Raw genomic sequence first — 123,260 nt, 5'->3', positions numbered from 1 at the left:
AAAAGAAACGTCCTCTCACTGTCAACTGCATTTATTTTCAGCAAACTTAACATGTGTAAATATTTCTATGAACATAACAAGATTCAACAACTGAGACATAAACTGAACAGGTTCCACAGACATGTGACTAACAGAAATGGAATAATGTGTCCCTGAACAAAGGGAGGATCAAAATCAAAAGTAACAGTCAGTATCTGGTGTGGCCACCAGCTGCATTAAGTACTACAGTGCATTTTCTCCTCATGGACTGCACCAGATTTGCCAGTTCTTGCTGTGAGATGTTACCCCACTCTTCCACCAAGGCACCTGCAAGTTCCCGGACATTTCTGGGGGGAATGGCCCTAGCCCTCACCCTCCGATCCAACAGATCCCAGACGTGCTCAATGGGATTGAGATCCGGGCTCTTCGCTGGCCATGGCAGAACACTGACATTCCTGTCTTGCAGGAAATCACGCACAGAACGAGCAGTATGGCTGGTGACATTGTCATGCTGGAGGGTCATGTCAGGATGAGCCTGCAGGAAGGGTACTACATGAGGGAGGAGGATGTCTTCCCTGTAACGCACAGCGTTGAGATTGCCTGCAATGACAACAAGCTCAGTCCAATGATGCTGTGACACACCACCCCAGACCATGACGAACCCTCCACTTCCAAATCGGAATGAGAAACAGTGTTTAAACAGCATGGGAAACAGTGTTTTAACCCTTTACAATGAAGATCTGTGAAGTTATTGGGATTTTTACAAATTATCTTTGAAAGACAGGGTCCTGAAAAAGGTCTGTTACTTTTTTTTTGCTGAGTATATCAGTCAAAAGTACCAAATTTCCAGTTTATGCTTCAAAATAACAGGTTTTAAAAATTGGTTCTATTTGACTCAAAATTCCAAGACATACACTAATGCATTGTTGGAGAATAGATTTTTTGCAGTTTAATGCATTATTAATATAATTCACCAATACATTTCTTGGTAGTCCCAAAAATATTGCTATCAGGTTGTAAATCACACATTGTTTGCTGCCTCCACCCATTTGGGATGCACTGTTTCAGTTTCAATTACTCAATATTTTTAACAAAAACGGACGACTGTAACTAAGGCTGGGAATGTCAATGGTGCAGCGGTCTAAGGCACTGCATTACAGTGCTAGAGACGTCACTACAGACCCTGGTTCAATTCCAGGCTGTATCACAACTGGCCGTGATTGGGAGTCCCATAGGGCGGCGCACATTTGGCCCAGCGTTTTCCTGGTTAGGGTTTGGCCGTGGTAGGCTGTCATTGTAAATAAGAATTTGTTCTTAATTGACTTGCCTAGTTAATTAAATAAAGGTTTAAAAAAAAAACTAGCAGGTGTAATGATCACGAGTCAGTCATGACATGTCTAATAGGCATGTGTCAAACACAAGGAAGTAGTAAATGAGTTAACAGTTGAGTCATCTACTTTATTAAATTACAGCCTGATGCGCTCACATCATTTCACATCTGTGAATTCAACTTCAATTCTGCTGCTTTCGTGTGTCCTGTTTACAACAAGCAGCAGAGAGAAAGTGTACAGACACATGCTACAGTCCTAGCTAAGCTAATAAAATGTTGATGTCTGGCTTTGGTTTTTAAAGCTTGACAATGAATAACCAAAAAACAGAACCTTCAACAAAACATCATGCAAAGGAGAAACATGTAGGCCTATTACAACAACATTTGAGCAGTAGCCTAGGCTGGCTACTCAACTACAATACATTTTGAGTGCAAAAAGCAATGCTGCATTCAACTGCACCGGTGACCCATGCAGTGCAAAAAATGAAAAATATCACGTAATAAGGAAGACCCAGATGCAGACAGTGTCGAATTAACAAAAGTTTATTACTAGAACAGGGTGCAGGCAAAATGACAGGCAGCCAGAGGTCAGTAATCCAGATAAGAGTCCAAAAGGTACAGGGTCAGGGTCAGGGCAGGCAGAGGTCAATAATCCAGTGTGGTGGTACAAGGTACAGGACGGCAGGCAGGCTCAGGGTCAGAGCAGGCAGAATGGTCAAAACCGGGAAAACTAGAAAACAGGAACTAGAAACAGACAGGAGCAAGGGGGAAACCGCTTGTAGGCTTGACGAACAAAACGAACTGGCAACAGACAATGCTAACTCAAGAGAACTGGGTATTCAACAAAAATGTTATATATGGTAAAAGTAACATACCAAAACATTTATATGAACAGTGTCGTACAGTTCAGTGTGTCTGAGTGTGTCTCAGGTGTAGAGACACACAAGTGCAGAGAACTGTAGCTACAGATTGTTACACCAGATAATGTGATTTACCCAAAGATTTTTGCTGACATCTGGTTGAAAATTCTCTGTGCTACAGCAAAGAGTACCTATCCTATAACTCCCAGTTATGGATAATACAATTATTTGGTTAAATCACATTATCTGGTGTGATCTGTAGCTTAGAGAACTGATGATTATCACATGATGGGAGAGGTGGTCATGAGGAAATTGCCATTCCAAAGAAACATACAGTAAGTTCAGGGAATACTTGTAAAGCTGTGGGAGGAGTGTTGTCGTGACCAAACTGCCATTCAGCTCCTCATGAGTCATCTGCTTGAAATCCAGCATAATGTCTAATCCTTCGAGATGGATACAGTTCACGAGATACAGTTCTACTACAATGACACACACGGGAAATGATATTATTATTCTGTATCTATAATTCACTCCAGGAAGAAGCCCAGGCACCACACAGTATTATTTGTAAAAAATAAAAAATATATATATATATATATATATTCTATTGTACAGTTTGAACAACAGTTGAACCGTGCCAGCATAACATCAACATTAGGGTAGACTAGTTGAGCATGCATGCATGTGCACAGGCACATAGATTACATTTACAACAATACCTAGCCTAATAGAATTAAATATGGCATAACCCTCAACCTTTCCACAGTGACCAGACCGTACAGATGAGCCTAGGTAGGTAGACAGACAGTATCTACCTACAGCCATGTCTATCAGGCATGCTTAGGCCAATATTTTTATAGTAAAACCAGCGTCAGTTTTAGAGATTTACAACAGTAAATTGTTGTATTATTTTTTCTCCTCACTGTTTGCTAGTAAACTTAGCTAACTAGCTTGTTGGATATGCAATACCTGTTATCTGTTTGGAATCCTTTCTTGCATCATGCCTATAATTTTGTGAGATTGAAACGCATGCACAGTCATAATCATAACCAATATCAACCCTCATCAATTATGTTACATAGCTAGTCAGTGTGCGAAACCCTGACCTGTCTTACTCCTGGGCAGTTATGTGCCATTTTTTAAAATATTTTTTTTACCCCCTTTCTCGTGGTATCCAATTGTTAGTAGTTACTGTCTTGTCTCATCGCTACAACTCCCGCACGGGCTTGGGAGAGACGAAGGTCGAGAGCCATGTGTCCTCCAAAACACAACCCAACCAAGCTGCTTCTTAACACAGAGCGCATCCAACCCGGAAGCCAGCCGCACCAATGTGTCAGAGGAAACACAGCCCGGCCCGCCACAGGAGTCACTAGTACGCAATGAGACAAGGATTTCCCTACCGGCCAAACCCTCCCTAACCCGGACGACACTAGGCCAATTGTGTGTCACCCCATGGACCTCCCGGTCACGACCGGCTGCGACAGAGCCTGGGTTCGAACCCAGAGTCTCTGGTGGCACAGCTAGCACTTCGATGCAGTGCCTTAGACCACTGCGCCACCCGGAAGGCCGGGGTGGTAATCATTTAGGCAGGTTACCTTCGCTTCTTTGGGCACAGGGACTATGGTGGTCTGCTTGAAACATGTAGGTATTACAGACTCGATCAGGGAGAGGTTGAAAATGTCAGTGAAGACACTTGCCAGTTGGTCAGCGCATGCTTTGAGTACACGTCCTGGAAATTCGTCGGGCCCCGCGGCTTTTTGAATGTTGACCTGTTTATAGGTCTTGCTCACACATCGGTTACCGAGAGAGTTATCACACAGTCGTCCAGAACAGCTGGTGCTCTCATGCATGCTTCAGTGTTGCTTGCCTCGAAGCGAGCATAAAAGGCATTAGCTCGTCTGGTAGGCTTGCAGGCTTTGTAGTCCGTAATAGTTTTCAACCACTGCAACATCTGACGAGCATCAGAGCCGGCGTAGTAGGATTCAATCTTAGTCCTGTATTGACACTTTGCTTGTTTGATGGTTTGTCAGAAGGCATAGCGGGATTTCTTATAAGCATCCCGATTAGTGTCCTGCTGCTCGAAAGCGGCAGCTCTAGCCTTTAGCTCGATGCGGTTATTGCCTCTACCTTACCTGTCACCTTTGACCCACTTCCATTTGCTTACTGCCCCAATAGATCCACAGACGATGCAATAGCCATCACACTGCACAGTGCCCTATCGCATCTGGACAAGAGGAATACCTATGTAAGAATTCTGTTCATTGACTATAGCTCAGTATTCAACACCATAGTACCCTCCAAGCTCATCATTAAGCTCGAGGCCCTGAGTCTGAACGCCGCCCTGTGCAACTGGGTCCTGGACTTCCTGTCGGGCCGCCCCCAGGTGGTGAAGGTAGGTAACAACACCTCCACTTCGCTGATCCTCAACACTGGGGCCCCACAAGAGTGCGTGCTCAGCACCCTCCTGTACTCCCTGTTCACCCATGACTGCGTGGCCAAGCATGCCTCCAACTCAATCATCAAGTTTGCAGACAACACAGGCATGCTTGGCCACGCAGTCATGGGTGAACAGGGAGTACAGGAGGGGGCTGAGCACGCACCCTTGTGGGGCCCCAGTGTTGAGGATCAGCAACCCCATTCTCGAGCTAAACAGGCTCTTCAGAACTTACTAGTAATTCCCTCTCCCACAATCCGTACATTCACTATTGACTTTGCTGTTATTTCCTTTCAGTGAATTCTGATAGTTTATAGCATTTTTCTCTTACTGTGTAATGCTAAGAAATAATTTCACTTTAACATGTGACAAATCTAATTGTGTTTTATTTTTAAGACTCCACCATGGTGACGTCAACCATTTCTCTGCTGCTCTGTGCTGCCTTTGCTCTGAGTGGTGCAGCAGGTAAGACAAACTGAAAACCAAGAACATACTCTGAATACTTCAGTATAAAAAATATATATATATTTTTTGTAATTCAGGTGATGAGGCCTACCCTTCACTTTATTTCTGCTAGTTCTTGTTTCAGTGAATTTGCTGGAGGACAACACTGAACAAACCCGTCTTTGTAAGTGCATAGTTGGTTTTGAATTTGGCCTGGTTACAATTTCACTATAGTTGCTGGAAAAGGCAATGTGAGAATCTAGAGCTGTGTTACATATGATGAAACATGTATTACTATGTAGATGCTTCTACTTATCAAAATAAGTGTGTGGGGGCAGTTTGTGAACAACATTTCTGTCTGTTCTTCCAGGGGCAGAGGAGAAGCTCATGGTGAGAAGGGCAGCAAGCAGACCATGCCCAGAAGACTGGTTACAATTTGGATCACGCTGCTTCCTGTTTGTTGAGACTGAAAGGAACTGGCCTGATGCAGAGGTATCCTGCTTACCATCTACTGTGACTTAAACTAAACGGAAAGTTCAATTGAAATCCACTTGCTTATTTAGTTTGACTTTACCTTAAAGGTGCTTTTTCCCTTGATTTTTTACCGGTGCTTCATGTAAAACACCAAACTTGAAATTTCTATAAGCTTTGAATACTTTTGTGTGGAATCAGACCTCTTGTATATTGGGACCCACAGGACATGGGATAAGACGGACGCAATATCTGTAGGAGCATGTTTAAAAGAGCATTAGTTGCGATGACTAATATTTGATTGAGACCAGAAGACATTCTCAGACTGCTGACTAATACTTCCATTATGACACTACTTTGTCTCTGTCTACCTCTTTCTCTAGCTACATTGTGTGTCCCTCTGAGGAAACCTTGCATCTGTGCACAGCTGTGGAGATTACCAACATCTACAGGCTGTGGTGGCGAACGTGAATAGTGATTTACCTGCTACCTGGATTGGAGAATATGAAGCTGTTCAGCTAGATGGGACAAAGGTACCAAATGTCATATTTGAGTAAATCAAATCAAGCTTTATATTTCAGACATGAATGAGATGTGCTTCACTTTTTTACGATGAAATTTAAAACAAATATTTACTACACAACACAGGATAAACAAAATAACAAACTGAGGCTGAAAAGGTGTGAAGTTCAGGTTCTCTGGCAGGCTATTCCAGAGGCTGGGGTCTTGGTAACTTTTTTCTTTATTTTCTTTATGAACTCGTATACCATTTCTCTCTGCGTACGGTTTGAAAGAAGGTCGTTTCTGGAGCCATTGCTAACTAGCATTTGCTCAATGACGAAGTCTACAGGAACAGCTAGCATGCTAAAGACCTAAATGGTATCTATGAGTTCATCTGACTCTTAGTAAGTAAGACTTAATTGCCTAAATCTAACATTATCCCTTTCAACAGATAAAGAGCAGTGGTGAATCCAAATGTGCCTCAAGCTTTTCAAATAGTTACAGTTTAAATGGTATCAAAGCTGTATACAAGCAACCAATTTAACTAGGCAAGTCAGTTAAGAACCAATTATTTACAATGACGGTCTACCGGGTAACAGTGGGTTAACTGCCTTGTTCAGGGGCAGAATGACAGATTTTTACCTTGTCAGCTCAGGTGTTAGATCCAGCAACCTTTCGGTTACTGGCCCAACACTCTAACCACTAGGCTACCTGCCGCCCCAGCATGTTAGTATTAAGTGAAATTCATTCCAGACCAGTCTGCAAGTTTTTAAAGTTGAATGGTTTTTCTAGGTCAAGTGGTGTAAGACTTAACATTCAAGACTATGGCCATTGAAATGCTTTGGGATTTATACAGATATGGTTATAATGTGAAAAGTATAGGTAGTATCAATGTTTTTTTCAAGCAACAGTGCCAGTCTGCACATTTAAGTTGTTGGTAGCTTTTATGGTTCAGAAGTTCTTGCTTCCTGCAAGCATACCAAATAACAATGTGAATGTGGGATTTCTTTGCTGCTGAGACTATTCTCCCCCACAGGACAGGCAATGGTCCTGGACTGATGGCTCCAAATTTGATTACCACGAGTGGAATAAGTCAAGTGGAATAAGACAACAGGCTGAGACAACCAAACGCCTGCCATTATTGGACAACGGCAATGTGTTGCCCAACTGTAGGCTCTTGTAATATTAGTTCAGAGTAGAGAGAACAGGCTACCTCTGGTCTGGAATAGTGAGAGAATATAGGCAACCAAACTACCCCAAAATCAGTGAGTATAGGCTACCAAACTTCTGCCATTATTGTACAACAATGGGAATGTGTAGCCCAGGCTCTCCTGACATCGTCTACTCAAGTAATATCACTTATGCATGGAACCTTTTGGTATGGAGAAAAATCACTCCTCCCCAAAATGTGTGACTGATCGATAACAACATCAACATAATGACCTCTGATTGGTCCCTTCCTAATATCGTCATAACCCTGCTCTCTGATTGGTCCCTTCATAATGACATCATCATAACCATGCTCACTGATTGGTCCGTTCATAATGACGTTGTCATTACCCTGCTCTCAGAATTCATATATGCTTACTAACAAGAGAAGTGACTCACTGCTCAGTCAGCTGTTTTAACATCTTGCCAGAGTTGGCACAGGTTTGTTCCTTAGGCATTTGAACTAAAAGAGCCAAAGGTCTCTTCATGTTCAAGATAAACAGTGCATCGGATAGAATCAACAAGGTTTCACAAGCGTATATTTAATATTATATACCGGTAAGATACATTGAAAGGGTTGTCATCTCAATCTTTCTCTCTTGTCAGTGCAAAGAAGGTTTGGGAGTACAGTTAACCAAGCCATTATTCAGCGCAACATTCTTGAGTGTCAGTTCTCCTCTGATTACTTGCCGCCTGCAGGTCCGGAATAAAACGTCTCGTCACCCAGAGCACAGCTGGCGTAGAGCTGTATGATTCCCAACCAGTCTGCACAGGACCAGCCACCACTCGCACCATACCGGTACGAAGGTCAGGGGCCAGCCAGCAGCAGAGTGCAGTCAGATGGTAATCTCTTAAAAGGATTCCGGAAGATCAAGCAGCACTTCATCAGGTTAACAACTGCTTTTCTACCGTGATGATACCCGAGTTTAAAAACTTGTGCTCGAAATTGATCTGTTCGGCTCTACTACCACTCTTGCTCACATTGTCACACAGAACTTAAAGCACACACAGACACACTATAAATAGTTCAATTCATGTCAGATGCATCAGATATAAATGTCTTGTGTGTCTGTCATTGAGGGATATCTTTGCTCCCAGGTATACACTTTTACAGCAGAATAGGAACCTTGTTTTGACTGTACAAAACATTAAGGACACCTGCTCTTTCCATGACATAGACTGAGCAGCTGAATCCAGGTGAAAGCTATGATCCCTTATTGATGTCACTTGTTAATTTCACTTCCATCAGTGTAGATGAAGGGGAAGGGACAGGTTAAAGAAGGAGTTTTGAAGGAATGGTCCACCACCCAAATGACATCCAGCCAACTTGACACAAATGTGGAAAGCATTGGAGTCAACATGGGCAGCACCCTTGTGGAACGCTTTTGACACCTTGTAGAGTCCATGCCCCGACAAAGTGAGGCGGTTCTGAGGGCAAAATCTGGGGGGGGGGGGCTACAACTCAATATTAGTAGGGTGTTCCTAATCTTTGGAATACTCAGTGTATATCCATGCCTCCCAACCTCCATATGTGCAATATGTTCACTACAGCCTGACTGCTATTAACCATTGTTCACATATCCCTAGTTCCCTACGGCTCATTACAACAAAGCTGCACTGCAATGAAGAAAGAAGGCATCTCAGTGTGGAAGCTTGAGGATTCTGACCAACAGCAAAATCAGCAAGAACAGATACAACCCCAAAGTTTTTGTTGTTAAATACACAGGTATGTCTGGCACTCCTCACTTATGTGTCAGCAAGGATGTTTACATATTTTGCCTTACTCATATGTATATACTGTATTCTTTTCAATCCTATTTTACTGTATCTTAGTCTATGCCGCTCTGACATTGCTCGCCCAAATATTTAATATAATCTTAATTCCATTCCTTTAGATTTGTATGTATTGTTGTGAAATTGTTAGATATTACAACGCTGTTAGAGCTAGAAACACAAGCACTTCGCTACACCCGCAATAACATCAGCTAAACACGTGTGTGTGTGTATGTGTGTGTGTGTGTGTGTGTGTGTGTGTGTGTGTGTGTGTGTGTGTGTGTGTGTGTGTGTGTGTGTGTGTAAATACATTTGGATTTGATTTGAAGTAACTATGATAAGCTGTTCCATGAATGGAAACTACTTGTAAACCTCTTGCGGACAAATGTAAGACTGATTGAGGCAGAGTCATTAACCCATCGATTACCACAGGACAAAAGCATTCTCCACGCACAATGAGGAAGACCAGATGAGCCCAACGCACTAAACTCTGATCACATGACTACCACGGTAGGATCCTGTGGTATGTAAGAGGGAAAGTTTATTGGTCTTTAAGACAACAACACTTCCTCCCTTATCCATTTGCCTCTTATTAAGTCAAATACAGATGGTAGGGATGGAGTTAAATTTCAGGGATGAAAATAATTGATTTATTCGGGTTAGTAACACATATACACCACTCATAAAAATAATGACTTTACACAACCATATCAAAATATATTAGATGCTTGGAGGCATCTTTATAATCTCTACACAACCTGCACAACCATCTTTATAAAACCTACACAACCTCTACACAACAAAGTGCTGAAACCCAACCCCATTCTGCCCTTGCCCTGAGGGCCGAGCAGGAACCAGAGTCTTGGCGGGGTCTTGCGGGATCTGGTGTTCCCTCCTCTTTTATGAAGGAGGTGGGAGAGGCTCAGAGGCTCACAGACACACTGTGCCTCAGGATGGCTATCATTGTTTCTATTGCTGCTACACACTCAGGGAACTAACTGGAACCTTCCATCACTGCTGTTCTTCTCTCGCTACCTGCACAACCCCAGCATTTTGGAACATTGCACTTAGTGGAGCACAAGGACACCTGGATCTACAGCTTTGGATTGTGAGTCTACAAGTTTTGCTCAGTAAAAGGACAATCTGCCTATATGCATGTTAAAAATTTATAATAGAGGGAGGGTGTGTGATTTCAAAAAATTATTCAAAATGGAGGAGAGAGAAATTAACAAATCGTATGGTTTCAGATGAAAAACTAGTGCAATAGATTAATCTGAGGACTTGTTGTGCGCTAATCTTGTGCACAAATATCAATTTTCAAATACTCTACGCTGTTGACCAATCATGACGTCGTCATCGAACATGAAGTCATCATGTAGATTGTTCTTTAAATAAATAAACATTCCAAACATTATTATTGCAGGAGGGACAATGATGTTACCTACAGTGACATGGCTCCTGTTTGTAGCAGGCCTGTTGGGTGTCTGGTCTCAGGACTACTATGAGGAGAGAACAATGAACAAGAGACCCAGAGGCAGGGGGGCCCAGCTGCGAGCTGCAGCCGCAGCCACTGCACCTAACGGGCAAAAACATAATAGACAAGGTATGAGAAAAGACATCCTCTTTTTAATAGTACAGTTACTCATTGCAAAAGTTGCTAATTTCAAATGGTGCTTAAACAGTGAGATCACAGATGTCTTATTATGTCACATTTCTGTGACCATTATTCATCAATCCAATAGAAATCAGATTCCAGCTAAACAAGAGGTTGAGCATACATCATAAAATCAAATGTTAAAGTTTTTACATTTGGTTAACACAGGTACAGACAGTAGATAGATATCTATCTTATCAGTGGATGTCCTGTGGTATACTGTACCTGCTATATTCCCAAGGTGTTGATATACTACGGCATTTTTTGAACATATGAACATGATTTAGCTTGGTCTTTCTGCCCTTGTGAGAGATGTAATATAAAGATAAAGGGTTGATTTCAGATAGGGTTTTTGGCTTCATAGACATTTTCACTTGACTGTCATAACTTTGAATGATTGCATTTCCATTTAAAAATGAGGCAAGATAGAAAACACACTTTAGTTGAAGTACACCTACAGGTAACTGCAAAAATAAAGGAAAAACCAACATAACGTGTCTTAGTAGGGCTTTGGGCCACCACGAGCCGCCAGAATAGCTTCAATGCACCTTCGCATAAATTCTATAAGTGTCTGGAACTCTATTGTAAGGATGCGTCACTATTTGTCCATGATAAATTCCATAATATTATGTTTTGTTGATGGTGGTGGAAAACGCTGTCTCAGGAAACACTCCAGAATCTCCCAAAACTGTTCAATTGGGTTGAGATCTGGTGACCTATTTATTTATTATATTTTTTTACATTTATTTCTATACATATATATATATATATATATACACACTTTAAACCCCCTATGCTCCTTTGAGAACACTCTTTCAAAGTCACTGAAAGTCTTCTTCTAGTCATGGTAGTCAAAATAATGGGCAACTGGGGATTTTTATACATGACCCTAAGCATGATGGGATGTTAATTGCTTAATTAACTCAAGAACCACACCTCTGTGGAAGCACCTGCTTTCAATATACTTTGTGTCCCTCGTTTACTCAAGTGTTTCCTTTATTATGTCAGTTACCTGTACGTAAGTACTTCATAACACATTCATAACACATTCATAACCCACAATGACATTTTTCAATAGAATGGCCTCTTGTCGCAATTGTGTGTCTGACAGCTCTGCACATGACCACTTTTAGATGAGGACTGCAGTCTGGAGCTTACTTTTCTGCTGGACAGCTCTGAGAGTGCCAAGGAGAACCATGAGCAGGAGAAGCACTTTGCCATGGATGTGGTGGACAGGCTCCAGGCTGTCCGTCTGCAGACCGGTCGCAGTCTGAGCTGGAAGGTGGCCCTGCTGCAGTACAGCAGTCACGTCATCATCGAGCAGACCTTCAAGCAATGGAGAGGCACTGACAACTTCAAGTCCCACATCACCCCCATTTTATACATCGGTCACGGCACCTACACCACCTACGCCATCACCAACATGACTAAGATGTACCTGGAGGAGTCCATCCCAGGCAGCATCAAGGTGGCCGTCCTACTCACTGACGGCATCTCCCACCCCAGGAACCCAGACATCTTCTCAGCTGCCGCCGACGCCAAGAACCAGGGGGTGAAGTTCTTCACGGTGGGCATCACCCGTGCAGCCAATGAGCCAGCCAACGTGGCCCAGCTCCGTCTGCTGGCCAACTCTCCTGCTTCCCGATACCTCCACAATCTACAGGATACTGATATTGTGGAGAAAGTCCTCACGGAAATTGTGAGTACGATCTGCCTTGCATACATAGAAATAAACACACAAAAAAGGACAGCAAACCCTCTCACAACCCGCACACCAACAACTCCCGAGAGAGACAGAGAGAGAAAGCATGAGAGAGCGTTAGCAATAGAGAGAGAGGGAGGAAGTGGAGATGACAAGAGAAAGCAATGTAGGGAGAGAAAGAGAGAATGTGGGATGCAGTGCCTGCTCGGGGCGGCCATCGAACAGCAGAAAAGGCGCTACTTGGATTCTACTTTGAGTCACTGCTTAAGTTGAGGTCAGTGCTTCTCTCTGTGTGCGTCCCAAATGGCACCCTATTAGCCACATAGTGTACTACCTTTGAATAGAACCCCATGGGCCCTGATCACAAGTAGTGAACAATAAAGGGACTAGGGTGCCATTTGGGGGACAGCCTCTGGCAGAGCAGCATGTTAATTAGACTGAAGAGGTGGAAAAGGAGAAGGGGAGGGCTCAAAAACACAATATTGGGTGTAATAATGATGCAATGATACAGTTGTGATTTAGATGTAATCAAAGTTGAACTAGGGATATCTTGGATATTGTAACCAAAATCCTCTCAGGAAGGTTTTTTAATAAAGGCTGGGGCCTGAATGACTGACATTCCACAATTTGTAGCTATACAAATGCAAGACACTGTAGCAAGATAATAAATGGTTATCGATGACAGCTATGGATTTTGTCTTTTTTGTTCAATGAGCAGACAGCTAGCTGTCTTACATTTTTTCAATAGACTTGGCTTCTTACCATCTGCATGGTATGAGTGCATATCCCATGGGCTTTACTTTGAATCTGCTATGCCACAAGGTTTTTGTCCCAATAAGGGTAAACAGAGCCTCTTGTGGTTGCACCTTACATACCTAGGAGTGGAAGCAGACAGGTTCTTTCAGTGATCATTTCAGTGATATTCTTAGCTTTCTTTTTATCATAACGTGGTTTACATTTGGCTCGTGGGTATTACAATGGAATGTCTACTCACTGATTTCTTTCAAGTGGCAACATAGCAAAACAGAGCTTGGCACGAAACCATCATTCAGATAACCCCCCACAGTCACTTGTACTCACGCAGCAGGCTTTTCAGAGTCCAGATGAGAGGATTAGAGGTTTAAATGGTGTGTGACGAGGGGAGGCAGAAATATGATACAATATGCTAGAGTTTACAAGTCCTGTCTTTGTAATCTACACTGAACAAAAATATAAACGCAACATGTAAAGTGTTGGTGCTATGTTTCGTGAGCTGAAATAAAAGATCCCAGAAATGTTCCATATGCACAATAAGCTTATTTCTCTTAAATTCCAAGATAATCCATCCACCAGACAGGTTTGCATATCAAGAAGCTGATTTAAAGAGCATGATCATTACACAGGTGCACCTTGTGCTGGAGACATTAAAAGGCCACTCTAAAATGTGCATCTTTCTCACACAACTCGATGCCACAGATGTCTCAACTTTTGAGGGAGCGTGCAATTGGCATGCTGACTTCAGGAATGTCCACCAGAGCTGATGCCAGAGAATTTAAGGTTAATTTCTCTACTATAAGCCACCTCCAACGTTGTTTTAGAAAATTTGGCAGTATGTCCAACCGGCCTCACAATCGCAGACCACGTGTAAACCCGCCAGCCCAGGACCTCCACATCCGGCTTCTTCACCTGCGGGATTGTCTGAGACCAGCCAACCGGACAGCTGATGAAACTGAGGAGTATTTCTGTCTGTAATAAAGCCCTTTTGTGGGGAAAAAATAATTCTGATTGGCTGGGCCTGGTTCCCAAGTGGGTGGGCCTGCCCCTGCCCAGTCATATGAAATCCATAGATTAGGGCATAATTAATTTATTTAAATTGTCTGATTTCCTTATATGAACTGTAACTCAGTAAACTCGTTGAAATGATTGCATGTTGTGTTTATATTTTTGTTCAGTATAGTTGTAAATGTACATGATTTCAGTTTGTATGTTTTGGATGGTGTATGATTGTCTCTAATGGTTGTCACTGTTTTATTTCTCTCTACCCAGACTGACCTGGCTGACAAGGGGGTAGGTACTATTACATTTTGATGCATTTGAAATGCTATCCTCATTCAACCAAATACATAATTAAGTTCAGGGACACTGCATGGTCATATACTGTACATGTTCATTCTGAAACCTTATCCTGCCTTTTTGAAGTGTCCCCTGGCCCAACGATGTGCCTGTGAGAAGGGCGAGAGAGGGCTCAGTGGTCCAACTGTAAGTACTTTCATTGTCCTTTCCAAACACTCCCCAATCACAAAACACTTCTCCTTTGAAATAAAATAAAGTTGTTTGTTCCTGAAGTGCTGAATTTTGTAAAGAGGAAGCTAACATAGTTCTGATATCAGAGGTAATTGCTTGGTTTAGTCGAAGTACCCCCTGTGGACAGAGCAAGCTGTCTTTCTTACTTCTGAAAACACTCCAAATGCTGCAGGACAAAATAGATTGAGAAAAACAACGAATACTTCCTATAAACCTCAGTTGCTAATTTGCGTTGCCTGTCCCGACAAGTTATTGGACATTTCCCTTCCCACATAAGATGTCCCCCATGGAAACCAGGGGCAGCCTATGAAGGCCTTTACTCCCAATAAAAACAGGACCTTTGCCATCGTAAATAACACTTACTAGCTCCATTGTCAGCTAGTCAGAGATGGAGAATGTTGGAGGGGGCTTAAACTGTGACACTAGGTGCGTGATCTTCCACATCATCGGACCAGACTAGAGGCCCCTCTCTGGATGGATGACAGCCATGTTAATGTCAGGGTCCTCAGCGTCTGACAGTCTTGTGCTGACAGACAGTTGCATGATCATTAACCAGGGGCTTTCTCTACAGAGAGATTCCTTACATTCTTAAACTGAGACTTAAAGGCTCTCACAATTACTCTCTTTAGTTTAACGGCCACAAATCGACGATAAGCTGCGAATGGCAACCACCACACGCTGTCCAGGTGCCTGACCTCTCACCTTTTGGTCAAGCAGCAACATGTCCATCCTTGACATACACACACACACACACACACAAACACAAAGCCACCCCCCTTGTGACCTCAGGTCCTTTTACCACCTGCAATGACCGAACAATGCTGACGCCCTCAGGGAAACTATGCTTCACTTTCACTTTTCCCTACTTCTGTAGCCAGATATGGTTAATCTTTCAGTATACAACGGGTGGGTCTAATCCTGAATGCTGATTGGTTAAAATCTCATTCCAGCGGGTGTCTATTCCACAAATTACCACCGGCTAAATCTATGACGTTAAAATGCCTATTTACTCTGTTCCATCTGACTGCGCAATTCACTGTCCCATCAGCACAGCCAAGCAATTTATAAACTTGATCTCCAGTATAAAAAGCATCTAGACATTACCTCACATTTTCTTTAGACTAACATTTAGTTTTCAACAGCTGAGATTTGTATAAACCTTGCTGTCTGTCTGTCCGACATTTGCAACATTGTTTCAATATTCAAATTCGATCTCCTGCTGTCCCATAGTAATGAATGTGTCGGGACGAGACAGAAAGGCAGGCAGCGTTTCTCAGCCAGTCTAAATAATTATTCAGCTAGAATAGTTTTTATAGATATATAAAACAACAACAAAATTAATAAGGGTACAACGAAAAACGCAGCTAATTTGCAGTCTTTCCAGCTTCAGTTTGAAGTGATTGTGTTACAGTAACGTTAGCTGTGTTGTTGGCTAGCTCGTCTGAACGACAGTGTCCTGACGAGTGAGCACATTTTCTATGCCAGGGCGAAATCGCATCTCGTCAGCTTATTGTTATGGATTTATCCAAATAAATGTCACTAGAAAACAGCTTAAGTAAATGCAGCTACTTTGCTGTTATTCTGGCTGCACTGTTTGACGTGACTGTAAGTTAGCCGTAGTTGGCTAGCTAGCAAGCAAGTATGGCAATGGAACATTTAGAATGAACGACTGAACAACTGGGTCGCATCTCATAGATACAGAACAAAAAGACTGAACGACTAGGTTGCATATCTAGCAACCCTAGATTTGTGTCAGGACTATATCTTGTGGAAGAATGAAATAATATGAAGAAATTAATCAAAATAACATTTAATATTAAAATGTAAATATGTTGGTAACCCATTGTATTAAAGTGACACCGTGCCAATATATCCTCCAAACACCATCCTCTTGGGCATTATCACTTGACTGACTCGCTGCAGATCATTTGCAATGGATAGTAGTGGCCTTCCGTCAAACCTGTTTTGTTTTAAAGTGAGTTAAATGAATCTCATGTTGTTCCTTCATTCCACAGGGGAAGAAGGGTCGCCCAGGAGATGATGGAGCCCCTGGTCTTAAAGGATTGAAGGTCTTTGATTTGTTATAATTGTGTTGAATTATTTAATTGATGAACATACCTGTTTTGTTCCTGATGTCTCACTAAGATGCAATATACAGCACATGTCCACTTACTTTGCTTGTATAGACATATATTCCTAATATGAGAAATCTAAATCAAATAGCTCCCGTGTGTACTGTGTAAATAATACAGATGCTCTGTTCTCCTTTCCTTTTAGGGAGAGGGAGGACTAAGTGGACTTCCAGGTCGGGACGGCGGAGAGGTGAGTGATACACTTAAACACGCAGTATTTTTTTAAATTACATTTTCTTATGCAGATATCCAGACATCTATAGATACAAATGTAAGATCTTAATTTGATCCCCCTGTTGGAGGAGAAATGCCCTGCAATGCAGGACATTTTAAATGTGTAGTGTATATGAGGTTTAAAAAGGCTTCTGAAGTTTGTAATATTCCCTTACGCAAAATGTATCAACCGCTACAAAAGTGTCAAAAAATTATAATCAGCACAATCATTCACATTTCCTGTTGCTGCAGCAACCTGGCTCAAATTAACATAATACAGCTGTATGTTGACTAAGCATTTATCAATGTACACTCAGTATACAAAACATTAAGAACTCCTGCTCTTTCCAGGACATAGACTGACCAGGTGAATCCAGGTGAAAGCTATGATCCCTTATTGATGTCACTTGTTAAATCTATTTCAGTCAGTGTAAATGAAGAGGAGGAGTAAGGTTAAAAAAAAGTTTTTCTAAGCCTTGAGACAATTGAGACATGGATTGTGTATGTGTGCCATTCAGAGGGTGAATGGGCAAGACAAAAGATTGAAGTGCCTTTGAACGGGGTATGGTAGTAGGTGCCAGGCGCACCAGGTTTGTGTCAAGAACTGCAAGGCTGCTGGATTTTTCACGCTTAACAGTTTCCCGTGTGTATCAAGGATGGTCCACCACCCAAAGGACATCCACCCAACTTCACACAACTATGGGAAGCATTGGAAGTCGCTCTGGATAAGAGCGTCTGCTAAATGACTTAAATGTAAATGTAATTGGAGTCAATATGGGCTAGCATCCCTGTGGAACGCTTTCAACACCTTGTAGAGTCTGTGCCCCGACAAATTGAAGCTGTTCTGAGGGCAAAAGGGTGGGGTGTAACTCAATATTAGGAAGGTGTTCCTAGTCTTTGGTATACTCAGTGTTTGTACCACTGTTGCTCACGTTCTAACCTATTATACTGTGTTTATTTGCAGGGAAAACCTGGTTACAAAGGAGAGATGGTATGTCATTCAAGTTGCCATTAATATTTCTGTTATTTTTAAGCTACAGTACATTCATTTCATATGACGTATTGCTTTCGATTTCCATTACACAGGGTGAGAGGGGCGAGTGTGGCATTCCAGGAATTAAAGGAGACAGGGTATGTATGAATAATCAAATTCGTCTGCTCTCTGTGTCATGCTTTTGTTCTATTGACAGGCTGATTTATACAGTACCTTTCTTTACTGTTTCATTGACTGTCCACTCCCAGGGTCCTGAGGGTCCAATGGGCTCCAGAGGTGTCAGAGGTCTCCAGGTGGGTAGACAACAGCGACATGTACCTTGAAAATTCATATATTCAGATCAAAGCATTATCCTTTTGTGAAACTCCTGTATAAACGCATACGTACTCACTCCGTTCTCCATTCCCGTCCCACGCACACACACAATGTAGTTGATAATGGCTGTAATCAACCTGGATTGGATTCAGGAGTAGACAGAACACAGTGAATGTAAATACGGTACACTCCAAATAGTATGATATGCTATGTTTGGTATGGTATGTATTAATTTGTGGATGTCCATTTCGTATGCTTTGTTACAAAAATAATTTGCAAATTTGCAAAATGTATGATATGTTACGAATTCCAATTTGTTGTCACTAACGTTAGCTAAGTGGCTAGGTGTCTAATGCTAATGTCAGCTAGGTAGCTAACGTTAGCTAGGCTAAGGGTTAGGGTTAGGGGTTAGGTTTAAGGTTAGGTTTAAAGGGTTCAGGTTAGGGGGAAGGGTTAGCTAACATGCTAGGTAGTTGCAAAGTAGCTAAGAAATAGTAAGTACTTGCAAAGTTGCTAAAATGCTGAAGTTCAGTTGCTAGACTTTCGCGTTACACGCCTCCCCGTCCACTTGCCCAACCACCCTACTTTTGTTTTTGCCTTAAGTAACCTTCTGTCTTATGTAACCATACCAAACCTAACATACAGTATCATACTAGTTTGAGTGTCCCGGATTTACCCTTACTATGTTACGTCTGGTCTATGAGACCAGGCTGCTGTAAACTCTTTAGCTCTTCCCAGTAATTTAGCATCAGTATCTGGGTAACCTTCACTTTATATCTAGATGTGAATGGTGTCCTCCAGCACAGTAGCAGCAGCAGCACATGTTCCCCTGATTAAGGAGTGTTCTTTGTTCCTTCCCAGGGTATACCTGGACCACAGGGTGACATGGGACCTGAGGGCCCTCAAGGAAAGAAGGTTAGTAAGAAGACACTTCATACTTAACTCATCACACACATCTGCTGTCACCTGTACACTTCCTTTTACTATAACTTTAAAAGACAGATTCCTGACACCCATTCTACTACCTGGGAATTGAGGGGCATGTGTCAACCCTAAAAGGCACCCATGGAAGATATTGGCCCAGTGCCATTGTGCCTTCACCTTCATTAGTTCAGCAGTGTGGGGATTAATGTTAGTTTTCACAACCATATACAGGTTTAGTTAATGGCAGGGGTCCTGTTTCTAAATATACACTAGGAACTGCCTAGAGCATTGTCAACTTCCTTACCAGTCCTTTATAGGGATTGTCAAGGCACTTAATAACAGCTATGAAAAGTAAAATGTTCTCTCTCCATGTGAGAACATGCAGGTGTCTGTTGGAAAGAGATAATATGAACAAAAGGGTAAACACTTAGAATGTCAAAGATATATTTTGCTCCCATAATGTGAGTATGTTATCCTGTACGTGTTGAGTGTATGTATTGAGGTTTCTGGCAGATGAAATCTTAGCAGCAGAGTGGATAGGTCACATCATTTGCTAGTGCTGACAAGAAGTGACTTATCTCTTACTAATTGAATCAGCACCACCATCAAATACAATGTTTCAAAAGTTGATGAATTATGGAATAGCAATGTTTAAAGTCTACCCTGTTATTAGGAATATGTTTTAAGTATGTAAGGTGTTGAGCATCTAAAAGAGCAGGTCTACGTTTATTGTCATGAGTCTTGTCCTGGAGGCAGAACTGATCGATTTTCACTAAATGGGCCAGCTGCAAAGTCAAAATTGGCTGTATTGCAAAAATGTATGAAAACAAAAATGTGCTATTTGGTCTTCATTTAAGGTTAGGGTTAGCAATGTGTTTGGGGTTAAGGTTAAGGTTATGGTTAGGCATTAGGGTTAGCAATGTGTTTGGGGTTAAGGTTAGGGTTAGGCATTAGGGTTAGCAATGTGTTTGGGGTTAATGTTAGGTTTAAAATTGTATGACTTTGTGGCTGTGCTGTGCCAGCTAGTGACCATTCTGCAGAGCTGCCAGAAAGATTAATGACGGAAAATGCAAACCTGCTTTTTAAGAGGTCAAATGTGATTGTTCCGTTGGTATGGAGATATGCAATGAAAATTGTGAGATATCTGCCTTGCTTTGGGAAAACCACTTAGAAAGTTATCTCAGCTTTCTTCTTGACAGGCTCCACTTCTTTGCTATTTCTCATTTAGGATGAAATATCTCCTAAGTCATGAGTGAAGCTCATAATTACTGCAAACTCTGCAGTGAACCATTGCCTCCAGTAAAACAGCTCTTCATTGTTTTGAGACTGGGTGTTTTTGACTACTTTGAGTCGGAAACTCAACTGAGAAAATGCCTGGCTGTAGGATGTGTCCTGACTTGTTTTAATTTGTAGGGGCCAAATAGTTGCCCACTTTTCCATGTAAAGTGCAGTTCAGACAATAGCTCATCCACCAGTACTGTTTTCACCACATTTCAACCGGAGTTGTAAACATTGAAATGAAGGTAAAAGTTCAATGCAAATAAATTGACTTAACCAAACTAACAGGTTGTTACATCAATCTAATTTCAACATAGTCATCAGAACTATGTATATGTTGAAAATTATTGAGTGGTTTAAATTGTAAAATGTTAGATTTGATTAGACATTTTATTTGACATCGTTTCAATGTTGATAGTAAAATGGCATGTTTAAAACAATGGCGTTGTTTCAACATCATTCTATCAACCTAAATAAAGAGGTATATTGAAATAAAACACGAAGCCATAGTCCAACGATTTCTGCCTGAGCAGTGATTCCTACTGGTATATGAGGGCTAATGCACTTTAATGAGAATAAGTCCACCATCCAGACGCCTACCTCTGTACCCTGCTTAGCAATCAAGCTGTGTTCGTTTCATCTGAGCTATCATTTCAACACATTTAGACATTGATTCCATACTCAGTTGCGTAGACTACCTAAATAACATTGAATAGTTGAAAGTCATTCGGAGTGAGGTTGCATTTATGTAGGCTCATTGCCCAAAGGTAGGCTACGTTGCCCAAATGATTTGCCAAACAAAGTACACCATAATTTCAACATGTAGCTAGATATACTATCATTCATCCATGGTTGATTGGATCTTTGAAAGTTTAGAAGTAGCCCTATAAATAGGATGCCAAATTCATGATATTAATAATACTGTACAGTTTTACCTTTATTGTCTTGTATATGCAGGATGGTTGGTTGATTTAAAATGTAATCTACAAGTTATTAATACAGTATGTTGGATTCACGTCTTCATCTCAACCAAACATTTAAGAATATGACTAAATCAAATAAAACTTTATTTGAAGTGTATTTGAAGTTTGATTTGATTTAGTGCCATTCTTTAACTTAGATTTTTGGTTGAGATGGAGACGTGAATCCAACATTTCAATCATTAATTGATTGAAACCAAATAGCAATATTTGAAGGAGAGATTATTCTGCTTGCGTAGTCGATATACTGTATATTATGAATAACATATACCGGTATATAAAAGACAATATCCAAAGATAAAAGCTTATTATTCATATCATGAATTTGGAATCGTCTTTATAGAGCTAATGGTAATTACTTGCAAAGATCCAATTAACCATGGACGAATGATAGTATACCTAGCTTCAAGTTGAAATTATCCTTTGGGCAAGTTAGATGTCAATGTTGCCTAGATAAACCCAACCTCACTTCGAATTTACTTTCACATAAATGTGTAAGAAAAGTTACTTTCTTTCTTTCAACAATTCAATGTTATTTAGGTAGTCTACGCAAATGAGTATGGAAGCTGATTAATGTCTAAATGTGTTGAGATTATAGCTCAACTGAATCGAACACAGCTTGTTTCCACAGTCAAGCAGGGTAAATAGAGGTAGGCATCTGGATGGTAGACTTGTTCTCACTGAAGTGCATTACGCCTCATATACCAGTAAAAGTCAACGTTGGTCAGGCTAGCTTCACATTTTATTTCAATATATGGGGTCCGAAATTGTCACCCTTGATAAAGATGAGCAATTTTAACTGTATAAAATAATTCAAATACTGAGCTACAATATATTGCAGAAAATTGGGAAATTATAATATTTTATACTAATACAATTGCTCAGAGAAATAGATTTTGATTAACAAGTAATATTTTTTCTCTCAAAGGTAGGGGTCAAAATGATTATATAAATAAAGTAGTCAACAGTTTAGTATTTGGTCCCATATTCCTAGCACGCAATGACTACATCAAGCTTGTGACTCTACAAACATGTTGGATGCATTTGCAGTTCGTTTTGGTTGTGTTTCAGATTAGTTTGTACCTATTAGAAATAAATGGTGTATAATGTACAGTCATTTTGGAGTCACATTTATTGTAAATAAGAATATAATATGTTTCTAAATACTTCTGCATTCATGTGGATGCTACCATGATTATGTGAATGAATTGTGGATAATGATGAGTGAGAAAGTTACATAGGGTAACTTTTGGTCAAAGATCCTACCTCCAACTTCTTACCATTACCAATAACAGGGAATGATAGCATGTCTTGGGTGTATGATCTTTGACCCTTTGTAACTTTCTAACACATTCAGGATTATCCATTATCATGGTAGCATCCACATTCATGTAGAAGTGTTGACCATATTATATTCTAATTTACAATAAAAGTGACTCCAAAATAAAAATAATACATTATTTACCATTTTTATTTCTATTTATTTATTCATATTTTTTGCTCAATCTGATTGGATGGGCCTGGCTCCAAAGTGGCAGGCGTGGGCCCCGTCTTTTTCAACATTGAACAAGGTCAAATAAAATATTTGTATTTATTTATTTATTTCACCTTTATTTAACCAGGTAGGCTAATTGAGAACAAGTTCTCATTTGCAACTGCGACCTGGCCAAGATAAAGCATAGCAGTGTGAACAGACAACAACACAGAGTTACACATGGAGTAAACAATAAACAAGTCAATAACATGGTAGAAAAAAAGAGAATCTATATACAATGTGTGCAAACGGCATGAGGTAGGCAATAAATCGAATAATTACAATTTAGCAGATTAACACTGGAGTGATAAATCATCAGATGATCATGTGCAAGAAGAGATACTGGTGTGCAAAAGAGCAGAAAAGTAAATAAATAAAAGCAGTATGGGGGTGAGGTAGGTAAATTGGGTGGGTAGTTTACAGATGGACTATGTACAGCTGCAGCGATCGGTTAGCTGCTCGGATAGCAGATTTTTAAAGTTGTTGAGGGAGATAAAAGTCTCCAACTTCAGAGATTTTTGCAATTCGTTCCAGTCGCAGGCAGCAGAGAACTGGAAGGAAAGGCGTCCAAATTAGGTTTTGGCTTTAGGGATGATCAGTGAGATACACCTGCTGGAGCGCGTGCTACGGGTGGGTGTAGCCATCGTGACCAGTGAACTGAGATAAGGCGGCACTTTACCTAGCATAGCCTTGTAGATGACCTGGAGCCAGTGGGTCTGACGACGAGCATGTAGCGAGGGCCAGCCGACTAGGGCATACAGGTCGCAGTGGTGGGTCGTATAAGGTGCTTTAGTAACAAAACGGATGGCACTGTGATAAACTGCATCCAGTTTGCTGAGTAGAGTATTGGAAGCTATTTTGTAGATAACATCGCCGAAGTCGAGGATCGGTAGGATAGTCAGTTTTACTAGGGTAAGTTTGGCGGCGTGAGTGAAGGATGCTTTGTTGCGGAATAGAAAGCCGACTCTAGATTTGATTTTGGATTGGAGATGTTTGATATGAGTCTGGAAGGAGAGTTCGCAGTCTAGCCAGACACCTAGGTACTTATAGATGTCCACATATTCTAGGTCGGAACCGTCCAGGGTGGTGATGCTAGTCGGGCGTGCGGGTGCAGGCAGCGAGCGGTTGAAAAGCATGCATTTGGTTTTACTAGCGTTTAAGAGCAGTTGGAGGCCACGGAAGGAGTGTTGTATGGCATTGAAGCTCGTTTGGAGGTTAGATAGCACAGTGTCCAGGGAAGGGCCGGAAGTATACAGAAGGGTGTCGTCTGCGTAGAGGTGGATCAGGGAATCGCCCGCAGCAAGAGCAACATCATTGATGTATACAGAGAAAAGAGTCGGCCCGAGAATTGAACCCTGTGGTACCCCCATAGAGACTGCCAGAGGACCGGACAACGTGCCCTCCGATTTGACACACTGAACTCTGTCAGCAAAGTAGTTGGTGAACCAGGCAAGGCAGTCATTAGAAAAACCGAGGCTATTGAGTCTGCCGATAAGAATATGGTGATTGACAGAGTCGAAAGCCTTGGCCAGGTCGATGAAGACGGCTGCACAGTAATGTCTTTTATCGATGGCGGTTATGATATCGTTTAGTACCTTGAGCGTGGCTGAGGTGCACCCGTGACCGGCTCGGAAACAGGATTGCACAGCGGAGAAGGTACGGTGGGATTCGAGATGGTCAGTGATCTGTTTGTTGACTTGGCTTTCGAAGACCTTAGCTAGGCAGGGCAGGATGGATATAGGTCTGTAACAGTTTGGGTCCAGGGTGTCTCCCCCTTTGAAGAGGGGGATGACCGCGGCAGCTTTCCAATCCTTGGGGATCTCAGATGATACGAAGGAGAGGTTGAACGGGCTGGTAATAGGGGGTGCGACAATGGCGGCGGACAGTTTCAGAAATAGGGGGTCCAGATTGTCAAGCCCAGCTGATTTGTATGGGTCCAGGTTTTCCAGCTCTTTCAGAACATCTGCTATCTGGATATGGGTAAAGGAGAAGCTGGGGAGGCTTGGGCGAGTAGCAGCGGGGGGGGGGGGCGGGGCTGTTGGCCAAGGTTGGAGTCGCCAGGAGGAAGGCATGGCCAGCCATTGAGAAATGTTTGTTGAAGTTTTCGATTATCACAGACTTATCAGTGGTGACCGTGTTACCTAGCCTCAGTGCAGTGGGCAGCTGGGAGGAGGTGCTCTTGTTTTCCATGGACTTTACAGTATCCCAGAACTTTTTGGAGTTATATGTCTAATCAAATATGAAATCCAACATTTCCACCACCTAATATATAGGATGACAAATATGAGTTTTCTTTATTTTCAACTCAATTTCAAGTATACATAGTTCTGATGATTATGCTGAAATTAGATTGATGTAGCAACCTGTTAGTCAGGTTAAGTCAATGTATTTAAGTTGAACTTTTACCTTAATTTCAATGTTTACAACTCTGGTGGATGAGCTATTGTCTGAACTGCACTGTACATGGAAAAGTGGTCAACTTTTTGGCCCCTACAAATTTTTACAAAGCTGGTTGAAATTAGATGAAAACAGTACTAGTATATTTACTTTTTTGTCTTTTCCATGTTGATTCCACGTCACAATACGTTGACAAATTACATTAAATCACTGTTGATTCAACCAGTGTGTGCCCAGTGGGTCTGCTTGATTTATAACACGTTTGAGTAATTACCTTTGAGATCAGAATTTCTGTTATGAGCTTTTTCTCATCAACTTCAAAAATAGTCTATGTGCAAGTATTTCTTGAGCAATACTAGGCTTTGTTTATAAGTAAAATTTTGGAACAATATAATTCGTATCATATCAATATATACAGTTGAAGTCAGAAGTTTGCATACACCGTAGCCAAATACATTTAAACTCGGTTTTTCACAATTCCTGACATTTAATCCTAGTAAAAATGACCTGTTTTAGGTCAGTTAGGATCACCACTTTATTTTAAGAATGTGAAATGTCAGAATAATAGTAGAGATTATTTTTTTTTTTTTTTTTTTTTCTCAGCTTTTAATTATTTCATCACATTCCCAGTGGGTCAGAAGTCTACATACACTCAATTAGTATTTGGTAGCATTGCCTTTAAAGTGTTTAACTTGGGTCAAACGTTTCGGGTAGCCTTCCACAAGCTTCCCACAATACGTTGGGTGAATTTTGACCCATTCCTCCTGACAGAGCTGGTGTAACTGAGTCATGTTTGTAGGCCTCCTTGCTCACACATGCTTTTTCAGTTCTGTCCACAAATCTTCTATGGGATTAAATCATTTGTGGGCTTTGTGATGGTCACTCCAATACATTGACTTTGTTGTCCTTAAGCCATTTTGCCACAACTTTGGAAGTATGCTTGGGGTCATTGTCCATTTGTAAGACCTATTTGCGACCAAGCTTTAACTTCCTGACTGATGTCTTGAGATGTTGCTTCAATATATCCACCTAATTATTGTGCCTCATGATGCCATCTATTTTGTGAAGTGCACCAGAGACTCCTGCAGAAAAGCACCCCCACAACATGATGCTGCCACCCCCGTGCTTCACGGTTGGGATGGTGTTCTTCGGCTTGCAAGCCTTCCCATTTGGCCTCCTAACATAACGATGGTCATTATGGCCAAACAGTTCTATTTTTGTTTCGTCAGACCAGAGGACATTTCTCCAAAAAGTACCATCTTTGTCCCCATGTGCAGTTGCAAACCGTAGTCTGGCGTTTTTATGGCGGTTTTGGAGCAGTGGCTTCTTCATTGCTGAGTGGCCTTTCAGGTTATGTCGATATAGGACTCATTTTACTGTGGATATAGATCATTTTGTACCTGTTCCTCCAACATCTTCACAAGGTCCTTTGCTGTTGTTCTGGGATTGATTTGCACTTTTCACACCAAAGTACGTTCATCTCTAGGAGACAGAACGCGTCTCCTTCCTGAGTGGTATGACGGCTGTGTGGTCCCATGGTGTTAATACTTGCGTGCTATTGTTTGTACATGGTACCTTCAGGTGTTTGGAAATTGCTCCCAAGAATGAACCAGACTTGTGGAGGTGTACACATGTTTTTCTGAGGTCTTGGCTGATTTCTTTAGATTTTTCCATGATGTCAAGCAAAGAGGCACAATTGGAAGGTAGGCCTTGAAATACATCCACAGGTACACCTCCAATTGACTCGAATGATGTCAATTAATTGTAAACTTCCGACTTCAACTGTATCTGAGTAAGATAGATCAAAGGGCAATGTTTCTGTGTGATGTCAATTAACATTCATCTGAATGTAAATGTAAAACAACTTGATGTTAAAGGTTGTCTGATCTGCGTAGACAGAATTAGAGCTTTGGACTGCCCTTTTGCTGTAACCAAGGACTGTATATATGAATGATCAAAGCCATTGATCATGTGACACCATTCATGTCTATGTGAAGATAAAATAGCGCATTGAAGCCAAATTAAGATGGTGTCTCATGGCGACATACAGTGACATGCCAGTTTGAGCTACACCAGGAAGTCACTTTGCAGGCTTGCTCAGTGTTGCCCCCTCTAATTGAGTAACTCAATCTGAACGTCGACCTGGGTACTGCAGACTGCCATTAGCAACAAAATTATCCTTAACTTATTTTGTGTGCGATTTTCAAATAATCGGTTCAAGGACATACATCTGGTGTATTAGAAGCAATTATTGGTGTCGTGATTGTGTTCGATAACCCACTCCCTTGTTCTTTACAGTGGATCTGTGTTATGCTGCTAACTTTGTTTGTTGCTAACCTATCTGTGTCTCTCATGTTGGTTATCATAGGGTGACCGGGGTCTAACTGGGCCGCCTGGAATTCAGGGAGAAACTGGTATTGGACTTCCTGGACCAAAGGTACGTTTTTTTCTATTATTGCTTTTGTCTAACTAATTAATTGTTTTATGTTACCTGTTCCATCTCGCCATGTCTTCCTTCTAGGGTGATCTGGGATTCCAGGGAAGACTCGGCCCCCCTGGTCCGCCAGGGCTGGGTGAACATGGCCAGCCTGTGAGTGGACAGAAACTCTACTAGCATTTTACTGTAGCATACTGCATTACGTAGTTTGGTTTCATTGACAACCAGACTGATTTTTTTTTTTACTTTGAGTAATACTGTATATCACAGTAGGAAACGTGAGCTGGGATGACAACTACCAAGGCAGTGTCATCTGACCCAATGTTGGAAAAATAATTATGCTGGTTTATTTTACAGGGGCCTCAAGGGCCACAAGGTGTTCAAGGGGAGAAAGGACCCCATGGCGATGGGCTCCCTGGACCAAAGGTATGAATACAATACAGAAATTATCTGGGAACAGCTGGAATCAAATCAAATTGTATTTGTCACATGCGCCAAGTACAACAGGTGTAGACCTTACTGTGAAATGCTTACTTACCACACTTAATTAACTTATTATGGCTGCAATCCCGTTAACAGGATCTATATGACAACAGGCAGTGAAAGTGCAGGGCACCAAATTCAAACAACAGAAATCTCATAATTAAAATTCCTCAAGCATACAAGTATTTCACACCATTTTAAAGATACACTTCTTGTTAATCCCACTACAGTGCCCGATTTCAAAAAGGCTTTACAGCGAAAGCACCACAAATGATTATGTTAGGTCACCGCAAAATCACAGAAAAACACAGCCATTTTTCCACCCAAAGACAGGAGTCACAAAAAGCAGAAATAGAGATAAAATGAATCACTAACCTTTGATCTTCATCAGATGACACTCATAGAACTTCATGATACACAATACATATATGTTTTGTTCGATAAAGTTCATATTTATATCCAAAAATCCTCAGTTTACATTGGCGCCATGTTCAGAAATGCCTCCAAAATATCCGGAGAAATTGCAGAGAGCCACATCAAATAACAGAAATACTCATCATAAACTTTGATGAAAGATACATGTTTTACATAGAATTAAAGATACACTTGTTCTTAATGCAACCGCTGTGTCAGATTTCATAAAGCTTTACGGAAAAAGCACAAAATTCAATAATCTGAGAACAGCGTTCAGCCACAAAAAAGAAAGCCATACATTTACCCGCCAAATTGTGCAGTCAACAAAACTCATAAATAGCATTATAAATCTTCATTTAACTTTGCTGATCTTCGTCGGAATGCACTCCCAGGACTCCCGCAAGAAATGTTTGTTTGTTCGGTAATGTCCATCATTTATGTCCAAATAGCTATTTTTGTTAGCGTGTTTGCTAAACAAATCCAAAGTCAGGAAGCACGTTCACTAAAAGCAGACGAAATTTCAAAAAGTTCCATAACAGTTAGTAGAAACATGTCAAACGATGTATTGAATCAATCTGTAGGATGTTTTTAACATACATCTTCAATAATGTTCCAACCGGAGAATTCCATTGTCTTCAGAAGTGCGATGGAACAGAGCTCCCTCTCATGTGAACGCGCATGGTCAGAGCATGGTCAGCTCATGATAGACCTTACTCATTCCCGTCTCCTTCGGCCCCACTTCACAGTAGAATCATCAGACAAGGTTCTAAAGACTGTTGACATCTAGTGGAAGCCGTAGGAAGTGCAAACTGACCCATATCCCACTGTGTATTCGATAGGCGATGAGTTGAAAACCTACAAACCTCAGATTTCCCACTTCCTGGTTGGATTTCTTTCTCAGATTTTTGCCTGCCGTATGAGTTCTGTTATACTCACAGACATCATTCAAACAGTTTTAGAAGTTTCAGAGTGTTTTCTATCCAATACTAATAATAGTATGCATATATTAGCAACTGGGACTAAGGAGCAGGCAGTTTACTCTGGGCACCTCTGGGCACCTTTTCATCCAAGCTACTCAATACTGCCCCTGCAGCCATAAGTTAACCAACAATGTCGTTTTAAGAAAATTTTACAAAATAAACTAAAGGATTTTTTTTTTTTAAGTAACACAATAAAATAACAATAATAAGGTTACAGGTTAGTCGAGGTAATTTGTACATGTAGGAAGGGGCAAAATGACTATGCATAGATAATAAACAGCGACTAGCATCAAAAGTGGGTGGTAAATGCAAATACTCCGGGTGGCCATTTGATGAATTGTTCAGCAGTCTTATGGCCTGGGGGTAGAAGCTGTTAAGGAGCCTTTTGGACCTAGACTTGCGGTAGCAGAGGGAACAGTCTATGACTTGGGTGACTGGAGTCTTTGGCAATTTCTGGGGCCTTCCTCGGACACCGCCTAGTATATAATGTAGGTCCTAGATTGCAGGAAGCTTGGCCCCAATGATGTACTGGGCTTTACGCACTAGCTTCTGTAGGCGGTGATGCAACAAGATGCTCTCTGGTGCAGCTGTAGAACTTTTTGAAGATCTGAGGACCCATGCCAAATCTTTTCAGACTCCTGAGGGGGAAAAGGCGTTGTCGTGTCCTCTTCTCGACCTTCTTGGTGCGTTTGGACCATGATACTTTGTTGGTGATGTGGACAGCAGGGAACTTGAAACTCTCGACCCGCTCCACTACAGCCCCGCCAATGTGAATGGGGGCGTGTTCAGCCCTCTTTTTCCTGTAGTCCACGATCATCTCCTTTGTCTTGCTCACGTTGAGGGAGAGATTGTTTTCCTGGCACCACACTGCTAGGTCTCTGACCTCCTCCCTACAGGCTGTACACCATGACAGCGCAATACACAAGGGGTGGAACAGTGGCAAAGGTACCCACAGGACAAACAGAATAATATTAGTCTGAGGAGAGATTAAATAGCATTAATACAACAAAAATAATTCGAAACACACCTTTAGTTTTCAAAGTTAAACAGATGTATTTTTTCTTCGTCGCTTTTTGATCCTTCGATGTCGGCTCTTCCTATCATTGTGAAGCAGAATTCACCAAGCGTTGGATTGTTCACCCACTAATAGGGAACGTGAGCTGGGATTAGACCGTCGTGAGACAGGTTAACCCAAACTTAATGATGGTGTTGGAGTCGTGCTTGGCCACACAGTCGTGGGTGAACAAGGAGTACAGGAGGGGACTAAGCACGCACCCCTGAGTGGCCCCCGTGTTGAGGATCAGCGTGGTAAATGTGTGGTTGCCTACCCTTACCACCTGGGGGGCTGCCCGCAGGAAGTCCAGGATCCAGTTGCAGAGGGAGGTGTTTAGTCCCAGGGTCCTTAGCTTAATGATGAGCTTTGAGGGCACTATGGTGTTGAACACTGAGCTGTAGTCAATTAACAGCATTCTCACATAGATGTTGCTTTTGTCCAGGTGGGAAAGAGCAGTGTGGAGTGCGATTGAGATTGCATGTTCTGTGGATCTGTTGGGGCGGAATGCAAACTGGAGTGGGTCTAGGATTTCCGGGATGATGATGTTGATGTGAGCCAAGACCAGCCTTTCAAAGCACTTCATGGCTACCGACGTTATTCTAAATATATCTAATGTCCTTATTGCATGTTTGCAAACAATGAAATGCAATGTTTTGGGGTAAATCTTGAAGTTTTTTTATAGTAAACTAGACTAGTTTATATGAAAACCGATGTGTCTCTACAACCCCGTTAAATTATTCAACCCTGTCACCCTAGTCTCAACCCCGTCACATGACAATATTTGTTAAATAAAATGGCAAAGATGAATAAATATGAATTTTATGTTGTTTTCTGAGCTCAGTCTGAAATGTTCAAGACAATCCCAAAAACATGAGATTTATGTTAAAATTCTGAATTGAAAGCACTTTTTTATTTAAATGATGAGCCTGCTGACACATAATGTGTCTATTTCAGGGTTTAATATAGCAAAAATCTGAGATTTTACATACATTTTATATTTATAATAATGTAATTGGTTTGGGGGACACATGAGCATTAGTTAAATGTTGATTTTATAACAAATATCTTTTATAATCATAGTCAAGATAAATTGTCTCCATATCAGACAAAAATGGTTTAATACGTAGTTAATGTTGTGGGGTGTTCAGAAAATGCATTTAGTAATCTAGTAAAAAAATATGTAATTCAAGAAAAATATTACAGCAGCCCAATAATTGAAACATGTAGGTATTACAAACTCAGTCAGGGAGAGGTTGAAAATCTCAGTGAAGACACTTGCCAGTTGGCCAGCGCATGCTCAGAGTACACGTCCTGGTAATCTGTCTGGTCCCGCGGCCTTGTGAATGTTTACCTGTTTAAAGGTCTTGCTCACATCGGCTACAGAGAGCGTGATCACACAGTCGTCCGGGAACAGCTGGTGCTCTCATGCATGCTTCAGTGTTGCTTTCCTCGAAGTGAGCATAAAAGGCATTTAGCCCGTCTGGTAGGCTCGCGTCACTGGGCAGCTTGCGGCTGTGTTTCCCTTTGTAGTCTGTAACAGTTTGCAAGCCCTGCCACATCTGACGAGCATCAGAGCCGGTGTAGTAGGATTCAATCTTAGTCCTGTATTGACGCTTTGCCTATTTAATAGTTTGTCTGATGGAATAGCGGGATTTCTTATTAGCGTCCAGATTAGTGTCCCGCTCCTTGAAAGCGGCAGCTCTAACCTTTAGCTCGGTGCGGATGTTGCCTGTAATCCATGCCTGCTGGTTGGGATATATACTTATTGTCACTGTGGGGATAACGCTTCCATTCTTTCCAGTGATATTTGTGTTAGCCCACAGCATCTGTTCTGGGATTACCAGTAGCAACAATGCTGGAAGCAACATGTCCACCCTAAAAAACTTAGCTTTAATACAATAATAGCAGAAACGGACGTAAACCTGCCATTAAACAGATGGCTTCTCAACCTCTTGATTCTACCAGTACCTGGGCTGTTGAAGATGCCCATCTTGTAGGCCATATTTGACATTGGAAACAGACAAGGCGTTACATACACATTGGGGTGGCAGCGTAGCCTAGTGGTTAGAGTGTTGGACTAGAAACCGAAAGGTTGCAAGATCAAATCCCCGAGCTGACAATGTACAAATCTGTCATTCTGCACCTGAACAAGGCAGTTAACCCACTGTTTCTAGGCTGTCATTGAAAATAAGAATTTGTTCTTAACTGACTTGCCTAGTAAAATAAATAAATGCACAACTCTCACTGGATTTCAGAGAGAGGAAATATGTAATCTGACAGATTTTTCACTTATTTATTCTTCAACACATTGGCTGCATCTGTCAAAGTCAGGCTCTGCCCTTCTCCAAAGCAGTCTACTCAAAGCTCAAGTGCTCAATCAAGTGTTACCATTCATGTTGCTGTGCATGAGCAAACGCTATAAAAACAATGTCATTACTCCAACTTGTGGAGTGACAGTGCATTCAGAAAGTATTCAGACCCCTTCCCTTTTCCACCTTTTGTTACATTACAGCCTTATTCTAAAATGTATTAAATAATTTTTCATTCTACACAATAATGATAAAGCTAAAACAGGTTTTTAAAAACAGAAAAACCTTATTTACGTAAGTATTCAGACCCTTTGCTATGAAACTGAGCTCAGGTGCATCCTGTTTCAATTGATCATCCTTGATGTTTCTACAACTTGATTGGAGTCCACCTGTGGTAAATTAAATTGATTGTACATGATTTGTAAAGGCACACACCTGTCTATATACTGTAAGGTCTCACAGTTGACAGTGCATGTCTGAGCAAAAACCAAGCCATGAGATCGAAGGAATTACCCGTAGAGCTCCGAGACAGGATTGTGTCGAAGAACAGATCTGGGGAATGGTACGAAAAAATGTCTGCTGCATTGAAAGTCCCCAAGAACAAGTGGCCTCCATCATTCTTAAGTGGAAGAAGATTGGAACCACCAAGACTCTTCCTAGAGAGAGCTGGCTGCCCGGTAAACTGAGCAATCGGGGGAGAAGGGCCTTGGTCAGGGAGGTGACCAAGAACCCGATGGTAACTCTGACAGAGCTCCAGAGTTCCTCTGTGGAGATGGGGGAACCTTCCAGAAGGACAACCATCTCTGCAGCACTCCACAAATCAGGCCTTTATGATAGAGTGGCCAGACGGAAGCCACTCCTCAGTAAAAGGCACATGACAGCCAGCTTGGAGTTTGCCAAAAGGCACCTAAAGGACTCTCAGACCATGAGAAACAAGATTCTCTGGTCTGATGAAACCAAGATTGAACTCTTTGGCCTGAATGCAAAGCATCACCTCTGAAGGAAATCTGGCACCATCCCTAAGGTGAAGCATGGTGGTGGCAGCATCATGCTTTGGGGATGTTTTTTAGCGGCAAGGACTGGGAGACAAGTCAGAATTAAGGGTAAGATGAATGGAGCAAAGTACAGAGAGATCCTTGATGAAAACCTGCTTTAGAGCGCTCAGGACCTCAGACTGGGGCGGAGGTTCACCTTCTAATAGGACGACGACCCTAAGCACACAGCCAAGACAACACAGGAGTGGCTTCGGGACAAGTCTCTGAATGAGCTTGAGTGGCCCAGCCAGAGCCCAGGCTTGAACCTGATCTAACATCTCTAGAGAGACCTGAAAATAGCTGTGCAGCGACGCTCCCCGTCCAACCTGACAGAGCTTGAGAGGATCTGCAGAGAAGAATGGGAGAAACTCCCCATATACAGGTGTGCCAAGCTTGTAGCGTCATACCCAAGAAGACTCAAGGCTGTAATTACTGCCAAAAGTGCTTCAACAAAGTACTAGAGTCTGAATACTTTTGAAAATGTGAATTTGCAAAAAAATCTAAAAACCTGTTTTTGCTTTGTCATTATGGGATATTGTGTGTAGATTGATGAGGGGGGGGGGCATTTTAATCCATTTTAGAATAAGGCTGTAACGTAACAAAATGAGTAAAAGGTCAATGAGTCTGAATACATTCCGAATGCACTGTATATAATATTTTATATGTAGACTGTTCAAACATTACATACACATGGAGAAGGCATGGATTTACATGAGATTTAAGAATGGCACGCAAGCACAAAATGGAACACATGAAAACATGACAGCACTTGGAGTTCATGACAGCACTTGGAGTTCATCATGGGTTTCATTTTAGTTATATTGTCATCATAACATGTAGAGACATGAGCATTAACACACTATAGTATGTAGTAAAGTTTTTCCTAATTCAAGTTAGAACCTGAAAGCAAATTACATAATGGCACTGTTGAGAGTTTGAGTGGTTGATGCACATGCATTTGGTAGTAGGCAGATCCTGAAAAAGGAGCGTAACACAGAAAATGTCCTGAGGCAACCAAACATCTATCAGAACTGTGCCAGACCCATTGGCTCTTATGGGAAAGTACCCCACCCCAAAAAGGGTCAGGGCAGTTCTATAGGATGGGCCAACCCCCACAACAAGTAATATGTTATTGTCTGTGTGTCTGCATTTCATTATTTTCTGCTTAGTTTGAGAAGGGCAAGCAACACTCATCGGAGGGATAACATAAACAGATTCCAATATGAATTAAAGATTTGGGAATAACATAACTACACTCATATAGGACCATGTCATACTACTCACAAGACAGAGACCGGTGTTAACTTAACCCGCCTAGTCCTTACTACGCTATTGACTGAGAACAATGAGGATAGTTCTGTGAATGTGTGAACCAGTGGGTGCTGGATGTGTGACGGGGAGAGAAGGGTGATGACTTGTCTTTGTTTTCCAGGGAGACCGGGGGCTGGATGGACCGAGGGGGCCTAGAGGACAAACGGGTGCAGGAATCAAAGGAGAAAAGGTGGGCTGTAAATACAGCAGTAATGAATGCCATCCACACAAACATGTCATGTCTACCCAACAAAATACCTAATGAAGTGCATAAACAAGACTGAATGTCCTAGTCAGCAGTTATATATATATATATATATATATAGGTGTCTCCTTGGAATGCTCCATTGAGAACGAAAGGGTAGCTGGGAGGGTGTTAAATCTCAAGTTAGTGTGGAAAAGTTCAAAGTTGAAGGTGGGATTATTTTTGCACCACCTGTTGTAGGATTCAATAAACAACCATGTTATGATGTTAGAAGCAAAGGTTTTCAAGCACATTTATTGGTGGTTACAGAATTTAGCCCTCTGTAGTCAGAAACAAGATGTGTACTGCACATCGCATTTGAGGAAGGCACTCATGCAGATATTCAGCCTGGTGATTCTATTAGTACCAATGATCTTGACTTTAAGACATACAGTGGTTTGCGAAAGTATTCAACCCCCTTGACATTTTTCCTATTTTGTTGTCTTACAACCTGGAATTAAAATAGATTTTTGTGGGGTTTGTATCATTTGATATATACAACGAGCCTACCACTTTGAAGATGCAAAATACTTTTTATTGTGAAACAAACAAGAAATTAGACAAAAAAACTGAACCTGAGCGTGCATAACTATTCACCCCCCACAAAGTCAATACTTTGTAGAGTCACCTTTTGCACCAATTACAGCAGCAAGTCTCTTGGGGAATGTCTCTATAAGCTTGGCACATCTAGCCACTGGGATTTTTGCCCATTCTTCAAGGCAAAAGTGCTCCAGCTCCTTCAAATTGGATGGGTTCCGCTGGTGTACAGCAATCTTTCATCATATCACAGATTCTCAATTGGATTGAGGTCTGGGCTTTGACTAGGCCATTCCAATACATTTAAATGTTTCCCCTTAAACCACTGAAGTGCTGCTTTAGCAGTATGCTTAGGGTCATTGTCCTGCTGAAAGGTGAACCTCCATCGCAGTCTCAAATCTCTGAAAGACTGAAACAGATTTCCCTCAAGAATTTCCCTGTATTTAGCGCCATCCTTCATTCCCTCAATTCTGACCAGTTTCCCAGTCCCTGCCGATTAAAAACATCCCCACAGCATGATGCTGCCACCACGCTTCACTATGGGGATGGTGTTCTCGGGGTGATAAGAGGTGTTGGGTTTGTGCCAGACATAGCATTTTCCTTGATGGCCAAAAAGCTCAATTTTAATCTCATCTGACCAGAGTACCTTCTTCCATATGTTTGGGGAGTCTCCCACATGCCTTTTGGAGAACACCAAACGTGTTCGCTTATTTTTTTCTTTAAGCAATGGCTTTTTGTATGGCCACTCTTCTGTAAAGCCCAGCACTGTGGAGTGTACGGTTTAAAATGGTCCTATGGACAGATACTCCAATCTCCGCTGTGGAGCTTTGCAGCTTCTTCAGGGTTATCTTTGGTCTCTTTGTTGCCTTTCTGATTAATGCCCTCCTTGCCTGGTCCGTAAACTTTGGTGGGCGGCCCTCTCTCGGCAGGTTTGTTGTGGTGCCATATTCTTTCCATTTTTTAACAATGGATTTAATGGTGCTCCGTGGGATGTTCAAAGTTTCAGATATTTTTTATATATATGTGTGTGTATATATATATATATATATATATATATATATATATATATATATATATACTGAGATCATGTGACAGATCATGGGACACTTAGATTGCACACAGGTGGACTTTATTTAACTAATTATGTGACTTCTGCAGGTAATTGGTTGCACCAGATCTTATTCATGACCTTCATAGCAAAGGGAGTGAATACATATGCACACACCACTTTTCCATTTTTTATTTTTCACCTTTTTATTTGTTTTTCTAAGTTCTTTTTTTCACTTCACCAATTTGGACTATTTTGTGTATGTCCATTACATGACATCCAAATAAATTATATTTAAATTACAGGTTGTAATGAAACAAAATAGGAAAAACGCCAAGGGGGGTGAATACTTTTACGAGGCACTGTATCCCATTGGGCACACACTGGTTGAATTAACATTGTTTCCATGTCATTTCAACAAAATTACATTGAACCAACGTAGAATAGATGTTGAATTGAAGTCTGTACCTAGTGGGATAGGCGAATATGCTCATAAAGGGTTAAATGCCAACCTTGTCCCCTAACCTAGACCCTCAACCCTTTCTATGTTTGATCTCAGGGTGAGTTTGGGCCTCCAGGTCATCCAGGACTTGTTGGACTTACAGGAGCGGGCATCCAGGGGGAGAAGGTAAATTGAGTGGCAAAAGTAACATACAGTTGAAGTTTACATACACTTAGGTTGGAGTCATTAAAACTCATTTTTCAACCACTCCACAAATTGTGGAGTTAACAAACTATAGTTTTGGCAAGTCGGTTAGGACATCTACTTTGTGCATGACACAAGTAATTTTTCCAACAATTGTTTACAGATTATTTCACTTATAATTCACTGTGTCACAATTCCAGTGGGTCAGAAATGTACATACACTAAGTTGACTGTGCCTTTAAACAGCTTTGAAATTTCCAGAAAATGATGCCATGGCTTTAGAAGCTTCTGATAGGCTAATTGACATCATTTGAGTCAATTGGAGGTGTACCTGTGGATGTATTTTAAGGCCTACCTTCAAACTCAGTGCCTCTTTGCTTGACATCATGGGAAAATCTAAAGAAATCAGCTAAGACCTCAAAAACAAAATTGCAGACCTCCACACGTCTGGTTCATCTTTGGGAGCAATTTCCAAATCCTGAAGGTACCACGTTCATCTGTACAAACAATAGTACGCAAGTATAAACACCATGGGACCACACAGCCGTCATACCGCTCAGGACGGAGACGCGTCCTGTCTCCTAGAGATGAACGCACTTTGGTGCAAAAAGTGCAAATCAATCCCAGAACAACAGCAAAGGACCTTGTGAAGATGCTGGAGGAAACCGGTACAAAAGTATTTATATCCACAGTAAAATGAGTCCTATATCGACCTAACCTGAAAGGCCACTCAGCAAGGAAGAAGCCACTGCTCCAAAACAGCCATAGAAAAAGCCAGACTATGCTTTGCAACTGCACATGGGGACAAAGATGGTACTGTTTGGAGAAATGTCCTCTGGTCTGACGAAACAAAAATAGAACTGTTTGGCCATAATGACCATCGTTATGTTTGGAGGGAAAAGGGGGATGCTTGCAAGCCGAAGAACACCATCCCAACCACGAAGCATGGGGGTGGCAGCATCATGTTGTGGGGGTGCTTTGCTGCAGGAGGAACTGGTGCACTTCACAAAATAGATGGCATCATGAGGCAGGAAAATTAGGTGGATATATTGAAGCAACATCTCAAGACATCAGTCAGGAAGTTAAAGCTTGGTTGCAAATGAGTCTTCCAAATGGACAATTACCTCAAGCATACTTCCAAAGTTGTGGCAAAATGGCTTAAGGACAACAAAGTCAAGGTATTGGAGTGGCCATCACAAAGCCCTGACCTCAATCCTATAGAAAATGTGTGTGCAGAACTGAAAAATCGTATGCGAGCAAACCTGACTTAGTTACCCCAGCTCCGTCAGGAGGAATGGGCCAAAATTCACCCAACTTATTGTGGGAAGCTTGTGGAAGGCTACCTGAAACGTTTGACCCAAGTTAAACAATTTAAAGGCAATGCTACCAAATACTAATTGAGTGTATGTAGACTTCTGACCCACTGGGAATGTGATGAAAGAAATAAAAGCTGAAATAAATCATTCTCTCTACTATTATTCTGACATTTCACATTCTTAAAATAAAGTGGTGATGCTAACTGACCTAAGACAGGGAATTTTTACTAGGATTAAATGTCAGGAATTGTGAAAAACTGAGTTTAAATGTATTTGGCTACGGTGTATGTAAACTTCTGACTTCAACTGTAATACTACACTTGCATGTACATCACATACAAACAGTCGCAATTTTAGCACGTACATTTTGGTGGGCCAAAACAATTGGGGGATGCATGCCAGCAAAGCCACTACACAACACAACACTAAACAATACATTAATTGCACTATAACGGTGACAAACGTTGCCCACAAACTGGTAGGGCTTACGTAAAGCTGTCCCAACAGCAGAGTCCCAACAGCAGCCCCAACACCTTACCACTACTACACCTGGCTATCAATGGAGCCTTGTCTGGCAGCGACACAGTTCATTCTGACTCATTTACTGCCTTTTAAGAAAATGTAGCTGATATGGCTGATTTGCTTAAACAAATCTGGTTACTACTGACAATTGAGATGTACAAACTATGGCATAAGTGACGACCAGAGGATAAGAGGCAAATCGTAATTTCGATTAAGACATTAATGAGCGAGCTAGGACGGACGTAGTCAATATAACTATTTGTTCAGCACTTTTGAAATGTACAGTGACTGAATTCAGAACATGGGCCATTCTTACAGTGTTGTCCCTGTACACCAAGTCAAAACCATAGGATAAATAAAGGGGGCATTTAAGCAGACAATGCTGTTAACTTTAAAATTATCGGAATGAATTGTCCAAAGAGAGTGTAAAGAAGATTTTATGAGGATCTCTTACAATATTTGATGATTACATTTCTCTAAGACAGGTTATAGTCTACATTTGCACCACCAAGTCAGAACATTAGGCGAAATTAAGAGAGGAAAATAGACCGAATTATTAGGGTAAGGCTCATGGGCTACTAACCGCTTACTACACAACATACACTTTCTTAGCTCAAGAAAGCAAAAAAGAGACCATGTTTGTATGCGGCTTCATTAAAACTTCTTCTCGATCGGTGTCCCTTCCACGGGACGGTTGAGCTTACGTAGGCTAATGAGATTAGCATGAGGTTGTAAGTAACAAGAAAATTTCCCAGGTCATAGACACATCTGATATTGTCAGAAAGCTTAAAATCTTGTTAATCTAATTGCACTGTCCGATTTTAAAGTAGCTATTACAGTGAAATAATACCATACTATTGTTTGAGGAGAGTGCACAATTTTGAACATGAAAAGTTATTAATAAACAAATTAGGCACATTTGGGCAGTCTTGATACAAAATGTTGAACATAGATACAATGGTTCATTGGATCAGTCTAAAACTTTGCACATACACTGCTGCCATCTAGTGACCAAAATCTAAATTGCACCTGGGCTGGAATAGTACATTATGGCCTTTCTCTTGCATTTCAAAGATGATAGTACAAAAAAAATGTTTTTCTTTGTATTATCGTATATCAGATCTATTGTGTTATATTCTCCTACATTCCTTTCACATTTCCACAAACGTCAAAGTGTTTCCTTTCAAATGGTACCAAGAATATTTGTCCTTGTTTCAGGGCCTGAGCTACAGGCAGTTAGACTTGTAAAAATGTGGGGCTCAAAACAGGTGGGATAAGTCGCCACCGCATATAAACACACACACACACACACACTCACTCACACTGACGTAATTGTGATTGTTATTCCTCAGGGAGTGGAGGGTCCCAGGGGTCCACCTGGCGGCAGAGGGCCACAAGGAGAGGGCTTACCTGGACCTAAGGTTGGTGTTACTCCTAGATAATATCAAATCAAATTGTATTTGTCAAATACAACAACCTTACAGTGAAATGCTTACTTAAAAGCCCTTAACCAACAATGCAGTTTTAAGAAAAATAAGTGTAAAGTAAAAAATAGAGGAGTAAATAACAAATAATTAAAGAACAGCAGTAAAATAACAGTAGCGAGGCTATATACTGGAGGTACCGGTACAGAGTCCATGTGCGGGGGCACAGGTTAGTCGAGGTAATTGAGGTAATATGTACATGTAGGTCGAGTTAAAGTGACTACGCATAGATAATAAACAGAGAGTAGCAGCAGTGTAAAAGAGGGGGGCAATGCAAATAGTCTGGGTAGCCATTTGATAAGCTGTTCAGGAGTCTTATGGCTTGGGGGTAGAAGCTGTTAAGAAGCCTTTTGGACCTAGACTTGGCGCTCCAGTACCAGTATGCAGAGAGAACAGTCTATGACTCGGGGGGCTGGAGTCTTTACAATTTTTAGGGCCTTTCTCTGACACCGCCTGGTATTGAGATCCTGGATGGCAGGAAGCTTAGCCCCAGGGATGTACTGGGCCGTACGCACTACCCTCTGTAGTGCCTTGAGGTCGGAGGCCGAGCAGTTGCCATACCAGGCAGTGATGCAACCTGTCAGGATGATCCTAATGGTGCAGCTGTAGAACTTTTTGAGGATCTGAGGACCCATGCCAAATCTTTTCAGTCTCCTGGGGGAGAATAGGCTTTGTCATGCCCTCTTCACGACTGTCTTGGTGTGTTTGGACCATGATATTTTGTTGGTGATATGGACACCAAGGAACTTGAAGCTCTCAACCTGTTCCACTACAGCCCCGTAGATGAGAATGGGGGCGTGCTTGGTCCTCCTTTTCCTGTAATCCACAATCATCTCTTGTCTTGATCACGTTGAGGGAGAGTTTGTTATCCTGACACCACACGGCCCGTCAGAAAGTCCAGGATCCAATTGCAGAGGGAGGTGTTTAGTCCCAGAGTCCTTAGCTTAGTGATGAGCTTTGAGGGCACTATGGTGTTGAACGCTGAGCTGTAGTCAATGAATAGCATTCTCACACAGATGTTCCTTTTGTCCAGGTGGGAAAGGGCAGTGTGGAGTGCAATAGAGATTGCATCATCTGTGGATTTGGGGCGGTATGCAATTTGGAGCGGGTCTAGGTTTTCTGGGACAATGGTGTTGATGTGAGCCCAGACCAGCCTTTCAAAGCACTTCATGGCTACAGACATAAGTGCTACGGGTCGGTAGTCATTTAGACAGGTTACCTTGGGGTTCTTGGGCACAGGGACTATGGTGGTCTGCTTGAAACATGTTAGCATTGCAGACTCAGTCAGGGACCGGTTGAAAATGTCAGTGAAGACACTTGCCAGTTGGTCAGCGCATGCTCAGAGTACACATCCTGGTAATCCGTCTGGCCCCGCGGCCTTGTGAATGTTGACCTGTTTAAAGGGTCTTACTCACATCGGCTACGGAGAGTGTGATCACACAGTCGTCTTGAACAGCAGATGCTTTCATGCATGCTTCAGTGGTGCTTGTCTCGAAGCGAGCATAAAAGTAATTTAGCTCGACTGTTAGGCTTGTGTCACTGGGCAGGTCGCGGCTGTGCTTCCCTTTTAGTCTGTAATAGGTTGCAAGCCCTTCCTCATCCGAAAAGCGTAGGAGCCGGTGTAGTACGATTCAATCTTAGTCTTGTATTGATGCTTTGCCTGTTTGATGGTTTGTCTGGGGGCATAGCGGGATTTCTTATAAGCTTCTGTGTTAGAGTCCCGCTCCTTGAAAGCGGCAGCTCTACCCTTTAGGTCAGTGAGGATGTTGCCTGTAATCCATGGCTTCTGGTTGGGTTATGTACGTACAGTCACTGTAGGGATTTCTTTAATCGCTACTTTCCATTATCTTACTTCCAGGGCGATCAAGGTTTACCAGGAGAGCTTGGAGTTACAGGGGAAAGAGGTGTTGGTGAGCCAGGGCCAAAGGTAAGACAAATACTTTATCCACCCTCTTCCAAATAGTAAAGATATGCCTCCTCAAATAAGTCTGGTGATCGGTCAGCAGCCAATTTATTAGGTACACCGACTGAACGTTACAATGGGCAAAAACTTGTGACCTAAGCAACTTTGGCAATATCTAGACTTGACAGTTCATGCTGCTTTAATATTCTGATCATAACGTTCTGATCATGGAATTCCGAACACGTCATGCGTGTACACCTGTGTTTAAATGTGTCTACCGTGTCCACAGTGCGTCCGAATTCCCTTTTCCTGCACTATATTCAAATGCCAGTATGCATTCTACAAACGGTGGAATAGGGAAAATATGAAAATAACATAACAAAAATTGATACCAGTAGCTAACTACTGTAGCTAACTAGCCAGCTAACCTCTGTATCTAGCCAGCAAGCAAGCAAATGGGTTAGCATAACTCTAGCCAAATAAGAAATTGTTTTTCTAAATATTAGATAGCTGGCTAGAATTTACGAGTCCAGCAAACACATTCCTCACACACTAGGGATGTATTTCCTCCAACGTTATAATGAAAAGATCCCAAAACAGAAGTTTTCTGGAGACTTGTGGGAGGAGTGCTGATGATCTCGCCCACTGTATCCGCTTTCTGTAGCCTGATTGCGTCCGTCTTTTCAATGCAGTCTTTGAGCATAGTATGTTCGTCAGTGCCAGACGCGCCGGTTCCAGTATCTCAGAAACGGCCAGCCTCCTGGGCTTTTCACATGTGACAGTGTCTACGGTTTACTGTTGATGGTGCGACAAACAAAAAACATCCAGTCATTGGCAGTCCTGTGGGTGAAAACAGCTGAGATGAGAGGTCGAAGGAGAATGGCAAAAATCGTACAAACTAAGAATCGAGCCACAAACAGGCAAATAATGGTGCAGTACAACAGTGGTGTGCAGAATGGCTTTTCAGAACCCACAACTCATCGGTCCTTGTCACGGATGGTCTATTGCGACCACAGCAGGTTCCACTCCAATCAGCTAAAAACATGAAGAAGCGACTCCAGTGAGCAGAAGTGGAAAAACATTGCCTGGTCTGACCAATCCCGGTTCCTGTTGCGTCATGCTGTTGGCATAAGCAGCATGAGTCCATGACCCCATCCTGTCCAGTGTCAACAGTATAGGATGGTGTGGGGGATGTTTTCCAAGCACACGTTAGGTCCCTTGATAAAAAATTCAGGCTGTTCTGGAGGCAAAGGGAGTCAGACACCGTACTAGATGGGTGTACCTAATTAACTGACCACTGAGTGTATTTTAAAAAGCCATTTGTTTCTTTTTCAGGGTGAGCCTGGTGCATATGGCCTGGCTGGCTTACCTGGTCTTCCAGGAGAGGACGGGGCTCCAGGACAGAAGGTGTGTTATTTCACCTTTACACCACTTCTATAGATACAATATAGATCTATAGATACAGTATACCAGAACAAAAGGGAATGTGCCAATGTGAAAGGGTTTGTTTCTGCCCCCTCTGCCAGGGTGAGTTTGGTATCGCTGGCCTCAGAGGTTCTGAGGGTGCAGCAGGGATCGGCATCCAGGGCGAGAAGGTAGGTTTCACATCCTTACCCTTCTGTCATGCTAACCTGTAAGCACCAAGAGGGGGTCATGTAAATTCTGTGTGCTCCACCCCTCCCAGGGAGACCAGGGTCAGAGGGGCATCCGTGGATTACATGGACCTTCTGGCATAACCGGACCCTCAGGGGCAAAGGTGAGAATAACACAATAACACTGTCTGAGACCGAACACGGTCTGATCACGGTCTGATCACAGGGCAGGTGTATTGTTATTGTGACAACTGGGGTTTCATTCTGAGTTTGACAAATCTTCATTGTTCAACCAGTATAGTAATCTATTTTACAGATTGTATTTAGTAAACATATCTTAATTTTTTTAGTTTGAGTTCAACCAAAATACTCTAGATCAGGGCTCTCCAATCCTGTTTGCGGAGAGTTACCCTCCTGTAGGTTTTCAATCCAACCCCAGTTGAAACAGAGCTGATTCAGCTTATCAACCAGCTAATTATTCGAATCAGCTGCGCTAGATAAGGGTTGCAGCGGAAAAACTTACAGGACGGTATCTCTTCAGGAACAGGGTTGGAGAGCCCTGCTCTAGATGATTACATAAATGGCCCGAACATCTCCACAGAAAGAGCGTGTACCCAAACATGCTTCAGCCCAGCTTGAACAAAAAAGGGAATTAAGTGCTCAAGTGAGAGACTTAAATGTCCCAAAAGAATTCCTAACACTCTGACACTTCAATGGGTGACTATCTGAGAAAATAAGGTTAAAAGGAGCACCTTCTGTCTGCAATGAATTAATTGATGATAAAGGTTTGTATGTCCTGTCAATAAATGCTCAGATCAATGCAGACAGAGTCCTTATTTGTTCTATATTTTCACCCGTTGAAGTGTCCTGGGGTATAAGGAATGTCTCTGAAGGCTGTAAGGAGTGCGTGGATAAAGGGAGTGTACAATATACACTACCATTCAAAAGTATGGGATCAATTAAAAATGTCCTTGTTTTTGAAAGAAAAGCACATTTTTGTCCATTAAAATAACATCTAATTAATCAGAAATACAGTGTAGACATTGTTCATGTTGTAAATGGCTATTGTAGCTGGAAACGGCTGATTTTTAATGGAATATCTGCAGTTGAAGTCAGAACTTGACATACACCTTAGCCAAATACATTTAAACTCTGTTTTTCACCATTCCTGACATTTAATCCTAGTAAAAATTCCTGTCTTAGGATCACCACTTTATTTTAAGAATGCGAAATGTCAGAATAATAGTAGAGAGAAGGATTTATTTCAGCTTTCATCACATTCCCAGTGGGTCAGAAGTCTACATACACTCAATTAGTATTTGGTAGCATTGCCTTTAAATTGTTTAACTTGGGTCAAACATTTCAGGTAGCCTTCCACAAGCTTCACACAATAACTTGAGTGAATTTTGGCCCATTCCTCCTGACAGAGCTGATGTAACGGAGTCATGTTTGTAGGCCTCCTTGCTCGCACACGCTTTTTCAGGTCTGCCCAAAAATGGGATTGAGGTCAGAGCTTTGTGATGGCCACTCCAATACCTTGACTTTGATGTTCTTAAGCCATTTTGCCACAACTTTGGAAGTATGCTTGGGGTCATTGTCCATTTGGAAGACCCATTTGCAACCAAGCTTTAACTTCCTGACTGATGTCTTGAGATTTTGCTTCAATATATCCACACAATTTTCCTCTCCTCATGATGCCATCTATTTTGTGAAGTGCACCAGTCCCTCCTGCAGCAAAGCACCCTCACAACATGATGCTGCCACCCCCGTGCTTCGTGGTTGGGATGGTGTTCGGCTTGCAAGCATCCCCCTTTTTCCTCCAAACATAACGATGGTCATTATGGCCGAACAGTTCTATTTTTGTTTCATCAGACCAGAGGACATTTCTCCAAAAAGTACCATCTTTGTATCTTTTTTTTTCTGGTGTCTTGGCTGATTTCTTTTGATTTTCCCATGATGTCAAGCAAAGAGGCACTGAGTTTGAAGGTAGGCCTTGAAGTACATCCACAGGTACACCTCCAATTGACTCAAATTATGTCAATTAGCCTATCAGAAGGTTCTAAAGCCATGGCATCATTTTATTTAATTTTCTAAACTTTTTAAAGGCACAGTCAACTTAGTGTATGTAAACTTCTGACCCACTGAAATTGTGATACAATGAGTTATAAGTGAAATCATCTGTCTGTAAACAATTGTTGGAAAAGTCCTAACCGACTTGCCAGAACCATAGTTTGTTAACAATAAATGTGTGGAGTGGTTGAAAAACGAGTTTTAATGACTCAGTGTATGTAAACTTCCGACTTCAACTGTACATAGGCGTACAGAGTCCCATTATCAGCAACCATCACTCCTGTGATCTAATGGCACATTGTGTTAGCAAATCCAAGTTTATAATTTTAAAAGGCTAATTGATCATTAGAAAACCCTTTTGCAGTTATGTTAGCACAGCTGAAAACTGTTGTCCTGATTAAAGAAGCAATAAAACTGTCCGCCTTTTCGACTAGTTGAGTATCTGGAGCATCAGCATCCCGGAATTGCCTCTTCACTGTTGACGTTGAGACTGGTGTTTTGCGAGTACTATTTAATGAAGCTGCCAGTTGAGGACTTGTGAGGCATCTGTTTCTCAAACTAGACACTCTAATGTACTTGTCCTCTTACTCAGTTGTGCACCGGGGCCTCCCACTCTTCTTTCTATTCTGGTTAGAGACCGTTTGTGCTGTTCTGTGAAGGGAATAGTACACAGCGTTGTACGAGATCAGCAGTTTCTTGGCAATTTCTCGCATGGAAAAGCCTTCATTTCTCAGAACAAGAATAGACTGACGAGTTTCAGAAGAAAGTGCTTTGTTTCTGGCCATTTAGAGCCTGTAATCGAACCCACAAATGCTGATGCTCCAGATACTCAACTTGTCTAAAGAAGGCCAGTTTTATTGCTTCTTTAATCAGGACAACAGTTTTCAGCTGTGCTAACATAACTGCAAAAAGGGTTTTCTAATGATCATTTAGCCTTTTAAAATGATAAACTTGGATTAGCTAACACAACGTGCCATTGGAACACAGGAGTGATGGTTGCTGACAATGGGCCTCTGTACGCCTATGTAGAGAATCCATAAAGAATCAGTCATTTACAACAGTCATTTAGAACATTAACAATGTCTACACTGTATTTCTGATCAATTTGATGTTATTTTAATGGACAAAAAATGTGCTTTTCTTTAAAAAACAAGGACATTTCTAAGTGACCCCAAACTTTTGAACGGTAGTGTATATACAAAAGTATGTGGACACCCCTTCAAATTAGTATATTCGGCTATTTCAGCCACACCCGTTGCTGACAAGTGTATAAAATTGAGCACACAGCCATGCAATCTCCATAGACAAATATTGGCAGTAGAATGGCCTTACTGAAGAGCTCAGCGACTTTCAACGTGGCACCGTCATTGGGTGGCACCTTTCCAACAAGTCAGTTGGTCAAATTTCTGCCCTGCTAGAGCTGCCCCGTTCAACTGTAAATGCTGTTATTTTGAAGTGTTAACGTCTAGGAGCAACAATGGCTCAGCCGTGAAGTGGTAGGCCACACAATCTCACAGAATGGGACCGCCGAGTGCTAAAGCAAGTAAAATTGTTTGTCCTCGGTTGCATCACTCACTACCGAGTTCCACACTGCCTCTGGAAGCAACGTCAGCACAAGAGCTGTTTGTCGGGAGCTTCATGAAATGGGTTTCCATGGCCGAGCAGACACACAAGCCTAAGATCAGCATGTGCGATGCAAGGCGTCGACTGGAGTTGTGTAAAGCTTGCCACCATTGGACTCTGGAGCAGTGGAAACGTGTTCTCTGGAGTGATGAATTACGCTTCACCATCTGTCAGTCCAGCGAACTAATCTGGGTTTGGTGGATGCTGGGAGAATGCTACCAGCTCCAATGCATAGTGCCAACTGTAAAGTTTGATGGAGGAGGAATAATGGTCTGGGGCTAGGCCCCTTAGTTCCAGTGATGGGAAAACTTAACGCTACAGCATACAATGACATTCTAGACGATTCTGAGCTTGCTGGTATGTTGAGATCGGTGTGAAAGAACTTGACTGGCATGCAGAGAGCCCTGACCTCAACTCCATCGAACAGACCTATTCGCCCAACATCAGTCCCCGACCTCACTAATGCTCTTGTGGCTGAATGGAAGCAAGTCCCCGTAGCAATGTTCCAACTTCTAGTGGAAAGACTTCCCAGAAGAGAGGAGGCTGTTATAGCCGCAAATGGGGACCAACTCCATATTAATACCGATGATTTTGAAATGAGATGTTCGACGAGCAGGTGTCCACATGAGTTTGGTCATGTAGTATACCTAGAGTACAAGGGAAATTCTTGCCCCTTCTTCTTTCAGGGGGAGCCTGGCACACCGGGCCGACTGGGCATGTCAGGACTACCGGGACGGGCCATTGCAGGTCCTAAGGTAAGAAATACACATCTATTAACACCCTGTTTCTCTATGCTGTTCTTGTCAAGTAATGTACATAAGAAACATTGCTACACACAGGTCATTGCCATGCATCATCAGATCCTGGCTGATTTAACAGCATTGTGATTTCCCTATCTCGCCCTCTGTCTCAGGGTGATCTAGGCCCTCCTGGTCCGTCTGGGCCTATTGGAGAGACAGGCTATGGGCTGCCTGGGCCGAAGGTAAGTGTTGCAGTTACCAATAAATAAATCACAAAACACTGTGGTGAAAGTAACCATGAGACATACAGGTGTAGGATCTTAGATCACCCTGTTGTTGCAGGAAATAATAACGATGTGTGCTTATATTTGTCCTTTTTCACACATGTACAAGTGTGTATTAATACGCATGTGTGAATTAGAATGTGTTTTTTGCATATCCCAACTCTCCCTGAGACTCCCTCTGAGAGTGGGGTCAGGGTCTGCCATTATCGACGGCGACACTGAAGCTATTAGGGTTAAGTGCCTTGCTTAAGGGCACATCAACAGATTTTTCACCTTGTCGGCTCAGGGATTCGAATTGGCGACCTTTCAGTTCCTGGCCCAAAGCTATAAACGCTAAGCGACCTGCCGCCCGAATGCAAACTTGTAGTGTAACCAAGGTTTAAAAAGGCTTCTAAAGTTTCTAGTTTCTACTTTAAAATGTCAGACTTGATTTGCCCTAACAAAAAAAATTATCAATCCCTACAAAAATGTCAATTAATTATAATCCACACAATAATTCACATTTCCTGTTGCTGCAGGATTATTTTCCTGCTGTCCTACACCTGTATGATATGCTCATTGTTTGAATGATGTTTTACCAGGGCGACCGCGGTAATTCTGGTCCACCAGGTCAATTTGGGCCCAAAGGTGAAGGTTTCCCTGGACCAGTGGTGAGTAGTACCAACAAACCAACCTACAAACTCATGAATCTTCATGTCCTAATTGCAGATTGGTGCCGTTTAGTCAAACTCAGTCTCTCATGAAGTTTGGGTTGTCCCCTGTTCCTCGTTTAGGGTCCTCCAGGTCTTCCGGGTCTACAGGGAGAGCAGGGCCCTGAGGGCATAGGCATCCCAGGACCTAAGGTACTTGTTATTTATCTGGCCCTAAATCCTCTATGCATGTCAACCTGCTACAACCTAGTGCATGGGAATATGAAATGAGTATTGTTTGTGTTTGTAAATATGTCTGTCCCAGGGAGACATTGGCTTCAGAGGATTACCAGGTTTGCCAGGCCCAACGGGAGAGGGTGTGCAAGGACCACCGGTATGAAACGAATATTAACCTCTGACACAAATAGAGATTCCTTATGTAGACAGAGATCACAGTCTCAGTGTAATGAGTGACATACACTATATATACAAAGTATGTGGACACCCCTTCAAATTTGTGGATTCGGTTATTTCAGCCCCACCCGTTGCTGACAGGTGTATAAAATTGAGCACAAATCCATGAGATCTCTATAGACAAACATTGGCAGTAGAATGGCCTTACTGAAGAGCTCAGTGACTTTCAACGTGGCACCGTCATAGCATGCCACCTTTCCAACAAGTCAGTAGGTCAAATTTCTGCCCTGCTAGAGCTGTCCCGGTCAACTGTAAGTGCTGTTATTGTGAAGTGGAAACATCTAGGAGCAACAACGTCTCAGCCGCGAAGTGGTAGGCCATACAAGCTCACAGGACGGGACTGCCGAGTGCTGAAGCAGGCAGCTCGTAGAAATTGTCTGTCCTCGGTTGCAACACTCAATACCGAGTTCCAAACTGCCTCTGGAAGCAACATCAGCACAAGAACTGTTTGTCAGGAGCTTCATGAAATCAGTTTCCGTGGTCGAGCAGCCGCACACAAGCCTAAGATCACCATGCACAATGCCAAGCGTCGACTTGAGTAAAGCTTGTGTAAAGCTCGCTGCCATTGGAGCAGTGGAAGCTTTCTCTGGAGCGGTTAATAATTTTTCACCATCTGGCAGTCGGACGGACAAATCTGGGTTTGGCGGATGCTAGGAAAATGCAACCTGCCCAAATGCATAGTGCCAACTGTAAAGTTTGGTGAAGGAGGAATAATGGTATGAGGCTGTTTTTCATGGTTGGGGCTAGGCCCCTTAGTTCCAGTGAAGGGAAATCTTAACGCTACAGTATACAATGACGTTCTAGACGATTCTGTGCTTCCAACTTTGTGGCAACAGTTTGGGGAAGGCCCTTTCCTGTTTCAGCATGACAATGTCCCTGTGCACAAAGCGAGGTCCATACGGAGATCGGTGTGGAAGAACTTGGCTGGCCTGCACAGAGCCCTGAGCTCAACCCCATCGAACACCTTTGGGATGAATTGGAACCCCGACTGCGAGCCAGGCCTAATCGCCCAACATCAGTAATGCTCTTGTGGCTGAATGGAAGCAAGTCCCTGCAGCAATGTTACAACATCTAGTGGAAAGCCTTCCCAGAAGAGTGGAGGCTGTTATAGCAGCAAACGGGAAACCAACTCAATATTAATGCCGAGGATTTTGGAATGAGATGTTTGAAGAGCTGGTGTCCACATACTTTTGGTCATGTAGTGTACCTTATCACATATCAGTAGTCCAGCTGTGATGGCAATGCCCAACTTAGTCAACTTCACTGATTTAAGTCTGTAGTATGTCTGTCCCCTCCTATAACACTAGCATCATTGGTTTCCAGGGTAACATTGGAAGGCCAGGACCACTTGGTCCAACAGGGCCACCAGGAGAAGGTTTGCAGGGCCCCAAGGTATGTTAATTAACAAAGTACATTCCTGACCTATGACCTTCGGTGTGTTATAGCACTTTTCCAGGTATCTGACCTTTTTTTAAATGACCACCCTATGGGTCTTGTTTTGATTTATGGTTCATCTTTTGTTTTTAGGGTGGGCAGGGGTCTCAGGGTGTGACAGGGCCAAGGGGACCCTCAGGGGAAGGATTCCCAGGATCTAAGGTAAGATGTGTGCTTAACCTCATGGAACTCGTCTACTGATGAATGCAGTGACCTTGTCTCTCACAGCAGTCCTCCTGTCTCTTCACTCCAGGGTGACCGTGGCTTGCAGGGTGAGAGAGGAAATAAGGGTGGAAAGGGAGATCTGGGAGATCATGGAGTTCATGGAGAGTCTGTGAGTCTTGAATTGTGTCATATTTTACAACATTTCAAAGTCATGGTATATGATCAATCCATGAATTTAAATGTTTTCTTGTATCTCAGGGGACACCAGGAATAAAAGGTGAAGCCGGCCTTACAGTAAGTTCACAAACTTTGCACACTACATCATTGATGCTGTGATATAGAACAAATATATAATAAATGAATGTAACTCACACTCCTATCACATCCAGAGAGAAGACATCATTAAATTGATCAAGGAAATCTGTGGTAAGACTGTTTAACAGTGATAGTAACAAATCCAAGATAAAACATGAAGCATAGATGAAATCATGTCAGTAGCTATTCAGCATCTCTCTCATGCTTTCAGGATGTGGAGTGAAGTGCAAGGAGATGCCAATGGAACTTGTATTCGTCATTGACAGCTCAGAGAGTGTTGGTCCGGAAAACTTTAAAATTATCAAGGACTTTGTCACAGCGTTGGTAGACCGTACCACTGTTGGACGTAACACCACCAGAATTGGACTGGTCCTGTACAGTCTGGATGTCAAACTGGAGTTCAACCTGGCACGCTACATGACCAAGCAGGATGTTAAGGAGGCCATCAGGAAAATGCCCTACATGGGTGAGGGCACTTACACTGGCACTGCCATCCGGAAGGCTACCCAAGAAGCCTTCTACAGTGCCCGTACTGGAGTCAGGAAGGTGGCCATTGTCATCACAGATGGAAAGACAGACAAACGAGAGCCTGTGAAGCTAGACATTGCTGTGAGGGAGGCCCATGCTGCCAACATTGAGATGTATGCCCTGGGGATTGTCAACACCTCAGATACAACCCAGGCCGAGTTCCTCCGTGAGCTCAATCTGATCGCCTCGGACCCTGACAATGAACATATGTACCTCATCGACGACTTCAACACTCTACCAGGTGACTAACACGCTCATACGTCTCACCTAGCTATCTTAAGATGAATGCACTAATTGTAAGTCGCTCTGGATAAGAGTGTCTGCTAAATGACAAAAACAAATATATGGAAAATGTGCATAGTATCACACATTACTATACATCAGCTTTGTATTATGTAATCACAACTGACTTAGAGTTTTCATACACTTTAACGGAGGTTGTCATTACTCTTCTTCTGTCTTTCAGCTCTGGAATCAAAACTTGTTAGCCAGTTCTGTGAGGATGAGAATGGAGCCCTTGTGATGAATCGCATCGCTAATGGCTTTGGAACCAATGTGAACAATGGCTACGGGAACCACAGATATGTACCGGAAGCCTATGGGAATAACGGCCATGGGAATAACGGCTATGTGGACAGCAGCTATGGAAACACCTATCATGAGGATCCTATCCTAAATCCTAGTAGACGTACCAGTTCCCAGAGTTACATCAGAGGCCGTGGAGATACCTTTGCTCTGCCCCTCAACGCTGGACCACTCCCATTGCAGGTCCATGTAATCCTTTACAGGACAGATTTATATCATAAAAAGTAACTCTCCTTGGGTTTTTATAGAGGAGCAATTGAATGATTGCTTTGTAATAGTCATAGTCCTTGCTCTGTTCGTCAATTAATTCACTTTTAGCAGTAAAGGCATTGAGTAATTGTCTAACTAATCTATGTGTGTGTGTGCATTCATCCAGGTGGAGGAGGATGAGGAGGGTGAAGATTTAGACATAAGGACCCATGTGCGAGGAGGAATTGTGGCTGTAGTTAACAAGACAATATCCATCCTCCCTGCAAGGGAAAGCTCCCACTCCAACACAACTGTTTCATCATCATCAGGATCAGCATCATCATCCTCCGGAACATCGGGTTCAGCTTTATCCACCAGCTCAGGCCAATTTCGGCCGGTATCAATTCCTAATACTATTTTCCCCCAAGGTTAGGACCTCTCACTGCGACATGTTCACAACTAGATCAAAAGTCACATCATCTCTAAATACTGTATGAATTAGATGAAGAAACTGGGTCATTTCTGTCTGATATTCAATTATGTCTTAACTTTTCTAATGCACTGAATGTCATACTTCTCCTTCTATGTTGTTCTGTCAGAGTCTGTCCAGCTTGATTCCCGCTGTAAGCTGAGTTTGGACCAAGGCACCTGTCGAGAGTATAAAATCCGGTGGTATTATGACAAACAGGCCAATTCATGTGCACAGTTCTGGTATGGAGGCTGTGAAGGAAATGCCAACCGCTTTGAGACCGAGGATGAATGCAAGAAGATCTGTGTTCTATCTAGGACAGGTATGTCCCTCAGCTCGTGGTGATCTTAAGCCTCTGTGCTGTATTTTCTGGCATTCTTTTTGACGTGCTCTTCCCTCTATTTTCCACAGCTGGTTAAAACAGGCAGATGATCAATCAACTCATCTGTACAATATTCCATGGAAACCAACCAAAGTGGAGAAGACAATTTTTATATTTAACATGTAATAGTCTACTACTGTTTGATATCTAAATATATTTTAAAACAGGCATTTATCATTGGGGAAAAACTCCACTTTGCATCTCTCTCTCGCTCTCTCTCTCTCTCGTGCAAAGAATGAGGGACAGACCACTTCAAGATTTCATGAAGTTGCCTTCATTTTCAGATGTTTTACTATCTGAACAACACCTTCCTTAAAGAACAAGTCTTTATGATGACTTTATTTGAGGAAGTCTGAATTTGAAGAAAATATAAGGGTGCTATGGTATTTAACTACATTAGAAAAGTGGTCCTACCTTACTCTCGTTATTTTGCAGAATTAACAAATCCATTCAATGCCTCAATGTTACTCAACATTACCTTAGGGCTTAGGCTGTTCTGAACAGAGAGGATAGGTTCAAACCCAGCTTTTGTCATTTCAAGTTTACATGAGAAAACATCACACAATGTAAATTCTCAAACCACTGAGCCAAGCACATTATGCTGTTCCACACTGAAAATGGTCTTATAATATCGGAATAGAGAACTATAGAATGCATCATTTTTTGTAGTATGTGTTTTGAATTTTAAAAATGAATTAAGCTAACTAAATTAAGTAGGTGTGGTCATTATTTTTATTGTTTGTTTAATGATATTAATTATTCCATTTTGGCGATATAGGCCAGGTGGCAGGACTACAAGTGACAGTATGCAATTTACTAAGCATTTTTCTTCCAAAACGTGTTGGAAAATGTGATGATTGGAAATTGCACATCACTGTTGATGAAAAAGCTCATTTGAAATAAATTACCACATTTTTTGTTGTTGACTGGTTTGATGATTGATGATTTTGTAATAAAACGTTGAATGTGGTGTGTGTTACTTTAGTACTTCACTGTCAGATGAACAGGTGAAGTTGCCAAATGAACATCCTACAATGAAATCCACCTGATGATACTGTATTTGCAGTGCTGATGCCACACGATGACCTAGAAAAGCATTATAAGGGGAACACGTGCTTGCTATCCAGTTTCCTTTTCTATATTGTACTATTACTTTCAGCTTTATATCAGAAGCATGGTAACGATTAACACTCTGTACGCAGGCACACTTCAAACTGCAAAACAGCTCATTTGCATATCCCCTTGACCTTCAACCTAGAGTGATTCTGATTAGCTGTTAAACACAAGGGAGTTATGGACTATGAATAAATGTGTATAGCTCCATATACTACAGTAACGACTTTAATGTAGTTTACGATTGCCACAAAATTCCTTACCTAAACTTATATTCACTTGCCTTGACACATTATACACTACTCGTCATGTGTCAAGACAATACACTCATACAAGGGGGATACAGTAGTAGCCAAGTACCTCAACTTCACGATGATGATTTCATCCATGGAATTGTGCGCAGACTTAGTACAGTAGTCTAGCTAGTTTTTTAAATGAACTTCAGACACCGAGTCGCTAACCTTATGCAGTCAATACTTTAACAAATGTTAAGGCCTTGATACACTGGACATTTTGAGAGGCAATGTTGTCAGCAATGGTTGCTGCAACCATTTTACATTGAAATTGAGCACATTTTTATTATCTGGGGAATCTTAATCGGCAGCTCCATCTTCGGTGCGTTCGTAAATTCACTCTGCCTTGACACATGACGAGTAGTGTAATGAGTCAAGGCTGTACTTGCTTGTTTCGTCACACTGAAATTAGCCAAACTATTCGAATTTTAACAACCAGGAAATGGCGGAGAGATTTCTGCATAGCGCATCATTAAGACAACTGTACTTCGGCCACTCAGGAACATTCACTGTCTTTGTTAGCTAATATATTCCAGTACAGATGTGGCAATCAACAGGCAACAACAAGCTATAGGAGATGACTAAATAAATGGGTGAATTGAGTTAAGTTAATATATGCTGCATATGAAATCTAAATCTTATGTCCATGTGCTCATTGCTCTAGTGTCTCACCCCACTCCTTTGCCAGCAATTGCTTGGCAATATTGCCTATTCTTCCTGTGAATTTCCGTCTATGCTTTTTGCGTGTTGATGCCATTCTCAGTTCGGAATGTGCATTCCACATCAGGGCTGACAACTTTTGAAAAAAGTTTGGCGTGAGATTTGCTATGTGAATTTCATTGCCCCCTGGCACAAACCCTAGACAGGAGACTGGGGGTCCACCCCCAGGAAGATTTTACTGTTTTAAAGCTAATTTCCTGCAATTCTTCATATTTTAACATGGCTTATGCCTATGACCTGTGTTTTTTATTTTATTTATTTATTTAACCTTTATTTAACCAGGTAGGCAAATTGAGAACACGTTCTCATTTACAATTGCGACCTGGCCAAGATAAAGCAAAGCAGTTCGACACATACAACAACACATAGTTACACATGGAGTAAAAACAAACATATAGTCAATAATACAGTGAAAAAGATAAAAAAAATAAGTCTATATACAATGTGAGCAAGTGAGGTGAGATAAGGGAGGTGAAGGCAAACAGATATATGTATAAATAAATAAAAATATAAAAAGGCCATGGAGGCGAAGTGAGTACAACACAGCAAGTAAAATAAAAACTAAAAAAAACACTGGAATGGTTGGTTTGCATTGGAAGAAAGTGCAAAGTAGAGACAGAAATAATGGGGTGCAAAGGAGCAAAATAAATTAATAAATAAATACAGTAGGTAAAGAGGTAGTTGTTTGGGCTAAATTGTAGATGGGTTATGTACAGGTGCAGTAATCTATGAGCTGCTCTGACAGCTGGTGCTTAAAGCTAGTGAGGGAGATAGGTGTTTCCAGTTTCAGAGATTTTTGTAGTTCGTTCCAGTCATTGGCAGCAGAGAACTGGAAGGAGAGGCGTCCAAAGGAAGAATTGGTTTTGGGGGTGACTAGAGAGATATACCTGCTGGAGCGCGTGCTACGGGTAGGTGCTGCTATGGTGACCAGCGAGCTGAGATAAGGGGGGACTTTACCTAGCAGGGTCTTGTAGATGACCTGGAACCAATGGGTTTGGCGACGAGTATGAAGCGAGGGCCAGCCAACGAGAGTGTACAGGTCGCAGTGGTGGGTAGTATATGGGGCTTTGGTGACAAAACGGATGGCACTGTGATAGACTGCATCCAATTTATTGAGTAGGGTTTTGGAGGCTATTTTGTAAATGACATCACCGAAGTCGAGGATTGGTAGGATGGTCAGTTTTACAAGGGTATGTTTGGCAGCATGAGTAAAGGATGCTTTGTTGCGGAATAGGAAGCCAATTCTAGATTTGACTTTGGATTGGAGATGTTTGATGTGGGTCTGGAAGGAGAGTTTACAGATTAACCAGACACCTAGGTATTTGTAGTTGTCCACATATTCTAAGTCAGAGCCGTCCAAAGTAGTGATGTTGGACAGGCGGGCCGGAGCAGGCAGCGATCGGTTGAAGAGCATGCATTTGGTTTTACTTGTATTTAAGAGCAGTTGGAGGCCACGGAAGGAGAGTTGTATGGCATTGAAGCTCGCCTGGAGGGTTGTTAACACAGTGTCAAAAGAAGGGCCAGAAGTATACAGAATAGTGTCGTCTGCGTAGAGGTGGATCAGAGAATCACCAGCAGCAAGAGCGACATCATTGATGTAAACAGAGAAGAGAGTCGGTCCAAGAATTGAACCCTGTGGCACCCCCATAGAGACTGCCAGAGGCCCGGACAACAGACCCTCCGATTTGACACACTGAACTCTATCAGAGAAGTAGTTGGTGAACCAGGCGAGGCAATCATTAGAGAAACCAAGGCTGTCGAGTCTGCCAATGAGGATGTGGTGATTGACAGAGTCAAAAGCCTTGGCCAGGTCAATGAATACGGCTGCACAGTATTGTTTCCTATCGATGGCGGTTACGATATCGTTTATGACCTTGAGCGTGGCTGAGGTGCACCCATGACCAGCTCTGAAACCAGATTGCATAGCGGAGAAGGTGTGGTGTGATTCGAAATGGTCGGTAATCTGTTTGTTGACTTGGCTTTCGAAGACCTTAGAAAGGCAGGGTAGGATAGATATAGGTCTGTAGCAGTTAGGGTCAAGGGTGTCCCCCCCTTTGAAGAGGGGGATAACCGCAGCTGCTTTCCAATCTTTGGGGATCTCAGACGACACGAAAGAGAGGTTGAAGAGGCTAGTAATAGGGGTGGCAACAATTTCAGCAGATAGTTTTAGAAAGAAAGGGTCCAGATTATCTAGCCCGGCTGATTTGTAAGGGTCCAGATTTTGCAGCTCATTAAGAACATCAGCTGACTGTATTTGGGAGAAAGAGAAATGGGGAAGGCTTGGGCGAGTAGCAGAGGGGAGGGCAGTGCTCTTGTCCCGGGTAGGGGTAGCCAGGTGGAAAGCATGGCCAGCCGTAGAAAAATGCTTATTGAAATTCTCAATTATAGTGGATTTGTCGGTGGTGACAGTGTTTCCTATCTTCAGGGCGGTTGGAAGCTGGGAGGAGGTGTTCTTATTCTCCATGGACTTTACGGTGTCCCAGAACTTTTTTGAATTTGTGTTGCAGGAAGCAAATTTCTGCTTGAAAAAGCTAGCCTTGGCTGTTCTAACTGCCTGTGTATATTGGTTTCTGGCTTCCCTGAAAAGTTGCATATCACGGGGGCTGTTCGATGCTAATGCAGAACGCCATAGGATGTTTTTCTGTTGGTTAAGGGCAGTCAGGTCAGGAGAGAACCAAGGGCTATATCTGTTCCTGGTTCTAAATTTCTTGAATGGGGCATGCTGGGCTGTAAAAAAAGGAGGTGCATTCAGGATGCTTTGAATATTAAATGAACACTCAAAATTCGACAGCTTTATTACTTTGAGATTTTGGGGGGATGAAATGTAAAGTATGCTAACATCTTTTTAAAATATTTTTTAGGAAGTATGACATTTTATTCAGGCAGCAATGAAATGAGATAGGGAGACAGGCAAATGCTAGAAACAGTGGGAAGGTCGGAATCAGGGATTGATCTCTGTTCTCAGGTGGAAAGTTGTAGGCGACACGTGCCAGGGAGTGTTACCACTACAACAAATTGTAATATTAATGGTTGATGGCAGTCGGAAACCAAATCATATATTGCAGTCTGCTTGTCCATAAATTGCTTTCAAGGTAAGGACACAAACATTTTCTATTTTGTAATTTGGGTGAACTATCTTTTTAAAATAGAGCTGGAAGAAAATCCTGCTAGTTCTCCAGGAGGGTAGGCCACCCTTATCTATGTTTCCCAAGTTCTGGGTGTTTGAAAATGTTCTCGTTATAACAATTAATTTCTCAAAATCACCCACATTTCAAGAAAAATCTAAAGAATATCAATATTCAGGGGGCTTATGTTTACTAGTTGAGTACGCTTGCCATCATCGTACTCTACACAGACAAAATATGATGTGTTTATGAGTTGTGAGTCCCTCTACTAAATACTAAAATGTCAACAATTATATCTGATTCCTGGAGCATTTAATATCCAACGCTTATTTGTATGACTTATTCAAAACTGTCTGTGAATGGCTGCAAAAATACATAGCCTATCAATCATATTTATTTATAAATCCCTTCTTCCATCAGCTAATGTCACAAAGTGCTGTACAGAAACCCAGCCTAAAACTCCAAACAGCAAGCAATGCTGATGTAGAAGCACGGTGGTTAGGAAAAACTCCCTAGAAAGGCCAGAACCTAGGAAGAAACCTAGAGAGGAACCAGGCTATGAGGGGTGGCCAGTCCTCTTCTCTCTGTGCCGGGTGGAGATTATAACAGAACATGGCCAAGATGTTCAAATGTTCATAGATGACCAGCAGGGTCAATATCTGATTTCAAATTGGGAAAAAGTAGAATAATATAATAAGTGTGGGGAATAACAGTTTTGTTCTTGCTGACAAGCACAGTAATTACCATATATTTTAGCCCATTGTAAAGAATGAGAATTGTTCCACTGATCAGACTAAATAAAGTAAATAGCTAATAAAATCTCCTGAAGACTACATGACATAAATCTGCCCCTACACTCAACCCAAATTATTTTCTATTTATTGTCCCTCCTCTAGAATCAAATTACACTTTTGGATTCACAATCTGTTTGACAAAATTATTTGTCATAGTCACAAATCACATCACCCTACCAAACTTCCCTGCTAAAACATACTCTAGTGCAGGTCTGTCTGTCTTCTGCCTTTTCGTTGTCACAGCCTTAATGGGGGGGGGGGGGGGGGGGGGGGCAGACGTGACAGTACCGGTACAGAGTCAATGTGCGGGGGCACCGGTTAAGTCGAGGTAATTGAGGTAATATGTACATGTAGGTAGAGTTAATTGAGGTAATATGTACATGTAGGTAGAGTTATTAAAGTGACTATGCATAGATAATAACAGGGAGCAATGCATAGATAATAACAGGGAGCAGCAGCAGTGTTAAAGGGGGGATGGACAATGCAAATAGTCTGGGTAGCCATTTGATTAGACGTTCAGGAGTCTTATGGCTTGGGGGTAGAAGCTGTTAAGAAGCCTCTTGGACCTAGACTTGGCGCTCCGGTACCGCTTGCCGTGCGGTAGCAGAGAGAACAGTATATGACTAGGGTGGCTGGAGTCTTTGACAATTTTTAGGGCCTTCCTCTGACACCGCCTGGTATAGAGGTCCTGCATGGCAGGAAGCTTGGCCCCAGTGATGTACTGGGCCGTACGCACTACCCTCTGTAGTGCCTTGAGGTCGGAGGCCGAGCAGTTGCCATACCAGGCAGTGATGCAACCAGTCAGGATGCTCTCAATGGTGCAGCTGTAGAACCTTTTGAGGATCTGAGGACCCATGCCAAATCTTTTCAGTCTCCTGAGGGAGAATAGGTTTTGTCGTTCCCTCTTCACGACTGTCTTGGTGTGCTTGGACCATGTTACTTTGTTGGTAATGTGGACCCCAAGGAACTTGAATCGCTCAACCTGCTCCACTACAGCCCCCTCGATGAGAATGGGGGCGTGCTTGGTCCTCCTTTTCCTGTAATCCACAATCATCTCCTTTGTCTTGATCACGTTGAGGGGGAGGTTGTTGTCCTGGCAGCACTTGACCAGGTCTCTGACCTCCTTCCTATAGGCTGTCTCGTCGTTGCCGGTGATCAGGCCTACCACTGTTGTGTCATCGGCAAACTTTATGATGGTGTTGGAGTCGTGCCTGGCCGTGCAGTCATGAGTGAACAGGGAGTACAGGACAGGACTGAGCACGCACCCCTAAGGGGCCCCTGTGTTGAGGTTCAGCGTGGCGGATGTGTTGTTACCTACCTCCCGCTCGCCACCAGGTCTGCGTCTCACCAAACGGCGTAGTTTAAGAACATTGTGGGTAGTGCTAAAAATAATGACGTTATATCTGAATTGCTACATCTTTATGTACCTTCACCATTGAGTCTCAATGAAACAGTAATGTAGGTTTTTCACTTATGGGTGGCACAAATTGGGATATGGGGGAGGGGAATGGGCAGGGTATATGCTAATTGAATATTGTAGTAAAAACTAGTGTTTTTAAGTCAGTTAAGAACAAATTCTTATTTACAATGATGGCCTACTCCGGCCAAACCCAGACAATGCTGGGCCAATTGTGCACCGCCCTATGCGGCTCCTGATCAAGGCCGGTTGTGATACAGCCCAGGATCGAACCCGGATCTGTAGTGATACCTCTAACGCTGTGATGCAGTGCCTTAGACCGCTGCACCACTCAGGATCCCTTACCTGCAGGGAGGCTCCTGGTAACAAATCTGAGGATCATCTGTCATTCTTTTGCTCTGCCAAGAGTCAATTTGTGTGTGTACACCTAGACCTAGCTACCTACATACATCTATTTATCTTTCCTTGACATGGCTAGAGAGGAATCCACTCTGCAAAGGATAACCTTATTATTCTCATCTCAATGAATATACTGCCCTCTTTTGGATTTTTATGGTACCACAGTGTACCACAAAGATAATCATTAGTAATAGCAAGTATTGTTTCCCCAATTGAAAGAAAATCAAACAACACGGAGTGACATTGATGTTCTTTATGTTTCATAGCAGCTGGATACTACTCCATCATTGACATCACAACAAGGACAGCTAACTCTGTAAGTATATTGGTCTGTCTATCAATTTACTATATAGGTAAACAGATGTCACCACCATTATGAAGAATTGTATTTTTCAGAAATTGAGAGGCCAGACTGAAGCACTGTATATCTTGACAAAGTCTAACAATACAAGATTTGAGTCCATTTTCACCAATGTGGATCCAGGGAGTCTAAGACTATTTACATCGGTCATTGCTGTTCACAGATATTTATACCTAGAAAACGAGAAATTACACTTGTGAAAGTTGTGACACTTTTCCAGATTATGTCACGATATATGATTCAGTCAAGTTACTGCTGAGTTTAATTGAATGTCTCGTCAACTAATTGTCCATATCCCTCTGCTCCAGGGCTTATGAGACCTCTAAAATGTACCGTGACCTGAAGCTGGGAGGAGCTCTCATTCAAAATAAACAACTGAGGCTTTTGCCTCGAGAGGAAGTGTATGACAAAATCAACGGGGTAGGGAATTTATCCAGTGACCAGGTACAAATCAATTACTCTAGCTAGTTAATCCTTCAGGAAGTATTTGAAGTAAAAAAGTGTTTGATGCCTTTACAAGGAAACTAACTGTCCTGAATTGTATCTTGTAGGGTAATCTGGGGACCTTTTTCATCACTAATGTTCAGATTGTTTGGCATGCCAATATGAACGAGAGCTTCAACGTCAGCATTCCCTACCTTCAAATTGTAAGTGTCGTAAACAAATGAAGTAATCGAAAAACCAGCTGGCATGTCCGGCCTAACAAATTACATTTTGAGGTATTGAAAGTGATCAACTATTTTCCTTATTGTCACCTCTCTTCCCTGTAGCTTTCCATCAGAATAAAAAACTCAAAGTTTGGCCTAGCTTTAGTGATACAAAGCTCTCAGCAGGTAATTGGGATCATTTCAAATGTAACCGGTAGCATTTTACTTACTGTGTACCATAGAATTACATATAGAACTAGTAGTTTAAAAGCATATATGGTATATTTATGTAGTATCAGCTTTAAAAGATGACAGAAAATACAGAGAAAGTAACTTGGCTTTTGCATGCCATTTACTGTTGTGGCATACTCCTGAATACATATTTTTTTCTTTGTTTGGAGACTGGAGGATATGGGCTTTGATTTAAGATCGACCCGATGGTAAAAGCTTCAAGATGCAGTTAAAGAGATCAACTCACTCCATCTTTGGAGTGGACTATGAGATGGAGAAAAAGGTCATTCTATATTATACTGTACCACACTTTTTCTTATCACAAACACAGTTCAATGCGTTATGACTTTGCCATGTTTTAACAAGACATTGAATTATCAATTTGTGTGGCGTGATTCTCCTTCAACTTTTTTTCTCTCTCCCAACAACAATTCCAGCCTCAGCCACTGGAGGAGATGACGGTGGACCAGCCCCCTGATGATGTGGAAATTGAGCCCGATGAGCAGACTGATGCTTTCACTGTGTGTGCTTAGACTGTCATCCCTCCTCTGGGAATCCGTTATTTGTTTTCACACTCTGAAAATAGCAGGTTGCTAAGTCATGTTACACAACATACCGCAAACATGGCTTTATGTTGCCTAGTGCCTATCGTGTTTATACAGACTGAGGTGTACTTTGTCAAACAGTTTGAACACATAACCTCCTATTAATGCCATTGTCATAACTGATTTCTATTGTTTGCTTCTAAGGCTTACTTTTCTGATGGTAATAAGCAACAAGACCGGGAACCTATGTTTTCCGAGGAGCTGGGAATTGCAGTTGAGAAGTTGAAGGAGGGGTTCACACTTCGAGGACTGTGGGAAGTTATGGGCTAAAGCATGAACATTGATAGGCGAGTTAGGTGAACATAGTTCCTCAAATCCATCCTTTCTTTTACATGACACACTACAGTTTAAGTTTAAGTTAGAGTGGTATTTTTTACAGGGACAGTGCACATGAATCGTTTCAGTAAAAGTGTTGGTTTTAGCCAGACGGTTGTTTATAAGCATTTGTAAAAGTACAAAATATTTGTATATTTACTCATAGGTCTGATGTATATAATAAAGACGTAGACCTGATGCATGTATGGGCAACATGTAAGAAAAATAGTGTGCCATAAATAAATAAAAATCTACATAAGTTAAGTGTTTGTGTAAATGTTTATTTGTTCAATTAAATAGAAATTGTGAAAGAAAATAGTTGAATTGTGTTGTTGTTTAGATGTAATAATTAAACTATTTAAGTAAAGTAGGCAATTGTCTGACCTTTCTTAGTTTTGAGAATGTCTTAACTGGGTTTTTGAAATGAGTTGAAGACATAATCCAGTGGCATGTGGGGAAAACTGAGTCATTTGTTCTTTGGACAATGATCTAAAGGCTATTTACAAACGTGCCAGAGGAGATCATGTATTTTACAAATGGTTCATGAGGACAGACTGTTGTATCTGCAGCTGCTCATTGACCCTGCCTATGAGGAAGGTCAGTCCTTTGGAAATATACTCACATTTAATAATAAAACACGCTCAATGAGTCGCACACAAATAAATCCCCAAAGATTTTCAGGACTAAAAAGGATCATAGTAATTGATATAAATGAAGGTATAATAACAGCTTCAGGGTACTCTGAAGTTCACCATCTTTATTTGAAGTCTTATATACTATTTTACTCCAATCATGACAATCACTGGTAAAACATAATTCATTTTGTAAGTGATAAAGGGGAAAATCCTAATGATTCATACAGGATGTTGCACTTGTAATTGAGTTTGGGGATGTATGCTCCTCACTACACAGAACTGCACCAGTCACTTACAAATGCAGTGTGTGTGAAGTAGTCATATAACAATAACTGTTTGCCAACTACCACTGACAAGGGTCCACAGTTGTTTCTTTCACTCTGTGACAGCTGTGTGATGCGGCCAACCTGAATTCTTCCTCAATGGAGTGAGTGGCTATATTTAGAGGGCCGTAGTTATATTGAAGGGTCAGACCTGGGGCTCTATACTGCTCAGTCCAGTCGGGACAGTGTGCCGAGAGCTGCATCCTCCACGTTCTTTGTCAAGTCACGTTTCTTTCAGCATGGATCCGAAAGCTGTAAGGGAAGATTTGCGCCTGTTTCAGAGCACCCTGCTCCAGGATGGCCTGAAAGAGCTACTGAACGAGAACAAGTTTATTGACTGCATTCTAAAAGTGGGAGACAGAAGCTTGCCCTGCCATAGACTTATTTTGGCAGCCTGTAGTCCTTATTTCCGAGAGCTTTACTTCTCAGGCGATGCTAAAGAAATGGATAAGGAGGTCGTTCTGGAGAATTTGGACCCCACAATCATGGAGATGATTGTGAATTACATGTATTCAGCAGAGATTGACATCACAGATGACAATGTGCAGGATATCTTTGCTGTGGCAAACCGTTTCCAGATCCCCTCAGTGTTCACAGTGTGTGCGAATTTCCTACAGAAGAAGCTGTCCCCGGGTAACTGTATGGCCATTTTCAGAATGGCACTGGTGCTCAACTGCCCCAGACTGGCATTGGCAAGTCGAGACTACATTGCAGATCGTTTTGAAACCCTGGCCAAGGAGGAAGACTTCTTAGAGCTTGCCTCTCATGAGGTTTTTGCCATCATAGGAGCGGACTCTCTCAATGTAGAAAAAGAGGAGGTGGTGTTTGAATCCCTGATGAAATGGATTCGAAAAGACAAGGAGAACCGTGTCAAGACTCTAGAAGAGGCCTTTGACTGCATCCGTTTCCGTTTACTCCCAGAGAAGTACTTCAATGAGAAAGTGGAAAAGGATGACATTGTCATGGCTGACCCTGAGCTCCTCAAAAAAACCAAAGTGATCAAAGATGCCTTTGCTGGGAAACTCCCTGAGAATAAGACAGGAGAGTCAGGGAAGGATGCAGTCAATAGTAAAGAAGGAGAGGATAACAGGTTGCCTGGTTACCTGAATGATATCAAGAGAATTGGTATGTATGCCAAAGATCTCGTGTTGATGATCAACGACACTGCTGCAGTGGCCTATGATGGCGTTGAGAATGAATGCTTCCTTGCTGCAATGACTGAGCAGATTCCACGCAACCATGTCAGCCTGACATCAAAGAAAAACGATCTCTTCATCCTGGGAGGCTTGTTTGTCGATGAAGAGGATAAAGACGCTCCATTACAATGCTACTTCTATCAGGTAATACGCTTTGCGTTTTCATTCGCCACAACTGATCGAACTTTAAATCAACACTATTTGTAACACCATGACTTAGCAAGGGGATGATCTTTCACCACCAAACTTTTCTGTCATCGGAAATAGCTTGATTAATGTAACCTTCTAATATCTGGGGATTTTTTTCAGCTGGACATCCTTGCTGCTGATTGGATAGCTCTGCCCCCTATGCCCTCTCCCAGATGTCTGTTCAGTATGGGAGAATTTGACAATCTCATCTTTGCTGTAGCTGGTAAAGATCTACAGTCCAACGAATCTCTTGACTCTGTAATGTGCTATGATGTTGAGTAAGTAGGATGGGTTCATATTCCTATGCTTATTTCCTGTCACTACATGACTAAGGAGCCTGAAACACATTTGATCCTTTCTATCTGTTCCCTAGGAAGCTGAAATGGGCTGAGACCAAAAAGCTACCTCTGAAAATCCATGGTCATAGTGTTGTTTCCCAGAATGGATTGGTGTACTGTATCGGAGGGAAGACGGATGACAAGTAAGCCTGCTCTTTATACAAAACACACCTTGTCATGTCTAATTGTTTGATACCTATACAGTAAAAGGCATGCAATAGTAGATGCATGATGTAAAATAAATTTGTGTCATTTTATAATCCTCATTGTGATGTTCCACCCTTGTTTTTATCAAAGCAAAGCCATCAATAAGATGTTTGCGTACAACCACAAGAAATCAGAGTGGAAGGAGGTGGCTGCAATGAAAATGGCAAGATCCATGTTTGGGGCAGTCGTTCACAATGGGAAGATTGTGGTGACTGGAGGGGTCAATGAAGAAGGTCTCACTTCTGCATCTGAAGCATATGACTTTGGAACCAACAAGTATGTGCCTTGACGTTGAAGTCTGTATGATTAGCAACAATGTAACAAAGCCATTCAATTAACAATGATCCCCATTCCAGGTGGGCGCCATTCACAGATTTCCCCCAGGAGAGGAGCTCAGTAAACCTAGTCAGTAGTGGAGGATTGCTGTATGCAGTTGGAGGCTTTACCATTGTGGCGACGGAGGACGACAAAGTTGCCCCAACGGAAATCATTGACATCTGGCAGTAAGTAAACTAGTACCCAAATTGAATCCGATCCCATGTACACTGCTGCCGTCTTTAGAGATTGGTCTATATTAAAAGCTCCTTGATAATGTCTAACGGTGAAATGGTGCCATTGCCACTATTGTTCTGTGCCAAAGGTATAACGTCAAACTTATTTTTTCTCCTGTGGCAGGTATGAAGAGGATAAGAAAGAGTGGACCGGGATGCTCAAAGCGATGCGTTATGCCGCAGGGGCCTCCTGTGTGTCTATGCGTCTCAATGCAGCCAAAATGCCCAAATTGTGAACAAGAACACAAGTACTGTACCATCTAAATGTAACATGGAGGACTGCAAAAACAATGTATTTAGATTGACTTTCATCCGGATCCTTCATGATTTGAACGCACCATAATATACTGAACAAAAATATAAAACACAACATGTAAAGTTTTGGTCCCATGTTTCATGAGCTGAAATAAAAGATCCCAGAAATGTTCCATACGCACAAAAAGCTGATTTCTCAAATGTTGTTGCCAAATTTGTTTACATCCCTATTAGTGACCATTTCTCCTTTGCAAATATAATCCATCCACCTGACAGGTGTGGCATAAAAAGCTGATTAAACAGCATGATCATTACACAGGTGCACTTTGTGCTGGGGACAATAAAAGGCCACAATATAATGTGCAGTTTTGTGTATTCCAAGTCATGTGAAAACCATAGATAAGGGCCTAATGAATTTATATGAACTAACTCAGTGAAATCTTTTAAACCTGCCTGTCTTTGTAAAGAAACCGTTTGCACCCTACAGATTTTTTGTATTTTATTTATGTGGGACAGATTATTTGGATGTATCAAAACCCCAAAAACAACGCTATTTCTTATTACAAACATTCACTATTGTTTGACAAACGCTACACTTCATATGATACAATCTCTTGGCAGGAGGTGAGATAACTGCGTGTCCACTCTAGGATTCGGAGTAGGCAATAAGGAGCACTTGATAAACATCTGATGCTTAACATCAATTGTCAATGATCTGCCTGCAAATAAACATTTCCAAAGGCAGACTTTGTCTCTCACATCAGTAGCAAAAGCAATATAACACGTGTCATTGATTCAATATCTAGGTGCTTCAGGAAAGCTCAGTAACTATCTTCTTCCTAAGGTATTCCTTCCATGCATCCTGTGTGGAGCGCTCCATAGAGTTCCATTCAAAATGAGGGATCTGTTAAAATGACATTACCATTAATCAGTGATGTAGAATATTATATACATTAATTCCACTTTTGAGGACAGACATTTCACACACATACCTGGACAACTTGGTATCCCAGAATCTCCAGATGTCTTTTTCATCATGGTTTCCCCTTTCATGTGGCGAGACGGTTTGTAGAATGATTTGGAATCCAAGAAGTCCACAGCAACACTGAGTAAGTGAAAAAGGAAAAAAGTCCTTGTTCAGCACCTATGAAATCCCGTTCAATGTGTTTACCCATGATAACATACATCAGCAACACTTTTTCAACCAAAAGTTCTGAAATCAACCAATCAAGTTTCCTACTGTTGTGCCCCTGGAGGGACCTCACTACTCTCCTTCCCTACAGAGTCAGAACCCCAGCGGACCTTCACATTGTCAGATATCTGCAGCTGGCTTTGCTCACTGTAGGTCACTGCCTGGTGGTGTCTGTCCAGAACACATTCAAAGTCTAGGGAGATCACAAGAAATACAGCTCACAACTAGAACAGGTGACACATTTGATTACCTTTTGAGTTTAACACCAATCCGCTCTGGACACCAGCCACACAGCCCGATCCAGCTCCGTGAAGGCGGATCCGCATGTTTTGGGCGTCAGGCAGGGCTACCACCTAACAGAGAGGTTCTCTTATCCCATTAGCTTTATCTGAAAGTGCCGTTTTCAGATAGTAGGGGATACAGGATGCTTGCTTTGTCTTCATTTGGATATTTATAATATAATTATATAACAAACTTTCTAACTGGAAATCCAGCTTGGCAAGGAAATCCACGTTGACGATTTCTCGAATCAGGTCCTCCGGGAAGAAATCACCCACAGGCAGCAGATGGGCTCAAGTACCAGCAGATTGGGGTCAAAGAGACCTGGAGGAAGAAGATCAATTAATTTGTCTGGTCCTTTTGATGAGTTCCAAATACAAAAATTTAACATAAACCACAATCACTTACTGATGAGGTATGAAGTGCTGAATGCAGATGTCAAACAGCTCATCCACCCTTGCTGGATCATAATTCAGTACAGCAAAGTGCAGCAAGGTGGCATAAAGTTGCTGAGTAGTGAATAGAAAAAAATTGTTCTGGTATGGACTCACATTCTATCCGTCTCTACATACATACAGGCAAAAGAACAGTATTCCCTGATGTGAAATAAAATGTAATGTCTCAAAGTACCTTGTTGATGTGCTCCATGGTCACGCTAGCTATGCGGCCCATTAATGGCATACAGAGGTGACTAGTCATGGTCAGAAAAAGGGCCATCTCGGGCACATTGGCCCAGATATCTGGTTCTCCAGCCTCCGGAGCGTAACCATGGTCTCCTCCAGCAGAATCTCCTCAAACCATTCCCCTGACATGTACTTGAGCTCTTCCAACACCAGGTCCAGGCGCTCATTCACGCAGCGGTTCAGTGTCTGCAGCAGACACACATACTTGCTGGGCGTGTTGTGTTGGTAGGACGGGTCATTGCGCACCCACTTAGCGACGGCCATTGCAAAGGTTCATTCAGATTACACTGGAGCAGCACTGCCTCCACCCATGAAATTACGCCTTCGTCGAGTTCAGGTGAAGGTAGCATGGTCACTTCAATCCTGGAGAATGATTACTTGCTTTAGTTGTATTGTCTAAATACAACTTTCAGACAAGGCTGTAACAGAGAATTAACTTACTTTGGAGAAGATGCAGGTTTCTACACTGAATCTCCCCCAGTGTCTCTGCCACAGCCAGGGCCTGCTGGCATTAAACTCCTCTGCCTAAAGCAGTGTTGTACTCTCCAGCCTGAAAGAGAAGTACTTATCAATGAGTTAGTGTTCTGCCCTGCCATAGGGCCAAGAGAAACAAACAGCTTGGTGAAGGAGAAAGGGTCTGCGCTTGAGTTCACTAGTTCCATTAGCCTCTGTTTTGCAGCCAGGCTAAGTCACAGTTATTGAAATGGATTGACTGGTAGAGGATCCTGCAGAGACATGTCCAGAATTATTTTTATGGAATATCAAGGACTTATAGATTACTGAAAGTGATTTTTTTTGTGTACCTCGCATCATCAATTGTGGAGAGTTTTTGATTCAAAATGTCAGTGAGCTGACCCATCAGAGGACTGTTCTGCAGATGTTGAGCACTTAGGCAGACAGCAAACTTGGACAGTGATGGCATCAAAAATCTGCAAAACAGTGCATTTACATCTGTACACCAGCTCACACCCCCATGTTAACAGATAATGCTTCTGCTGTATTTAATGGAAAAATATATTTTTTTAATGATTTACCTGTATAATCTAAGCCAAGCCTCTGAGACCAAATGATGAACAAGACAATCATATGGTTCCACATTGAGCCTTCAAAAGGTACAAGGTTGATGTGAAAACGTTTTTTAAAAACATTTCAGGACTGAGATATAAACTTACCCACCTAGCCAACATCTGTACCTGAGAACATTGTAGAGCATGTCCACCAACGTGAAATCATCCATGAGCTCAATTTTGTTCTCAGCCAGCAACCGGAGAGTCATGAACTCAGGGTGGCTTTTAAAGAACTCACCCGTTCTCAGCATCTGTGGCTTCTCTCTCTGGAACTGCCAGAGCATGCCCATAGCACAGCCAACATGGTTCACAGTCAGCTTGGCCTTGTTCTTGCCCACCACCTCTTGGTCTTCACCTTAGCAGATGCAAAGCTGCTCTACAACCTGGTCCCGGTTCACTGCACCCCCCATGCAGAAACCTGAAAAGTAGAAGCTCCCAGTCACAGCTTGGAGCCGAAACAAGGCCATGGAAGCCTAGTTCAAGTGAGAATGGAATGGAATGCCACATCTTCAGAAAGTAACTCCTGTCAAGATCATGCCCACATAACTTAGAATCCACAGGGAAGGAGAGATGCCTGCATATTCCTTATGTTCCTTTGGTGAAACATCTGTAGAATGAGAGCATCATGCAAAATATAGCAAAGATAAATACATATCTCCATAAAAAACAAATCATGTGAAATGAAGTACATGCCTAAACCATTCATTCATGCATCCAGCAACAATGTCACAAACACAGCTGACTGACAGTGATGGTGTCCTTATTTATATCTAACCAGCATGCCTATACAGTATAATTATAATATTACAAAATAATATTCTTGGCAAATTCTTATCCCTCATCATTGGAAAATCATGGTTTTGATTTATAGCCGATTAAACGCAACGACACGATTTGCGAGAGTTGAGAAGCCATTCGTGTGGGCGAACTAGAGCTCCGACGTCACCTCAAATTACGTTATCAAAACGTACTGATTTCAGCACCCAAAGAATAGCCCGAAATTACACACGACATTGTTCTATCTACTTGCGGGCTATTCTTTCGCTGCTGAAAACATCCGTTTTTTTAATTTTTATATAAACACGTAATTTAATATGACTTTGGAGCTTGTAAGAAATTGAAATAGAGACTGGAAACTAGCAATAACTACACTTCAACATAAGCCATATATTATACAAAAACACACATACTCCTCATTTCTCTTGGATATATGCTGGACTTAAGACACCAACTATAGACACACATAATTCCCCTCCCCCATAATAACCACAGACACACCCAACCCATGGTTGGACCTCAGGACAAAGAACTCTCAGGAACCAATGGAACGTGGACACCAGGCCTGATCAGGACTACCCAAGACCCAGATCGACCAACCGGAAGGCCGGACTCGCAGATCTACCTACTTTGCTTGTTGTCTATATAGTACTGAACATTTCTGGAAACTGCCTCTTTCCCGGACGATTCACTAGGAGTCAGACTGGAAGAGCCTTGCTGCAAGATTTTACTAAGATATCTTTACATGTAATTAAACGGCCTTATTATAAAATTATCCACCTCGTCCTATTGTCTCCTCTTGTTCTCCTGTCAACAGTAAACGTTTTATTAACAGACTTGGTAGCAGAGGATGGTTAAAACATATTTTAATTCGGCCCAATAGAAAATTCATAGGACAGGAGACGAGAGGGAGAAAGATTCCAGAGGAGAGGTGACCTTTGAGGGAGAATCGCGATTCAACCCACACAGGAAACTGATCAGAGAGCTCGAAACTAAAGAGGTGAGCAGAGACCCGTTTAACCGAAATCTGTATATTGTATTATAGCCAATATCTAAATTTAATGATCAGGAGTACTGTGGTGAGTGTGAATTGTTGCTAAATTTATGTGGAATTGTTTAGAATCTAAGGCATAGTGTAAGGATATCTGCGTTAAAAATGTATTCCAAGTAGTCTGATAACAGTGAGGAATTAAATGAATTTTGTCTGAAATGTATTCCAAGTAGTCTGATATACCAGTGAGGAATTGAATAGCGAACCTGAGTCTACTGGAGTTGGCATTCCAGTAGACAGAAGGCTATGCTGTATGTATTCCAAGTAGTCTGATAACAGTGAGGAATTAAATGAATTTTGTCTGAAATGTATTCCAAGTAGTCTGATATACCAGTGAGGAATTGAATAGCGAACCTGAGTCTACTGGAGTTGGCATTCCAGTAGACAGAAGGCTATGCGTGTTATTCTGAATGTATTCCAAGTAGTCTGATAACAGTGAGGAATTAAATGAATTTTGTCTAAAATGTATTCCAAGTAGTCTGATATACCAGTGAGGAATTGATGAAATTAAATGATGAAATATGAAATAAGTTGCATGAGCAGAACCGAGACTAGTCGATAACGCCAAATCAATCTGGGTGATTGAACGTTCCACGAGACTGAATGCTACTAATTAGCTATATGCTAAGTTCAGGCTGCAGTTCATAGTGACCGCCGAGTCAGAATCTGTGGGCCGCGTTGAAGCAGCCATTTGCGGCTGATGAGTTGACCTGCTTTTCCCCTCTTGTGCTGTTGGCAAATCCTTAAGGGTTAGAATTCATTTGAAAATTATTATAGAAGCGCGTGAATTACTAGTATATTGTCCCAAAAGGAAATTTCCGAAATGTTTTGGCAAAGTATTTAATTAATCGAAAAAGTTCAAATTAATCAGAAAAGTTAAAAGAAATAATATCTTTCGAATTAAAGACCTTATAGTTGCCATTCCAATTATATCAGGAGCGCCTGAATTCGTTAGTATATTGTCCCCAAAGGAAACTTCTGAAATATTTTGCCAAAGTATTTAATTAATTAAATTAGCGAAAAGCAATAATATTTTTTATTATAAGTACCTAAAAAACTGTCATTCCAATTATAACAGGAGCGCGTGAATATATTCGTATATTGTTTCAAAGAGATATAGCTGAAATATTGTTGGAAAACGAAAATAATTCATCGAATACACGGCAATAAAATCCTTTGTCCACGCGAGTCGGACACGAGACTGGGGGAGCTAGGGGAAGAAAAATACATCGCTGGTTTCGATCAGTGACGGGCTAAAGTATACAAAGATAATAATAGACCCAGACATAGCTTAACGACAAAATGACCACGACTATCGTCCCCAAACACAAATTCAACGAATATTTAGATCAGAGAATGAAAGACAGAGCAGGCGGGAAATTACACTACAAACCCGTTAAAAGAATTTGGGAGGAAGTCAGGCTAAGATGGACTCAAACAGGTTTCCTTAGTGGAGTCGCCCCATCAAAAGGGCAACTCCTCATTATGGAGAAAGAATTGGAGGAAGCAGTGAAGCAAGGGATAGAATGTGAAGTTGAGAAGAATAAGAGTCACTTATTTAAAAAAGAAGGGACAAAGCAAAGGGAAAAGGCACAGGATGAGATGAGAATAGGTTTATGGGCAATTGAGGAAATTAGGAAAGCTCTCCCTTACCGGAAACCTGATACGATGGGAGTGGTCACTGGAGCACCAACTGACACCAAAGAGGGCAGGCCCAATAATAATGATGGCCCACCTACCACCACAGCAACCCCATCGGCCCCCACCCATCTATACCCAGAACTGCCACAGGGAGAGAAAAAAGCACCACCTCCCTATTTTCAAAATCCATTCACTCAGCAATCACCTCCCCCCTTCCAGGGCATGTCTGACGAATATGCTCCATGGCCCTGAAGCTGCTCACCACTAACCTACACTCATCATTCACCTGGACTACTGAAGCATCAAAGGCTTTTGCACTCTTGAAAACAGATCTCTAAGTGGCAGTAGCCTTAACAGCACCTGACTAAAAAAAAAACAAGTTCCATCTGGATGTTTCTGAAAAGGAAGGATTTACATCATCCATCCTTTTCCAGAACCTAGAGGGGGAGAGAAGAGTGTTGAGGTATCACTCCTCCAAACTGGACTACATTGAAGAAGGACAAACCACATGCTCCAGGTATGTGGCTGCAGTGGCAAAAGCTATTGGAAAAACAGCCCACATGATAATGTGCCATCCATTGGAAATCCACACCCACCATGGGGTTGCAGAATATCTGATGAGCAAAGAATTCACGTTCAGCGCTGAAAGGAAAACGAAAATCCAGAATAAATGCACACAATCACACATCACATTTGTCAACACTGACAAAAACATGGCAGACGCACTCAATGCTGAAGGTCTACCCCACTCCTGTGCAGAAAGAGCTGCACAGGAACTGAAACGGAGACCTGACCTGGGGAATGAACCACTCACCAACACACACAGATATGGGGAAAGACAATGTGACTAATGGAAAAAGGTACCTGTTAGTTATGGTAGACAGGTTCTCTAAATGGGTTGAGGCAATACCAACAGCAGGGGAGGATGCAAAATAGGTCATTAAGTGGCTGCAAACCGAACTCATGTGTGTTGTTTAATGACAAACGCTCCATGTACCAATAGGGTCGGATGTGTAAATGTCAACTGATTAATGTGTATTGTGTAATGACAAACGCTCCATGTACCAATAGGGTCGGATGTGTAAATGTCAACTGATTAATGGATGTTGTTTAATGATGGGGTTAGTGTACAGGCCACAATCTCATAAGTCTCGTGGAACGCGCCAATCAAATGTATGTGCAGGTTTGAAGTTGATTTGGGTTGAAGTCCTGCCCCTGGCGTTGCTGGCCATGATAGCCTCTCCAGGTGCAGGCACCCATCTCTCTCCTCATGAGACAATGGCTGGAGGAGTCATGCTGGGTTCACCAAGGAAGGGAGGTCATATGCCCGCCCTTGATGTACAACAAATTGTAATGTTTGATAATTGACGGAACTTTCTGCAGCTCTCTCCACACAGATTCACAAGGTCCAACGGGGAAGCAGAAGGGAGATCTGGCACACGGAAGGTAAAAATTGGTGACTGGGTGGGGTTAATGTCCACAAGAGAAAGTGGCTAGAACCCAGGTGGACTGGACAGTACGAAGTGAGGGAGGTTACTTCACACTCAGTCCAGGTCAAAGGTAAATCAGGCGCACCTTGGCACCACCTCACACATTGCACTCCAGCCCCAATCCCTTCTAGAACACTGACAGAAGTCAGAGCTGACTTAAACAGCTTAAATTCGATTCCAAATGAAGACATTTCTGACTCGGGTGATGCGGAATCAAACTCCGCCTCCCCTGATAAAGGAACCTCGCCCAGTTAGAGGGATATTTCTCCCTCCCTGGGCAAGGCTAGGGATATCTGGCCCCTTATTTGTGATATTCCTACTGACATTTGGGGTGTCCCTGGGCACTTTCACAGGGTTAATAGAATAACTATAACCGGATCCCCATGGATGTATGTCACGGAGACTCTAGTCTAACTAGGTAATAATAGATTAAAAAATTAAAAAAAATTAAAAATTTAGAAAACAATAGTTAAAATAAGAAACTAATATGGCTCAAATTGAGAAGGTTGAATAAGAGTGGGTGGAGAGCTATGCAGAGAATGGACAGAAGATGGCAGTATTGCAGCACCCAATGGTCTCCCAGCCGACTGGTTGAATGCTGGTGACATAATTTTGTTTTTTGGAGTAAACATTAAGGTTAAGGGTTTCCGTGTACCCAGAGATAAGATATCTTAAAAGAATACAATCATATGGGAATAGGAGTTTTACTTTCTGAGTTTTATTTAGGCAAGGGACTTTGAGAAGATAAAGGGTTCTTTTGGTATGTCTAGATATGGAACACGAATGTAGGTGTAACATTTTGACCTGTTTTCTGTTTCCATTGCATTTTCCGGCGACTTGATCACTCGCGGGGAAATGTAGTGAGAATAATGAGATTGTGTCATTTGGGATACTAGTTTTGAGGTAAATTGATTATAATAGAGTTTATAACTCTTGACCATAAGGTAAGCATTTGTTTTGGCCATTAGAAGATAGAGATAGGTTAATTAAGGTTATGTTAGGACTTTAAAGATTGACACTATAAGACCTGTTGTTATTTTTAAATCCATGCAGATAAAGTCAAAACAGTGAGACACTTAGTTAATATTGTAAAGGAACACATAGAAAAAGGCAGACAGATGGGTCTACCCCGCACTGTTGAGACCTTGAAGGTTTGAGAGCAGAGTGGGGAGGGTGGACCAGGAAATGAGCAAGGTAGGCTGTGAAATAAGATAGGAGAGAAAGGGGTTAACATATATAAGCAGCACAGATACATTTCAAAGTAGATAAGTCACTTGACAGAGAATTGGAAAAGAATAGATATGAATGTACGCCCAAGGGAGAATTGGAAATGCGGGGAATAAAAGGGACGTTCCTAGAATATGATGTACTAAGTTATTATTTAGAGTAGGTAAGGTTGATACCTGGCCAGAGCCAGGTATCAAACGAAGGAGGGTACATTGTGGACTAGGAAAGGATGGGGCCTATTGGATAATAAACTTATTTAAAATTAAACATTTATAGCTAAAAAAAAAAAAAAATAATTAGGCATAGAAGTTAAATATATAATCAGAAAGAACAAATGAGGAACTGTTTGCTAACCAAACCTGTATGTCCAAGAGTTTATACATTGCAGGTGAATTAAGGGAGAAGGTGAATCACTCGACCTGGGGGCATATCGCACTTGGAGGGTGAGACACACTGACACTGCCGAATGATCACAGAGTTAAGGAGAAGAACTGTTGCTAATAAAGCTCAGGGGTCAACTCCTTAATGAAGAATTCCCTGACCCCGACCTTTCCTCACTGTGTACGTTCATAGAAGTGAAAGTGTTGCTTGATCTCTGGCTGATGATGTGTTCTCTGAGAGAGGGTGGGGTTTTACAGGACTGCTTGTAGTCCTGAGCTGTCTGATAAGGATATGATGGGGAGGTTACCATCGCAGTGCTGCCGGAACCACCACCAGTTCCAACGGACCAGGGTTCAGCCGGCCTCCTCCACCACTTCAAGACCAAGTCCCACGCCATCACCTAAGCTCTCCAATCTGGTACAGATAATAAATATAAAAGACATCTCAGATAGTGAACATTTGGGGACTGAAACTGTTTGAGGAAAGGGAGAATATGTGTTTGGCCTACAAAACACTTAATAGAAAGGACTGTGTCGTATGTGGACATGCCAGACCTATTCTGGCTGCTCACCCATTTGTCCTAAGTAATGGGGAAGGTTGGATGTGCATATTGGAAAAGTTCGAGCCAAATTCAACCCTGTGTAAAACTCTGAGTCTTGTGTTCCCAGTGGTCCCTCCCCAGAAGGTACCGTGGGGAGTTAAGGCATATGGGGGATGTAACAGCTGTATCCCTGGCACAGGTAGCGGTATGGACTATGGAAGGCTCCCTGCTACTACCTGCATCACTAATACCACTAGGAACTAGAGGTGTTGCTGATGTATGGTGGATGTGTGGACCTGCCAGGCGGTTGACCCCATTTTTTGAAAGGAAATTGTCGTTGCTCATGTGTTTTGGCCAGTCTGATACCACCGTTGCCTATTATTATAGCTAATCAACTTCTGGGAGCTACACAGGACACAGAGGCTTGGGACCAACCCAGGAGACGGCAGAAACGTGACGCTCCTTGGTCCGAGGGTACAGATAACATGCACACCAACCTGTTGGGGGTCCCAATAGGGGTCCCCCACGAATTCCAGACATTAACCAGGAATGATGGCCTGTGGCATCTGATGCCCATCATTGGCCCAGCTATTGTTGATGTTAAAACAAAAGGTCTGGATCAATTATAAACACACCCACACAGGACTTACAGGGATGGCTGAACAATTGGATGCTGCCTCACAAACCAGTAGACACAATAGACTAACACTGGACATAAGTCTGGCCAACAAGGGAGGTGTAACAGTGTTGCACGTTTGTTCCTAACAATACTAGTCCGGATGGGAGCATTTCAAAAGCTCTGAGTGGGTTGGCAAGGTTATCAGTGGAGATGAAGGGTCTTGCAGGTGTGGAGGAGAGTGGACTGTTCCCCTGGCTGGGTGGTTGTTTTGGTAAGTACACTGCAATGATGATTACTGGATTTCTGACACTAGTTGTGGTTTTTCATTTCTGTGTTGCCTGTATCATACCTTGTTTGAAGAAGTTTGTTACAGATGTGTAAGGAGCCTCTAGTATGATGCCGTTGCTTGATGCTCCAGTTGGAGAGGCTGATACGAAAACGAGCTTCCGCAGGAGAGTGGGCTGACAGAGGAGGACCCTTGGTTTGGTGTAGTTGATGTTGAATGAATAAAAAGTGATGTTTGTCCTCCCTGTTGTGAAGGTTTGAAGTTCCCGGGTGGCGACGAGCCCACCTGGTACAGGTTGCATAGAGGGATGGACCTGAGGGTTTAACATATTCTCGTTTTTTGGTTTACTAATGTGTGGTTGGCCACTCCAGGGGTAGTTATTGGAGTGGTCTCCTTTTTGGTCCTTGCTCATTTACGACTCAACTTACATTGATGCTATTGGTGTCCCTAGGGGGTGCCAGATGAATATAAACTGGCGGACCAAGTGACAGCTGGGTTTGAATCATCATTTGGTTGGTGGTGTACAGTTAATAAAAAATGTGGACAGAATTAACTACATTCATTTTAATGTCCAGAAACTGGGCAATTGGACTCAACAAGGCTTCGAGGCGGTCCATGGACAATTGGCAGCTACGTCCCTGATGGCATTTCAAAATAGAATCGCGGTTGATATGATATTGGCTGAACGGGGGGGGGGGGTCTGTGCAATGTTTGGTGCACAGTGTTGTACCTTCATTCCCAATAACACAGCTACGGATAGGAGTCTGACTGTAGCATTGGAGGGACTTCGTACCCTTAATGGTAAGATGAAACAGCATTCTGGAGTGGACACTACTATGTGGGACTCATGGATGGATGCCTTTGGTAAATATAAGACGCTGGTTTCCTCTATCCTAGTATCAATTTCTGTTTTTGCGGCCATTCTTGTAATAACTGCAGCCATAGACCCTAATCAGGAAAGGGCCCAAATGTTCCCATTGCTTGAGGATGGGGAAGCTGGACCTGTCTATCTATTTGAGGACTAAGATACTTCTATGTCACGTCTCTTGTGAGACGTGAAGAGAGGGAATTAAAAATTTGTCTTCTGACAAATTTTATCCCTTAGCTTTGTCTTTTTATACTTTTATGTCACGTCTCTTGTGAGACGTGAAGAGAGGGAATCAAAAATTTGTCTTCTGACAAATTTTATCCCTTAGCTTTGTCTTTCCATACTTTTATGTCACGTCTCTTGTGAGACGTGAAGAGAGGGAATCAAAAATTTGTCTTCTGACAAATTTTATCCCTTAGCTTTGTCTTTTTATACTTTTATGTCACGTCTCTTGTGAGACGTGAAGAGAGGGATTTGTAAGAAATTGAAATAGAGACTGGAAACTAGCAATAACTACACTTCAACATAAGCCATATTATACAAAAACACACATACTCCTCATTTCTCTTGGATATATGCTGGACTTAAGACACCAACTATAGACACACATAATTCCCCTCCCCCATAATAACCACAGACACACCCAACCCATGGTTGGACCTCAGGACAAAGAACTCTCAGGAACCAATGGAACGTGGACACCAGGCCTGATCAGGACTACCCAAGACCCAGATCGACCAACCGGAAGGCCGGACTCGCAGATCTACCTACTTTGCTTGTCTATATAGTACTGAACATTTCTGGAAACTGCCTCTTTCCCGGACGATTCACTAGGAGTCAGACTGGAAGAGCCTTGCTGCAAGATTTTACTAAAGATATCTTTACATGTAATTAAACGGCCTTATTATAAAATTATCCACCTCGTCCTATTGTCTCCTCTTGTTCTCCTGTCAACAGTAAACGTTTTATTAACAAGCTCCAATTCGCCCACACTATTCGCTCCCAACTTCATCGTAAATCATAGAGTTGAGTTTAGTCGGCTAGCCTTAGCAGTGACAATTATAAAAGCGTGTCATGCTATTCACGTAAGGACAGGACAATGTCAACGTCCGTCCTGTTACGAAAACATCTAGCTGTTTAAGCGTTAAGCTTCGACCACACCGACTGTGCATTTTGCGCAAAATAGTATGCAGCATCATCTGGAAATGTATGCAACAAAAGTTCAACATTCACCTTCTGAAACCATTTCTGTCAAGCCATTTACACATACAGTTTCACACAGAACGAACTGCAACGCAATGCTGCAAGGCAAACGCAGCGTTTCATTGGAAATTAAAGTAATTATGGTGTACCAAAACGCAATGTCTGTGTGTTCAAAGTGTTGACTGGTGTAAATCTATTTTCGTTTCTGTTTGATCAAATTGTGAATTAGCATACATTTGCATAGTTTCATTCATGAACACCTACTCTGTGAAATGCATGTGTGCCATAACTAAATTCGCCTTTGCACTCCTAATCAACGCAATTTTTGGCAAAGAGTAAAGACTGCAAAACTTAGTCCACTCTGTTCTTGTAACGGCTCTCTTTCGGTGAGTGAGTTGACCAAGGCGCAGCGGGTGATGAATACATAATGTTTTAATGACAAGACGGAAAAATACGAAACAAAATACACTTGAATGATTTACAAAATAACAAAAACGAACTAGACAGACCTAAACTATGAACTTACATGAAACGAGGAACACAATAAACAGGAACGACCGAGACGAGACAGTACCGTGTGGTGCAAAATACACAGACACAGCGACAATCACCCACAAACAAACAGTGAGAACCTCCTACCTTAATATGACTCTCAATTAGAGGAAAACGCAAAACACCTGCCTCTAATTAAGAGCCATACCAGGCAACCCAAAACCAACATAGAAACGGAAAACATAGACTGCCCACCCAAAACTCACGCCCTGACCATCACACACATACAAAACAACAGAAAACAGGTCAGGAACGTGACAGTTCTTAAAAGATTCTAGTTTTGGGAACAGAAAACTGTATTGAGATCAAAGGTTTCGCCGATGAGAAAATTTGCAGAATTTAAGCCAAAACCATCTCATTCCAGCTTCTCTCACTGGGCTTCCCACTACCCCTCTCACTACCATGTGGTAATGAGTGGAAACACCAAACGAAAGCTTCACATTTATGCATCCAGTGAATTTTTTAAATGTAATTTTATTTATTTTATTGCAGAAAAAACAGTATACACACAAGAAGTATACAAACAAACAATGATAACATATGCTAAGGTACAACAAATTACAGATTATACAAAGACTTAAAAAAACACACATATTGATTGTTTTAACAGCTTTCTTATTCGAAGAATGTAGAATGGTCTTAATGTACTGCTCGAATTCCTTATAGAAAACACGGAAGAGTGTTTTTTTTATTGTATTTATATTGATGAATATGACATTTTGCCATCCCCCCCCCCCCCCCCCTTATTATAGTTAAGGAAACCGAGCAGCACATTCTTCCATAAAAAACAAAAGTCATCAAGAATATGAACAATTATAAAACTATGAATATCTTAACATAATTTCTTTACATGTAGACAATGCTAAAATAAATGCTAAACTGTTTCTGGATGCTCAACACAAAAAGTACAGTTAATGTTCATGTATTTTTTGAGTTTCTTCAGGTAATGATTCGCAGGGTAATACTTATGGATCTTTCTGAAAGAGACCTCTTTGACCCTGTTAACAAGCAGGTATATGTGTGGTAATAACCAGACTTTTCCCCAACATATATTATTGGCAAATGTATTCCAGTAAGTTGTGACAAAAGGAATGGATACAATATCCCTTTGAAATAAAGCACCTTATATATCTGTTGTTCTGAGGGAGCAAGGAGAAACACATTTTTCCTATTGGAGAGTCAATTGGATTAAGTGAGGGTAAGTCTGTTACACCTCTAAACAACATGAGAGTTCCAGATGAAATAGCATCAAAGACTATGGCGAACTCTCTACTGGTAACAGGGATATTGTAACGAGATAAACATTCCTCATAATTGAGTAACAATCATTCTGCATTAAAAAGTTAACTCGCCAGCAGGATATGATTATTGAACCAGTTCTTAAAAAATAAAGACTTGTTTCTATACAAAATATCCTTATTGTTCCAAATGAAATACCTAATTATGCTTATATATTAACGACCACGCTAAGAATACTTGTCTATGAAAAGTAGATCATTTTGTAGGAATCTTATCAATGTTATAGTTACAAAGTAACATAAAATTGAAGCCACTGCATCCGGTGAAATATCTGTCTCGTTGTTGTGTCTGTGAAATTTTACCGTAATCCATGATCAAGTCCCTCTTTAAATTACATGTAATCATTTTCTCCCCTAGTAGTCTATATTGTATGTACCCTACACAGGCAGCAGGTAAACAATAACTGAAGAAAAATGTTCGTTTTTAGTGTTATAAGCAATCATCATAACACCCAAAACCAGCCAGATGTACCAGTAGACTGTCCGCAGGCGTGAAATGTCGTCTTCTGCGCATCTTTTTTACCCAAAATGCTTTGACGTTTCCCGTCGCGCCATCTTTAGAAAACATTGTGGAAGAAGCGGTAGCTAAATGAAACTCGATTTCACCTTGTTGAGAATAACTACCGTGAGATATTGGCCAATTGAGCTAATTTGTGTAGGTCAACTCTATTATGTCTACGCTATTGTAAATTATGTCAATTTTAAATAACGTTGAATGAAAGGGAAGACTGAAATCTATCAAACAGTTAATAACGTTAGCGAGCTACTACTGTTAGCTAGCAGGCCACAATCCGCATGAGCACAAGTAATTCCCTAGCAAGCTTGCTAGTTAGCGTGGACATTTCAGTTTGCATTGTGTTTACTCTAACTAAATATTAACGTTATTCATTCATGTTGATAAAGCTAACTAGTTTTTATTTTATTTATCTTGCCCAGATTTTGCGCAGCCTGGTTTTTCTGCAAATTAATTGGCTAATACGCTATATTAGCCTGTAGTATGGTTGTATTTGTAAACAACTAGCGGCCTACGCTAACTAGCTAACTAACAGCAAAAAAAAACTTGTTTCAGCAATAGAAGTTTGATCATGGGAATCAAGGTTCAGCGTCCACGCTGCTTCTTTGACATTGGCATCAGTAACGTGCTGGGTAAGAAGGCTTAGGTTTTCATTTGGTCTAACCATCCCGTTTATCATATCTCTGAAATTTAGCTAGAGACGCTTTACTAAAATATGCACTGACATGAACATGGTTTATTTTGCAGTTGGCAGAGTTGTGGTAGAATTGTTTTCTGATGTCTGTCCCAAAACATGTGAGAACTTTCGATGCCTCTGCACAGGTAATTTACTTTTTCTTGCCTTGGTCTGACATTAGTGTACCATCTTTAGATTCTGTACATATTGTCATCTCTGTTTTGACTTAAACATTGCTTTCTGTGTAGGCGAGAAAGGAATTGGAAAAGGTACACAAAAACCTCTGCATTACAAAGGATGCCTATTCCACAGAATTGTGAAGGACTTCATGATTCAAGGAGGAGACTTCAGTGAAGGTATATGAAATATGCCTTAGCCTTAACCAAAGACAACAGTGGAAATGTTTTTTGTTGTTGATGATGTTCTAATATCTATATTCCTTCTGTAAATCAGGCAATGGAAAGGGAGGGGAATCTATCTATGGAGGATTCTTTGAAGGTAGGACTATTTTACAGATAATTTTGTTAAATATTCTAATCAAAACCATCCTAAAGAACTAATGTCATGTCTGTATCTCAGATGAAAGCTTCTCTGTCAAACATAACAAGGAGTACCTCCTGTCAATGGCAAACAGGGGCAAAGATACCAATGGATCACAGTTTTTCATGTAAGTCTATCAATGTTTACATTTTTAATTGGCCTCGCTAGAATCAGTTGGTCATTCATTCGTGAACCTAGCATCTTGAGTGAACCTAACTTACAAAAATATGTTTTACTCTCATTGTAATCTTCTGCTCCATTTTTTTTATTGGTCTACAGAACAACAAAACCCACACCACACTTGGATGGGTAAGTATAACATTTGTACAAGTATTGCAACTTAGTTGACCATTTGTATCTGCTTGAATTGTCTTTTGATAATAAGAGCATGTTATATAAATGGTGATCTGTTCTTTGTTGTTATCACCTGTCATAACTTGCTTATTTTATTCTAGTGTACATGTGGTTTTTGGCCAAGTGATCTCTGGACAAGAGGTCGTTCAGACAATGGAGAGTCAAAAGACAGATGCCGGCAGTAGACCATACTCTGAGGTGAAAGTTATGAACTGTGGCGAGCTCATTCCAAAATCGAAAGGTTTGTAGGATTCCAAAAAATTTGGCAGATTGTTTTAAGCTTGTTATTGCTTTAGATTGTAGGTCTTGGACTGTCTTATCGTCAGGATCACAGCTTTTAAAGGTATCCTTAGCGCTCATTAAGTGTCCTCTACTATTTACAGCAAAAAAAGAAGAGAAGAGAAGACAAAAGGCCATTTCCAGTGGCAGCGACAGCTCAAGTGACTCTGACAGTTCTGATGCCTCTTCTGAATCTGCGAGTGACTCTGATAAAGAATCCAAGAAACGGAAGAAGAGGCGCAAGAAAGAGTCCAAGAAGAAGGACAAGAAACAGAAGAAGAAAGATAAGAAAGGGTTTGTACTGAAAACTGTTTTAATGTGCTTCATAGCATGATAACTCCCACAACCACCTTCATTAAAGCATAGGTTTGAAGTCTGGTCTGTAATGTCTGTAGGTCTGAGCCCGGCAGTGGTGATGAGAAAGAGGAAGAGGTTACGTCTACGGTACGACCAGAGGAAATCCCTCCTATCCCAGAAAATAAGTTCCTTATGAGGAGAAGTCCTCAGCAGCAAAAAGAAGAGGCTAATGCTGGAAAGGAGAGGGAAAAGGCTAGGGAGAGGGAAAAGCCTAGGGAGAGGTGAGTTCATGGACAAGACAGAACAACATTTCATTCTGAATCTTTACAACTGGGAGCTATATTCAATTAGATACCTTTTTGTTTTGTTGCAGAATGTTTAATTGTCAGTCAGCATTTAAGAGGAGACTTCTGATGACAAGATCAGGCAGGACGATTAAAGGCAGAGGTCCAAGAGTAAGTGCACTATCAAACAAGTACAGTACTATCATACCATTTCTGCAAAACAAGGATCTAGAAAGTGAATGTCAATTTAATCTTTTACTTGCAGCGGTACCGAACTCCGTCACACTCCAGGTCAAGGTCAAGGGATCGTTTCCGACACAGCGAGACTCCTCCACACTGGCGCCAGGAGATGCAGCGTGTACAAAGGGCACCAAGAGCATCCAGTGGAGACCGCTGGATCAAGGGTGACAAGTAAGTCTTACCTTTTTTATTGTTAATATTTGGACAGTGAGTGCTGGACTGATAAGCTGATTTTACCTTTAACAGCCTGGTCTAATTACATGGCTTCTCAAGTATTTCCTAATTTCTCCTATTGTCAAAAGGGATCATCAGCCAAGGGCCAGTTATTTAAGTTTTATTCAAAGAGTTAACTTGGATTCTGTGTTTGCTGTGGGGGTGACTTGTCTCTGTATTTTTGTTGTAGGGGTGACATGACAGAGGTCAGGAATGAGAGTGGCAAAGCTCCAAGAGGAAGAGGGAGGAAGACTTCTGAAACCAAGCATGAAAACACTGCTGAAAACTCCAGTCAAAACAGAGAGAAGGAGAAGAAAGGTCGCTCTCATAGATCCAAGAGCAAAGAAAAGGACCCTAATAAAACTGAAGACAAGCATAACAAACACAAGGCAAAGAAGGCCAAATCTCGAAGCTGCAGTAGGAGCAAAGAGAAAAGTTGTAGGTCCAAAAGCAGAGAGAGGGATCAGAAACATGGCAAAGGTGATGATAAGAGGGGCCGCTCAAGAAGCAAGGACAGAAACCTAAATAAAGAGAGAGCCACAGAGTCTGGAACTCAAGACTGTGATAGAAGTAAAGAACGCGCTAAACCCACTGAGGCTGACATTAAGAACAGAAAGGAGACAAAAGGAAGAAATGGTGAGAAGCTGAGGACAAAGTCTAGAAGCAAGGAGAGGAACTCTGGAAAGAACCGAAACCAATCTAACAGCAGAAGCAGGGACAGGGGGAGACGTGCCTCATCTCGAGACAAAGAGCAAGCACGGGACAGAGAGCGAGGTAGGGAGCGCAGTAAGAGCATGGAAAGACAGCATCACAGAGAGAGGGAGGACAAGAGGAGAGGTAGATCCAAGAGCAGAGAACGGACAAGGAGTCCAGACAAGAATAAGAGCAGGGACTCGCGTAGAGGCAGGCGCTCCAGGAGTAAGAGCAACAATAGAGACCATAGCAAAGACGGTTCATCTCATCAGAGGAAGAACAAAGACAGTGAAGACACTCACAGACGAAGGCGGTCCAAGAGCAGCAACTCAGAGAATAAAGGAAAGGACAGAAGTAGAAAGAGCCCCATCTCCAAGAAGAAAAGGGATGGCAGCCCAGAAAAAGAGTCCTCTCACAAGTCCAAAGATGCAGGGAAAAACCCTGAGCGGAATCAAAAGTCAAAGAGCCAAGAGAAGGATAAAAACCACAGCAAGAAAAAGAAGTACAGCTCCAGCTCAAGTTCTGATGACTGATTAGTCCACTAAATGTTCATTCCTGTCCATCCTTGAACATATAAATTAATGCGCTGATGCCTAATAATGTGTGAGGTTCTGCTGTAGACCTATTTTAGACACTTGTTAGATATCACAACAGACACAATTCTGGAATATTTGTACAAATTAAGATTTCATAAGATTTGACAGCGGCTAAAAGCCATTTTAAGTTTTAGTTATTTTTTTCCCGCTGTCAGACTAATTTGACAAATGTTGGGAATGTAATGTTTATTAATGATCGAGTAAGGAAGTGACTGAACAGGTAAGTGTTGGAAGGAACATTTTTGTCAGGTTTTATTAAAAATGTTCTCTTACAGTCTGGTCTCGTACTGAGGGGACGTATTTCCATTGTGATAATTATAATGGAAGGGATGAGTTTGTCTTTCTGGGCTATATGCCTGACTCAAGTAATATTACATGTATGACTAATCATATTGTTATTTTCAACATTTTGATTGTTTAAATTACCAACAGTCTCATTGTGACAGAACATATTGTAAGTTCAACATATAAAATGGTTTTGTAAAAAAAAAAGACCTTTCCTTTTTAGTATTTTCTCTGATATTTAAGTGGAGATGTCAGAGAAGGCTCAATTTGACTTGAAAGGCAGGTAAGAGTGCAGACATTTTGTGAAATGATTGGGGTGTTAGATGCGTATACCGTTTAGTTCTTCTTCTTTTTTTACCTGTTTCAGGGAACCAGAACTTTTTTCTTGACCTCAGTCTCAAATTACTTTTGTATAATTGTATCCATTTTTATTTTTATTTTATGTTCAGATTTTCACCCATTACATCTTTCAAAACGTTTAAAATTCCTCACCAGAGCAATGTGTAAATACATTGCTGTGAAGTTCCATGTTAGTTCATACTAGGTGTTAAATTCCTGGGCATGACTTTCCTCTAAAATATAAATGAAAACCACTGGCTTTGTAAAAACGGTCTGAATTCAATATTCCCCAATGAACCATGTTTTAAAATAAAAGGATATGGTTAAAATGTTTGTTTTATTGCCTATAGATTGTTTATTATAATGTTTCACAGAAGAGTGACAACTGATACAATAGATATAAAGATAACATTGACACGTCACATTTTAATCTGGGTGAATCATATGTATTGAAATGAAACCGAACTATATATCCTGGTCCCAGATCTGTGCTTTAGCCAACTCTTGACTATCTTTGTCATGTAGGTACAGATCTAGGACCAGGCTTTTAATGATCAACATTGTTTCCCAATTTGTGCACTAGTTTTGATTGAATTGTGTGTATGTATATTATGTAAAATAACAAAACTAAAAATCTAATTTCAGAGACATTACATTTCCATATTTCTGAGATGAATCATCTTTGAGCGCTGAAAAGACTGCAATCATCCCACTAGGTCAGTCAAGAACTTGCCTATCAAGTGTGGGTTTTTTGAGTGAAATAAATTACAAAATGGGAGTATATCATAAATGCTTAGGAAATGCTGAATTCCATTGGTTTATTGTTTTTCTAATCACGCTTCACCTGACCATGTTACTCTTTTCAACAGACGTTTACCATGTGAATCCAAGTCTTTTCTTGGATTGCTGAATATCACATGTCTCATTCAGCTCTTTGACGTCCTGAGATCTACTGCCGACGTAATTGGGCATCTGGGCACCAGTGTCATCTTGAACCAAGTAACTTGGTCTCACTCCTCCAAAGATGTGGCCAAGACCACCTCCAATTCCCTTCCTGGCAGCTTTGCGGAGTGGGTGAATATTTTTCTTGGCCTCGGTGGATGTATCGATCACATTCTTTGCATACTGCTGGAACTGCTTCTCCTCCACAGCAATGAGCTCTGCATTTTTGGTCTCAAAGTCCTGTTGTTGCTTTCTTATGTGCTGTTCCTTGGCACGTCTTTCAGCCTAAACAGCAAGATTTCAAATGTTAAATGAAATCTTATGTTGCTTCATTAGAAGTGTTGCTGTTGCTGACACATTCCACTACTTGTCATTGTGAAAATAGTTGACATACCAAAAATGATCAAGAATTCTAATCATGGAAAGGCAAAGTGCAAATCAAATCCAAGCTTACCATTTGATGAATGTAGACGTCTTGTAAAGTTCTTCCATCCTCTTTTATTTTCAGTGCCTTCAGGTGTTGTTTTTCAATAAATATTCTGTCCGCTTCTTTCTTGGCATAAAGCATGTCAATGGCTCTCTCATTGTGTTCTCTTTTCTTCTGCTCCTGTTCTTCTTTCTGAAGAAAAAAATGAAGCCAGTGTCATTGTGATAAGTCATTTTTTTGTAACATATAGGCCGGCATATTCATTGATAAATATTAACTCTGAGTTTAATTTTGTGAGAATAATATTTTGAGCTCCCGATTGTCCCGTTGCTTGTGGTAGGGTGCACATGCTATACCATGGCTTCTCTGTGTGAGGCAATTGAGTTCAGCATAGCCATCCTCTTGTCATCTTTCTCCTTCTGCTGCTGTGCCTGTCTGGCATCCCGTTGAGCAATAGCCTTGGCGATGAGTTCCTCATTGTCCATCTGCTCCTGCTGTTTTGCAGCTGTTTTTTTCATGATCCCCTCCCTGTGCATTTGGACCTCTCTTAGGAGGGAAAAAGGCTTATGTCCATGAGACTTCCAGAATTGTAAGATTCCTGTTGACTAGTGATGCCACAGCTATACTAATTTCTTATTGTGGGACTTCAAATGTTTTCTGGAACTGTTTACTTTCTCCTAATATGTCTACTTACCTGAACATCTCTTCCTCTTTGTCTTTCCTCAACTTCCCCATTTTCTGTTTTGCATTTGCAAAAAGCCTCCTGCGCTCCTCCTCCATCTCTTGCTTTTGTGCCTCTATTGCTCTAATGATATCTCTGTTAGAGAGATGCTCCTTTAAATACAAATGCAGGATTAATTAACACACCCCCATGAATCTTGTGCAATATTGCTCTAGTGAGTGTGACATTTGAACATTGATAACATCCAAATACCTTACCATGTGAGCTTTCATGGTATTTCTCTTCTGCTCCTCTTTCTTTTGCTCCTGCATGCATTGCTCCCACAGAAAAAGCTCTTTTAGTCGCTGGAGTTCCTCTGCCTCTTCCTTGTTTTCCAGTTTCTCCCGTTCTCTATTCATCTCATGTTCTTTTGCCCTAATAGGGGGAAGATACCATTCATCATACTAAACCATTGAGAGCATTCAGTCTATTCTATTTGGACTACATTTAAATTAATTTGACTCCATGGTAGAGTATATGGTAGTATGTGGTATAGATATTCAATTTTGATAACTGCTGCCAGGTTGTTAGGTTTCAGTGAGACTTACTGCTGTTTTAAGTCTTCTGCTGTGGCCTGGCTGTCAAGCTTCCTCTGCAAAGCTTTCTGCTGCTCCTTTTGCAAAGCTTCATCCTCTCTACGCTTAATGATATCCATGATTTCCTTGTCCACATCTTTGGAGGTATCCTGCTTTCTCTGCTTCAGTTCTATCTGGGCCTCCCTTTCCTTCAGGACCTCTGTCAGCAAGAGTGCACTCTGGAAGAAATAACAATATTGCATTTATTCAATTTAACTCAGATGTGCACATTATAAAGAACACAGCACGTCTTCAGATTAAAAAAATAATTGCTGAAGACAATTTTAACTTATAAGCAATACAAACATGAAATCCTTTCACACGATCAGTCTCGTAGTACTGTTGAGTTTTGGCCTTTTCAATAGCTTCTTTCCTCTTTTGCGCCTGATATTTAGCCTCCTCAATATCCATCTGTTTCTTCTCCTCTTCTTCAAGTTCCTCCCGAATCCTCTTTGCCTCCAGTTTCTTTTGTCTTTGTCCCTATGAAGTGAATGGCACATTTTACTCAAGTGGGTTGTGTAGAGGGATTGGGTTAAATGCAGAAGACACATTTCAGTTTAAGCTTAGAGTTGTACAACTCTCTAGGTATCCCCTTTTATTATTCTTTTGCCTAATGTTTTGTATGAGACTGTGATCCTGAGGCTGCCTGTGTGCACATGCACAGAGTAAGACATGAATAATAGATACCATTATGCATTATGGTGAAAACAAACTAACAAAGATACTTACAGCTATTGTGTTAGACCAGAATTTCACCACCTCCTTGGACCTCAGGTGCATAGCTTCTCGTTGTTTGGTTGCTTCCTTTAGACTCTCGTTGTATTTATTCCCTTGATTCAAACTACCTTGAATTCGGAGCCATTCGGCTTTGGGCAAAACAGTGACTTGTCGAAGATCTGGTGGTTGCATTGCTTTTGTCCCCTCAACTGCTAGCGCTGATAATAGAAGAAATGAAATGGAGAGAAAAAACTGCTTATGGTATAACAATGTTATGCTGTGGTAGGCTATGCATAGATTTTGCGTAAACATTTTTACACCGAGCAAAATATGCAATATTAGCTACACTACAGTAACGTTACAAACCCATACATGCGTCAAGAGAGCAAATAAACGAATAGGCTATGCAAGTAGTCAAACACACTTGTTTTGCTGGACCCACTCCTTCGACCATACCGGACAACAGTCGCAGTTTCCATTTGGTCTGAATGTATTTTGGTTTCAATCGTATGAATCTAAAAAGAGCATTCAGAGCTCACAGAGAGTTACATGGAACTTTTCTTGTCTCTAGACAGTTTTACAACGTCGTTGTGTAAAAAATGTGCCTTTGACGTAATGTTTTCTGTAGAACTGTATCCAGTAACGATGGACACATTTGTTGCAATGTATCCTAGCAACGCTTTGCGGCCCGAGACCAGTTGCGGAGAGCGGAGACCTGGGAACACACAGAGACCAATCAGAATACGAGTGATCGAAGAACCACTGTCAAGTAAAAAAAATCCATTGTCTCCCACCAGATAGTGTCATTTCTACGCGGGAAAATAAAGCAAAGATTGTCTAGACGCAATACAGATGTAATATGAATGGCTTTGGATTCTGAATTGTAGCCTACTCAGATGTTATTTGGTGTAATGTTATTCCGATTGATTATTATTTCTTTGCTGTTGCAGCAAATATTTTTCTTAACTTTTTTTAATGGAGAAATGTGGCTTGTGAAATTCCTTCATTAATTACATTTGTTTTACATTTCTGTTGATGGTTACATTGTATTTCATATGATTGTCTACATATCTAGCTATTTGAATTGTCTATACATGTATTCAATACAATACACAGACCACTAGATAAATAATTTCGGCTAAGTGCACAGATCGGCTAACTGCTTAGCCATAGAAAGACGGTAAAAGTAGGCGTGGTGTATCACACAAGAGCTTTATTCGAGGTAATGAACAGAGAAGGGCCTGTCATGTGATAGGCTTAACACATTCAAACACCCCAATTAGACTAGCACAGACTTTGAAAGCTGGCTCACTAAATTTGAACTCATATTCTTGAGAAATCAGCTACAATTTTATCACGTTTAGGAAGGGGAGGCTTGCACAAAAATTCAATTGTTCTTCAGTTTTGAATAACATTTTCATTTTAAACTCAGTCAGCAGAATTGTATCACTACTGTACAACATTGCCAGGTGATGATTGTATCGTATTTCTGGTCCAATAAGTTATATCAAAGTAATTTCTGTGGTTACAGCAAAGACTGAAGATGAAGCGAGACATTTCACTCGCTGTTTAAATCTGGTTCATATAAATAAACTAAGCAGACCAGACCTAGCTGCTAATGCATTGGTGACACCCCTTAAGCAAACAGGAACTGTGACAATTTTTTTCAATGGTTAACGGCCTGAGTGGGACATCTTAATTTATCCACCATTGTTGTAGCCTATCTATGCTTCTCTATCTATGGCCTCTCCTTGTTGTTTCAGCATCCACGTCAGAAACTGGAGATGAGAAGAGGCGGGTTTACTTTGAATGGGGCAGTCCTTATCCGAAATGTTCATTCAAAACCAACTGAATTGAGAACTTTTCAGTGTCTGTCCACCAGCAGCTTACGTAAAGGTTCACTCATCCATCTGGGAAATTGTCCGCAGCTGTTGAGAACAGCAAAATGGCCCCAATATCTATTAAACGCATTTTAATCAGTGAAACTGTTGATCCTTGTTGTAAGAAGATCCTGCAAGAAAATGGAATCCAAGTTACGGAGAAGCAAAACATGAGTAAGGATGACTTGATTGCAGAGATCAAGGTAGGGGTTTACATATTTTCCTAATTTTGCATCCATTGCATTTTTGTTGCACGATGTCTATCTAAAATGTGCACCAAAACCATTTCACAGTTGGTATCAAACATAATACGGAAAAAGTATATCGCTCTGGATAAGAGCGTCTGCTAAATGACTTAAATGTAATGTCATTGGTTGAATAACCTCGTGTCTCTGAAGTAACACGCAACGATTTCTGTGTTTCAGAAAACAGTATATTATTTAAATCAGTTGCAGTTTAGATGATAAATAGCAAGGTCTTGCTTGTGTGTTCCTATCCTCTGGTGTCGATCATTAGTACCGCCTTCTTGGGAATCTGATGCAACTGCGCCAGAGATTTACAGATTTCCCTCGATTGGCCGATTTTAACATCAGGATCACATTTAGACCGGGGCTTTTTATTTTCTCTACCTAGTACTTGCAAAAGTTGGACTATACATCAATTACACCAGCCCAAAGGCTGCTAATCTAGAGACACCATGTAATAACCAAATCAATAATTTCATTGAGTTTGATGCATGCGCAAATTACAACTATAAGGTCATTACTAACTTCTTCAAACTACTCCAATGAACAACAGATGATTGTCATGCAAGTCATTTTGCCTGTTCATTCCCTCTCCAGGACTATGATGGCCTTGTCGTTAGATCTGCAACAAAGGTGACAGCTGATGTCATCAATGCTACTGGTAACCTCCAAATCATTGGAAGAGCTGGGACAGGTGTTGACAACGTGGATGTAGATGCTGCCACTAAAAAGGGCATCATTGTTATGAAGTAAGTGTAATTCGAAATAAGTTATGAGTTTATGCATCGGTGTATAGTTTCAATGCAGTTTTGTTTTAAATCAAATCACCACAGATCTGGCTTTTCCCTAAACATTAGACTATGATGTAAATTATATTTTCTAGTACACCAAGTGGCAACACTATCAGTGCTGCAGAGCTGACATGTACCCTTTTGATGAGCCTCTCAAGGTAAGACACTACAACAGATAAACAGAATACCTCTGCATATTTCATTGCTTTGCACGATACAGAAAGTATCCTGACCCCTTGACTTCTTCCACATTTTGTTACGTATTATTCTAAAATGTAAAATTTATCTACACACAATACCCCAAAATGACAGCGAAAACAGGTTTAGACATTTTTGCTAATGTATTAAAAATGTAAAAAAACATACCTTATTTACATAAGTATTCAGACCCTCTGCTATGAGACTTAATTGAGCTCAGGTGCATCCTGTTTCCATTGATAATCCTTGATGTTTCTTCAACTTGATTGGAGTCCACCTGTGGTAAATTCAACTGATTAGACATAATTTGGAAAGTCACACACCTGTCCTAGATAAAGGTCCCACAGTTGACAGTGCATGTCAGATCAAAAACCAAGCCATAAGGTCAAAGGAATTGTCCGTAGAGCTCAGAGACCTGTCGTGGCACACATCTGGGTACCAAAAAATGGCTGCAGCATTGAAGGTCCCCAAGAACAGTGGCCTCAATCATTCTTAACTGGAAGAAGTTTAGAACCACCAAGACTCTTCCTAGAGCTGACTGCCTGGCCAAACTGAACAATTGGGGGAGAAGGGCCTTGGTCAGGGAGCGGACCAAGTACCTGATGGTCACTTTGACAGTGCTCTAGAGTTCCTCTGTGAAGATGAGAGAACCTTCTAGAAGGACAACCATCTCTGCAGCACTCCACCAATCAGGCCTTTATGGTAGTGGCCAGACGGAAGGCACTCCTCAGAAGGCAAATGACAGCCTGCTTGGAATTTGCCAAAAAGCACCTGAAGACTCTGACCACGAGAAACAAGATTCTCTGGTCTGATATAACCAAGATTGCACTATTTTGCCTGAATGCCAAGCGTCTCGTTTGGAGGAAACCTGGCACCATCCCTACGGTGAAGCACGGTGGTGGTAGCATCATGCTGTGGGGATGTTTTTCAGCGGCAGGGACTAGGAGACTAGTCCGGTTCAAGGGAAAGATGAGCGGTGCAAAGTACAGAGTTCCTTGATGAAAATCTCCTCAGGACCTCAGACTGGGGCAAAGGCTCACCTTCTAACAGGACAATGACCCTAAGCACACAGCCAAGACAACGCAGGAGTGGCTTTGGGACAAGTGGCCCAGCCAGAGCCCGGACCTGAACCCAATCTAAAATCTCTGGCGAGACCTGAAAATGGCTGTGCAGCGACGCTCCTCATCCAACCTGACAGAGCTTGAGAGGATCTGCAGAGAAGAATGGGAGAAACTCTCCAAATACAGGTGTGCCAAGCTTGTTGCATCATAACCATAACCAGGCTGTAATCGCTGCCAAGTTGCTTCAACAAAGTACTGTGTAAAGGGTCTGAATACTTGTTTAAATGTGATATTGATGTTTAAATTTAACATTTGTTTGTATTGTGTGTAGATTGAGGGATTATTTTTTTCTATCCATGTAACGTAACAATGTGGAAGAAGTCAAGAGGTCTGAATACTTTCCGAATGCATTGTCCTTCTCATACTTTTACAGAAAAGTTTGATTAACTCCATTCAAAATCATTATCTTCCTAGACATGTGCCACAAGCAGCTATGTCCATGAAGGCAGGGAACTGGGATCGTAAAAAGGTAGAATATTTTGGCTAACCTCATTAGGAGTTTCATTTTGACACACAAAGCAATTAGTGTCGCGTGGTCTACCCCAGTGTTCAGCCATTCATCACTAATCAAATCTGATCTTTAAATCTGTGGAGTCTCACGCTCCTCAGGGACCTGGATCAAAGTTGTGTTAATGATTTCGCAGTTCATGGGTGCAGAGATGTACGGCAAAATACTTGGAATAGTTGGACTTGGAAGAATTGGAAAGGAAGTTGCCACCAGAATGCAGTCCTTTGGCATGAAGGTCAGTTCAAAATCCTGTGATAAGCAGAAACAATCTTTCAAAGCTGAGTACTGTAGTATTATCGTCTACATACTAACTGAATTTGCTTTCGACAGACCATCGGCTATGATCCAATCACTCCTCCTGAGGTGACTGCTACCTGGGGGGTGGAGCAGATGTCCCTGGAACAGCTGTGGCCCCAGTGTGATTACATCACCGTCCACACGCCCCTCATGCCTTCTACAGCTGGTGAGTTTTGCAGAAGGGTCATGGTTGTAGTACTGGAAGGTGAAAAGCGCTTTTCCACTTGAGGTAAAGTTGTTTCTCCTAGGACTACTGAACGACACCTCATTTGCTAAGTGCAAGAAAGGTGTAAAGGTCGTGAACTGTGCACGCGGGGGCATCATCGATGAGGATGCTCTCCTCAGAGCTTTGGAGTCTGGACAGTGTGGAGGGGCTGGCCTTGATGTTTTTGTTGAGGCAAGAATATCACATCACTTAAACCACCCAAACATTAAGTTCCATTTTGGTATTACTTGTCTACCCCTGTATTGACATTCACAAACATCATGGTATTCCCTTCTTTCCCAGGAACCCCCAGAGAACCGTGCCCTGGTGAACCATCCCAATGTGATCAGCTGTCCTCACCTGGGAGCCAGTACAAAGGAGGCCCAGGCACGCTGTGGACAGGACATCGCTCTGCAGATTGTGGACATGGTGATGGGCAAAGGCCTGGTTGGAGCAGTGAGTATAAGGGCACAGGAAGAAACCCAGATGCAGACACGGGAGGCAGATGGTTCGAGTCTCTGATATTTATTGTAATCTAAGGGGCAGGCAAGAGAATGGTCGTGGACAGGTAAAAGATCATAAGGTCAGAGTTCAGGAGGTACAGAGTGGCAGGCATGCTCGAGGTCAGGGCAGGCAGTATGGTCAGACAGGTGGGTTCAGAGTCGAGGCAGGCAAGGGTAAAAAAAACGTGAGGACTAGCAAAAGAGCGACTCGAAAGAGCACGGAAAAACGCGCTGCTTGACCGGAATAAATACCCAGGGACTAATGGGGGGGGGGGGGGTGACACCTGGAGTTGGGTGCAGACAGACTGGTGAAACAGATCAGGGCGTGACAATGAGTTCTTGACTTTTATATTACAGTCAAGCAAATGCCTATTGGTGACCGATTTGTAATGGGTTCTTTCTTTGATGGTTTCACTGTTGCTATAGTTTAAAAAAACAATGCTTTCAGACCTTTAACAATGTAACCCTCAACTGTTCAAAGTATTGTGATGGTTTCATTGCAAGAATGTATATTCAATATTGAGTCATACTTGGCAACACAATTTGTTTTCTACATGAAGTGTTGTAAAACCGGTTGCCTTAATTGTGAAATTTAATGGGGAAAAACAATGCAGCTCAATACAATAGATCTTGATTATCTTTCCAAAATGAAGCGCAAACCACATTTGATTGGTCACATTACATGTGGTGTGTGTGTGTGTGCACAGGTGAATGCCCAGGTTTTGGCAAGCACATTCTCCCCTGAGTCTCACCAGTGGATCAAACTAGGAGAGGCCATAGGAGTTGTGCTGAAATCATGCACCACCTCTAAACAGCCCTTCAGCCAAGTCCAAATCACAACTCAAGGTAAGCACTGCAAGGCATTAGACTGTCCTTATATCCTTCAATTGCTTAATTTTTCCTGAAACTGCTGAACAGGCTTGATAGATTAAGATTTTGTTGAAAAGCCTGTCAACATTTGATAACCAGTCTTCTCAGATCAGTGATTGGAAAGGAGACTTTGGAAGCCATTCTGGCATACAGGTATTAGGGGCGGGTTGTGTTGTGCTCTTTGGTTTGTCTCCCTCTTGTGGTATAATCTTGTATATCAAACTGAACATGGTTTCTTTTTGTTATTATCACAAACTAGGAGACTGCTTGAAAGGTTCCTCTGGTTACATGACTTCAGCAGTAATGGTTGGATTACTTACTGATGTGTCCAAGAGTTGCCCCAACCTGGTCAATTCACTGACCCTGGCCAAGGAATCTGGAATCATGGTAAAATGGCCCCCATTGACACTTGGCTAAAGGTCATATTCTGTTAATAACTTGTGTAATAGAGTAATTTATTAATGTTGTCTTGAGTAACATAAGATTATTTATCAGAGATTGACTGTTTTTAAATCTCAGGTAACCAGAAATCACAGTGAGGGTCTGACTCACGGTGCATGTGAGGTTGAGATCTCTGTCAACGGCTCCAGCTACAGAGCTACTGGTTCGGTCCAGGGAGATGCACTAGTCTTGTTGGAGCTGAACCACAGCGTGTTCCGACAGCCTGTCTCTCTCAGTGGCAACCTGCTGTTCTTAAAGGCTGTGGCTTCTCCTCAGCTCATGCCCTCCATAACCGGTGAGAAAATAATTTGACATTGAAACCTCATGATTGACTTATCGAGATCATAGGAGCTATAATCTCTCTATGCAGCGCCAGGTATAGCCCTTTTTTGCTACTTGAATGATACATTTTTTTCAGTATGCAGTCTTAACCCATACTTTTTCTGCCTTTTCACATCAGGATGTGTTTACACTTAACTAGCACTTGACAGCAAGCTTCTCTCCAGCTGTAAATGTCAGATGACCAGAATAACTTAATTTATTTTAAACTGGCTGTCTCCCACTCTTTCCTCAGGTTTGCTGGCCACGGCAGGAGTGTATATGGAGTCATTCAGTGCCCCTGCAGCTCGTAGTGGAGATCAGTGGTATTGTGTGGGGTTATCCTCTCTATTGGGGGACCTTGGTGCTTTAAAACCTTTAGTGAAAGAAGTAGCACAGCTCTCTGTGTAAATGGCAGTGATAGCATTGTTACAATGCTGAGGGACCAGTAGAGCATTCCAATGTCTAAAAATCTAACCACTGATTACTTAATGAATCAAAATGGTTTCTTGGCTTACAACACAAACACTTAGAAGTTACTAAAAAGCACCTGTCATTTCTATTGTAGAGATGCTGGTTATATGTAGCGTTTTAATAAAAGTGTTACATTATTACACTGGTTTATATTTTGTTGTATTCTCTATTTGCCTGTTTTTGCTAAATGTTCTCAATGTAAACACACCAGAAGGAGGGTAGCTGAAATGGGGAAACAAAAAAACAACTCCTCTCAACTCGCCAATAAACTCTAATGCATTTGCTGTGCATCCTAGGTTTCTATGGTGACTAGTCTATTACTAGTATTTGGTATTCCCTTGGGTGCAATAAAGATAACATCTGCTATGTTATTGACTACCAGCCTCTTAGTAATTTAGATATAAAAAATATATATTTAATACATTTTAAACCGTGAAGGGTGAAGTCAAATTTCCATCACTTAGATGATTCTAAGTTGCAGTGAGGTTGTAAACCACAATCGTTGTTAGTCAAGGTTTGACGTCGAGCTTGTTCATGGCACTACACTACAGTCTCGTGTTAGACTATGCAATCTAAATCCATATTCGGCTAAAACTGCCATGGCAACGAAAGAGACTGAATGGGAAGTGGTTCTTTGCAGTGGGGGAATTCCCCAATTAAATTTAAATAGGCTGCCAACCATATCGTTGTTTGGTTCACTTGTGGTATTGGCGTGTCTTGTACGAATCGATGCTGTCTAGGCTCATTATCCGTGGTAGGAGAATGCGTGTCCAGGAAATAACTGAAATACTAATAAACTAAAGCCGTCTGCTTGGCTTTATTATATGGGAAGCTGACTGGAGTAATATGGAGCAGGATAACAGACAGCGACTAATTATACACAAGGAGAGAGAAAAAAATCGGACAGGTGTGCTGCCACCGTCCTGAGCTAATTTAAGGTAACTGTCTGCGAGTCCTTGTCAGAGCGCTCAAACAAAAACACTGCGAGCGCCGGTTTAGTACAGAACGTGCCATTATATGGTGGCGTGAACGAGGGACTGTTGCGTTGAAGATTAATGATTGGATTCAAGTGATTTAGGAATAGGAAGTTGTGCTGCTGAATATGATATACTTAATTTCCCGTACTCGTAGCCTACTCATGCGTGGATAGATATAAATAGCCCTAATGTTTTAGCCTATGTCTGTAATAGTGTGACTACTGAACGCCCATATATATATATATATATATATATAAGCTGTTTAACCTTAATGCTGCAAGACTTTTCCCCCAAATGTTCTCGTCAGGCTTGTTGAATTAATGGGACACCAGAAATAAACACCCCAGAAAGTAAATGCTAGACATTATCTTCATTTTCTAGCCATGTCTGACAGAGGAAAATTAAGCTACATTTATGATTTTTGCGGCATCCCCCAGCCGAATGAGCTATTGAATGCGCTGAAAGAATTCTACATAGGTGACATTCACACAGATCACCCTACAATGTGCCACAGGACAAGTCTCTCACTGTCACGAGGCAGCTTTGTCAGCTCACCTCTCTTATTTTAAAGTCATGTTCACAGCTGACATGAAGGCACGGTCAAACAACGTCTTCAAACTGACTGGGATTGATTATGAACTTTGAGTGCTTTGGTGAACTACATATACACTTCCAGGGTGAGCATCCCTGAGACAACTGTACAGAGCCTGCTGGAGGCAGCAAACCTACAGTTAAACTCTGAAGACTGCTTGCAAGGACTTCCTTATACGCTTCCTGGATGTGGACAACTGCCTGGGAATGCACTTTTGCTGTGCTGCACATCTGCCCTGAGTGGGAAGCACAAAGGGTAATGCTCATACAACAGGAGGAGTTCTTAGAGGTGGACTACGACAGGCTGAGTTCAGTCAACGTATGGAACGATGAAGTTCTCCTAGATGCTGTGGTCAAATGGCTCACCCATGACTTTCTTAACCGTGTTGATCACATTCAGGGCCTACTCTGTTGTATCCATCTTGAGCTGGATGAGATGCACTTCAAGACTGCCCTGGATGGACAGAGACTGTGCTTACTAGGCAATGAGGGAAAAGTAAGGTCATTTATTGTCCACGCTTTGAAGACCAACTGCAAAGAGACTTCAACAAGCAGGAAAAAACTGTCAAGGATGTATGTTATTAGAGGGAACTATTGACATCCACTCTAAAGTCCACAAGGGATCCAATAAGCAACATATGGGTGCAAGGAAAATATATGACTGACCAGATGAGAGCTATATTTGTGACGGGGTTATAAAACAGACTATTGAAGCCCTCGACACAGTTTGAATTTATGTTATTTCGATAAGTGCACAGAGGGATGCCCCATGATCACTGCCAGATAGTATCACTGTTCTGTTGCATGACATGGCTGTATCTATGCTATAGGAGGGTACAGAGGGGGAGCTATACAACTTGAGACTGAATTCTATGACCCCTTAAAAAATAAATGATTCCCTACAGCCAACATGATTCAAAGTATGAAAACATAAATAGAACAACTATACGGAAAGGAGTTTGTTACAATGAGAAGACTCCTAGGCAAACATGTAAGCCTGTGTTGCTCTATTGCACTGTCATTGTGTCTTGAATTTGTCCATTTTACATGGTTGTCTGGGCCACTGATTCTCAGCCATTGACCTGTAAATAATGATTTAAGGTTTTCTGCACATTCAAATAACCTGAAAAATATTTCACTGAGTACTAATGAAATCATTATTGTTTTGTCATATGTTCCGCTGTTCACTCTTCATGATAAAAGGCTTCCTCTTTGAAAGGTGTAGGAAATGCCACTGCTTGTGTCATAAATGGCACAATATTTGTGACCGGGGGCCACTATGGATCCAGAGGAGGCAGCACCTATGAAAAAAATCAGGCCATTGTCACAATAACTCCTCATCCAGCTATGACACATTTCAAAGGAAGTGGACATATATTTTCATTTGTATGGAATATATTTAGTCAGGAAACTGTACTTGGGAGGACAGACTAGGATGAGATCCAGAGAGAGATGAGTGGAGGCAGTTGTCAATGATGGAGAGGATGGAGTGTGGTGCTGTAGTGATCAATGGCTACATCTATGTGACTGGGGGATATTCCTATTCAAAGGGGACTTATCTGCAGAGCATTGAGAAGTTTGACCCTGAGCTGGACACCTGGGAGGTTGTGGGAAACCTCCCCAGCCCAGCAAGCACACACGGCTGCATTTGGATTTACAGTGTGTTGTGTCTTTCAATGTACTTTTACAACAAACCTCAACTAAATCCCATGGATGCAAGTCCTTTGTGCCATACTGATCATGTGTGACAGGTGCTAAGAATCTTTATACAAAAAGTTACATTATTTAGAGCATCTTTATAACCATTTGGCCAAAAACAAATGTTCAGTGACAAATGACTGATGCTGGTTTAATATTACAAAAAAAGCACATAATTTTCAATCCACTTACATTGAATGGCTTCTAACACACTGGTTCTCATGCACTTTAACACTACCATTTGTGTACTTTTATACTGGTTAACCTGATAAAGCACTGATATGCACAAATGCACCGTTTTTAAACAAATCTCTACTCTTGAAGCACAAATGTCACCAGGTGGGTATCAACCTTACATCTGAATCTTAGGGTTTGGGGTATGCACAAATAATCAGTTTGCAAATGTGGAGACATCGGATTCTGAATGTTAAAAAAAAATAATGAACTAAAACAACTGTTTTGTGCCTGATTGATGCGCTTCATGCACCTGATTTTACTTGATAAATGTAACGTCCATCTACAAGATGATGCACATAGATGTGGTGGTTGTATGTTCATTGATTTTGTAGAGTGTGATGTGTGAATTCTGCCTACTGTCCAAATATTTTCTAACACATCAATTAACACGTGTAAATAAAAATACAATATTTACCAAAACCTTTGACCGTAAGGTACTTCCGCAGCAGTCAGGTGGCGCTGTAGCCCTGGCTGCAGTGCAGAAATCAATTTGTTTTGGCCCTCAATGTTCTCCGTAGAACGTGCTTGCTTGCCAACGTGATTTAGCGTAGTGTGGTAGAAAGTCTTCTGGAGAACCAGTATCTCTGCAGGTAGTAGGTCAATTTATCACAGTAAGTAAATCTGTTACAATTTAACAGCGGTAGATATTCATATACAATGCATTGTATTTGGTAAAGAACCGTCCTATCTTGTATTTTTGAGGCCCGTGGAGAAAATAAGCAGTTGATCGCTAGCAAGCTAACGAGGTAGCACACAGTTCATGTAGCCAGAGAGGAAGAGGCGAAGCAAGATAATTTACTCTGCCCAAAATCGGTCCACGAAAATAAGACAACGAAGTGAGGAATTTGTGTGGTCAATAAATGTCGAATTTGGTCAACAACCAATTTAATTGCTAATTTACTACGCGAGGCATATTTGATAAAATAGAAGTTTCGTAATGGTTAGGTTGTTAATAATGCATTGATCTAAGTGGTCGCACGTGGCATTTCGGCAACTTTGAAAAACGACCCTATATTGGAGGCGTGTGAACAACAGGCAGAAATATCTGCCCTCGTTGGCTAGAATGGACCCAGCTGATCTCGCCGCCTCGCCTGCCTGCCTCCCATATTTGAGGACATGTATTTCCATTGTTAGAATTGTCACTCGACTATCTTGTCCATGTAAAAACATCTGATGTTAACTACTCGTTGGCCTCGCTGTAAACTGCATCATGGTGTAAACTGCCCTTTTAGGTCATGTACTTGTTTGAATTGAGGCTGTTACTGTAACTACTAGTAAACGAAAATACTTCATACAGTATGGGCATTATATAATGCTAGCTAGCTTGGTAGGCTGGGTAACATGACTGTCTTTAGCCAGGAGTGAAAACGTAGGTAACTCTTCGATCACACCGACAATGTTAATGCATTTTGGTACACCAGAATTACATTAATTTCAAATGAAACGCTACGTTTACGTTGCAGTGCGTTGGGCGTTGGGCGTGGTGCGTATGTTGGATTTATCGAACGTATGCCTCCAACCTAGCCAACACTGCTAGCTAGCCAACTTCTACCGAATAGCAGCACTGTAGAAACTTACAACGGAACGACTTGATTAGCGTAGTGTTAGCTAGTTGTCTTTGCTGTCCTTGTATCCATGATAATTGTGTAGTTTAGAGAAATTTAGTGAAATTGTCGAGGTTACCTAGCCAGCTTCACTTTCAACAACGTAGCCACTGCTAGCCAGGCTACTTCACCAGCCAGCAGTACTATATCATTTTAGTCAATAAGATCTTTTATTTTATTTATTTTTTTTGCAACGTAAGCTTAACTTTCTGAACATTCGAGACGTGTAGCCCACTTGTCATTCTAATCTCCTTTGCATTAGCGTAGCCTCTTCTGTAGCCTGTCAACTATGTGTCTGTCTATCCCTGTTCTCTCCTCTCTGCACAGACCATACAAACGCTTCACACCGCGTGGCCGCGCCCACCCTAACCTGGTGGTCCCAGCCCGCACGACCCACGTGGAGTTCCAGGTCTCCGGTAGCCTCTGGAACTGCCGATCTGCGGCCAACAAGGCAGAGCTCATCTCAGCCTATGCGTCCCTCCAGTCCCTCGACTTCTTGGCACTGACGGAAACATGGCTCACCACAGATAACACTGCTACTCCTACTGCTCTCTCTTCGTCTGCCCACGTGTTCTCGCACACCCCGAGACCTTCTGGTCAGCGGGGTGGTGGCACCGGGATCCTCATCTCTCCCAAGTGGTCATTCTCTCTTTCTCCCCTTACCCATCTGTCTATCGCCTCCTTTGAATTCCATGCTGTCACAGTTACCAGCCCTTTCAAGCTTAACATCCTTATCATTTATCGCCCTCCAGGTTCCCTTGGAGAGTTCATCAATGAGCTTGATGCCTTGATAAGCTCCTTTCCTGAGGACGGCTCACCTCTCACAGTTCTGGGTGACTTTAACCTCCCCATGTCTACCTTTGACTCATTCCTCTCTGCCTCCTTCTTTCCACTCCTCTCCTCTTTTGACCTCACCCTCTCACCTTCCCCCCCTACTCACAAGGCAGGCAATACGCTTGACCTCATCTTTACTAGATGCTGTTCTTCCACTAACCTCATTGCAACTCCCCTCCAAGTCTCCGACCACTACCTTGTATCCTTTTCCCTCTCGCTCTCATCCAACACTTCCCACACTGCCCCTACTCGGATGGTATCGCGCCGTCCCAACCTTCGCTCTCTCTCCCCCGCTACTCTCTCCTCTTCCATCCTATCATCTCTTCCCTCTGCCCAAACCTTCTCCAACCTATCTCCTGATTCTGCCTCCTCAACCCTCCTCTCCTCCCTTTCTGCATCCTTTGACTCTCTATGTCCCCTATCCTCCAGGCCGGCTCGGTCCTCCCCTCCCGCTCCGTGGCTCGACGACTCATTGCGAGCTCACAGAACAGGGCTCCGGGCAGCCGAGCGGAAATGGAGGAAAACTCGCCTCCCTGCGGACCTGGCATCCTTTCACTCCCTCCTCTCTACATTTTCCTCTTCTGTCTCTGCTGCTAAAGCCACTTTCTACCACTCTAAATTCCAAGCATCTGCCTCTAACCCTAGGAAGCTCTTTGCCACCTTCTCCTCCCTCCTGAATCCTCCTCCCCCTCCCCCCCCCCTCCTCCCTCTCTGCAGACGACTTCGTCAACCATTTTGAAAAGAAGGTCGACGACATCCGATCCTCGTTTGCTAAGTCAAACGACACCGCTGGTTCTGCTCACACTGCCCAACCCTGTGCTTTGACCTCTTTCTCCCCTCTCTCTCCAGATGAAATCTCGCGTCTTGTGACGGCCGGCCGCCCAACAACCTGCCCGCTTGACCCTATCCCCTCCTCTCTTCTCCAGACCATTTCCGGAGACCTTCTACCTTACCTCACCTCGCTCATCAACTCATCCTTGACCGCTGGCTACGTCCCTTCCGTCTTCAAGAGAGCGAGAGTTGCACCCCTTCTGAAAAAACCTACACTCGATCCCTCCGATGTCAACAACTACAGACCAGTATCCCTTCTTTCTTTTCTCTCCAAAACTCTTGAACGTGCCGTCCTTGGCCAGCTCTCCTGCTATCTCTCTCAGAATGACCTTCTTGATCCAAATCAGTCAGGTTTCAAGACTAGTCACTCAACTGAGACTGCTCTTCTCTGTATCACGGAGGCGCTCCGCACTGCTAAAGCTAACTCTCTCTCCTCTGCTCTCATCCTTCTAGACCTATTGGCTGCCTTCGATACTGTGAACCATCAGATCCTCCTCTCCACCCTCTCCGAGTTGGGCATCTACGGCGCGGCCCACGCTTGGATTGCGTCCTACCTGACAGGTCGCTCCTACCAGGTGGCGTGGCGAGAATCTGTCTCCTCACCACGCGCTCTCACCACTGGTGTCCCCCAGGGCTCTGTTCTAGGCCCTCTCCTATTCTCGCTATACACCAAGTCACTTGGCTCTGTCATAACCTCACATGGTCTCTCCTATCATTGCTATGCAGACGACACACAATTAATCTTCTCCTTTCCCCCTTCTGATGACCAGGTGGCGAATCGCATCTCTGCATGTCTGGCAGACATATCAGTGTGGATGACGGATCACCACCTCAAGCTGAACCTCGGCAAGACGGAGCTGCTCTTCCTCCCGGGGAAGGACTGTCCGTTCCATGATCTCGCCATCACGGTTGACAACTCCATTGTGTCCTCCTCCCAGAGCGCTAAGAACCTTGGCGTGATCCTGGACAACACCCTGTCGTTCTCCACTAACATCAAGGCGGTGGCCCGTTCCTGTAGGTTCATGCTCTACAACATCCGCAGAGTACGACCCTGCCTCACACAGGAAGCGGCGCAGGTCCTAATCCAGGCACTTGTCATCTCCCGTCTGGATTACTGCAACTCGCTGTTGGCTGGGCTCCCTGCCTGTGCCATTAAACCCCTACAACTCATCCAGAACGCCGCAGCCCGTCTGGTGTTCAACCTTCCCAAGTTCTCTCACGTCACCCCGCTCCTCCGCTCTCTCCACTGGCTTCCAGTTGAAGCTCGCATCCGCTACAAGACCATGGTGCTTGCCTACGGAGCTGTGAGGGGAACGGCACCTCAGTACCTTCAGGCTCTGATCAGGCCCTACACCCAAACAAGGGCACTGCGTTCATCCACCTCTGGCCTGCTCGCCTCCCTACCACTGAGGAAGTACAGTTCCCGCTCAGCCCAGTCAAAACTGTTCGCTGCTCTGGCACCCCAATGGTGGAACAAACTCCCTCACAACGCCAGGACAGCGGAGTCAATCACCACCTTCCGGAGACACCTGAAACCCCACCTATTCAAGGAATACCTAGGATAGGATAAAGCAATCCTTCTGCCCCCCCCCCTTAAAAGATCTAGATGCACTATTGTAAAGTGGCTGTTCCACTGGATGTCATAAGTTGAATGCACCAATTTGTAAGTCGCTCTGGATAAGAGCGTCTGCTAAATGACTTAAATGTAAATGTAATGTAAATGTCAAACTGTATGTGTAGACGGCTTGATAGAAATGGTAGGAGAAGGTGAATGTTGAACTTTTGCGTACATAACTGACCTGCCTAGTTAAATAAAAATACATATCCAGATGACGCTGCGTACTATTTCTCGCAAAAAAACTGCCGATGTGTTCGAAGCTTAATTAAGCAAAAGCTTTTCTCAATGCATACGTCTTGTGCATGCATGTCCGTTGTGTAATTAACTGACATGCCTAGTACTTGTATTTAAAGCATTTCCCTTTTGGTTAGTGTTGCTTATTGATTTGTCACATTTTGATCTAATAATTGTGTGACTTATTTTTTTCAGACACATCATGGCAGAAGATCAAGCAGTGTCTGAACTTGAGAAGAAGGTAGCACGACAGATTGAGGTATATTGTCATAGCAAAATGTATTCTACTGTAGCTGTATAACCAAAGATGGTGGTATTATACTGACAGCTAACCTGGATAATGCTGGTCAACCCTGATTGACATGTTTTTCTTTATCTTCAAAGTACTACTTTGGTGATCACAACCTTCCAAGAGACAAGTTCCTCAAAGAACAGTTGCAGCTCGATGATGGCTGGGTGACCCTGGAGACCATGCTGAAGTTTAACAGGTTTGTGCAATTTACTTTTATTTGCTCAATTGGAATTTGGGACTTAATTCAGCCTACATTGTTGTTGTTGTTTTTTAGATTAGTTGCTTGCTTATAACATGATTCCTAACTCTCCCCTCTTTCAGACTGAAATGCTTGACAACCGATCCCAACGTAATTGTTGAGTCTCTGAAAAAATCCAAGTCTGGCCTTTTGGAAATGAGTGAGGATAAAACAAAAATCAGGAGAATTTCAAGCAAGCCTTTACCAGAACTGAATGACGAGTACAAAGATGCCCTCAAACACAAATCTGTGTACATTGTAAGTTGGGGTTTCCAATATTTGAGATGCCACTGATTGAGATCTTACAGCTGTTTTGGAGCCAAACATGTTCTATGATCTCCCAGAAAGGTTTTCCATTGGAGACAACGCTTGATGAGATTGAGGGGTGGCTGAAAGGGAAAGGCGTCATAGAAAACATTCAGATGAGACGGAACTTGCAAAAGAAGTTCAAGGTAATGTGGCAGGAGAAATTTTTTCCCAGTTAAGATTGAACTTTTTGTAATAATAACACACAGCATCTCCATCCATTTTCAGGGCTCAGTGTTCCTGACTTTCGACACTGAAGAAGTATCAAAGCAGTTCCTTGAACGCACAGACACCAAATCATTCAAAGAAAATGAAATGATTGTACTCTCAAGGTATGTGGAGGCTTAGCTACCATTGCCAAGTCTCTAAGATGACCTATTGATACTGGTGAAAAATGAATATTAACTCTGCTCTTGTTTTCAGAGAGGACTACCATGCAAAGAAAGCAGAGGATAGAAAACAGTTCAAAGCGGAGTCGAACGCCAAAGCTAAACAGTGAGCACATTACTGACACTTAATAATGTTCTTTTTGTCTTTTGGTAAAGTAAATTGTGCAAAATTAACTGTTTTATAGAGACAAGGACAAAAAACAAAAACATGCAGAGGAAGAGGAAATGGTAAGATCTCTGGAAGTGCAATACTAAATCATTGTATGTTTTGAAGGGGGTTGTCTTCATTAGGACTAAACATTTTGAAACTGGCGTCTGTTCTTATTGGGCTAGTTTGTGTAGTACCCCCTCCAATTAAAGATGATTTTCTCCTGTTTGTTCCTATTAAACAACACACAAAGGTCCTGTTCTTCTTCCCTAAACAGGGAGGTTTAAAGTTGCTCACTAGTGGTGCTCTGCTTTATTTTGCATTGTAGAAATCTCTGGACGAGCAGACCGGATGCCTGCTGAAGTTTTCAGGCAACCTTGACAGTGTTTCAAGAGAGGACTTTCACGAGGTGTTCTCAGGTCATGGTCAAATCAAATGGATTGATTTCATCAGGGGTGCCAAAGAGGCAAGAATTGCAATGTAATAAACTATTTGAACCACCCTTCAGTTACACAAATGAAATTGTCATAGGAAATAATGATCAATTATTATTTTAAAGGGTACCATCTTGTTCAGAGTGAGTGCTAAGGAAGCTTTTGATAAGGCCAAAGAAGCAAATGGAGGAAACTTGAAAATTAAAGACAAAGATGTTACGTGGGAGGTGGTGGAGGGAGATGCTGAGAGGGAAACTCTGAAAAAGATAATTGAAGACCAACAGGAATCTCTCAACAAACAAAGAGGCAGAGGTAACTGATTTCAAAGGGGGGGGGTAATATTTCCTGTCTGATCTGATGGAACATTTCCTTTCGCTCTTTACAGGTGGCCGAAAATCAGGTGGGAGAGGGGGTAGAGGAGGACGAAGGGACAGGGGTGGACGTGATGGCAAATCACACTACCAAGGCAGAAAGACCAAATTTGATGATGGTGATGATGATGATGGTAAGAGTTATGTTAATCATGCAATATCATAGGATTCTGGTGAGACAAATGTCTCTACCAATCTTCAATGAGAAAATAAACTTTGGAACAATTGAGTATCTAATATTTTCCTTTTAACTTCCATTTCTCTAATAGCACCTCCTAGTCCAAAGAAGCGAGCACTGGAAGAAGCGGGCAAAGATGCTGATGCTCCAGCTGCAAAGGTTGTCAAAACTCAGAATGGTTCTTAGAAATGATATGTACTGCACATGTCAATGTAATATTGTATTTGAAAAGAAACTAACTGAAAACAGAACAACTTTATTCCATTCCAGTGGAGGCTTCATGAGAACTGTAGATAGTCCACCTTGATGTCAACTTAGAAAACAATTTATAATGCAAGATTGGAAACGGTAAATTTCTACCCTGAACATTTTTTTTTAATGGGTTTGTCTTATTTAATATTGATTTAATTTGTTGACTGCGTCTGAACATATAATTTCATTTCAACAGGAGTGTATTATGCTTGTTAGTCACCTCCATACAAAGACGTGCATGTCATTAGAAAGTTGTTCATTGCCATTAAATTTTTCCTCAATTATTTTAATCGTGTATACTGTTGAATCCTAAAGCCCAGATCTTGTTCCTTTCTAATTTGCTTTTGTGAATAGCCAATAAAATTTGATTTTTAAAAGTTAGATTCTCTGGCCTATTTTCAAAGCGCTTGGTGTCAGACTAATTTAGACTTTTGTCAACATTACCCCTTAATGATTTAGATTTTTGTAACTTGTAGGATGCTGGCAAGTCATATCTTAGCTCTGTCAAGGAGAGAAACACGGGCAGGATTGATTTGTGTACTTGTTCGGCATTTGTTACCTGCTATTACTTCCAAGTTTTACTCCTCCGTCACTTGCTTTCTTCTGTATGAGCTGAAATTCGTCAAAAAGAGATTGGACAACCACTTATGACAGAAGTTGATGGAGTAATACACCACGATTGAGTGTTCTGACAACTTACATCTCATGTTGTTTTGTGACAGTAATATACTGCTGTCATTGCCATAGTTAAAGCGGTCCTCAAACTGCATGTCCATAACGTTTTTTTATTCTCGAGAAAGCGATCAAGGTTTCTCAACTTTTTTTGTTTAATTTGAAGTGAAAACTTGCCTTGGTTGTGTTTGGTACCAAAAGGGGATTCATTATCACAGTGTCATATTCCTTGGCATATTTTTATTTTATTTATTTTACCGTTATTTTACCAGGTAAGTTGACTGAGAACACGTTCTCATTTGCAGCAACGACCTGGGGAATAGTTACAGGGGAGAGGAGGGGGATGAATGAGCCAATTGTAAACTGGGGATTATTAGGTGACCATGATGGTTTGAGGGCCAGATTGGGAACTTAGCCAGGACACCGGGGTTAACACCCCTACTCTTATGATAAGTGCCATGGGCTCTTTAATGACCTCAGAGAGTCAGGACACCCGTTTAACGTCCCATCCGAAAGACGGCACCCTACACACAGGGCAGTGTCCTCAATCACTGCCCTGGGGCATTGGGATATTTTATTAGACCAGAGGAAAGAGTGCCTCCTACTGGCCCTCCAACACCACTTCCAGCAGCATCTGGTCTCCCATCCAGGGACTGACCAGGACCAACCCTGCTTAGCTTCAGAAGCAAGCCAGCAGTGGTATGCAGGGTGGTATGCTGCTGGCATGGGCTCTCAGGAAACGCATGTACACTGGATCAGGTCTTTAGAATATCTCCAGTGTATTGTCAATGTCAAACCCAACACACAAACTAAGATCAAGGCAAGTGGTTAGATAATACTCCAGTATAACTTCTTCAGTTTTATTTTCTTACCCTGCATCAAGCATTGCTGCACCAATGTTAAGAACTCAGCATCCCAAATCTGCAACCAATTTGCCCTTTGTCATGTGGATTGTATAAAGCATATTTTAACTATGCAAGTCAGTTAAGAACAACCTTATTTACAATGATGGCCTGGCAAAAGGCCTGCGGGGATGGGGTCCTGGGATAAAAATATGTATAAATACAGGACAAAACGGCATAAAGAGAGACCTAAGATGACAGCATAGCAAGGCAGTACCACAACATAGCAGCACAAAACATGGTACAAACATTATTGGTCACAGTCAACAGCACAAAGGTCAAGAAGGTAGAGGCAACAATGCAGCCACAACTGTCATTAAGAGTGTCCGATTGAGTCTTTTAAATGAAGAGATTGAGAACTGTCCAGTTTGTGTTTGTTGCAGCTCGATCCAGTCTCTAGCTGCAGCGAATTGAAAAGAGGAGCGACCCAGGGATGTGTGTGCTTTGGGGACCTTTAACAGAATGTGACTGGCAGAATGGGTGTACATGCTTAAAGGAGAAATGTAAATAACTTTAAAGTTAGACAAAGCAATTTCAATTCCAACAAAATTCCAATCTAAGAATTGGAATGCCAACAAATTGGGAAGAGCCAGTAGTGGAGGTTTTGGCAGAAATAAACGTAATGCCGATATGGATGCCTCTGAATTTGACGTTACAGCTTGGCTAATGGGAAAATGCTGCCATACAGTGGACTCGGAAAGTATTCAGACCCCTTTTCCCACATTTTGTTACAGCCTTATTTTAAAATGAATTCAATTGTTTCCCCCCCCTCAATCTACCCCATAATGACAAAGCAAAAATAGGCACATTTATTACAAATTAAAAACCTAAATATTACATTTACATAAGTATTCAGACCCTTTACTCAGTACTTTGTTGAAGCACCTTTGGCAGCGATTACAGCCTGGAGTCTTGGTTATGATGCAACAAGCTTGGTACACCTGTATTTGGGGAGTTTCTCCCATTCTACTCTGCAGATCCTCAAGCTCTGTGAGGTTGGATGAAGAGCAACACTGCACAGCTATTTTCAGATCTCTCCAGAGATGTTCGATCAGGTTCAAAACCGGGCTCTGGCTAGGCCACTCAAGGACATTTAGAGACTTGTCCCGAAGCCACTCCTGCGTTGTCTTGGCTGTGTGCTTAGGGTCGTTGTCCTATTGGAAGGTGAACCTAAGCCCCAGTCTGAGGTCCTGAGCGCTCTGGAGCAAGATTATCAAAGATCTCTGTACTTTGCGCCATTCATCTTTACCTCGATCCTGACTAGTCTCCCAGTCGCTGCCGCTGAAAAACAACCCCACAGCATGATGCTGCTACTAACAATCTTCCCTGTAGGGATGGTGCCAGGTTTCCTCCAGATATGACGCTTGGCATTCAGGCCAAAGAGTTCAATTTTGGTTTCATCAGACCATAGACTCTTGTTTCTCATGGTCAAAGTCCTTTAGGTGCCTTTTGGCAAACTCCAAGCGGGCTGTCTTACCTTTTACTGAGGGGTGGCTTCCGTCTGGCCACTACCATAAAGGCCTGATTGGTGAAGTGCTGCTTAAATGGTTGTCCTTCTGGAAGGTTGTCCCATTTCCACAGAGGAGCTCTGTCAGGGTGACCATGGGGTTCTTGGTCACTTTTCTGACCAAGGCCCTTCTCCCCGATTGCTCAGTTTGGCCGAGCTGCCAGCTCTAGGAAGAGCCTCGGTGGTTCCAAACTTCTTCCATTTAAGTATGATGGAGGTGACTGTTCTTGGGAACCTTCAATGCTGCAGACATTTTTTGGTACCCTTCCCCAGATCTGTGTCTCATCACAATCCTGTCTACATACAATTCCTTCGACCTCATGGCTTGGTATTTGCTCTGACAGGCGTATGCCTTTCCAAATCATGTCCAATCAATTGAATTGACCACAGATGGATTCCAATCAAGTTGTAGAAACATCTCGAGAATGATCAATGGAAACAGGATGCACCTGAGCTAAATTGAGTCTCATAGCAAAGAATCTGAATACTTAAACAGAAATATCTTATTTACTTATTATTTTGTATACATTTGCAAAAATGTCTATACCTGTTTTTGCTTTGTCATTACTGTAACGGCAGTCCTCCTCCTCTTCATCAGAAGAGGAGGAGTAGTGATCGAACCAAGGCGCAGCGTCGTGAAATGACATGATTTATTGAACACGACGGAAAAACAAACTAAACTTGCATAAACAAACAAAACAAATAAACGATGCAGACAGACCTGAATGACGAACTTACATATAACGTGAAGAACGCAATGAACAGGAACAGACTACATAAAACGAACAAACCGCAAACAGTCCCGTATGGTGCAAACATATACACAGACACAGGAGACAACCACCCACCACGAACACTGTGAAAACGCCTACCTAAATATGACTCTTAATTAGAGGAACGCCAAACACCTGCCTCTAATTAAGAGCCATACCAGGCAACCCAATAAACCAACACAGAAACAGAAAACATAGAATGCCCACCCAAACTCACGTCCTGACCAACTAACACATATAACAAACTAACAGAAATAGGTCAGGAACGTGACATAACCCCCCCCATAAGGTGCGAACTCTGGGCGCACCAGCACAAAGTCTAGGGGAGGGTCTGGGTGGGCATCTGACCACGGTGGTGGCTCAGGCTCTGGACGAGGTCCCCACCCCACCATAGTCAATCCCAGCTTACGTTTACCCCTTATCATGACCACCTTCTTATTTCCCCAAACCTAATTTAAGGGGCAACACCAAGATAAAGTCCAGCTCCGGGACAAGGTAGCTCAGGATAAAGAGGTAGCTTAGGATAGAGGGGCAACTCCGGACTGAAGGGCAGCTCCGGACAGAGAGACAGCTCTGGATAAAGAGGTAGCTTAGGATAAAGAGGTAGCTTAGGATAGAGGGGCAACTCCGGACTGAAGGGCAGCTCCGGACAGAGAGACAGCTCTGGACTGAGGGGCAGTTCTGGATTACTAGCCGCTTCTGGCTGAGGGGCAGCTCATGGCTGACTGACGGCTCTGGACGCTCATGGCAGGCTGACGGCTCTGGACGCTCATGGCAGGCTGACGGCTCTGGACGCTCATGGCAGGCTGACGGCTCTGGACGCTCATGGCTCGCTGACGGCTCTGGACGCTCATGGCTCGCTGACGGCTCTGGCTGCTCATGGCTCGCTGACGGCTCTGGCTGCTCATGGCTCGCTGGCGGCTCTGGCTGCTCATGGCTCGCTGGCGGCTCTGGCAGATCCTGTCTGGCTGGCGGCTCTGGCAGATCCTGTCTGGTTGGCGGCTCTGGCAGATCCTGTCTGGTTGGCGGCTCTGGCAGATCCTGTCTGACGGACGGCTCTAGCGGCTCCTGTCTGGCGGGCGGCTCTAGCGGCTCCTGTCTGGCGGGCGGCTCTGTAGGCTCACGGCAGACGGGCGGCTTTGCAGGCTCATGGCAGACGGGCGGCTTTGCAGGCTCATTGCAGACGGATGGCTCAGACGGCGCTGGGGAGACGGATGGCTCAGATGGCGCTGGGGAGACGGATGGCTCAGATGGCGCTGGGGAGACGGATGGCTCTGGCCGGATAAGGCGCACTGTAGACCTGGTGCGTGGTGCCGGAACTGGAGGCACCGGGCTAAGGACACGCACCTTCATGCTAGTGCGGGGAGCAGGGACAGGGCACACTGGACTCTCAAAGCGTACTCTACACCTGGTGCGTGGTACCGGCACTGGTGGCACCAGGCTGAGGGCAAGCACATCAGGATTAGTACGGGGAGAAGAAACAGTGTGTACAGGGCTCTGGAGACGCACAGGTGGCTTAGTGCGTGGTGCCGGAACTGGAGGCACCGGGCTAGATACACGCACTACAGGGAGAGTGCGTGGAGGAGGAACAGGGCTCTGGAAACGCACTGGTAGCCTAGTGCGTAGTGTAGGCACTGTAGGTACTAGGCTGGGGCGGGGAGGTGGCACCGGAAATACCGGACCATGCAGGCGTACTGGCTCTCTTGAGCATTGAGCCTGCCCAACCTTACCTGGTTGAATGCTCCCGGTCGCCCAACCAGTGCGGGGAGGTGGAATAACCCGCACAGGGCTATGTAGGCGAACCGGGGAAACCATGCGTAAAGCAGGTGCCATGTATGCCGGCCCGAGGAGACGCACTGGAGACCAGACACGTTGAGCCGGCCTCATGACACCTGGCTCAATGCCCAATCTAGCCCTACCAGTGCGGGGAGGTGGAATAACCCGCACCGGGCTATGCACACGTACAGGAGACACCCTGCGCTCTACTGCGTAACATGGTGTCTGCCCGTACTCCCGCTCTCCACGGTTAGCCTGAGAAGTGGGCGCAGGTCTCCTACCTACCTCTTAGCCCCCCCCACCCATGGATCTCTAACACAGAGGATAATCACGCAGCTGACCAAATTACATGAGATTTTACTTCTGGGTTAACAGATCACAAGTGGTTCTACAAAAAAATGAATTCAGAAAGATTAAATACACAATTTGTATCGAGTGAAATGCCTCTTGCATGTGTGCAGACAAAAGAAAGCGAGCGAGAGGTTTTTCTCAGCCCAAAATCCATCCACAGAAATAAGACCAAAAAGTGAGGACATTTTGTATGGAGGTCAATAGCTAGGTTTCCATCCAATTGGCGACAGATTTCCATGTGAATATTCAAAAATCTGCATTAAAAGGTGCCAAACTGTGAAAATCATGTTTTTCATCCAATTGGTTGTTATTTTGATGAAACCAGTTTATAGTAGGTTGACCCAGGTATGAAAAATGACAAACTGGTACATTGACATAGTTGATCATAAAGTTACTGGTTCCTCCCTCCGGTTAAGAGCATTGGGCCAGTAACTAAAAAGTTGCTGGTTCGAATCCCTGAGCAGACTAGGTGAAATCTGTTTGTGCAAAGCACTTAACCCGAATTGCTCCTGTAAGTTGCTCTGGATAAGATTGCTAAATTACTAAAATGTAATGTAAAAAGCTTGGATTCAGGAGGCAGGCATTACTTCTGGCTTTATGCAATGTCACGTAAAGCCGAACATTTTATACACCAATGGTAGCGTCTTATAAGCTTAACTACACTGAACAAAAATGTGTTGGTTTCATGGGCTGAAATAAAAGATACTAGAAATGTTCCATACACACAAAAAGCTTAGCAAATTTGGTGCACAAATTTGTTTACATCCCTGTTAGTGAACATTTCTCCTTTGCCTAGACAATTCATCCACCTGACAGGTGTGGCATATCAAGAAGCTGATTACACAGGTGCACCTTGTGCTGGGGACAATTTAAGATCCCTAAAATGTGCAGTTGTCACAAAACACAATGCCACAGATGTCTCAAGTTGAGGGAGAGTGCAATTGGCATTCTCTACCATAAGCCGCCTCTGTCCTTTTAGAGAATTTGGCAGTATGTCTAAACAGACTCACAACCGCAGACCATGTGTATGGTGTCATGTGGGCGAGAGGTTTTTGATGTCAATGTTGTGAACAGAGTGCCCATGGTGGTGGTGGAGTTATGGTATGGGCAGGCATAAGCTACGGACAACGAACATAGGTGCATTTTATCGATGGCAATTTTAATGCATATAGATACCATGACGCGATCCTGAGGCCCATTGTCGTGCCATTCATCCGCTGCCATCAACTAATGTTTCAGCATGATAATGCACAGCCTTCTGTCTCAAGGATCTGTACACAATTCCTGGAAGCTGAAAATGTCCCAGTTCGACGTGTACGACAGCGTATTCCAGTTCCCGCCAATAAATAATTAATGATAGACATTTTAGGAAATGTAACATCTACTCTGTCTGCACAGCTTCCCAGGCAACCACTGCAGCAGAGAAATGTTGCGATACAAAATCAGCTATCCCAAGGTAAAGAAGGGGGGGAGGGGGGGTATGCTGTGAAGACAGACCCAACATACTGTAGGTCATAGTTATTCATTTGTCACACAAATTCCAATTAAACATTGGAAAGTTTCACAAAACGGTGCACGACCAAATATAGCATATTTAGAATTGAGTACTTAAACACATTGTAGAATAAGTAGATCACTACATCAACAAATGTGATAGCATCATAACTCAGAACAGTAAATAAAAGGAAATTCAATTCACTACCCATTTAAAATATTTCCCTTTTCAAAAACATTACAGGCTACATACATCTCCTCTTCAATGAGGTCAGCATTGATCCAGAGCCGTATGTGGGGAAGCTGTGCGAGCTGTCCATCCCAGGACCCCTGTCTTTTTTGTGTAAGGCCTGACAAGGAGGCCATAGCTGGATTTGTCTCCCGCTTCAATCTTGGCAGTGACTGAAGCTAAGTGGGTGACTGAGGCTTGCTTGTTTGAAGCGGGGTAAATGGGTACGCCTCCTCTCCCTCTCCCCATCAATCTCTGTAGTTGGTTGCATTTCCTAAAGCCTAAGTAATTCACTTTTACTTCATATGATATAGAATTTTTTTACTTTGGTATTGTTTTTTTTCTTCAAGCATTCGGACAGGAGATGAGTGTAAATGTGTATTGCTGCTGTTTGATATTAAATCAAATTTTATTGGTCACATACACATGTTTAGCAGATGTTATTGCGAATGTAGCGAAATCCTTGTGCAAAGTTTCCTAAGGACTAGAAGCGAGGCAGCCCTCTCTGTCGGCACCATATCCAACAGTCTATGATCATCTCTGTTGACCATGAGAGCATTTTGCAGAGAAAATGAGGTGAGGCATAGTATTTATGCTCGGTATATGTGGCCCATTGTTTACTTTGTTACCTGGCAATGACCACAAGGGTGTTTCAAAGAGCTGTCAGTCAAGGCAAGCTCATGAATATAAGTTTCCCACCCACTCAGCCTGTTCTTTCAGGCTTCCTGATAGTTAGATTTCTTCAATTCTGAGCATTTTAATAGCGTAAAAATATTAAGGGCTATGTTTTGGTCATTTAAAAGCTATTTTTACTTGGGAAACAGGATGACTGCGCGGGACCTTTAAAAACAATATGCCCATTTTCCCACCAGAGATGTTTCCATCAAATTGACCTGTTGCAGGAAAAAGGCTGTGCATGATGAGTAGGGCACATAAATAACTTTTGCTGTTAAATTCCAACGTACCGAATAAAACATACAAGTTAAATGGATTTCCATCGCATTTAACTCTGATGGTTTTGTCCCCCAAAATGTTTTTGCGTTATAGCGAATGTGGTTTTGGCAAGTGCGCTCTGCCAACAACTTGCAGATACAGTGCAGGTAGGATAGCCTACATGAGGTTATTATGGACAAAAGAGCAATATCATTTTTATCTGTCAAACAGTAGCCAAGCATCGATCATCACGTCTGCAGAATAAGACCCCCTATATTTATTGGAAAGGAGCATGAGTCGCATGCACTTCCACCACCTTGTGAAGTTTATAACTTAGTTTATCTGTAGCCTAATAAACTGCATGCTTTCCCGAGTCATAGCGGGAGGACCACACACACGTGACTCCAAGTTTACTTCGATATGTTTATTATGTCAATATTTGCACAAGAAAATGGGTTTCCATCACCATTTCTCACCACTCATTTTACCGACAAAAAGATCCCACCTTGTCTAGCATATTTTGTTTTGTCGACATTTGGAAAGTTTACATACCATTGCATACCAAATTTGCTGTTTCCGTCAGGCCTGTTATGACATTATTTAATGTCCAATCATTCCTATTGAGGACTGCTTTTCTGAGTGCCAATATGACCAACCGGTGGCTTCAAAGCCTGTCGTTGGCCAATACGTAGCATCAGCAATCCAGGGTTTATATATAAATATATATATAAAAATAGGTTAAAATGCCATCTCATGTGGGAGATGTATGTAGATTTATGGTGCTTTCAATACAACTGGTGCTGCGTTCAAAACAACTGGGAACTCTGAAAAATATGACGTGAAATCATGACATCAGGTCAGAAATGGGAGCTCTGTAGAGGCCCGAGATGGATGATCATTCAAATAAAAATTCCCAGTTGTTTTTAACGCACTGAATTTGGAAGTAGTAGATTTCCCCAGTTCAGTTGTTTAGAACTGAGCATGAGAATGAGAAAAAAACTACGTCAAATCGTGACGTCAGTGATCTACAGGTATGAAAGTCGGAGCTCTAGAAATATGCCCGAGTTCCAAGTCGGTGCTCAGCCCCCCCCCCCCCCCCCCCCCGAGTTCCCAGGTAATGACGTTGATGTGACGTCATATGGCTGGCTGAGTCTATCTTTTAACTTTAACAAACACACATTTGTAATGGCATAGCTTTAGTGGGCCACCTGTAATGATTAATGTGGAGCGGTCATACCTGCAATGGGAGGGCTGGTTGGAAATTGTTCAAGAAGAATCTTGGGTTGTTCAATGGAAACTTTCTAACTCTGTTTCATATTGGCTGGATAGCAAACGTTGATCTGCTAGGCAGCTAACTACAGACACTCAATGTCGATAACCCTATCCGAACGTCAACAGCTAACAAGCTTAGCTTGCACTCGATATCTTATTTTCATCAACACAAAACAGAACAGCCAGAGGGATTACACAAAGAAAAAAAAAAAAATACAAATCCACATTATATCAATGCAAATACAGACATGTAGCGAATAAATTGACATTTTGTTTTGTATACGTTTTAATGATTCTAAATCGTTTTCCAAAACAGATCAAATTAAGAAAAGGGGCTTTTACTTCATGAATTGATTTGTGTATGACATTTTTTAATAATAAAATAGAGATTTATGACATACTCACGTTCAATTGTGGAATCAGTGTAGTAAAATAATATGTCAAACTTTGATATTTCAATGGTTGTATGCATTTTGTTGCCAAGATATAGCTTTACATCAGTCCAGAACACTTCACTATGTAAACAATGACAGAAGTGTTAAATAAAATATTAAATAGGTTTAATTTCTAGTTCACAAAAACTGAATTCGCTGGTAACATCAGGTATATATTTAGAAATCAAGCTATTACATGGATAGAATCTATGGATAATATGAAAGGAGATCTCCTTTACTTTATTGGTCACCATGAACTTGTGTGGAGTTAGCCAAGCACGGCGCCAGTTTACATCAAAAGATGAAGCTCAACAAAATATCGCAGAGGGAAAAGACTTCCTGTACAAAATATCCCTTAATAAACAATTCTTTAATTTATTTTCTAGTAAACTTATGCCATTCACCTGGATATCGCTAACAATTGGAGATATTCCAAAATATGCATTATTCTGAAGTAAAGATTTTATCCTAATAGGTATAGCTTTTATAACAGTGTCATATTCCTTGCTTGAAACCTCAAAATTGTATATTTTCATAAATTCTCTCTGTGTAAATATATTCCCACTAATACTAACTAATTGGCTGACAAGGACAATGCTTTTTGAGAACCAGTTACAGTAAAATAACATCTTGTTTATATGTAATATCGACCCATTAATCCATATAAAACATTTGAGGTGAAAAGTTGTGTTTATACAGCAAAGCCCAGCACATTAAAGCCTGCTTGTGAAAAGCCGCCAATTTCACAGGAAGTTTACCAACAATAGGGACATTGTAGTAGGGACATATATGGACATTGTAGTAAAAAATGAAGCCCTCCGAGATTCTGAAAAACAAAATGAGGTATATAATTCCAGAAAATATGAAGATTTTTTAAGCACCTTTTAACCCAGTTGACTTTTGTTATCTGATTAAAGAGAGTGAAGTCTAAGACATTTAGACCGCCATCACAAACCCTGTTGGTGATAACATCTCTTTTAATCTTATTTGACTTGTTTTTCCATTTGAAGTTATACAATAGCCTATCTAAGGTACAGCAAGTGGATTTGGGAATATCAATAGATGAAAAAAGATAGGATGCACAAAATAGCCCCTCAGCTTTGAAGACTTAAATCCCTCCCTAACCATGAGGATATTTCTTTTTTGACAGATTCAGTTACAGAGTTCAAATTAAAGTCATTCACAGCCTTAAGAATTCTGGTGATCTTTACACCAGATCTTTACAGTATCTTTTTCAGAGATGTTACAATCTGCTGGATTGACAGCTTCTTTCAGAACAAACATCTCACATTTGGAAAGATTTAATACCAAACCTGAGATTTTGGAGAACTGCTTCACAATATCCTATGTTAATCTAGCTTGTGACACATTTTTCAAAAAAAGTGAGGCGTCATCCACCAGTTGGGATATCTTTATCTCTCTGGCATGGAATGTAATGCCTTCAAATTGACTTGAAAAACGAATGAGCCTCAGATTTGAGATACTAACAAAAAAAAAAAGGTGAGATTGGACAACTTTGTCGTATTCCTTTGTAAACGTTAATCCTTGAGGATGTTCCATGACAGAGTTTGATACAGCTATTGCCACCATTATACAGAGTACTAATTGCATCAACAACAAAAAAATGACCAAACTTCAAAAGCTTAAGACAATCAAAGATAGAAT

General features: G+C 42.1%; 5 protein-coding genes and 4 pseudogenes across 8 annotated transcripts; 7 read left to right on the top strand and 2 right to left on the bottom strand.

Annotated features, from left to right (window-relative positions):
* Nucleotides 1-10,427: 10,427 nt before the first annotated feature.
* LOC129821292 (collagen alpha-1(XXVIII) chain-like) lies at nucleotides 10,428-55,542 on the top strand (annotated as a pseudogene).
* A 6,754-nt stretch (nucleotides 55,543-62,296) lies between these two features.
* Nucleotides 62,297-64,740, top strand: LOC129821491 (Bardet-Biedl syndrome 5 protein homolog; annotated as a pseudogene).
* Nucleotides 64,741-65,736: 996 nt separating this feature from the next.
* LOC129821291 (kelch-like protein 41a) lies at nucleotides 65,737-68,806 on the top strand. Its single transcript, XM_055878787.1, has 6 exons — nucleotides 65,737-66,926; nucleotides 67,092-67,249; nucleotides 67,345-67,452; nucleotides 67,607-67,792; nucleotides 67,873-68,019; nucleotides 68,192-68,806. The coding sequence occupies exons 1-6, from the start codon at nucleotides 65,826-65,828 to the stop codon at nucleotides 68,301-68,303; spliced, it is 1,812 nt and encodes a 603-aa protein (XP_055734762.1). The 5' UTR covers nucleotides 65,737-65,825; the 3' UTR covers nucleotides 68,304-68,806.
* LOC129821490 (FAST kinase domain-containing protein 1, mitochondrial-like) lies at nucleotides 68,807-72,557 on the bottom strand (annotated as a pseudogene).
* An 11,446-nt stretch (nucleotides 72,558-84,003) lies between these two features.
* On the top strand, nucleotides 84,004-89,120 carry LOC129821285 (peptidyl-prolyl cis-trans isomerase G-like). Its single transcript, XM_055878779.1, has 13 exons — nucleotides 84,004-84,132; nucleotides 84,547-84,623; nucleotides 84,739-84,813; nucleotides 84,916-85,023; nucleotides 85,121-85,165; nucleotides 85,247-85,334; nucleotides 85,487-85,516; nucleotides 85,663-85,802; nucleotides 85,945-86,134; nucleotides 86,236-86,418; nucleotides 86,511-86,592; nucleotides 86,687-86,832; nucleotides 87,065-89,120. The coding sequence occupies exons 2-13, from the start codon at nucleotides 84,563-84,565 to the stop codon at nucleotides 88,098-88,100; spliced, it is 2,184 nt and encodes a 727-aa protein (XP_055734754.1). The 5' UTR covers nucleotides 84,004-84,132; nucleotides 84,547-84,562; the 3' UTR covers nucleotides 88,101-89,120.
* Nucleotides 85,484-104,023, bottom strand: cfap210 (cilia and flagella associated protein 210). 2 transcript variants are annotated; one of them, XM_055878781.1, is made up of 10 exons: nucleotides 103,939-104,023; nucleotides 95,452-95,560; nucleotides 92,182-92,387; nucleotides 91,759-91,932; nucleotides 91,426-91,631; nucleotides 91,096-91,252; nucleotides 90,851-90,990; nucleotides 90,513-90,702; nucleotides 90,184-90,348; nucleotides 85,484-90,014 (listed from the first exon to the last, which is right to left on the bottom strand). In XM_055878781.1, the coding sequence occupies exons 3-10, from the start codon at nucleotides 92,359-92,361 to the stop codon at nucleotides 89,661-89,663; spliced, it is 1,566 nt and encodes a 521-aa protein (XP_055734756.1). In that variant the 5' UTR covers nucleotides 92,362-92,387; nucleotides 95,452-95,560; nucleotides 103,939-104,023; the 3' UTR covers nucleotides 85,484-89,660. The 2 variants fall into 2 exon arrangements, with proteins under 2 accessions (XP_055734756.1, XP_055734755.1); XM_055878780.1 differs by lacking the exons at nucleotides 95,452-95,560; nucleotides 103,939-104,023 and adding an exon at nucleotides 92,594-93,253.
* Nucleotides 93,897-100,160, top strand: LOC129821288 (D-3-phosphoglycerate dehydrogenase-like). Its single transcript, XM_055878782.1, has 12 exons — nucleotides 93,897-94,252; nucleotides 94,892-95,043; nucleotides 95,178-95,243; nucleotides 96,819-96,873; nucleotides 97,049-97,147; nucleotides 97,243-97,375; nucleotides 97,458-97,606; nucleotides 97,718-97,870; nucleotides 98,625-98,763; nucleotides 99,047-99,174; nucleotides 99,307-99,523; nucleotides 99,803-100,160. The coding sequence occupies exons 1-12, from the start codon at nucleotides 94,115-94,117 to the stop codon at nucleotides 99,955-99,957; spliced, it is 1,584 nt and encodes a 527-aa protein (XP_055734757.1). The 5' UTR covers nucleotides 93,897-94,114; the 3' UTR covers nucleotides 99,958-100,160.
* LOC129821290 (kelch-like protein 23) lies at nucleotides 101,284-103,132 on the top strand (annotated as a pseudogene).
* Nucleotides 104,024-104,044: 21 nt separating the features above from the next.
* LOC129821289 (lupus La protein homolog B-like) lies at nucleotides 104,045-111,633 on the top strand. Of its 3 annotated transcripts, none has more exons than XM_055878784.1 (12): nucleotides 104,045-104,134; nucleotides 108,840-108,903; nucleotides 109,029-109,132; nucleotides 109,258-109,432; nucleotides 109,519-109,626; nucleotides 109,709-109,812; nucleotides 109,904-109,975; nucleotides 110,055-110,097; nucleotides 110,346-110,483; nucleotides 110,577-110,763; nucleotides 110,837-110,956; nucleotides 111,092-111,633. In XM_055878784.1, exons 2-12 carry the CDS (start codon nucleotides 108,847-108,849, stop codon nucleotides 111,184-111,186), a joined length of 1,203 nt encoding a protein of 400 aa, XP_055734759.1. In that variant the 5' UTR covers nucleotides 104,045-104,134; nucleotides 108,840-108,846; the 3' UTR covers nucleotides 111,187-111,633. The 3 variants fall into 3 exon arrangements, with proteins under 3 accessions (XP_055734759.1, XP_055734760.1, XP_055734758.1); XM_055878785.1 differs by lacking the exon at nucleotides 104,045-104,134 and adding an exon at nucleotides 104,787-104,892; XM_055878783.1 differs by lacking the exon at nucleotides 104,045-104,134 and adding an exon at nucleotides 108,411-108,439.
* The last annotated feature ends 11,627 nt before the right edge of the window (nucleotides 111,634-123,260 follow it).

Source organism: Salvelinus fontinalis, chromosome 23 (genome assembly GCF_029448725.1).
Source record: "Salvelinus fontinalis isolate EN_2023a chromosome 23, ASM2944872v1, whole genome shotgun sequence".
Classification (NCBI taxonomy): Eukaryota; Metazoa; Chordata; class Actinopteri; order Salmoniformes; family Salmonidae; genus Salvelinus; species Salvelinus fontinalis.
Note: the sequence above shows the minus strand (reverse complement) of the source record. Positions and strands in the feature narration are given on the sequence as shown.

Bases quoted from the DNA above. Each gene is read 5' to 3' on its own strand.
- LOC129821289 (XM_055878784.1), top strand. From the start codon at position 108,847: ATGGCAGAAGATCAAGCAGTGTCTGAACTTGAGAAGAAGGTAGCACGA. The intron at 109,813-109,903 runs GTATGTGGAGGC...TCTTGTTTTCAG, and splicing joins GAAATGATTGTACTCTCAAG to AGAGGACTACCATGCAAAGA. The intron at 110,484-110,576 runs GCAAGAATTGCA...ATTATTTTAAAG, and splicing joins TCATCAGGGGTGCCAAAGAG to GGTACCATCTTGTTCAGAGT.
- LOC129821291 (XM_055878787.1), top strand. From the start codon at position 65,826: ATGGATCCGAAAGCTGTAAGGGAAGATTTGCGCCTGTTTCAGAGCACC. The intron at 67,453-67,606 runs GTAAGCCTGCTC...TTTTTATCAAAG, and splicing joins GGAGGGAAGACGGATGACAA to CAAAGCCATCAATAAGATGT. The intron at 67,793-67,872 runs GTATGTGCCTTG...TCCCCATTCCAG, and splicing joins TATGACTTTGGAACCAACAA to GTGGGCGCCATTCACAGATT.
- LOC129821285 (XM_055878779.1), top strand. From the start codon at position 84,563: ATGGGAATCAAGGTTCAGCGTCCACGCTGCTTCTTTGACATTGGCATC. The intron at 84,624-84,738 runs GTAAGAAGGCTT...TTTATTTTGCAG, and splicing joins TGGCATCAGTAACGTGCTGG to TTGGCAGAGTTGTGGTAGAA. The intron at 86,593-86,686 runs GTAAGTGCACTA...TTTTACTTGCAG, and splicing joins TTAAAGGCAGAGGTCCAAGA to CGGTACCGAACTCCGTCACA.
- cfap210 (XM_055878780.1), bottom strand. From the start codon at position 92,648: ATGGAAACTGCGACTGTTGTCCGGTATGGTCGAAGGAGTGGGTCCAGC. The intron at 91,933-92,181 runs GTAAGTATCTTT...TTCACTTCATAG, and splicing joins TCTGGTCTAACACAATAGCT to GGACAAAGACAAAAGAAACT. The intron at 90,703-90,850 runs GTAAGTAGACAT...TTCCCTCCTAAG, and splicing joins AAAGAGGAAGAGATGTTCAG to AGAGGTCCAAATGCACAGGG.
- LOC129821288 (XM_055878782.1), top strand. From the start codon at position 94,115: ATGGCCCCAATATCTATTAAACGCATTTTAATCAGTGAAACTGTTGAT. The intron at 95,044-95,177 runs GTAAGTGTAATT...TATATTTTCTAG, and splicing joins AAGGGCATCATTGTTATGAA to TACACCAAGTGGCAACACTA. The intron at 99,524-99,802 runs GTGAGAAAATAA...CTCTTTCCTCAG, and splicing joins GCTCATGCCCTCCATAACCG to GTTTGCTGGCCACGGCAGGA.